The sequence below is a fragment of the Pseudophryne corroboree genome, chromosome 8, assembly GCF_028390025.1.
Source record: "Pseudophryne corroboree isolate aPseCor3 chromosome 8, aPseCor3.hap2, whole genome shotgun sequence".
In the NCBI taxonomy this organism is placed as follows: Eukaryota; Metazoa; Chordata; class Amphibia; order Anura; family Myobatrachidae; genus Pseudophryne; species Pseudophryne corroboree.
Window position 1 is genome coordinate 129,424,323 of NC_086451.1, and position 144,179 is coordinate 129,568,501.

The following is a 144,179-nucleotide window of genomic DNA, read 5'->3' on the forward strand; positions in this document are numbered from 1 at the left end:
ATACCAAAAAAATCAGCTCTTCGGTGTGGAGGTATTTCACCAGAAATGCGGACAACAGGTGTCAAGCCGTGTGTTCCCTTTGTCAAGCTGTAATAAGTAGGGGTAAGGACGTTAACCACCTCGGAACATCCTCCTTTATACGTCACCTGCAGCGCATTCATAATAAGTCAGTGACAAGTTCAAAAACTTTGGGTGACAGCGGAAGCAGTCCACTGACCAGTAAATCCCTTCCTCTTGTAACCAAGCTCACGCAAACCACCCCACCAACTCCCTCAGTGTCAATTTCCTCCTTCCCCAGGAATGCCAATAGTCCTGCAGGCCATGTCACTGGCAAGTCTGACGAGTCCTCTCCTGCCTGGGATTCCTCCGATGCATCCTTGCGTGTAACGCCTACTGCTGCTGGCGCTGCTGTTGTTGCCGCTGGGAGTCGATGGTCATCCCAGAGGGGAAGTCGTAAGCCCACTTGTACTACTTCCAGTAAGCAATTGACTGTTCAACAGTCCTTTGCGAGGAAGATGAAATATCACAGCAGTCATCCTACTGCAAAGCGGATAACTGAGTCCTTGACAACTATGTTGGTGTTAGACGTGCGTCCGGTATCCGCCGTTAGTTCACAGGGAACTAGACAATTTATTGAGGCAGTGTGCCCCCGTTACCAAATACCATCTAGGTTCCACTTCTCTAGGCAGGCGATACCGAGAATGTACACGGACGTCAGAAAAAGACTCACCAGTGTCCTAAAAAATGCAGTTGTACCCAATGTCCACTTAACCACGGACATGTGGACAAGTGGAGCAGGGCAGGGTCAGGACTATATGACTGTGACAGCCCACTGGGTAGATGTATGGACTCCCGCCGCAAGAACAGCAGCGGCGGCACCAGTAGCAGCATCTCGCAAACGCCAACTCTTTCCTAGGCAGGCTACGCTTTGTATCACCGCTTTCCAGAATACGCACACAGCTGAAAACCTCTTACGGCAACTGAGGAAGATCATCGCGGAATGGCTTACCCCAATTGGACTCTCCTGTGGATTTGTGGCATCGGACAACGCCAGCAATATTGTGTGTGCATTAAATATGGGCAAATTCCAGCACGTCCCATGTTTTGCACATACCTTGAATTTGGTGGTGCAGAATTTTTAAAAAAACGACAGGGGCGTGCAAGAGATGCTGTCGGTGGCCAGAAAAATTGCGGGACACTTTCGGCGTACAGGCACCACGTACAGAAGACTGGAGCACCACCAAAAACTACTGAACCTGCCCTGCCATCATCTGAAGCAAGAAGTGGTAACGAGGTGGAATTCAACCCTCTATATGCTTCAGAGGTTGGAGGAGCAGCAAAAGGCCATTCAAGCCTATACAATTGAGCACGATATAGGAGATGGAATGCACCTGTCTCAAGTGCAGTGGAGAATGATTTCAACGTTGTGCAAGGTTCTGATGCCCTTTGAACTTGCCACACGTGAAGTCAGTTCAGACACTGCCAGCCTGAGTCAGGTCATTCCCCTCATCAGGCTTTTGCAGAAGAAGCTGGAGGCATTGAAGAAGGAGCTAACGGAGCGATTCCGCTAGGCATGTGGGACTTGTGGATGCAGCCCTTAATTCGCTTAACAAGGATTCACGGGTGGTCAATCTGTTGAAATCAGAGCACTACATTTTGGCCACCGTGCTCGATCCTAGATTTAAAGCCTACCTTGGATCTCTCTTTCCGGCAGACACAGGTCTGCTGGGGTTGAAAGACCTGCTGGTGACAAAATTGTCAAGTCAAGCGGAACGCGACCTGTCAACATCTCCTCCTTCACATTCTCCCGCAACTGGGGGTGCGAGGAAAAGGCTCAGAATTCCGAGCCCACCCGCTGGCGGTGATGCAGGGCAGTCTGGAGCGACTGCTGATGCTGACATCTGGTCCGGACTGAAGGACCTGACAACGATTACGGACATGTCGTCTACTGTCACTGCATATGATTCTCTCAACATTGATAGAATGGTGGAGGATTATATGAGTGACCGCATCCAAGTAGGCACGTCACACAGTCCGTACTTATACTGGCAGGAAAAAGAGGCAATTTGGAGGCCCTTGCACAAACTGGCTTTATTCTACCTAAGTTGCCCTCCCACAAGTGTGTACTCCGAAAGAGTGTTTAGTGCCGCCGCTCACCTTGTCAGCAATCGGCGTACGAGGTTACATCCAGAAAATGTGGAGAAGATGATGTTCATTAAAATGAATTATAATCAATTCCTCCGCGGAGACATTGACCAGCAGCAATTGCCTCCACAAAGTACACAGGGAGCTGAGATGGTGGATTCCAGTGGGGACGAATTGATAATCTGTGAGGAGGGGGATGTACACGGTGATATATCGGAGGGTGAAGATGAGGTGGACATCTTGCCTCTGTAGAGCCAGTTTGTGCAAGGAGAGATTAATTGCTTCTTTTTTGGGGGGGGTCCAAACCAACCCGTCATATCAGTCACAGTCGTGTGGCAGACCCTGTCACTGAAATGATGGGTTGGTTAAAGTGTGCATGTCCTGTTTTGTTTATACAACATAAGGGTGGGTGGGAGGGCCCAAGGATAATTCCATCTTGCACCTCTTTTTTCTTTTCTTTTTCTTTGCATCATGTGCTGATTGGGGAGGGTTTTTTGGAAGGGACATCCTGCGTGACACTGCAGTGCCACTCCTAGATGGGCCCGGTGTTTGTGTCGGCCACTAGGGTCGCTAATCTTACTCACACAGCTACCTCATTGCGCCTCTTTTTTTCTTTGCATCATGTGCTGTTTGGGGAGGGTTTTTTGGAAGGGACATCCTGCGTGACACTGCAGTGCCACTCCTAGATGTGCCCGGTGTTTGTGTCGGCCACTAGGGTCGCTAATCTTACTCACACAGTCAGCTACCTCATTGCGCCTCTTTTTTTCTTTGCGTCATGTGCTGTTTGGGGAGGGTTTTTTGGAAGGGCCATCCTGCGTGACACTGCAGTGCCACTCCTAGATGGGCCCGGTGTTTGTGTCGGCCACTAGGGTCGCTAATCTTACTCACACAGCTACCTCATTGCGCCTCTTTTTTTCTTTGCGTCATGTGCTGTTTGGGGAGGGTTTTTTGGAAGGGACATCCTGCGTGACACTGCAGTGCCACTCCTAGATGGGCCCGGTGTTTGTGTCGGCAACTAGGGTCGCTTATCTTACTCACACAGCGACCTCGGTGCAAATTTTAGGACTAAAAATAATATTGTGAGGTGTGAGGTATTCAGAATAGACTGAAAATGAGTGTAAATTATGGTTTTTGAGGTTAATAATACTTTGGGATCAAAATGACCCCCAAATTCTATGATTTAAGCTGTTTTTTAGTGTTTTTGGAAAAAAACACCCGAATCCAAAACACACCCGAATCCGACAAAAATAATTCGGTGAGGTTTTGCCAAAACGCGTTCGAACCCAAAACACGGCCGCGGAACCGAACCCAAAACCAAAACACAAAACCCGAAAAATTTCAGGTGCTCATCTCTAGTATTTAGCACCATCCATCTTTCCCTCGACTCAAAACAGTTTCCCAGTCCCTGCTGGTGAAAAAACATCCCCACAGCATGATGCTGCCACCACCATGTTTCACTGCGGGGATGGTGTTCTTGGGGTGATGGGATGTGTTGGGTTTATGCCAGACATAGCATTTTCCTTGGTGGATGAAAAGTTAAATTTTATTCTCATCTGACCAGAGCAACTTCCTCCATACATTTGGGGAGTCGTCCACATGCCTTTTGGCAAACTCAAAACGTGCCTTCTTATTTTTAATACTAAGTAATGGCTTTTTTTCTGGCCACTCCTCCATGAAGACCAGCTCCATGGAGTGTACGGCTTATTGTGGTCACATGCGCAGTTACACCAGTCACTGCTGTGGAACACTGCAGCTCTTTCAGGGTTACCGTTGGTCTCTGTGCTGCCTCTCTGATTAATGCCCTCCTTGCCCAGTCTGTGAGTTTTTGTGGCCGGCCCTCTCTTGGCAGGTTTGTTCTGGTACCATGTTCTTTCCACTTGAAGATGATGGATTTGATGGTGCTCCGGAGGATCATCAAATATTTGGATATTTTTTTTATAACCCAATCCTGACTTGTACTTCTCAACAACTTTGTCCCTGACTTGTTTGGAGAGCTCCTTGGTCTTCATGGTGTGATGTCTATTGCTTAGTGGTGTTGCAGCCTCTGCAGACTTTCAGAAAAGGTGTGTTTATATACTGACAGATCATGTGACACTTAGACTGCACAAAGGTGGACTTTATTTCACTAATTATGTGACTTCTAAAGGTAATTGGTTGCACCAGAACTTTTGAGTGGCTTCATGCTAATTTTAAATTGTAAAAAAAAATTATTTATAAAAATTATTTTTTATAGAAATTTTTCTCATTTCACTTCACCAATTTAGACTATTTTGTGCAGATCCATCACATAAAATTCAGATTAAAAAATAAAATAAAATACAGGTTGTAATGTAACAAAATAGGTAAAAAGCCAAGGGGGATGAATACTTTAGCAAGGCACTGTATTTCTATACTAAGGAGAAGTATGCAACACATTATAAGAAAGGAAAGTGTTGATAATAAATATGTATGTTTTGGATTTATAAATAAATAAATATATATATATATATATATATATATATAAAAGATACAATACTGGACTTATAAAATGACCTGCAGCTCTGATGGATTGAATTATGTGTATGTACATAAGAGGATCCACTGGCAAAGGAGTAATAAAGAAGTCTGATTTAGTCCTATGAGAATGGATGAGGACAAAGGAGGATATGTATAACTATGCTGGCTTGGTTTAATTGCTGTGGAACGCAAAAATGCTGGTAAACCTCACTGATGGCTGACACATAGCTTTGAACGAAAGTGAGGCTTGGAGCGCAGGATGTGTGTACATGCGTGCATCAGAAATGCCGGTAATAAAAGGGACCTGAAAGGAGAGCACCAACACCTTACTGAGGAAGCCGCTGATACGTTGTCCAGGCGGGGAAATGCATCTTTTAAAGGTGATCCTGAGTACCTCTAGCTGCTGCACCACGTAAAAGTAACCTACCTCATGACTGCGGAATATCCAAATTCATCTCCGGATAAGGCTTGCTGAAAGAGTCTTGGAGCACCAGAGCCAGGAGTTAAAAGCAACTACAACCCAGGAGGATGTGTGCACATGCGTGCATTGGAAATGCCGGTAAAAAAAGGACCAGAACGGAGAGCACTAACACCTGACTGAGGAAGCCGCTGATACATTGTCCAGGTGGGGAAATGTGTCTTTTAAATGATTCCCCTTTTCTACAGTGAGCTGCATGCAGATAAATTATTTAAATACTGAGCCTTCTTTAATTAGCACAGGGGGTATTTTGTTGTTTTTTCTGGTCTAAATACTGTGACGCACTATATAAACGACCCTGACGCACCTAGTGGGTTCATTCCAACCTGTTTGCACGCTGCCGTTTTTCGCAGCACAGCATATGCACCGCAATGTGCAGGCGCGTCGTACGGGTACAAAGCAGATCGTTGCTGAGTGATGGATTTAACAAAGAATCCATTTGCACGGCCGATTGCAAGGAGATTGACAGGAATAAGGCGTTTATGGGTGTCAACTGACCGTTTTCTGGGAGTGTTTGGAAAAATGCTGGCGCGCCCAAGCATTTGCAGGGTGGGTGTCTGACGTCAATTCTGGGACCAGACAGACTGAAGTGATTGCAAGGGATGAGTAAATTCAGACCTACTCAGAAACTGCACAAAATATTTTTGCAGAGCTCGGCTGCACAGGCGTTCGCACACTTGCAAAGCGAAAATACACTCCCCTATAGGTGGCGACTATCTGATCACAGCGCTGCAAAAAGTAGCTAGCGAGTGATCAACTCGGAATGACCCCCCTAGTCCCTTAGGGTACAGAATATAGTGATAGAACTCTGGCACACAGTCACATTAGCAATGCAGATAATTATTAATATGACAATAAAACTGCACTGAACTAATTATATATATATATATATACCGTATATACTCGAGTATAAGCCAACTTTTCCAGCACTTTTTTTTGTGCTGAAAAAGCCACCTCGGCTTATACTCGAGTCAGTGCAGTGACAGGGAGTGCAGTGTGAAGGAGGGACACGGAGGGCACAGCGCGCGGCTCTCCTGTGTCCCTCCTGCATCTCCGGCGGCAGCGGCGGGTCTATTAAAGGAAGTACCCATTCGTGACCTCTGATCACAAACCGGCACTTCCTTTAATAGACCCGTCGCGGCCGCTGGAGATGCAGGAGGGACACAGGAGAGGCGCGCGCTGTGCGCTCCGTGTCCCTCCTTCAGAAGACAGCGCGGGATCGACGGAGGGGTAAGTAACAGCACTGGGGGAGCATATTTGGCACTTGGGGAGGGGGCATATCTGGCAGCAGCATGAGGGGCATATCTGGCAGCAGCATGAGGGCATATCTGGCAGCAGCATGAGGGGCATATCTGGCAGCAGCATGAGGGCATATCTGGCAGCAGCATGAGGGGCATATCTGGCAGCAGCATTAGGGCATATCTGGCAGCATGAGGGCATATCTTGCACATCTGGCACTGTGGGGCATACTTGGCAGTATGAGGGCATATCTGGCACTGTGGGGGCATATCTGGCAGTATGAGGGCATATCTGGCACTGTGGGGCATATCTGGCAGTATGAGGGCATATCTGGCACTGAGGGCTGTGTACGGCTAGAGCTGCATTTCTCACCCTAGGCTTATACTCGAGTCATTAAGTTTTCCCAGGTTTTTGTGGTAAAATTAGGTGCTTATATTTGGGTCGACTTATACTCGAGTATATACGGTATATATATATATATATATATATACAAAAAGCAGTGTGTACTGGTGTGCTGGTAATTAAAAGGTAATAGTTCTCAGTCCACAGGTAATCCACTCTGGGCTGTAGCACAGGTGTACATCAGCACCACAGCAACTCTCCTTAGAAGGCACAGGACTCTTAAGATCATTAAATAGCTAGAATAGAGAGTGAAGAGAGTGTGCTCATAGGCCCTCATTCCGAGTTGCTCGCTCGCTAGCTGCTTTTAGCAGCATTGCACACGCTAAGCCGCCGCCCTCTGGGAGTGTATCTTAGCTTAGCAGAATTGCGAACGAAAGATTAGCAGAATTGCGAATAGAAATTTCTTAGCAGTTTCTGAGTAGCTCGAGACTTACTCCTACACTGCGATCAGTTCAGTCAGTTTCGTTCCTGGTTTGACGTCACAAACACACCCAGCGTTCGCCCAGACACTTCCCCGTTTCTCCAGCCACTCCCGCGTTTTTCCCTGAAACGCCTGCGTTTTTCCGTACACTCCCATAAAACGACCAGTTTCCGCCCAGAAACACCCACTTCCTGTCAATCACACTCCGATCACCAGAACGATGAAAAATCTTCGTTAGGCCGTGAGTAAAATACCGAACTTTTGTGCTAATTTACTTGGCGCAGGCGCACTGCGAACATTGCGCAGTTTGCGACAAATCACTCCGTTGCGAAAAAAACTAACGAGCGAGCAACTCGGAATGACCCCCTTAGTGCAGATCAATTTTTATTTAAAAACACAAATGAAATAACAACATCAGGTAATTCTACAGGACTCGTACCCTGAACAACCCACACTGTGGGCAGGTTAGCAGGTGGTATAATACAATCCACAATGGCAAAACTGCATACTGCTGACACATGGACCCGGGACCTTACACCGCGCCAGCTGAATATTTTCCAGATCGTATCCATCAGGCTGAATGTCACTCTGACATATAACAGCGCTGCGGCCCTTGAAGTCTTCTTAGATAGCTTTTTCAGGGCTGCCCAACGCAGCCCCATTGTTAGGTGATCTGCTGCTACAGGCACCAACTCGAAACTGAGCTCACAGTGCCTGGAGGCGGGGTTACAGAGGAGGCCCCAATGCATCCTGGGACAGCCTAAAGCTTTAGCCTGTTGGTGTCTCTGGATCAAGATCCCCTCTACACTCCAATGTATTCCCTGTGGAAAACAGTGTACCCTGCTGCAGAAAGGCTCCCCATGGAACTAGTGAGCTGGGAATCCAACCCTGGTAGCCAACAGGGTTTTACCCGGCAAGGACCCAAGTGAGCTGCAGTTTAAATGGGTGACCCAGGTCCCATTTACAGCATGGGGAGAGCCACATTCTGGCGCAAGAAGATGATGTCATCTCAAGGTGCAGGCACTTCATCTGTGTGCAGTGTGAACTGCACCAATCAGGGAATAACCCAGATTGGCTCAGTGGTAAGAAAGGGTCTGTCCCAATTTGGAGCCGTGTTACAATTCCCGGGTCAGACTCAGGACTTAGGTGTAAAATGGTTATTACAGTAATTGCCCGCCCAGTTGTGGTGTCAGGCACGACACATCGGGTGGACGATTGGTGTGAATGCACTTACCAATCATTAGAGAGGTCGGCAGCCTGGCCCAAAAGGCTGATTCATCATCCTAGTGAATGCTCAGCTTTAGAGAGTCGGGGCTATAGACAAAGGTGGATACAAAAAAAATAGGGACAGAAAGAGGTAGGCAGAGATGGACACTGAGGGAAAATAGGGATTCAAAGAGAGAGGGGGGGTGAGGGGGGTGGAAACACTGAGGAAAAATAGGGACTCAGACAAATGGATAAAAGAGAGGTGGAGACACCAAAGAAAAATAGGGACTCAGAGAGGGCCGAGTGAGAGGTGGAGATGCTGAGGGAAAAACTGCAATTCAGAGAGAGAAAGAGACAGAGAGGGCTGAGGAAAAATGTAAAGACACTGTAGGAAAAACATTGCCTTAGAGACAGGAGGCTAAGACAAAGGAAGAGACACGGAGGAATAAAATAGAGACAGAGAGAGAGGGCTCTGATGTAGAGATGGGCACTGAGGGACAAAGGGGGATTTAGAAAGAGTGAGGGGGCTGAAGGAGACATGGAGGAAAAATAGGAACTCAGACAAAGAGGTGAGGGAGAGGAGGAGACACAGAAAAAAAGGGACTCAGAGAGAGGTGAAGACACAGTGCCAAAAATTTGGGACTGAAAGAGGACGGCTAAGGAAGCGCTGGAGACACTGAGAAAAAATAGTGATTTAGATAAAGAGAACTGAGGGAGTGTTGGAGACACTGATGGAAAAATAGGGATTTAGACACACAAAGAGGTGGGGCTAAGTGAGTGGTAAAGGGACAGAGAGAAAAAATAGGGACTGAGAGTGAGGGGTTAAGGGAGAGGTGGAGATACTGAGACAAATGTACTCATAGAAAAAGAGGGATGAGGTGGAGATACTGAGGAGAAAAGAGGGATTTAGAGAGAGTGGGGAAACTGAGGGAGAGGTTGTGACACAGAGAAAAAATAGGGACTGAAAGAGTGGGGTCTGAGGGATAAGTGGGCACACTAAAGAAAAAGTGGAAAAAAAATAGTGACTGAGAGAAAATGAGCTATGAGATTTAGAGGCACTGAGGAAAAATAGTGACTCAAACAGGGCTGAGAGAGGTGAATATAGTGTGGAAAAAATAGGGACTGACAGACGGGTTGATGAAAAGGTGGAGACACAGATGAAAAAAATAGGGACTCAGAGTAAGGGGGATGAGAGAGAGGTGAAGACACTGAGAAAAAAAGAAAGGATTCAGACAGAGGGGGCTGAGGAATAAGAGGAGGAGACATTGAGGGTCATTCAGACCTGAATGCAGTCATGTGCCTGTGTGCAGTGGCTGCATTCCGAGAGTCTGCGCACATGCACCGGCCACAGTGCGTGTGCATGACTCTTCACCTGGAAGGATGCGTCCGCATGGTGATTGACAGCGCCGGGCAGGTGACGGATCATTGTGGGGGGAGTGGTCTGCTCCAAGAAAAAAAATGGCGCCGGAGTGCCTGCCAGTGCATCCAGGCTGCACAGGCTGGACTCGACCTTATAGCGTCTGCAATTAAATTGCCCTGTGCTTGGAGGACCCAGCATGTGAGTAGATGAATGCAGATCTTACTGCAGGAAGCAAGAGCTGCATCCATCTCTGAATAACCCCCATTGTATGGAATAGATTTTAGACAAAGAAGGCTAAGGGTAGAAACAGTGGAAAAAATAGGGAGTAACAAAGAAGGAGCTCAAAGAGAAGTGGAAACAGGGTGGACTGGAAAATATAGGGATTTACAGAAAAGGGAGCTGAGAGATTGAGAGACTAAGGTAAATAACAGGATTCAGAGAGAGCGGGGACTAAAGGGCACTGACAGAAAAAGGAATTAAGAGTGAGAGACAACTGAGGGAGAGATACAGATACTGTGCAGGTGTTGGGGACACTCACCGGCATGGGAAGATGCTTCTCCTGGGGTCTGGGCCACACTGCTGGGCAGCGCTGCTCATGTCACCGGGCGTCTCTCATTTCCAAGTTACTGCGGGGCCGGAGCTGCTGCTACTGAAACCCATGGTGGGGGTACAAGGGCAGTGACTGGGGAAAGGAGGCGGGGTCTGGAGTGGAGTGCTGCTGGACGGGGTCCGGATCCCATGGTGCGGGTACATACATGCAAGGTCAGTGAGACTGGGGGAAGGAGGCGGGGCCTGGGGCGGGAAGCTGCTGGGGTTCGGATTCCATGGTGCGTGCGGGTGCAAGGGCAATGACTGGGGGAAGGAGGCAGAGCCTGGAGCGGGGAACTGCTGAGGTCTGCGTTCCATGGTGCGGGTACAAGGGCCATGACTGGGTGAAGGAGGCGGAGCCTGGAGCAGGGCGCTGATGAGGTACAGGTCCCATAGTGCTGGTACAATAGCAGGTAGCTGCTGGGGTCCAACTCAATGGTGGTTCGAGTCACACTGTGGGCAGAGCCAGCCCAAGGTTAATTTTTATGGTAAGTGTATATATATATACATTTTAGCACCCCTTGAAGGGAAAAGCTTTATAAAAGAGACAGCGCATTGCACAGAAAATGGGTGTGGTCTCACAAGGAAGGGGTGTGGTCACACAATAGTACCCCCAAGAATACAGGGAGATAGTGGGTGACAGGGAGATGGTAAGTGACTTATGAGGCAGGGGTGACAGGGAGATAGTGGGTGACTGAGAAGACAGGTGTCAGGGAGATAGTGGTTGACTGGGGAGGCAGAGGTGACATGGAGATAGTAAGTGATTGGGGAGGCACAGGTGACAGAGTGATAGTATGTGACTGGGGAGGGTGGGTGTGACAGGGAGATAGTAGGTGACTGGGGAGGCAGGCGTGACAGAGATGGTGTAAGACAGGGAAATAGTGGGTGACTGGGGAGGCAAGGGAGACAGGGAGATAGTAGGTACCTGGTAGATATATATATAATAAAACAAGTAAGAGATATTAGAGTCACATCTTAAAAATAGACATAGCAGAAAAGAGAACAAAAAAAGTGTGTGTATATATATATATATATATATATACACACACAAACAGTGTACAGATTGGACGGTACCTTTTAAAAAAAAATTGTGTAGTGTATGTGTTCAGTATATACTGTATATACAGATTTGATGCACTGTACAAAGGCCATAATAATGATAGTCAACAAGATAATTACTGTACATTGGGAGAGAAACTAAAGGCTGCTCTTACTGCCCATCCTCCCCCTCACCTTGTCCACTCACCTCTTCCCCATCTCGGTGCCGTCCAGTAGGCAGCACAGGCTCCACTCCCTTCCTTGCTTCCAGCCACGCTTGTACCTGCTTCTGTCTGCGCCATGTGCCCCAGCATGCACGGCCCCAGCGACAGACACCTCCGCTGGCTCTGTCTTCTCCCCTATCCCATCCGGATCTATCACAGCCGCCGCTAGCCACCATTTCACTTTCCAGTTCAGCTTCTGCTGCTGTAGAGTATGTGTCTTAGAGGCGCTGGCAGGCTGGTGGGTGGGTGAGCAGCCGCAGTCACGGGGGACAGGTCAGATCATGTGCAGCTGACCATGATGGCACCGTAGTCGAGGGCAGTGTTTGGGGAGGGAGTGATTAGGGCTGCTGCTGTGGGGGATCAAGGATCTGAGCAGGGCTGCTACAAAGCTAGGTAGCTGATTAGGAGTCATACTGATGTGAAGGAAAAGAGTAGGTTAGGACTGCTGGAGGGGTATTTGTGATTGGGGCAGGAGTTGGTCTAGACTAGAGCATGGGTCTTCAACCTGCTGCCCTCCAGCTGCTGTGAAACTACACATCCCAGCATGATCTGCCGCAGTTTTACTAGAAGGTATGCTAGAACTGAGGCAGGGCATGCTGGTATGTACAGTTCCACAGAAGCTGGAGGGCCGCAGGTTGAAGACCCATGATCTAGAGCAGTGGTGGGGAACCTTTTTGTTTACCAAGGGCCATTTGGATATTTATAATGTCCTTCGGGGGCCATACAAAAATTATCAACTTAAAAATTATCCTGCCCCCAATCAGTAGTTATGCCCCATTAGATATGCCCCCAGTCAGTTGTTATGCCCCATTGTTATATTCTCCCGGCTGCTGCTGAGGGGAAGGAGCCGGATGCCCGTCATCTCCCTCGATTAGGTGAGCTTGGCCGTGCCGTATCAAGTGGCTTTGCTGGCCTTATACGGCCAACGGGCCTGAGGTTCCCGACCCCTGATTTAGAGGATGGGACCTCTATGACAACGATGCCCTACACTCAGGGGCAGATTGGGATGGAAAACCAGCCCAGGAAATTTCTTTAAGCAGCCCTAATAGAGGCGGGGTCTGTTGAGGGGGTGAGGTTTGTCAAAGGGGCTGGGATACTCCCTCCTAATACAGCCTAATTCTGAGTTGGAGCCTCCTTGCCCATTAAGAACCTTTGCAATCTGGCAAGACTATTATGCAATATGTAACACCTATCCTTGTGTATTAATGCCTATTTTCCTATAGAGAGTAAGCTTGCAAGCAGGGCCCTCCTACCTCTAGGTCGGTCTGTTTTTACCCAGTTTTGTTCTATTACTGTTGCCCCAATTATAAAGCGCAATCGAATATGCTGCACTATATAAGAAACTGTTAATAAATAAAATAATTATAGGGATAATGCTCTTATGCATATTGCAGACAGATAAAGCTTTACTTTTGAAGGCTTGCAGAACATAATTAGAAGCATGAGGCAAACAAGTTTTGTTAATGGTCTACCTGAAATACACCACCTAAAGACAGCTACACCCCTGTTCTGTTCCTTCTTACCCATGCGGGGCACCAACACAACATTTTAGGGGCTCTGCTCTGGTGCTCCGTACTGTTTACACACCTGCGGGTTTATTTACTAAAGTTCCGAGTTTGTCCGATTTTAGTTTTTTTTTCTAAGTGGCAACATGGTAATTTACTAACCACAAATCTCGGCAGTGTTTGGCCTATTAATAATGGTTTTGACGGCAAAGTTCAGAAATATGAATGAATAGACCATCGGTCAAATGCGGCTGTTTGTTCATACAACATGGGAATTTACTATTCATTCATATTTGGGTGTTTTCGGAATGCTCAATTGTGGTCGTATTTTTTTGGGATTCGTTAAAAAAAGCAGCAAAAAAATAGACCTGCTTTTTTCAGGCATGTTTACATGTGTTGCAACTTAAAAATCAATGATGGATGGCTGCTGGGTATGTTATTTAATATGTGTATGCCTTTGTATACTACGCAAAAATACACTGTGTTACTTATGTGTTGCTGTATCTTAACATGAAACACGTTACTATATCTGTCTTTCAGGTGATGGAGGATATGGCTGTTTCTCTTGGCTTCTAACTACATTGTCCCGACCTGATTCCCCTGCTGAACAAAATTACAATAATGCACATAAGTCCATACGGAATGTGATAGAAAGATGTTTTGGTGTGCTGAAATCTGGGTTTCGGTGTCTGGATAAGTCTGGTGGTCTTTTGTTGTATAGTCCCTTGAAGGTGACCCAAATTGTGTTCTGCTGCTGCTTTCTTCATAACATGTGTTTGCAACAAGATCTGCCACATGTTGATGAGTATGAGGAGGATGAAGAAAGCAGTCAGCAAGCAGAGGAGTTAGAGACATCTGGCGACACTTGGAGTACAGATGTAGGGAGGCAGGTACGGCAAGACCTCATAAATAGTCATTTTTAAGGTAAGTATGTGTTGTTTGTTTTATTTGTTGTGTAAACCTAAATATATTTGTAAACTCTTTAAAATAAATCATTAGTCAGAATGTGTCTGTCTCCTTGAGAGATACAAACATACCCTGGCTTTATGCAAAACAAATGCAGCATGTGTATTGTGTTTTTTTTTCCAATAAACATCAGAGTCACATGTATAAAGTCTGGAGAAGTCTTTAAGCAATTATAAATGGAAGTTATTAAAATCACACATTATCCTGATAGTTATCGAATATATTATTTACTTTAGGAATGTGTGCTACGTCTTAACGTAACACTTTGCCACATTTAATATCTTATCCATGCTGAATACATGTGTCCCTATGTGTGGTGTTCCATGGAATTTAAGGGACACAAACTTAGTCTCATCCAAAAAAAATTATATTTTCTGTTTGCTAGAGGAAACCTACAGATTTGTTATACAAAACACAGTAAACAAGATATATCCATTATTACACACATTAGTTTGGATTTTGAAATGTTTTATATTTCTTTTGTTATGCATCATATTTTAGAAGCAGATTACTCCTTTTTACCACACACAAACATGGCAGAACAATAATGTCAATCTTTTAAAAAAATAATGATCTCAATTTTGAAACAACATATTAGGACACTCTCTTCTAACACAATAGTGTTATTATTGTAATGTCGTCTATAGAAGAAATGTAAATAAGTAAAAATTCACATTGTAAGTTGTATGGATCATGAGTTCATCTGCATGGCTGCCAATTAGTAAAGCTGCAGGATATGAGACTGATTGGAATCAAGAATGATTCATTAGCTAATCAAATAATGTGGACTTATTTCTGCATGCTAAAGACATTCTGCATGGCTGCCAATTAGTAAAGCTGCAGGATATGAGACTGATTGGAATCACGAAGTATTCATTAGCTAATCAAATAATGTGGACTTATTTCTGCATGCTAAAGACATTCTGCATGGCTGCCAATTAGTATAGCTGCAGGATATGAGACTGATTGGAATCAAGAATTATTCATTAGATAATCAAATAATGTGGACTTATTTCTGCATGCTAAAGACATTCTGCATGGCTGCCAATTAGTAAAGCTGCATGATATGAGACTGATTGGAATCACGAAGTATTCATTAGCTAATCAAATAATGTGGACTTATTTCTGCATGCTAAAGACATGCTGCATGGCTGCCAATTAGTACAGCTGCAGGATATGAGACTGATTGGAATCAAGAATTATTCATTAGATAATCAAATAATGTGGACTTATTTCTTCATGATAAATACATTCTACATGGCTGCCAATTAGTACAGCTGCAGGATATGAGACTGATTGGAATCAAGAAGTATTCATTAGATAATCAAATAATGTGGACTTATTTCTGCATGCTAAGAACAATGTGTAGCTCAAAGAACATTGTCCTCCTCCAAAAAAATGCAAAGAATGTCAATAATCATTGTTACGAAAAAAGTCCTTTTGTTGTTTGTAACAGTTATAATTAATGATGTTGTTTAATTATTAAGGTGCTAAGTGGTATATATATATATATATATATATATATATATATACACACAATCATACACTTACTAACTTCTCATAACAGAAATCGGTATCTATATGTTTTATGTTTTTTTGGGCGGCTGCTTGGACAGGCCTTTGCCTTTACCACTGTTGTGTCGGCATGCTCTGGTGGAGTGCCTTGGTGGTGAGGACACAGGCGATATAATTGGAGTTGTCATACCAGAACTGCTGCTTGGTTGCTGTTGGTGCTGAAATCTGAGTGTTTCATTGAGGTTAGTGAGGGTGGCATTGAGTTCTCGTGTTGCAGCATTTTAATTTTCTAAAATTCTGGTGATAGATTCATTGATCATTTGATTGGTTTCTAAAATCTTGAGGTACCTTTGCTGTTGTCTGTGCTGTTCTTCTATTATGTGTTGTAAGTTGCCCATGACATGTGTAATGTCTGCCCGCCTGATTTCTGTGGTATTGGCAATTCTCGTGGTTGGTTCATTTTGGTGGCTGATATTTCTGCTGATTCTTCTGAGGTGAGATGGTAGGCTGGAAAATATTTGGGTCTGCCTACGCAGGCAATCCTGATTAGTTGCCTGCTGTGTAGCCCAATTATCCCAAAACACTTGATCAGGGCCTTGTGCTACTGGTGTTGTTGGGCTGTGTTGTGGTGGCGGTGGTGGTGGTGGTGGTGGTGGTGGTTGTGTGTTTTGCTGTGGTGGTGTACTCACAGGTGGTGGGGGGCTATTTCCTTCAATTACTGGCAGCATTTGTAAAATTATTGTCTCATCCATGTCACTGTGTAGCTGGTGTTGCGTAGGGATGCTGGTAGCAGTACTTGTATCTGGAAGAACAATGATTTTGAGGTTAGTTATCCATATGTTTGAAAAATGACTCCAAAGCAAGAAACATGGAACACATGTATTTGAATGGTGATTGTAGATATCCTGCATAGCAACAACATCACTCATAACTTAAATACATACATATGCCTGTTTGTGGCAAATGTGGCTGGTTACTTCATTGTGAAAGCAAGCACATGAGTTGTATGGTATATCAGACATACTCCACCATAAAAACACATTTGTAAACATAATGTGTTGCCTTTTACTGTGTAAACCAAAAACATAGTAATGTTTTTGCATGCTGGAGGCAATGTTAGTTAAAACGCACATGTTAAACTGAGGATTACAGCCTTACTATTTGACAAGCTTACACATGTGTTTATGTTGCAGCATCTTCCAGACAATCTGCTACTGTATGGCTGAAGTGGACATACATATCTTTACTGGATGTTGAAAAGGCAATTTGGCTTTGGGTCCATTGGATGTTTTTTTGACTTCGGTAAGTATGGGTGGTTTGCCTGGTTGTCCAGTTTATGAGTATAATTAAATAGATCATTAAGAGATGACTAATATAGTATTTTGTTATAGATTCTTACTCAGTGTGGTTGGCGTCTTGGAGGTGTGTCCAAAATTTGGAGTGGTGGGACCGTAGAAACTGCAGACAATCTTCGTGGTGGGGTAGCCTGCAGTGATTGGGAGTGGCCATCAGACCTGGCTTTCTTTGTAGGGACATGTTTCCATTTTTTGTGTGGTTCAGGAGGCCGCCTTCTGCTGCTCAAGACTTCTATTGAGGGACCTAGTATTTAAAGGAAAACATTTGTATGGCCATTCCTTTACAAACATAACCTGTACTACAATGGACACTTTACCTGCTTCCGCAGCGTTATCATCATCAGATTTTATGGGACTGACTGTAGGGCGAGCAGTAGTGCTTTTTTACAACACTGTAAAAAATGAAACAAATAAAATAACACATTTAATCATGCAATTGTTGTAAAATCCAGCCATTATGATTATAGACAGTACACAAAAAAAATTGTATGTTTTTTTTTTTAAATAATTTTATAAACATCATTTATTCTGATATTGCAAATACACACACACATTAGTAACACATCAATATTGCTCAATAGCCATATGCACTATGGAAAGTGCAACACAGGAAATAATGTAGAGGCCACAGACATAGGACACAATTATAAATACATACACTAACAATCCAAATCACACACATCTTGCTTTTATTATCTAATGTACATAATGAAAGATGGAATATGGAAAATCCTCTGTGATGTGCCACTACAAACACACACTAGCACAATATCTGCAAAAAATAAAGAAAAGCATTGTATAGAAATAATAACCATCATAATAGTACTGTAACTAAGTCAGCAGTGTTATGTCTGGGTACAAATACAGCCTCAACAGAGCCACCAAATGTGTTTGCTTTAAACATGATTACATTCTAGCCTAATTAAATAACACGTTACTGGTTTAAAAGTGTCTTAGCACTACTCCAGCCTCTAACATGTCCACCACTGTTTTGTGAACATTGCACATGGATAACTGCATAAAAAAACAGAGTCCAACTTTAAAAAACTAAAATGTGCTAAAGGACAATATTACTGCTTTACAATTCTATGACACACAAACTCACAAATACACACGCTAAATGTAATGTTAAAATACCACATCACATACAATACTGTTCTATGGTACATTGGCTTTTGTACAAAACATTATCCAAAACTATGTATTTGCTGACGCGCACTTGAAGATGATAGTAATGTGCTACGTCACATGACACACATTTTCAATATACTGTACATTAATACATAACCAATGTAATACAATGTTATGAAGAAAACACATGCTCACCATCCTTCCTGGGCCGATCGGAATCACGGACATGGGTTGCTGACACTACTTCAGGAGGTATTAAACTCCGCATGGGCTCCTCATAGTCCAGATATCTGGCAATAAAGGGAGGTCCACCACCGGTTTTGCGAGCCGAGTTCGCCTCCTTGGCCATTTTGGACTTCACACGGCTCTTAATGTCATAGTACCGTTTGCGGCACATGTCCTCCGTCCGCTTGACCACCCCCTCACTATTTACAGCAGCAACAACTTTTGCCCACAACAATGTTTTCTTCCGTGTTGGCACCTTGGCGGACTCAGGCCTAAATAGCTGCAACTGATATTTCATCAGCTCCCGCACCAATGCCACATTTTCAGCATAACTAAATTTTACATTTCGCCTTAGTAGTGGTGCGTGGCTGCGGAGCTGCATGACTATCACTGTCACTTGAGGCTGCAGCAGCAACCTCACCCACCTCCTCCACCTCACTAACCTCACTCTCACTCACCTCCTCCACCTGACCAACCTCCTCCCCCTCACTCACACCCTCCACCTCACTCACCTCAGCCACCTCTGAGTCAGACATAATTGTGTGCTTAAACAATTAACACTGAAAAATATTAAGACAAACAACACACTCCTCCACTACGACTACACAACACACACACACGCACACACACACACACACAAACACTGACAAGGGACTGCAAATAAAAAAACTAGGACAAAAAATAAGACAAACCCTCCAAAAAAGACTACAAGAATGACAAGACTACTTTCAAACACAATAATACACTCTGAAATCGCTACAAAAACTCCTCAGAAAACCAACTACTCACCAACCTCCACAGCACAACCTCTATCCTCACCACTAACTAAACCCACAAGGTCATCAGACTTAGCTTTTAGTAATATGTTTTTTAATTCTGACAGAAAGGGGGTACTTGTATTAGATTGCAGGAGCATATAGTATTCTATGTCGTTGAGCTGTCTATGTGCTTCTGCAATATAGTCAGCTCTAGACTGTAGGACTATCCCCCCCCCCTTTATCTGCCTGTTTTATAACCAGTAAGGGATCATCTTTTAAGATTTTAATTGCATTTGTCTCTGTTTTAGTTAGATTTTGCATATGATAAACTGTTGATCGTCTTTTATTTTGTTCGTTTTTTTGACATAATGTTTTAAAATCTTTCAAAATTTTATTATAGAAAACAGTAATGGCTGCACTTTTATGTTCCAAAGGAAAAAAATAGATTTCCTTTTGAACTTAGGACATATCGATTTAGAGTTGTTAGTAGTAATATCAAACAATGTTAGTTCTGTATTGTTACTCTCTTGAAATAACTCCTCCAATGTCAAAAACAACAGAATATCCGCAGACCAACTAATAGAGATCATGTAGACTATCAATATGGGCATCGGGCTGAGGATAATCGTAGTGAGCATCTAGGGGATTTTCCCAGGCAGAATACTTTCCACCACCCCAATCCTTACAAAACCCTGTCAAATCACACTCCAAAAAGGAACAGAGAAAATGAGGATGTAGAGGTGGAAGAAAGAGATCTAAGAAAAGCAAGGTACAGATAGACAGTAGAGGGATCTATAACCGTAAAAAAAGGCCTAAGTTTTGTTCCGACTAAGGAACCCAATATTTTTGAGTTATTTGTTGATTTAAATAAATTCACTAGAGATCTTTGTAGGAAGCGTTATTTTGCCACCAAAAAGTTAGATAAATGTCATCCAACTGAAGAAATTTTTCCTATCATTTTGGATGAATCAGATAATGCAAGTCTTCTGACACTGGAGGAGTTATTTCAAGAGACTAACAATACAGAACTAACATTGTTTGATATTACTACTAACAACTCTAAATCGATATGTCCTAAGTTCAAAAGGAAATCTAATTTTTTTCCTTTGGAACATAAAAGTGCAGCCATTACTGTTTTCAATAATGAAACTTTGAAAGATTTTAAAACATTATGTCAAAAAAACTAACAAAATAAAAGAAGATCAACAGTTTATCATATGCAAAATCTAACTAAAACAGAGATAAATGCAATTAAAATCTTAAAAGATGATCCCTTACTTTTATAAAACAGGCAGATAACGGGGGGATAGTCCTACAGTCTAGAGCTGACTATATTGCAGAAGCACATAGACAGCTCAACGACATAGAATACTATGTGCTCCTGCAATCTAATCCAAGTACCCCCTTTCTGTCAGAATTAAAAAAACATATTACTAAAAGCTAAGTCTGATGACGTGATCTCCGAAGATGAGTATTATTTTTTGTTACCCTCACATCCCATCACTCCAATTTTTTATCATTTACCTAAAATTCATAAAGATTTGTTACATCCACCCGGGAGACCTATTATTTCGGGAGTATAATCACTTTCTTCTAATTTATCTCACTTTGTGGACTTCCATTTACAGGGTCACATCGCCACTTTAAAATCTCACATTAAAGACACTTATCATATATTACAACAAACCATTGGCAAAGGTTGGACTAAAGACTGGGTTTTTTTAACCCTGGATGTCCAATCTCTGTATACCAACATACCACACCAAAAAGGTATTGACTCTGTCAAATATTATTAAGACAGAGATCCTGGAATCAAACCAGGGCGACGTGACTTTGTACTGGAGGCTATTCTTTTATTTTGACTCACAATTATTTTTTGTTTGATGAATGTTTTTATTTACAGCGTCTTGGGACGGCCATGGGGACCAGGTTTGCACCCAGTTTTGCCAACCTCTATATGGGCCACTTCGAGGAGGAGTACATCTAGAGCGGCCCATATAGAGAGAACCTGGTCCTCTATGCCGTTACATAGACAATTTATTTATTTGGAATGGGGGTCACCAACAAGCACTTAATTTTGTTAATTTTTTAAATGATAACACTTATAATTTAAAGTTCACTCACAATTTTGATTTATTAACTACTCATATTCTAGACATCACGTTCTCAATTTGTAATAATAAGATCATATCAACTAATTATTTTAAACCAGTAGGTGCTGGGAATTATCTGCATTACTCAAGTGGACATTATAAACCGTGGATAAAAAATATTCCAAGGAATCAAATTACTAGAATTAGACGTAACTGTTCGGAGGATTCAGCATTTCAGTTACAAGTCGAGATCCTTCTAAAACAGTTTTGCGAGAGGGGTTATCCAACACATATATTAGAAGATTCCCGGCTGTTTGCCAACTCTCTTATGAAAAATAATTTTGGTAAATTAAACAATAACAAAGATTATTATCTTGGGACTCAAAAGTTTAAAACCAAGACAAAAATTACACCTACAGTAGACTCTATGAAATTTATCTCTAAATGTAATAATAAATCAAATGACATAAAAAAGATCGTTCTAGTGAATTATGAAATAATCAAACAAGATCCCATACTGAATAAGTGTTTAGCAGAAAAACCCATGATTATCTTCAGAAGAAATACCAATCTGAAAGAGATATTAGCTCCTAGTCATCTAAAAACAATAGATATAGATGTAAATTCCACCTGGTTACCAAAGAAACCCTTAGGTAGTTTTAGATGTAATACGCTTGACATGCAAATTTATTAAAAATAAAACATCATCTGTTACCTCTACAGTTAATGGTAGTACTTTTTCGATCAAACAATTTATCAACTGTGACTCAGAATACTGTGTTTATTTGTTACAATGTTCTTGCTCTCTCCAATATGTAGGAAGAACCACCAGATCGATAAAATCCAGATTTAGGGAACATAGACGGAACATTATTAAGAAACTTCAAACTCATAGTGTATCCCATCATTTTTCTAAGGTACATAATAGTGACCCAACATCTCTTTCCATTTTGGGCTTGGAGCAATTTTCCAGCACTAAAAGGGGAGGAGATAGGTTCCGGAAACTATGTATAGGGGAATCCTCATGGATTTTCAAGTTAGATACCTTATACCCTAATGGTCTCAATGAAGCCTTGGACTATTCATGTTTAGAGTGAATAAATAGTTGAATTTGCCTACTTGATCCTTATTTGCACATCTAGAAAGCTCTAGGTGGTTTTTCTGCTATATATATATGCTCATAAATAAAATTATATCAATATGACAGAAATACATGTGAGGTAGTGGATCCAATAGTAATTGTCTAGATGATAGAGTAATATTTAGATGATTGAGTAATATTGTACAGTCCTTCATAACACTTGGGATATGGTTATAAACAAGTTAAAATTCACAGTTTATAGATCACCTAGTAATAGGTGGTTGTTAGCATTATAATTTTTTATTTACTTTGTATTATCTGTTAGATAAATTAGGTAATTTTTATGATAGGTAACTATTAGACCTTTATAATGTTTATTTATTTTTATATGTACACATATAAGTATATATACGTAATTGTATGTGTGTGTGTATATGTCTATATCCTTTTTTTACTTATATATTTAAATGTTTCTTCTTTTTTTATTCTTTTTCTGCTATAATAATTTTGCCATAATAATTCTATGTGGAGTGACAGCTAAAATGGGATGAAGATTCATAGCTCTTTACCCACTCATTTATACCATTACATGCTTTTCTTTTGTTTTATTTTTTATATATATTATTTATTTATTTATCTATACATGAAATTACATCTGGATGGTTTTCCATCTGTAACTAATTTACTGAGAAAAATACCTCTACTAAAAAACCTATTAGTTTGTCGTTAGTAGTGAAGTATTAAAGAGATTCAAATGTGAAACACTAGTATTTTAAAGGTCTCTGTTTTAAATAGAGTATCGCACACTCAGTAACAAAGTGATAATTTAATTCAGAAGGGCTAATTTAAGAAAACATTGTGTTTTATTATGTGATCGATTAGCTTTAATTAAACCAATAATTAAACCAATATCTTTATCTCTGAATATATTTATTTAGATTGGCTCAGTATGTACTTAATATTTAAAACATTTTATGTTTTTATAATGAGCTATGTTTCTATGGAAATGGTTTAGTAAAGATAAATCTGCTTATATATGGCTTTAATAACATAATAAATGGATACAGCTGATGTGATTGAAGTCATTACACAAGTATAGATTCTGGATCTGAGAGAGAGGAGGCATTCGTCTTGAGGAAGTCTCCGGTTGCTAGGAGATGAAACGCGTCGACGCATACCCTCCTGTCTGGCTCTTCAGTAGATGCAATACCTGCTAATCAAGTTCGCTCACGGCTCTCCATAGCCACGGCTCACTACCGCACATCACCCGCCGGATATTCCAGCTGGTGCCTATCCGCTGATCAAGACCGCTCACGGCTCCCTGCAGACGTACTGCATTACCGCAGGACAATCTTTGCCATCCACCGGGTGAATTCCACTGGCCTCCGCCGTGAGGTCTAATATCTGTTGTCCGGAGAAAGCCCTCTGATGGCTGCTCACAGCGCTATCTGATCAGCATTTATTATTACGTTTCTGGAGCGGTGAAGTGCCTTCTAATGGAGCAGTAGCTATATATTACATTCAACAGCTATACGAGTAAGCATTACCTGCATACGTGCACAATTCTTTATAAAGGACCCTGTTTGCAATTTATTTCAGGAACCAGCACGTGGTTAATTATATATTGCAATCTTTTAATGCTGCTTATTACGATACTGTGATCACTCATTGCGGGACATTTATCTAAATATACACTGGGACGCCGGTGCTTTTTATTTTACCACCTACTAATAGAACCAAAGAATTAGTCTTCATTGTTTGATATATATTGTTTTATTAACTGTTTTATCATCTGTTGCTCTCGAGATAGAGCAAACAATTTGTTGCAGATTGCATGTTGAACGCTTGTCACATTTGTTGCTTTTAACAGATTCAATATAAATTTGTTTATACATACTTGAGTCCTACTGAGTCAATTACTCTCTGTGACAGACTGCACACTTCTGTTTGATACAGTGTTACCTAGCGCAGAGTAACTTTTCTTTCTGTATAGTTTCTATTTGGTGGCAACCTAGCAAGTTGCTTTTGCTCAGCTGCTGTTAATCACTAAATCTATATTGAGCTATATCTAATATTAAGCGCCGGATAATAACAAGTCGTTGACAATTTGTCTCGATTTGTTTTTTGTTAATTGTTCTGCATGTGTCTTAGCAGCACGGCCGTGACAAAAAGCCGTCCGGTATTTTGCCGGCCGGTGCTGCCCGAAGCGTGTGTAATACCCCTTACACAGCGGCATCCATGGGCAGCTGTCCTCTTCCCGCTCTTCGGCCCGCCTCCTGACTTGCCCCTCCTGGCTTGCTTGCCCGCCGGCGTGTCCTGGCTCCCCCTCCTCCCCTTCATTAGTACTCTTCTCAGGGGAGGAGTTTGGGGTAATTACGCGTTTGCGTCATGACATCACGATGCAAACGCATCATTACATGAATCTCCGTCCCCCCGAGCAGAGTAGGAATGAGGAGGGGGAGCACCGAGAGAGCCACCAAGAGCTGCGGCGGGCACCCCACTTGAATGCATGCCTCGCCCGCTGCAAGAAATGGCTCAGCACTAGACACACAATTAAGCTATACAGGGAGACACACACACACACACACACACACACTGTACACTACAGACACACTATGATGATATACAGGGAGACACACACACTGCACACTACAGACACACAATGAGGCTATACCAGGAGACATACACACTACACATTGAGTATATACCGGGAGATTCACACTGCACGATACTGATACACAATGAGGCTATACCAGGAGACACACATACTGCACACTACACATTGAGGATATACAGGAAGAGACACACATGGAAGCTCACATGGAAGACACACACCTCCACTCACTCTCACCTTAAAAACTACAGCAGAGTGCACTGCAGTCTCACGGACTGGGCCGGCCCTGGACCTACAGCAACTCCTCCTCTGTCTTCTCCCTAGCACAGCAGCAGAAGCACCAGTGGGGACGGGATGTACTAAAGGGAAAATGCGGTAAAACCCACTAAGACCTCACCGCCGGGATTACGCCACCGGGTGTATCGACATCTTTTGATGACGACACCCTATAGAAGCCTATGGGCTTCTTACCACCGCCGCATCCCACCGCCGACCTGCGCCGCTCACGATGACCTATGTCTCCCCGGCCCCACTCTTCCTTCTCCCTCGCAGCACAGCCTTGTCTCCTTCCAGCTGCAGGGGGGAGAAGGAGGAGCATGGGGACTCCCTGCACACGTCACCTCCCGGGGCTGGGAGGTGACAGAAGCCACCACACACCCTGTCCTGCGGACCATCACTGATAGCAGAACACACCTGGTATCGCTTTGCGATACTAATCGCATATGTTAGTACATATACGACTAGCATCATTGCGATGACCCGCGATCATTGACAGTACATCCCACCCTGAGTGAGCACTGGCAGCAGGCTGAGACCCGTTTAGGCCCCGATCCCTGGCTCCGTTTAGGCCATGCCCCCAGCAGACATTATGCATCCCTGTTAAGACTCCAGAGTGGCTCCTGGAAGCCTGGTTGCCAGCTGGCGTTTTGAGCCAGCCTGACCAGTATGCGGGCCGCCTTAGTAAGCATGGGACTGGCCACCCGGGAATCTACTCAGTGGACCAGTCCACCCCTGCCTACACTGTAGCCACTGTCTGAAAGCCAGCGCAGCGCAACACACTCGGCTGCCACACAGAGCACTTTTAGTTTTGAATTTCCCAGTAGTGCAGTGAATAAATTAGATGATGTCACTGAGCTCTTACAGCTGCCTCTAGCACAGCACTGACCTTATTAAACTCTGTACTTAGAGCAGTGTCAGAGCTAATAATCACACAGCATGCCCCCCCCCCACACGCACACACACCACCACAAAACTCACCCACCCCGCTGTATAACATAAACACTGCTCATGCACCGATTGAATTCTCGTTTAGACTACCACACATGGGTCCCACACACCGCACTTGGAAATTTCCTGCATATCTATTCCAATCAGAAAAATGTAGGGAATACTTAAAGCGTAACTGGTTAGACTATGTTGATAACAACATTGCCTACTGGGATGACCCGATCCTTTTCTGGGAAGCATCGAAGTCTGTGATGCGAGGTAGTATCATCTCATATGTATCTGGTCGTAATAAAATCCAAAAAGACCAATATCGTTCCCTCTCCCATACGCTGCAGACTGCGTTTGCTGAGTATGTGGCAGATCCTTCGGAGGACAAACTCACTATATACAATCAAGCTAAATCTGTATTGGAAAATGTCCTACTTTCCCAAGCTCAATCGCGTCTAGATTTCAAGAAAAATAAATATTACAGATGGGGTGCCAGGACGGGACGTTTGTTGGCCTCATTAACTAAAGGCTATAAACGAAGAAACCATATCATTTCTATTAAAGAGACTGGGACTTCCCCTTGTCTGACACGAACATCTGATATATCAAGGGCCTTTCATGACTATTATTGTAATCTGTACTCCGCTAGACCATCGACCCCAGAGTCCTTAGATGATATCATCAGAGAGGCCAATCTGCCTAGTCTAGTCCCAGATCAAATTGACCTTTTAGACTCGGAAATTACCGAGGAGGAAATAAGGTCGTCAATCTCTTCCCTACATACTTGTAAAGCCCCGGGACCAGATGGCTTCTCGGGAGAATATTTTAAAATCCTGTCTACTGACGTTGTACCGGCTTTACTAGAACTGTATCGCACTATTCATAAAAAATGCCCGTACTATCCCTCTTTTAATGCTGCCTTTACTACCCTTATTCCGAAACCCGACCGCGACCCTACACTGCTGGGTTCCTATCGTCCCATTACTCTACTAAATGTGGATTTTAAAATTCTATCCAAAATTATGTCCTCTCGATTACAATTATTCTCCTCCTCCCTTTGCTCATCTCACCAACTAGGTTTCACCCGAGGCAGACAATTAGTTAAGGGTATTCGTACAGCCATTGCCTCCATTATTGCTTCCAACAATAATCCCACCGTTCCCAATATGCTTCTGAGCCTTGACGCTCAGAAAGCTTTTGATACAGTATCCTGGCCCTTTTTATTTAAAGTTCTATCGACTCGAAACTTCGGTCCAAATTTTATTAATCTTATAAAGTTCTTCTATAGCTCCCCCACGACTTTCCTCTTAGTAAACGGCACGAGAAGTGACCCTATTGTTATGTCTAGAGGTACCCGCCAGGGCTGCCCTTTATCTCCCCTACCTTTTAATTTGTCCCTTGACCCCTTACTTCGTATAATTGATTCCTGGCCAACCTTGAAAGGTATATCGGTGGGTTCGATAGAAGTGAAACTCACTGCATTTGCGGATGATGTTCTGATTCACATGTCCAATCCTAAACATTCCCTCAAACCACTGCTAGAATTGCTTGATAGGGTGGGATATCTTTCTGGCTTTTTTATTAATTTTGAAAAATCTAGTGCACTTTATCTGAAACAAGGCTTTTATAGGCCCTTGTGGGCGGCACAACTACCTTTGAATTGGGCTAAAAAGAAACTCACATATTTGGGTGTTCTCCTTCCCAAAAACATTGCAGATCTCTATGATATTAATATTGGGAAAACACTTTCTAAAATTACAGGGGATCTTGAGGCGATGGTCCATTTACAACTCTCCTTTTTAGGAAGGACGAATATAATTAAAATGATATATTTCCCAAAACTCCTTTACCCATTACAAGTTTTCCCCCTTTTGTTGTCTAGACAAGACCTCTTACAGATAACATCGGCCTTTAGGAAATTTATTTGGAATAATAAGCGCGCGAGAATTGGTCTATTTAAATTAGGTCAGCCTAAAACCAATGGGGGAGTCAACTTTCCAGACATTCTGACGTATAGTTACGCTTCCCACGTTCGCTATATTAAAGACTGGTTGTCTAGTACTCAAACCTACACTGATTCACTTCTCGAACAAAATTTCATTCCTCATGTGTCCCTGATAGCTTTTCTACACCTAACTGATGCTGAGATTTCCACTGACTTAACTAATAATCCCCTCCTAATGACTACGAGGAAAGTTTGGCTATCCCTGAGGCATAAATATAAATTACACAAACACATATCTATCCATTTACCTTTTCTACACAATCCGGGTTTTCAAAATGGAGAGGCCGCCTATCCTTTCCGTGACTGGAAATCGTTAGGAATTTGTAATATAGGACAGCTCATTAATCCTGGATCCCATAAACCATTCACATACGCGGAGGCCCTATCTAAATACCCATATATTGGCCCCCAGAACTTTGCTTTTTTCAAGCCCAACATTATGCTAGCAAAATTTCCAGACTGTTACCTGCGACTGACTGGGATAACCAACTGGACCGAATACTATTGCGACCGGAACAATCCAAAGGTGCCATTTCATTTTACTATACACAACTCCACACTATACTAGACCATTCTGCATATAAAACTGGTATAGCCCAATGGTTAGAACATTTTCCTAACCTAGATGTTGATGGGTTACTGCACATGCTACATTTTTCAATAGCTATGTTCCCTGCTGCTAAATACACAGAAATATATCTTAATATCTTTCACAGATCTTATATTTCTCCCCACAGAGGTTTTTTAATAGGCCTATTGAACGATCCTTCCTGTCCCAAATGTGGCCATCAATTGGCAGATCTTTACCACTGTTTTTGGGCCTGCCCACTCTGAAGAAGGTTCTGGTTAGCAGTATGGCGCTTTGCCTCCCAACATTTAGTGAACTACAGCCCTTTTACACCGGAATGGGCTATATTTGGTATCATACCCCCTGGTATTAGAGCTCCCAAACCCGTTAAAAAATTACTTTTAGCAATTTCATCGGCAGCCAGAAAAGCTGTTTTGCACATGTGGGTTCATAGTTTTGTCCCGACTCTAGAAATGTTCAGGGAAAAGCTATTCTTTATTTGTCATATGGATTGGTTGGAGGCCTCACTTCAAAAAGAATCTCGCACCGAATCCTTCTTCGCAACATGGGAAAGTTTTATTGAAACACTTCCTACTCACACCAAAGAGGCCATTAGCTTTTGTTTTCGTAGCACACTCTGGTATGAAACTAGGATTTTTCTTAAAGACCCTCCCATCACTCTTGTTAGCGCTAGTTAGTGGTTGTGGCATGTTCCCATCTCTCGGAAGGTTCATGGCGTATCTACAGATGCTATTTGCTATTTTATAATATTGTACAAATTATTCTTATTTGTGCTCCTCCTTATACCATGCACTATGTTTTGTATCTATTACATTATGTCTTTTCTGTTATTATCCACAATGTTCCTGTACTTATTGCTATTTTCTTTAAAGAAATGCTTCAATAAAGAAAGAAATGTTTAAAAAACATAAACACTGCTATTTCCCCTAACACACAAGAATTTCAGTTAGCGAGCAGGAGGTGGCCATGTTTGTACACCCAAGTGAAGCCACTGTACACACCCCCTGCCAGGGCAGTAGGGAGCCTGGCCGGGCTCAGGTTTTTTTCAGGGTGTGTGGCCTAATCACAGAAGGCATGGTCATGCACCCTTAAAAAAAATACAGAAAAAATTGTATTTTAAGTGCCTCCATGGCCACACTGCAGCCCAGCACATCAGCTTGTGCTGGGCTGAGGATAAGAGCTACAGCTGCTGCTGCCATGTAAGTGGGAAGGGGCCCAGGGCCCCCCACTGGGCCTCTCCATCAGACCTGGGCCCAGGTAATTTGTACCCTCTCTCCCCTCTCTCGACACCACTGCCCCCTGCAGGCAGCTATGTACTGCGCAGGCGCAAAAAAATTAAATTCCCTATCTCTATAATGGGGCATATTTTGCTAAATTTAAAAAAAACCTGTAACTTTCTGAAAAACCTTAACCCCAAAAGGCACTACACTGTCACAAGCTCTATCTAACAAAACAAACCCCAAGTCTTAATTCATCCTCTACCTTGAGTTATGCCTTCCCAAAAATCCCCTCATAGACTACATTAGAAAACCTATCCAATTAGCCAAACAGGAAGTCGCAGAAAAAATGACAGTTTAAACTTTAGACTGCTCCCAATTACTAATTTTTAAATATTTCACCCTAAAATTTGCCACACAGCACCGGGCAACAGTTCTATGTGTCAATGCCAATTTCATCTCAGTACTTCCAACCACTTTTGATGTGTAGCCCCTCAAATACCATGCCCCCATCTCAGAAGTTCCCTATGGGAGAATTCCGTTTATTCGATTCAGCCTTACTATAAGGACACGACCGTGCGCTTATAATACACACCACTTTGTAGCATAACGTGAATAACGGACATTACTGTGCTGTGTAATGTGAGTAAGGGACGCAACTATGTGGTGTCATTTGAATTTCGGCCCTATTGAATGGCCACGCCCCTTTTTGGCACAAGCGCCTTCAATATTTCAAATATGGGGGGGAGGGGGGCACCAGTCCTTTACTTTGCCAGTGTGTCTTATTGAATGGCCATGCCCCTTTTTGGCACAAGCGCCTTCAATATTTCAAATATGGGGGGGAGGGGGGCACCAGTCCTTTACTTTGCCAGTGTGTCTTATTGACAGGTGTCGGGATACCGATGTCGGTATTCTGACTGATGGCATCCCAAGCGCTGGGATCCTGATACCAATCCTTTTATACAAGTACCCGATTCCAATGAGCTGCCCCAGGATCCCCACAATCTAAAGCACAAAACTACATTCTGCGCTCCTCTGTGCTCTGCTACCTGAGGCCCAACGAGATGTCTTTCTCCAACTTAGTACTATTCCTATCTTTATTTTCTCTCCCAACACTAGCCATTATGAAAAAAAACAATTAATGCAGACATTAAAGAAAAAAAGAAAAAAGATAGAACAAACACAGTCACACAACACAAACACACATACACACACACACACACACACACAACAGAGAACACACATAAAACAGAGAACATTTAAATAAAAAAGGCAACGATGAATAAATTGTTAACATACAAACCTGCACTAGACAAAATACAGGCTCAAAGAAAAGTAGTAATTAATAAGAAATTGACACCAGTTCATCAATCTGTCCTATCCTCTCCCTGCACTCTCAGCTGCCTATAACTCCTGCTATTTCTATTAACTATTATTAAGCAGTAGGCAGCTTTATATAGAGCTGGTGAGGTACTTTTGCATGTTTTTTGATAGGTGTGAAAACAGCAAACCAGAAAAATGCAATTTCCAATAATGCCAGCATTTTCTTAAAATGTATGTCAGTTTGGTGTATTTTGGCAGTTAAAAATCACCATATAGCACCACCCATGTTCTCAATTTAAGGCACAGATTTATCAAGCCTTGGAGAGTGATAAATTGCACGGTGATAAAGTACCAATCAAACAGCTCCTGTCATTTTTCAAACACAGGGGTCTATGTACTAAGCCTTGAAGAAAGATAACGTGGATGGAGATAAAGTACCAACCAATCAACTCCTGTTATGTTACAGGGTGTGTTTGAAATATGGCAGCTAGGAGCCGATTCGCTGGTACTTTATCTCCGTCCACTTTATCTCTTTCCAAGGCTTAGTACATAGACCACATAGTCTTTAACATGGCAGTTAGGAGCTAATTGGCTGGTACTTTATAACCGTGTATTTTATCACTCTCCAAGACTTGATATATCTGGGCCTAAGTTTTAACCAAACCACTCAAACCCTAAATCTGTTCTGGATTATCTCAAGGAGGTAACTGTAAAACAATTAGATCTGCAGAGGGCCGGTTTATCTAGGTAAACAGAGGTCCAATAGCTTTGCCAAAAGAATGATGTCTAAAATGTGGTAATTGTTGAAGTAGAAGTACGCTACTGTGCATACTTCCTATTGGTTCCTTCAAGGAGGGGTTATTACCTAACCAAGATGGCTGCAGAACCTATAACTACTCATGTGTGGCGCCATTTAGTCACTGTGTTAGAATGAAACTATCCAGATACATACATCAGCTGGTGCGCTGTATACCACCCAGCTCCACACAAACTCTGCTCCATGTTCAGTGCATATAATAGTAAGTATGGCTTTACTACTGCTACCAATAATGAACCATATTACTGGTTAAGCATTTGGGCTGTTCCTAGTGTCAAAGCATCCGTGGGTGTACACTAACTCTCCCATACCACTGCTACTTGTGCACACGTTTTTCAACAGTAATATGCAGTTGACAAAAGTGACAAATTATTCTTACTTTTACTACTCCCAAACATCAGAGACAAATGTCACCTTCTGCTTTTTCCTAAAACCACAATACGTATTTCTTAGTTTTTGCAATAAAAACGATACCACAAACATGAACTTAAAAGGCTCCTTGTTGTAAGGGAACAAAAAGATCAAATGCCAGTTTCTGTAGTTTCACCAGATGCTCAGTTTGACATAAATATACAGTTAAGGGAAAATACTGTGTTTGTTTGCCCATTTCAGAAGTTTGGCAGTGCCTGAATGCTATCATACTGTACCTAGTAGACAGATTATTTTTCTATATTAACATACAGTATGTAAGATATGCAATATTATTTATTTACAATACAGTATAAGAATTGAATATTATTACAATGATTCACTGACGATCACAAACAAAATAGGGACACATTTATCAAGTGATAATTTGGTTAAACTACGTGTTTTGGGGCTAATTAAAAACAGTTTGTGTGAGTTATTGAAGCACAACTAGAATATTACTGCATTTTTCAAAACCAACATGCTACAATTGTCCATGTCAATTTTATACATAAAAAATCTTAAATTGCCCGAAGAAGTGGATATTTACATGAAATGGTTAATTATTTATAATGTTGACATGGTAAGACAATGTATTGGCATATCCATCGTGTCATTCAGCATGTTGACATATGATCACTGACATTCAGCATGTCAAAACTGATGAAATGTCAACATGGTGAGAATGTCAACCAACTATACATTTCCAACGTATTCCTAATGCTAATCCGTCGTAAGTCAACATGTTGTCCATGTCAACATTTTCAAGATGTCAATATTTTAACAATGTCAGCATCATAACATGGGTGTTTTGTTCAATTTAACTAAAAAATTTAAGTTACATAAGTGGCCTTTTGTGCGCACTGCAGCACACTGCCCCTGGCATAGCGCGGGGGGGGGGGGGGATCCGGTGGGCCTACTGAAGTCTATGGGAGCTGGCCAGCAATGCATATGAGGTGGTATGCTGCACTGCGTTTGCATCACGATCCCGGTAGCAGGACACATCTGTAACAAATTGGTCTACTTTTAAACTAATAGTTTGCTGTCACACAGCAAAGAAGTTGTCGTATCTGTGAGAGAGAGGTGAAACTATCAAAAACTTTCTTGGACAGTCCAAGGTCTAAGTTCCCCTTACACCCTTTTAACTCAAGTAGTACGTTTTATTTTTTATTAGTACAGTCTCATTTTTTAATAGCCAGTTGAATACATTTATGCAATGAGAAGTCTTGTTACCTTATTTATTGAACCATCCTCGTGTTTACAAAATAAATATATATATATATATATATATATATATATGCAATAGGGGTAGGGCGCCACATGTGCATGTAAACAACAATTGTATAAAAAATCACTATTGATTTATAAAGAACACTCCCTTAATATTATAGGGTGTCAGCTAGCCCCTAAGTATTAAGCATAGGTAAAATGCTAATAGAAAGGATATAGATATAGGGATAGGGGTACAGCGACCAGTGGTGTTTAAATTGTTATTTAGTGAAAAAGAAGGATTAAGAATATGGAGATTGATAATAAAACTAAAAAAATTCTTCTTTATATTACTTATACATAATGAGGCAAACCCATTTTCTTAAAAAGTATAAAATATAACAATCATTTTATTCTGAATACAGAGGTTGAGACCGACAATAATATATAAAAACAATTCAAGGAAAACATTTAAATACTATATGAGAAGTGTAACGATAAAAATAACACTAGGGTAAAAAATAGGAGGTACAAAATTGGAGGTACAAAAATTGTCCGTGGTTAAGTCTACAGTGGGTACAACTGCCTTTTTTAGGACACTGAGGACACTTTTTCTGACGTCTCTGTATCGTCTTGGTATCGCCTGCCTAGTGAAGTGGAACCTAGATGGTATTTGGTACCGGGGACACACTACCTCCATCAATTCTCTAAGTCCCACTGAACTAATGGCGGATACCGGACGCACGTCTAACACCAACATAGCTGTCAAGGCCTGAGTTATCCGCTTTGCAACAGGAGGACTGCTGTCATATTTCATCTTCCTCACAAAGGACTGTTGGACAGTTAATTGCTTAGTTGAAGTAGTAAAAGTGGTCTTACAACTTTTCCTCTGGGATGACAATTGTCTCCCAGCAGCAACAACGACAGCGGCAGCAACAGCAGCATTAGGCGTACCACTCAAGGATACTCCGGAGGAATCCGGATTAGGAGAGGACTCCTCAGTCTTGCCAGTGACATGGCCTGCAGGACTACTGAAGTTGCTGACTGAGGAGGAAGTTGACGTTGAGGGAGTTGGTGGCTTACAGGAGCTTGGGTACAAGAGGAAGAAGGTATTTAGGTGTCAGTGGACTGCTTACGCTCTTACCGAAAGTTTTACAACTTGACACTCACTTCTGATAAATGCACAGCAGGTGACGTATAAAGGAGGATATTCCTAGGTGGTTAACATCCTTACCCCTACTTATTACAGATTGACAGAGGCAATACACGTCTTGACACCTGTTGTCCGGAGTTGTGGAGAAATAATTCCACACTGAAGAGGTGGCTTTTTTGGTATTTTGCCCAGGCATCACAATGGGCTTATTAATCCCCTATACAACAGGTGTCTCCCCCGTTGCCTGATTTAAACAAACCACATCACCATCAGAATTCTCATCATCAACTTCCTCCTCAGTGCCAGCAACACCCATATCCTCATCCTGGTGTACTTCAACAGTGACATCTTCAATTTAAATATCGGAAACTGGACTGTGGGCACTTGCAGAGGGCGTGCAAATGGTGGAAGGAGCCACCTCTTCCCATCCAGTGTTGGGAAGGTCAGGCATCGCAACCGCCGACACACTTGGACTCTCCTTGGGGATTTGTGATACCATCTTAGAATGCACAGTTCTTTGCTGTGCTTTTGCCAACTTAACTCTTATCATTTTTCTAGCGGGAGGATGAGGGCTTCCAATGTCGTAAAGGGCATATTGGAAAGTTTACGTTTCTCCTCAGACCATTTAAATTTATTTTTTTGGGTCTTTTTACTGAACTTTGGCTTTTGGGATTTTACATGCCCTCTATTATCACATTGGGCATCGGCCTTGGCAGACGACGTTGATGGGATTTCATTGTCTATGTCATGACTAGTGGCAGCAGCTTCAGCACTAGGAGGAAGTGGTTCTTGATCTTTCCCTATTTAATCCTCCAAATTTTTGTTCTCCATTATTTTTCTGGAGTTATGTAACAATATGCGGTACAGGAGAGCGTACCTCTACACCACACAGGGAAAACCCTGTGAAAATTATTTGGATTAAATATTAATAACCCCTTTATTTGGAGTAAATAATATACAGCACAGGACAGCACCACTGAACTTATATGGCAGCACCACTGGACTGGACTTATACGGCAGTACCACTGGAATTATATGGCAGTATGACTGGACTTATACGGCAGTACCACTGGGCTGGATTTATATGGCAGTATCACTGGACTTATAAGCCAGAACCACTGGAATTATATGGCAGTATCACTGTAATTATACGGCAGTATCACTGGAATTATATGGCAGTACCACTGGACTTATATGGCAGTACCACTGGACTGGATTTATACGGCAGTATCACTGGACTTTTACGCCAGTACCACTGGAATTATATGGCAGTATCACTGGAATTATACGGCAGTACCACTGGATTTATACAGCAGTAGCAGTGGACAAGATTAATACAGCAGTATTACTGGAGTTATACGCCAGTACTACTGAAATTATACGGCAGTATCACTGGAATTATACGGTAGTATCACTGGAATTATATGGTAGGATCACTTAAATTATACGACAGTATCACTGGAATTATACAGCAGTACCACTGGACTTATACGGCAGTACCACTGGACTGGATTTATACTGCAGTTTCAATGGACATATACACCACTACCACTGGAATTACACGGCAGTATCACTGGAAATATATGGCAGTATCACTGGATTTATACGGCAGTACCACGATTGTAAGTCATACTGTATGTGTAGCAAGTTGGGTGTAAATTGGTCCAGGCATTCCGGAGTCATGCTGTCTCCTGAAATACTCTGTGCTGCTGTCCAACCCCTAGGGGTGCTAGGGGTGTCTTACCCCCACAATGTTTGTTCCCAGAGTCACAGTGTAAGTCATATGTGTACCATGTTTGGTGTAAATTGCTGCAGGCATTGCAGATTTATGCTGCCTGCTGAAATACTCTGTGCTGCTGCCTCACCCCTAGGGGTGCTAGGGGTGTGCTACCCCCACAGTGTTTGTTCCCAGATTGTAAATCATATGTGTTCCAAGTTTGGTGTAAATTGCTGCAGGCATTAGGGAGTTATGCTGGAACATACTGTAAATATACACATACATACATACATACATACATACATACATACATACATACATACATACATACACCCATCCATTTTTGGCGATTTCCGTGGATGGGCAGTGACATTTGTAAAACCGGTTCTTAGCAAGTTCTTCTAAGGAGAAGCTACCTGCCAAGTTTTAAGATTGTAGGGCTTGTGGTTTAAGAGATTTTGTGATGAATCAATCAGTGAGTCAATCTCCTTTTTTGCCTTTTATATAATATATACAGTGCATCCGGAAAGTATTCACAGCGCTTCACTTTTTCTTCATTTTGTTATGTTACAGCCTTATTCCAAACTGGAATAAATTCTTTTTTTCCTTCAAAATTCTACACACAATACCTCATAATGACAACATGAAAAAAGTTTTTTTGAGATTTTTGCAAATGTATTAAAAATAAAAACCTAAGAAATCACATGTACATAAGTATTCACAGCCTTTTCTCAATACTTTGTTGATGCACCTTTGGCAGCAATTACAGCCTCAAGTCTTTTTGAAAATGATGCCACAAGTTTGGCACACCTATCTTTGGGCAGTTTCGCCCATTCCTTTTTACAGCACCTGGTTGGATGGGAAGCGTCGGTGCACAGCCATTTTCAGATCCCTCGAGAGACGTTAAATCAGATTCAAGTCTTGGCTCTGGCTGGGCCACTCAAAGACATTCGCAGAGTTGTCCTGATGCCACTTCTTTGACATCTTGGCTGTGTGCTTAGGCCCGTTGTCCTGCTGAAAGATGAACCGTCAAAACCAGTCTGAGGTCAAGAGGGCTCTTGAGCAGGTTTTCATCCAGGATATCTCTGTACATTGCTGCATTCCAGGGGCGTCAGAATGTTTTTCAGTTGGGGGGCAAAATAAAATCTCAGTTTGGCGCCCCTAATTTATGGCCACCTTAGACGGGTCACTTGTACCTGTATGGAACTCTATGGAGCAGATGGGAGTGAGTGACCCCTTATTTACATTATGGGGGTAATTCAGAGTTGATTGCAGCAGTAAATTTGTTAGCAGTTGCGCAAAACCATGTGCACTGCAGGTGTGGCAGATATAACATGTGCAGAGAGAGTTAGATTTGGGTGGGTTATTTTGTTTTTGTGCATGGTAAATACTGGCTGCTTTATTTTGACACTGCAATTTAGATTTCAGTTTGAACACACCCCACCCAAATCTAACTCTCTCTGCACATGTTATATCTGCCCCCCCCCCTTCCCCCGCAGTACACATAGGGGGTAATTCTGAGTTGATCACAGCAGGAACTTTGTTAGCAGTTGGGCAAAACCATGTGCACTGCAGGGGAGGCAGATATAACATGTGCAGAGAGAGATAGATTTGGGTGTGGTGAGTTAAATCTGCAATCTAAATTGCAGTGTAAAAATAAAACAGCCAGTATTTACCCTGCACAGAAACAAAATAACCCACCCAAATCTAACTATCTCTGCAAATGTTATATCTGCCCCCCCTCCTGCAGTGCACATGGTTTTGCCCAACTGCTAAAAATTTTCCTGCTGCGATCAACTTGGAATTACCCCCATGGGTTTGCCCAACTGCTAACAAATTTGCTGCTGCAATCAACTCTGAATAATCCCCTAAGGGGGTCATTCCGACCCGATCACACGCTACGGCCATTGCTGGGTAACAACGCGCCTGCGCAATCCGGCCGCAGTGCATGCGCATTTCTGACCCAATCACACGCTGCGGCCGCATTGCGCAGGCGCGCCGTTTCCCAGCAATGGCCGTCGCCGGACAGTGATGCCGCTAGCGAAGAAAGCGGTCGCAGCGGCGACCACAAAAAGATTGACTGGAGGAAGGCGTTCCGGGCCGTCAACTCTCCGTTTTCTGGGCATGAAGATCCGAACGCAGGAGTGTCGAGGCGTTTGGAGGGCGGATGTCTGATGTCAATTCCGGGACCTGCAACGCTGGATTCATCGCACAGGGTAAGTAAGTCTTACCCAGGCCTTGTTTTACACAAAACTTTTTTGCATAGCAAGGCTGCACAAGCGATCGCAGCCTTGCTATGCAAAAAAACATTCCTCCATAGGCGGCGTCTAGTTGATCGCATGGGCAGTAAAAAGTTGCTACGTGCGATCAACTTGGAATGACCCCCTATGTCTGGTAGAGCTCCCTTACACACAATATGCCTGGTAAAGCCCCTTATATACATTATGTCTGGTAGAGCCTCTTACACACATTATGCCTGACAGAGCCCATTATATACATTGTAGAGCGTCCCCTCACCTCATTCCTCTCTCCTTCTCATTCTTGTGCTCCACTTCCCTACCCCTTCCTAACGGTCAGCAACTATGCAGCTGAGAAAAAAAAAAATATTTTCTGGTGCGCAAAATGGGGTCAGCCTTAACAATTAGTACATTTGTGGGGAGCTTCCCACACCCCAGTGAGCAGTAACAAAAAGAAATTGTGTATCAGTTGTTCCAGGCGCTCCCTTCTAAGATACACCCACAATATTGCATCAATAATACAGATCAATTGGGCAAACTTATTCAGGCATAAACATATATAGGGGGTCATTCCGAGTTGATCGCTAGCTGCCGTTGTTCACAGCACAGTGATCAGGCTAAAGATCTGCATTTCTGCGCATGCGTATGCACCGCAATGCGCAGGCGCGTCGTATGGGTACAATGAGCATCGTGGGTTTGCCCAGAGTGTAACGAACACTCCAGTCGCACGGCCGATCGCAGGAAGATTGACATGAAGTGGGCGTTTCTGGGTGTCAACTGACTGTTTTCAGGGAGTGCTTAGAAAAACGCAGGCGTGGCAGAAAAAGCGCAGGCGTGGCTGGGCATTCGCTGGGCGGGTGTGTGACGTCAAAAGCCGCCCCTCCATCGTTAGAATCAACGCACATGAAGAGTGACTATAGGGCTGGTCTTGTTTTGCACAAAATGATTTTGCAGGCGTTCTGTTGCACAAGTGTTCGCACTTCTCCAAAGTGAAAATACACTCCCCAGTGGGCGGCGACAATGCGTTTGCACGGCTGCTAAAAGTAGATAGCGTGCGATCAACTTGGATTGACCCCCATAATGCAGTAGTTATATACGTTCCTGTCATAGGCTTTTTCCTTTGCATGCAATTCCAACTTTACGTGCTTCTAATGCAAATCCCTTTTTCCCTTGTGATGTCACTCATAGTCCTCATACAAAAAACAAGAATATATGGAGATCTTATGCAATACGTTTCTTAATTTGGACGATCAAACAGACAGAAATTCCATACGTCACATAAAAAAAGACACATAAAAACAGTGTACAAATTCTATATAAAAAGGTCCTCTGGACCATATAATCACAAAGCACACATCGCACAGGTGAGGCCCCAGGATCGGACCAAGAGGGGGTAATTACCAGAAGGTTTAAGAACTGAACCAGTCCTCAAACAGATGTAAAACAATGATTCCAGATCTCTTCCCGTATAAGCTATGTTATGGATTTCGATACAGAGCCCCTCTGGATCCAAACGTGGTAGTCTCTTGTGCACCGCCAACACGTTTCAAGCCTTCCTAGGCCATTTTCAAGACAATTTGCTACCAAATTTTCACCTGTGCGATGTGTGCTTTGTGATTATATGGTCTAGAGGACCGTTTTTATAAAATGTTTACACAGTTTTTTTATGTGATACACATATGCCCCGATAGTGCCAGATACACATATGCCCCATAATGCCAGATACTCATATGTCTCCATAGTGCCAGATACACATATGCCCCCAGTGCCAGATATGCATATGCCCCACAGTGCTAGATACGCATATGATCCCAGTGCCAGATACACATATGCACCCAGTGACATATGCACATATGATCCCAGTGCCAGATACACATATGCTCCCAGTGCAAGAAACACATATGATCCCAGTGCCAGATACACATATAATCCCAGTGCCAGATACACATATGCTCCCACTGCCAGATACAGATATACCCCCATAGTGCAAGATACACATATGCCCCCAGTGCCAGATATGCATATGCCCCACAGTGCTAGATATGCATATGATCCCAGTGCCAGATACACATATGCACCCAGTGACAGATGCACATATGATCCCAGTGCCAGATACACATATGCTCCCAGTGTCAGATACACATATGATCCCAGTGCCAGATACAGATATATCCCCACAGTGCTAGATACACATATGCCCCCAGTGCAAGATATGCATATACCCCAACAGTGCAGCATACACATATGCCCCCAGTGCCAGATACGCATATACCCCCACAGTGCTAGATACACATATGCCCCCAGTGCAAGATATGCATATGCCCCCACAGTGCTAGATACACATACACACCCAGTGCTAGATATGCATATGCCCCACAGTGCTAGATACGCATATGCCCCAGTGCAAGATACGCATATACCCCCACAGTGCCAGATACGCATATGCCCCCACAGTGCCAGATACGCATAAGCCCCCACAGTGCTAGATATGCATAAGCCCCCACAGTGCTAGATACGCATATGCCCCCACAGTGCCAAATACGCATATACCCTCACAGTGCCAGATACACATATGCTCCCAGTACCAGATTCACATATACCCCCACAGTGCTACATACACATATGCCCTCACAGTGCCAGATACATATATGCCCCCACAGAGCCAGATACACATACACCCCCACAGTGCTTGATACACATATGCCTCCAGTGCCAGATACGTGTATGCCCCCACAGTGCTAGATATGCATATGCCCCAGTGCAAGATATGCATATTCCCACAGTGTCAGATACGCATATGCCCCCTCAGTGCCAGATATGCATATGCCCCCACAGTGCCAGATACGCACATGCCCCCACAGTGCCAGATACGCATATGCCCCCACAGTGTCAGATACACATATGCCCCCACAGAGCCAGATACGCATAAGCTCCCAGTGCCAGATTCACATATACCCCTGCAGTGCTACATATACACATACCCCCAGTGCCAGATATACATATGTCCCCACAGTGCCAGATACACATATCACCACAGGATGCCTGGTGGGCGGGCAGGAGCGGGCAGCTCCCACATCTTCAAACAAGTCTCCTGTCCCGCTGCTGCGACGTCCATCCCCAGCACAGTTTGCGCATATGTAATGAGCGGCGTGACGTCATGACGCACCGCCGTTCATCACATATGCACGCTCGATGCAGTACTACACAGCAGGGGGGAGTATGGGCACGTCCGCAGCAGCTGCACTGCCTGTCAATGTCAATGACAGTGAAGTCAGTGAAGTGTGGTACACGTCCGGAGCGCCCGCTATGTGCGGCGCCTTACTTGGGTGTGTACTGTATGTATAGGGCCAGCACTGCGTGTAACGCTGCCGCTAGTATCGGCGGCGGGCGGTGGCGGCAGGCACATTGCAGCGGCAGGCACATCACAGGTCTGGTTGGATGGCGCCTCTCTTATGTTTTCGGGGAGCAAGCTGCCCCCTTGTTCCCCTCCATTCTGACGCCTCTGCTGCATATATCTTTCCCTCTCTTCTGACTAGTCTCCCAGTTCCTGCCGCTGAAAACATCCCCACGGCATGATGAAGCCACCACCATGCTTCACTGTAGGGATGGTATTGGCCTGGTGATGAGCGGTGCCTGGTTTCCTCCAAACATGACGCCTGGCATTCATGCTAAAGAGTTCAATCTTTGTCTCATTAGACCAGAGAATTTTGTTTCTCATGGTCTGAGAGTCCTTCAGGTGCATTTTGGCAAACTCCAGGTGGGCTGCCATGTGATTTTTACTAAGGCATGGCTTCCGTCTGGCCACTCTACCATACAGGCCTGATTGGTGGATTGCTGCAGAGATGGTTGTCCTTCTGGAAGGTTCTCCTCTCTCCACAGAGGAATGTTGTAGCTCTGACAGAGTGACCATCGGGTTCTTGGTCACCTCCGTGACTATGGCCTTTCTTCCCCGATCGCTCAGTTTAGCCGGCCAGCTCTAGGAAGAGTCCTGGTGGTTCCGAACTTCTTCCATTTACAGATGATGGAGGCCACTGTGCTCATTGGGACCTTCAAAGCAGCAGATATTTTTCTGTACTCTTCCCCAGATTTGTGCCTCAAGACAATCCTGTCTCGGAGGTCTACAGACAATTCCTTTGACTTCATGCTTGGTTTGTGCTCAGGCATGCACTGTCAAGTGTGAGACCTTATATAGACAGGTGTGTGCCTTTCCAAATCATGTCCAATCAACTGACTCCAATTAAGCTGTAGGAACATCTCAAGGATGATCAGTGGAAACAGGATGCACCTGAGCTCAATGGCAAAGGCAGTGAATACTTATGTACTGTACATGTCATTTTATCCCATTTTGGAATAAGGCTGTAACATAACAAAATGTGGAAAAAGTGAAGCGCTGTGAATACTTTCCGGATGCACTGTATACTAGAGATGAGCGGGTTCGGTTCCTCGGAATCCGAACCCGCCCGAACTTCAGGTTTTTTTACACGGGGCCGAGCGACTCGGATCTTCCCGCCTTGCTCGGTTAACCCGAGCGCGCCCGAACGTCATCATCCCGCTGTCGGATTCTCGCGAGGCTCGGATTCTATCGCGAGACTCGGATTCTATATAAGGAGCCGCGCGTCACCGCCATTTTTCACACGTGCATTGAGATTGATAGGGAGAGGACGTGGCTGGCGTCCTCTCCGTTTAGAGTGACTAATAGTACTAGAGAGAGAGACACACAAATTTTGGGGAGCATAATATAGGAGGAGTACTACTTGCTGCTGATAGTGTGACCAATGGCAGTAACCAGTGCCACCAGTTTAATGAATCCGTTCTCTGCCTGAAAAAAAACGATACACAGTGTGACACAGTCACACATACCATATCTGTGCTCAGCCCAGTGTGCTGCATCATATACTGTATATCATTATCTGACTGCTGAGTGCTCACTGCTCACACAGCTTAATTGTGGGGGAGACTGGGGAGCAGTTATAGCAGGAGTACATATTTTAAGTACAGTGCACACTTTTGCTGCCAGAGTGCCACTGCCAGTGTGACTGACCAGTGACCACTGACCACCAGTATTGTAATTGTCTGCTGACCACCAGTATATTGTGATTGTCTGCCTGAAAAAGTTAAACACTCGTCGTGTGGTGTTTTTATAAACGCATTCTGCAGACAGTGTCCAGCAGGTCCGTCATTACATAATATATACCTGTCCGGCTGCAGTACTAGTGTGATATATATATATATATTTTAATTTTATCTCATTATCATCCAGTCTATATTAGCAGCAGACACAGTACGGTAGTCCACGGCTGTAGCTACCTCTGTGTCGGCAGTCGCTCGTCCATCCATAATTGTATACCACCTACCCGTGGTTTATTTTTTTTTCTATCTTCTTGATACTAGTAGCTTACTTTAGGAGTCTGCAGTGCTGACAGACAGTGTCCAGCAGGTCCGTCATTACATAAAATATACCTGTCCGGCTGCAGTACTAGTGTGATATATATATATATATATATATATTTTAATTTTATCTCATTATCATCCAGTCTATATTAGCAGCAGACACAGTACGGTAGTCCACGGCTGTAGCTACCTCTGTGTCGGCAGTCGCTCGTCCATCCATAATTGTATACCACCTACCCGTGGTTTATTTTTTTTTTCTATCTTCTTGATACTAGTAGCTTACTTTAGGAGTCTGCAGTGCTGAGTCTGACAGACAGTGTCCAGCAGGTCCATCATTACATAATATATACCTGTCCGGCTGCAGTACTAGTGTGATATATATATATATATTTTAATTTTATCTCATTATCATCCAGTCTATATAGCAGCAGACACAGTACGGTAGTCCACGGCTGTAGCTACCTCTGTGTCGGCAGTCGCTCGTCCACCCATAATTGTATACCACCTACCCGTGGTTTATTTTTTTTTCTATCTTCTTGATACTAGTAGCTTACTTTAGGAGTCTGCAGTGCTGACAGACAGTGTCCAGCAGGTCCGTCATTACATAATATATACCTGTCCGGCTGCAGTACTAGTGTGATATATATATATATATATATTTTAATTTTATCTCATTATCATCCAGTCTATATTAGCAGCAGACACAGTACGGTAGTCCACGGCTGTAGCTACCTCTGTGTCGGCAGTCGCTCGTCCATCCATAAGTATACTAGTATCCATCCATCTCCATTGTTTACCTGAGGTGCCTTTTAGTTGTGCCTATTAAAATATGGAGAACAAAAATGTTGAGGTTCCAAAATTAGGGAAAGATCAAGATCGACTTCCACCTCGTGCTGAAGCTGCTGCCACTAGTCATGGCCGAGACGATGAAATGCCAGCAACGTCGTCTGCCAAGGCCGATGCCCAATGTCATAGTACAGAGCATGTAAAATCCAAAACACCAAATATCAGTAAAAAAAGGACTCAAAAATCTAAAATAAAATTGTCGGTGGAGAAGCGTAAACTTGCCAATATGCCATTTACCACACGGAGTGGCAAGGAACGGCTGAGGCCCTGGCCTATGTTCATGGCTAGTGGTTCAGCTTCACATGAGGATGGAAGCACTCAGCCTCTCGCTAGAAAAATGAAAAGACTCAAGCTGGCAAAAGCACAGCAAAGAACTGTGCGTTCTTCGAAATCACAAATCCACAAGGAGAGTCCAATTGTGTCGTTTGCGATGCCTGACCTTCCCAACACTGGACGTGAAGAGCATGCGCCTTCCACCATTTGCACGCCCCCTGCAAGTGCTGGAAGGAGCACCCGCAGTCCAGTTCCTGATAGTCAGATTGAAGATGTCAGTGTTGAAGTACACCAGGATGAGGAGGATATGGGTGTTGCTGGCGCTGGGGAGGAAATTGACCAGGAGGATTCTGATGGTGAGGTGGTTTGTTTAAGTCAGGCACCCGGGGAGACACCTGTTGTCCGTGGGAGGAATATGGCCGTTGACATGCCTGGTGAAAATACCAAAAAAATCAGCTCTTCGGTGTGGAAGTATTTCAACAGAAATGCGGACAACATTTGTCAAGCCGTGTGTTGCCTTTGTCAAGCTGTAATAAGTAGGGGTAAGGACGTTAACCACCTCGGAACATCCTCCCTTATACGTCACCTGCAGCGCATTCATAATAAGTCAGTGACAAGTTCAAAAACTTTGGGCGACAGCGGAAGCAGTCCACTGACCAGTAAATTCCTTCCTCTTGTAACCAAGCTCACGCAAACCACCCCACCAACTCCCTCAGTGTCAATTTCCTCCTTCCCCAGGAATGCCAATAGTCCTGCAGGCCATGTCACTGGCAATTCTGACGAGTCCTCTCCTGCCTGGGATTCCTCCGATGCATCCTTGCGTGTAACGCCTACTGCTGCTGGCGCTGCTGTTGTTGCTGCTGGGAGTCGATGGTCATCCCAGAGGGGAAGTCGTAAGCCCACTTTTACTACTTCCACCAAGCAATTGACTGTCCAACAGTCCTTTGCAAGGAAGATGAAATATCACAGCAGTCATCCTGTTGCAAAGCGGATAACTGAGGCCTTGACAACTATGTTGGTGTTAGACGTGCGTCCGGTATCCGCCGTTAGTTCACAGGGAACTAGACAATTTCTTGAGGTAGTGTGCCCCCGTTACCAAATACCATCTAGGTTCCACTTCTCTAGGCAGGCGATACCGAGAATGTACACGGACGTCAGAAAAAGACTCACCAGTGTCCTAAAAAATGCAGTTGTACCCAATGTCCACTTAACCACGGACATGTGGACAAGTGGAGCAGGGCAGGCTCAGGACTATATGACTGTGACAGCCCACTGGGTAGATGTATGGACTCCCGCCGCAAGAACAGCAGCGGCGGCACCAGTAGCAGCATCTCGCAAACGCCAACTCTTTCCTAGGCAGGCTACGCTTTGTATCACCGGTTTCCAGAATACGCACACAGCTGAAAACCTCTTACGGCAACTGAGGAAGATCATCGCGGAATGGCTTACCCCAATTGGACTCTCCTGTGGATTTGTGGCATCGGACAACGCCAGCAATATTGTGTGTGCATTAAATATGGGCAAATTCCAGCACGTCCCATGTTTTGCACATACCTTGAATTTGGTGGTGCAGAATTTTTTAAAAAACGACAGGGGCGTGCAAGAGATGCTGTCGGTGGCCAGAAGAATTGCGGGACACTTTCGGCGTACAGGCACCATGTACAGAAGACTGGAGCAACACCAAAAACGCCTGAACCTGCCCTGCCATCATCTGAAGCAAGAAGTGGTAACGAGGTGGAATTCAACCCTATATATGCTTCAGAGGTTGGAGGAGCAGCAAAAGGCCATTCAAGCCTATACAATTCAGCACGATATAGGAGGTGGAATGCACCTGTCTCAAGCGCAGTGGAGAATGATTTCAACGTTGTGCAAGGTTCTGCAACCTTTGAACTTGCCACACGTGAAGTCAGTTCAGACACTGCCAGCCTGAGTCAGGTCATTCCCCTCATCAGGCTTTTGCAGAAGAAGCTGGAGACATTGAAGGAGGAGCTAACACGGAGCGATTCCGCTAGGCATGTGGGACTTGTGGATGGAGCCCTTAATTCGCTTAACAAGGATTCACGGGTGGTCAATCTGTTGAAATCAGATCACTACATTTTGGCCACCGTGCTCGATCCTAGATTTAAAACCTACCTTGGATCTCTCTTTCCGGCAGACACAAGTCTGCTGGGGTTCAAAGACCTGCTGGTGAGAAAATTGTCAAGTCAAGCGGAACGCGACCTGTCAACATCTCCTCCTTCACATTCTCCCGCAACTGGGGGTGCGAGGAAAAGGCTCAGAATTCCGAGCCCACCCGCTGGCGGTGATGCAGGGCAGTCTGGAGCGACTGCTGATGCTGACATCTGGTCCGGACTGAAGGACCTGACAACGATTACGGACATGTCGTCTACTGTCACTGCATATGATTCTCTCCCCATTGAAAGAATGGTGGAGGATTATATGAGTGACCGCATCCAAGTAGGCACGTCAGACAGTCCGTACTTATACTGGCAGGAAAAAGAGGCAATTTGGAGGCCCTTGCACAAAGTGGCTTTATTCTACCTAAGTTGCCCTCCCACAAGTGTGTACTCCGAAAGAGTGTTTAGTGCCGCCGCTCACCTTGTCAGCATTCGGCGTACGAGGTTACTTCCAGAAAATGTGGAGAAGATGATGTTCATTAAAATGAATTATAATCAATTCCTCCGTGGAGACATTGACCAGCAGCAATTGCCTCCACAAAGTACACAGGGAGCTGAGATGGTGGATTCCAGTGGGGACGAATTGATAATCTGTGAGGAGGGGGATGTACACGGTGATATATCGGAGGATGATGATGAGGTGGACATCTTGCCTCTGTAGAGCCAGTTTGTGCAAGGAGAGATTAATTGCTTCTTTTTTGGTGGGGGTCCAAACCAACCCGTCATTTCAGTCACAGTCGTGTGGCAGACCCTGTCACTGAAATGATGGGTTGGTTAAAGTGTGCATGTCCTGTTTATACAACATAAGGGTGGGTGGGAGGGCCCAAGGACAATTCCATCTTGCACCTCTTTTTTCTTTAATTTTTCTTTGCGACATGTGCTGTTTGGGGAGTGTTTTTTGGAAGGGCCATCCTGCGTGACACTGCAGTGCCACTCCTAGATGGGCCAGGTGTTTGTGTCGGCCACTAGGGTCGCTTAGCTTACTCACACAGCTACCTCATTGCGCCTCTTTTTTTCTTTGCGTCATGTGCTGTTTGGGGAGTGATTTTTGGAAGGGCCATCCTGCGTGACACTGCAGTGCCACTCCTAGATGGGCCAGGTGTTTGTGTCGGCCACTAGGGTCGCTTAGCTTACTCACACAGCTACCTCATTGCGCCTCTTTTTTTCTTTGCGTCATGTGCTGTTTGGGGAGTGTTTTTTGGAAGGGCCATCCTGCGTGACACTGCAGTGCCACTCCTAGATGGGCCAGGTGTTTGTGTCGGCCACTAGGGTCGCTTATCTTACTCACACAGCAACCTCATTGCGCCTCTTTTTTTCTTTGCGTCATGTGCTGTTTGGGGAGTGTTTTTTGGAAGGGCCATCCTGCGTGACACTGCAGTGCCACTCCTAGATGGGCCAGGTGTTTGTGTCGGCCGCTAGGGTCGCTTAGCTTACTCACACAGCTACCTCATTGCGCCTCTTTTTTTCTTTGCATCATGTGCTGTTTGGGGAGTGTTTTTTGGAAGGGCCATCCTGCGTGACACTGCAGTGCCACTCCTAGATGGGCCAGGTGTTTGTGTCGGCCACTAGGGTCGCTTATCTTACTCACACAGCTACCTCATTGCGCCTCTTTTTTTCTTTGCGTCATGTGCTGTTTGGGGAGTGTTTTTTGGAAGGGCCATCCTGCGTGACACTGCAGTGCCACTCCTAGATGGACCAGGTGTTTGTGTCGGCCACTAGGGTCGCTTAGCTTACTCACACAGCTACCTCATTGCGCCTCTTTTTTTCTTTGCATCATGTGCTGTTTGGGGAGTGTTTTTTGGAAGGGCCATCCTGCGTGACACTGCAGTGCCACTCCTAGATGGGCTAGGTGTTTGTGTCGGCCACTAGGGTCGCTTAGCTTAGTCATCCAGCGACCTCGGTGCAAATTTTAGGACTAAAAATAATATTGTGAGGTGTGAGGTATTCAGAATAGACTGAAAATGAGTGGAAATTATGGTTTTTGAGGTTAATAATACTTTGGGATCAAAATGACCCCCAAATTCTATGATTTAAGCTGTTTTTTAGTGTTTTTTGAAAAAAACACCCGAATCCAAAACACACCCGAATCCGACAAAAAAAATTCGGTGAGGTTTTGCCAAAACGCGGTCGAACCCAAAACACGGCCGCGGAACCGAACCCAAAACCAAAACACAAAACCCGAAAAATTTCAAGTGCACATTTCTACTGTATACATATATGTATATATATATATATATATATATATATATATATATATACTCCTTTGCGGACCGGCACTCGCCCTATTTCTGGTGATTTCTGAAGTGCTGTTGCTGCTGACGTGAGACTCCAGAGGGTTAGTATTGAAAAAATAGTGGGCGCAGGGTGAATGGTGAGGGACCCCTTGACCCCGGGGACCCATGTGCACCGCACACACTGCACCTATTATAAATACTAATACTAATTGAACAATGCTGGAAGTAATGCAACTTTTTCTTTGCTGTCCCACTTCTGGAGATTCTAGATATGATTGCCAGTCCTACAGTAGCTTATTACACATCTATTGAACCTACATACTCCTGCTCAGCATAAATAAAAAGGCTCACATAACTATTAGAAAATATCATAGGTGGTCATTCCGAGTTGATCGCTAGCTGCATTCGGTCGCAGTGCAGCGATGAGGCAAAAAACAGCACTTCTGCGCATGCATATGCGGCGCAATGCACACACGCGATGTAATATTACAATGAACGATGTTGTTTCACACAAGGTCTAGCGAAGCTTTTCAGTCGCACTGCTGGCCGCAGAGTGATTGACATGAAGTGGGCGTTTCTGGGTGTCAACTGATCGTTTTCAGGTAGTGTTCAAAAAAACGCAGGCGTGCCAGGAAAAACGCAGGCATGGCTGGGCGAACGCAGGGCGTGTTTGTGACGTCAAAACAGGAACTGAACAGTCTGAAGTCATCGCAAGCGCTGAGTAGGTATTGAGCTACTCTAAAACTGCACACAAAAAAATTGCCGCCGCTCTGCGATCCTTTCGTTCGCACTTCTGCTAAGCTAAAATACACTCCCAGTGGGAGGTGGCATAGCGTTTGCACGGCTGCTAAAAACAGCTAGCGAGCGATCAACTCGGAATGACCACCATAAAGCATACATTTGGACTATTGAAGAGTTCAGTTGTCTAGATAAAGCTGGTGGTGTGCTCCTTTACAGTCCATATAAATATTTTCTAAAACACGCTGCATGCTTCACAATATTGCCCTACATTAAGATAAGGGGAATATAATATGAACACATACTGTACAGAATCCAAACAAACACGACTCGGCACTTATAGCTAAATAGAATGAGTGCACATATATTAAAACAAAAATAGAAGAAAAAAGTACACACAAATTTGTTAGCAGCTGTTTTAAAAAAGGGAATACTCAACCCTTAAAAATGAACACAATATATACACACAAATAACAGCGCTTCTTAAAAAGGTGTGTTCTTTTAGTATTACAAATAAATATAAATTCATAAATTTAACAATAAAATCACATCACAAGTGCCCGTCAGTCCTGCAGGAAATCCACATATAATTCAAAGGGCAATTAATTCCAAACAACAGCAGTATTGGTGTTAGTAAGCGCGGTTACCAAAATTTACTAGTTGGTTAGTCTCTGGCTTGTTAGTAGTGTGTAGTCCTTTATAAGATATTAATTGCTGATCGTGATCTTTCTACACACTAATAGCAACTACTTGATTAGTTGTATTTAAGCCTTATAACAATGTTATTTGGTTAGTGCAGCATGCTGATTTTAATGTTGCAATGGCTTATAGATAATTATCAATTGATATTAGTGCAACAACGTAGCATTTTTATCACCTGCTTAGTTTGGTCAAAGCTTGATCCCTCATTAAATGCAATGGTTCCTCCCAGCTCCTGGTGCTTTTATCCCATTGTAGGTGCCATATCTGGAGTGTCCAAACAAAATGTGCAAGTACTTGCAGGTGGGCATGTTGCCGTAATTGCTTTCAGACCGGTACCGGACGGATGAATATAGCGGCCTCTTACGCATTTCTCCACCTCTAACGGTGTCAGCGGCTTCCTCAGAGAAGTATAGATCTCTCTCCCCGTGCTCCCGTTTAAGTAGCAGACTTTTTCCCGCCTGTGCGTGGGCATTTCGCCCACCAACCAAGCCTCGTTTTAGGGTGAAACGCATGCGCATTCTGATTCTCCCGGACGTCCTTAGATCACATGTGTGCTTCTCACCCCTCGTTTTGGAAATATAGCGCTGCATTGATATGGCATTGTTAGAGCTATAATATGCGTTCCACAGGGCTTCCGGACTTAAACTTTCTAAAAATAGGACGTCCTCTCATTGTGAGTATCATAGTTAGGATATATCAATAGATTTGACATATTTTACACGGAGTTGAGATTCAATGGCCATTTATACTCAACTAATATAAGAATGTATTATTTCTAAACATATACATACACGTATATACATTTATACATACACTTACTTGTGCAGTCGCCACTCAGGTGTCTCATCGGAGACACATAGATTTATGTAATTTAATTTAAAAAACTGGGACCTATAGAATAAGAACAATTTTATCCTGTCCATTTCATTAGGTCCTTCCATATATCTATATACACACACGCACAGAGAAAATTCAATAGCTCTTATTTCCTTAGTTTCAAACAATTTAGTTGTTATTATTATTATTATTATTATTATTATTGTTACAACTGAAAGTGCATCAAGCACCAAACAGATACATCTATGCTTGCATGTTCACATATCCCACGTACTCATGCAGACACATTAATGAATACACACACAGAGTGAAGCACATGCGTAGATTTACACATGTGACACAATACAAAAACATATAAAAAATATATATAAAAACACAAATACACATGCACATAGATATAGCCACACATGTACATGTACATATGCATATGTAGATATACCATCACACTGATGTGCCTATAGAATGCATATCAACCTGTGGAGTCCTAGCATGGTCCAGAGGGTCCTCTGGTTCCCTGCCAGGACATACATCACATCAGCATAACTTCCATTGTCAATCAATAATGTACAGCAATGAGCCAGGATCCCTCTAACGAAATACATACGATTTACCGGTGGATGGGATGCCGGCTGTCCATATCCCAATAGCGGCATCACGCCCGCCAAAATGCAGGCAGCGGGGCAAGCCAAAAGAGTCCCCTTATGGGCTCGCTGCGCTCGTCATGCTGCAGGCTCAGTGACTCCCTACGCTTGCCACAGGATCTATTCCCACTCTATAAGTGTCATGGACACCCATGAGTGGGAATAGTCCTGTTTTGCCGGGATTCCGGCTGGCTGCGTTGCCGGCTGTCAGGATTCCGGCTTTGGTATCCTGACCACTGGGATCCCAACAGCTGGCAAACTGAATGGATCCCCCTCTGGATATGTGGTGAATACTGATGTGGGAAGGGAGATTAGAGAGAGGATTATCTACCAGAATTTCACATGAGTAGGACATTTAATCAAACTATAGAAAAAGTTGAGGTGAGCGCCGGCCCGTTTTTCGGGTTTTGTATTTTGGATCTAGCTCCTTCATATTTTGGATCTGTATTGGTTTTGCCAAATCCGCCGCACAAACACATGGCACATCTTGGATTGGCACTGCAGTGGCAGGCAGGATATCCGTTTTACAAAAAATGCTCCAAAGAGCACATAATACAAAAAACAGAGGTGCAAAATGGAATTGTTCTTTGGCCCTCCCACCCTTATGGTATGTATATATTAAACAGGACGTGCACAGTTTAACAAACCAATCATTTCAGCAACAGGGACCGTCACTTGTGGTTGAAATTATTTGTTTGTTTGGGCCCCCACAAAACAATTTTTTAGATGGACTTCCTCCGTTAAGTAATTACTCTGAGGATGTTGACAATGAAGTGTTAATTACATTATAATCTTGTACAATAAATTGTATGTCTTCGCCGCAAATGACGTAACAAGGAGGAGGTGCCTAGATGGCTAACGTTCCTACTCTACTAAATTTGGCATCACAAATGGAGCAGATGCTTTCATAAATATTGTCAGGATTGAGGTAAAAATAATCCCATACCCAAAAGGTGACTTTTTTGGTCTTATGCCTGGACATCGCAATGGCTTTCTTTTTATTACGGTCAACAACTGCAGCCACCGGTGGCTGACTTACACATCAACACCATCATCAACATCCTCACTGTCAGATAGTACACACACATCCCCCCTCATCCTTTCCTACTTCCACACATGCATCCTCAATTTGTATTATGTCCTCCTCATTAGATTCATCACCATCTTTGCTTCTACTGCTCCTCACATGTTCAGATGGTTCAGAAATGGTGGAAGGAGGTGAAAGAGGCTTCTCTATGAGGACAGTGTGAGAAATGTCAGACTCACACATAGCTGATGTGGACACCCCTAAATGTACCTCAAGAATGTCTGATGGTTCTGATTCTGAATGCGCAGTTTGTCTTACTGCCTCTGCAACTAACTTTCCTTTTGATTTTTTTTCTTTACCACTCTAAAATTAAATGATTTTACATACCATGACTTAAGCCCTCTATGCCCCTGGGCATCTGCCTTTGCAAATGACGTTGACGGACTTATACTGTCAATGTCATGACTAGTGGCAGCAACTTCAGCACTAGTACTAGCCTCCATTTCTATCAACACAAAGTGGGGTTGACCTTCACAAACAGTGTTGCACAAATGAGTCAGAAATACATATAATAATAATTACACACTGTGGTTGACTTCACAGACAGTGGGGTATATTTACTAAGATTCGTATTAGTACCGATTTGGAGTGAGAATCATCACGAATGACATCGAAAGTGTATTTGTGCAACTTTTTGAATTTGTTACGCCTCATTTACTAAGCTGTCGTATTTGTATTTTTCGTGTTTTACGATGTAGATGTCATTCGTGGTTTTGTAAGGTATAATGCGGCCGCTTTAGAGGTTTGTCAGCCGTGTTCTGAGGTTTTTGTTACGACTGCGTCACATTTCGGTTACGGCAGTGTTTGTCCGTAACCGATTGGTTTGATTCGTGATGGAGGAGTGTCTGTGCACATTACTATAAAAACGCCCCAAACCGGCCGCACCTCGTGGGTTTAGCTAGTGGAGAGGAGAGAGGAAGGTGTGTTAAAAGTTGGTGAGTTTTGTGGAGTTTGTGGAGGATTTGAGGCGGAGTTTTGCGATTGTTGAATGCTGTACTGTGTGTGTAAGTAGTCTTGTCATACTAGTTGTGTTGTTATTTAACAGTCTGTCTAGTTTATTGTCTGTGTTTTTTTTGTTACGTCTATTGTCATTGTTTGTGAGTGAGTGTGTGTGTGTGTGTGTGTGTGTGTGTGTGTGTGTGTGTGTGTGTGTGTGTGTGTGTGTGTAGTGGTAGTGGAGGAGTGTGTTATTTGTTTTATTTTCTCAGTGTTATTTGTTGTTTGTCCTGATTATGTCCCAGTCAGAGGTGAGTGTGGTGAAGGAGGTGAGTGAGGTGGAGGAGGTGAGTGAGGTGGAGGAGGTGAGTGAGAGGGAGGAGGTTAGTGAGGTGGAGGAGGTGAGTGAGAGGGAGGAGGTTAGTGAGGAGGAGGGGGAGGTTGCTGCAGCGGCTTCCACTAATAGTGATAGTGATGGTGTTGTGGCTCCGCAGCCACGCACCACTACAAAGACGGGCCGCAATGTTAAGTTCAGTTACGCTGAAAATATGGCTCTGGTGCGGGAGCTGATGAGGCATCATCGCCAGTTGTTTGGGTCTGATGCAGCAAAGGTGTCGACACGCAGGAAGACTGTTCTGTAGGGGAAGGTTGTTGCGGCTATGAACAGTGAGGGTGTGGTGAGGCGGACCGAGGACACCTGTCGTAAGCGCTTCTACGACATCAAGCGCCGTGTGAAGGCGAAGATGGCGAAGGAGGCAAAATCTGTCCGCCAAACCGAGGGTGGACACCCCTTCCGAGCGTCTTATAGAGATTGGGAGGAGCCTGTTCGTACGCTGATTCCGCCTGAAGTGGTTTGTGCAACTCATGTCCGGGATTCGGATCGCCCAAGGCAGGATGGTGAGTTTTATCATTTTTTGGCATTATTTGAAACATCTGTGCTTTGTCCTTAGTTGTGTGAAATGTATTTGCGCTAATTGTGTTTGTTATTTGGTTATTTCTTCTAATGTGTTGGTGATGTAGTGCAGGCCTGGGCAACCTGTGGCTCTCCAGCTGTTGTAAAACGACAAGTCCCATCATGCCTTGCCACAGTTTTGAACTTAGTGAATGACAAATGTGTTGGCGTCATGCTGGGATGTGTAGTTTCACTACATCTGGAGAGACACAGGTTGGCCAGGGCTGATGTAGTGTTACTCTTAATTCTGGATTTTTTGGCATTATGTATTGTCAATGTTTCTGGTTGTGTTGGCCTTTTTCTGCTGTCTGCTTTTCCAAGTAAATGTTAGTAGCAGAGTTGCCGACATTCTGGCTGCTCTCTGCGGGAGAGAGCAGCCAGGTCGGCTCAGAGGGCGGGCAGGGGAGGCTAGATGAAGAGGAGGGGGTGATCCGGAGGCGGGACGGGGGCGGAGCAAGGGCGGACGGGGGCGGAGCAAGGGCGGAGTCATGACGGCGCCTCCTCTAAGCCACGCCCCTGCTCTGTAATGCCGTGATCACCGGCATTACACTGAAGGGGGCGTGGCTATGATGACGCGATTCTGCAAGAATCGCGTCATCGACTGCCCGGTCCGCCCACTTTACACACTAAGTGGGCGGACGGGCAGGGGGGGACCCCGCAAACCGGGAGACTTGCCTGCTCTTCCGTGGGGCCGGGAGGGTCACCCGATTTTCGGGAGCCCCCCGGCCATTCCGGGAGAGTAGGTAAGTATGGTTAGTAGGTGCTTTTTAATGAAGTGTGCTGACTGTGTTTTATGCATATGTTTTCATATAATTTCATTTTCAATGGATGTATGCTTATTTTGTGGTGTTCTGGGTTATCATTTGTGTTGATTATGTGTATTTGCATGCATTTGTAGGTTTGATGATTTCATTTTAGTGCAGATATTTTTGGCTACTGTATTCTTGTTAGCGTCAAAAATTGGTTACTGAGCATGCAATATTGTGGCTGTGTAAAGCTACGACGTATGTGTTTTAAGTAGTATAATATTGCGCATTATTTGCCTTTGTGTATGTATTGTATGGTTAATTTGTTTTGCATTTAAAGTATACACACCCAATGTAGTCATGCATTCAAGGCTAAGCATCGCTTAGTTTAAGTCACAGCAGCTACCACATATGTTTTCATCCCAAAAAGTATTTGGCATAAACATAACAACCAAAGAGTATGTTCATATCGACATTCTTCATCTTTCTACAGTACGCCAGAGAAGCAGCACAGCCAGGCCACATCCAACACTGCCTAGAGCTGCAGATGGTGGGAATGCAGGTAAGATTTAACTGTAACCACATATTCTGCAAACACATAGAAACACAAAATGATAATGAAGATCTTATCACACAGGTTCTTCGTCTAATCCGCCTCCACTAAGGCGCCCATCACAGGGCACGGTTACTGTGGCTCCGAGGCCACCCAAGAGGCCCCGTGTTGAGGCTCCAGCTCCAGCACCAGCATCACCACCCCAAAGGCGCATCTCCGCAGTGTCTGCCGTGCCACCACTCGCTCTTTTGGCCAGCCCCCAAAGTGAGGATCCACAATCCCCACAGTTGTCTGGTGAGTAAACCGAAAATTTTTGTGTAAATAAGTTAAAAAACAGTGGAGTAGATTTAATAACCTGGAGAAGGCATAAGGAAGTGAAAAAACACTGTTATGTGCAAGATGATAAAGGCAGCAGTACAAAAAAAACACAACTGTTAATGTACATTTTGGAGCTGCTTGCCTTGTGCCTTTAGCACCTTGCACATATCACTGGTTTCTCACTTCCTTATGCCTTCTCCAGGTTTATACATCTGCACCACTGTTAGTACTGTAAAAACAAAACACAAAATGACCACTCATACTTGCAATAATAAACAACTACAAGCAGATGGTGTTAACGTATTTTTAGGATGTTAATTGACAAATTTGATGTTGCCCATATCAACACATTTTCGCAATTGCTTTTTTGCAACCTAAATAAAATATAAAAAAACCAAAAACAAAAACCAATTGTTTGACATGGGCAAAAATACCACTTCAAAACATACAGTAGGGCACCTTAAAATTTTCAAAAACATTGATAATGTGAACATTTTATTCCACTATATTAGTTAACGTTTTGGCCAGACCACTGACTGCCTTGACCAATGTATGAGTGTATTGTTCCACGCATTTTTTGATTTGTGTGTGTTGTTCCAAAGGAAGCTTCATAATCCAAATGAAAATGTAGTACAGTACTTTGATTTTGTTAGAGTTCATGGAGTTTAAACAGTAATTATGACTCTGAATCCTACTATTTCCACAAACTTTAAACAACTGAGTAGTATACGTTTGAAGCCACATCATTTAAATAAAAGGTGACCAACATAGTTAAGTTTAGTCCACAATCTATTTAGCTATTACATTAATATTAAGAAGTAATGCATGTTGACGTAAAACTATCGTAAGACCAATGCGACATATGTACTAAATATTGCCTGTGTTCAACCCCATACAGACCCAGCCATCATGACCGAGGATGTCCAGCAGGACCGTGACCAGGAGACCTTCACACTCCACCTGCAGCCCATCGATCCAACACAACCAAACATGCCTCAGGACATACCCCAAACACCACAAACATCCGAAAGCCCCCAAATGAGCACAACACAAGGCCCAACACAAATGGGCCCAGAGTTTTGGTCCAGTTGGTCCTCACAACAGGCACAACACTACGCGTGCCTCACCACCCAAAGCCAATACCTGTCAAGTCTGCCCCATCATTTGCCAAGACTGAGTCGCAACTCAGGCAGACTCATAGTGCAGGTGGGCCTAATTGCGAACTCTATGGAGCAGATGAGGGCAGACAACACCCAAATGCAGGCTAACCTACAACGCATCTTGGATGATCAGCAGCGGCAGCAACAAACACTTATCCAGATGATCCAGCATAATCAATTGATCAATGACAATCTGTCTAGAATGATCGGAAACAACACTTCCGCTAATACGCAGCTAACGGCAAGTTTGAACATTCTTAGCCAAAGTCTAAGTGTGTTGGCCTCACACCATGTGACCTCGAGCTCAGGGACAACAACACCAAGCCACACCCCAGTTTAATCCCCAGTTCGACGCTCAAGTCGAAGCCGCGCCCACGAGCCAGCACAATCCTCTGCACCCAGCACCCCAAAAAAAAATAATAATAATAATGACTGGCCAGAATATGGTGGCCATTTAATTTGTTTCATTTTCTGTTATGCCAAAATTGGTGTGTTCTTAAAAATAAATTGTTAACACCAAATATGTGTATTGCTTAATTAGCAACAAAAACAAGCACCACATTAGTGTCTAGGGCCAGATGAGTATTGGTATAAATATATTGCCTGCCCCTAGGTGTCCTCAGCTCACCGTATGTCTAATCTATGACACCCAGCACATTGGCCATGGCCGCAAGATCACATAAAGCTACCCTGACTGCAGGCCACTGCGACTCCTGGGTAGGGAAGCAGAGAGAGGCATCTATGTAGCCAGCCAAGACATCCAAAACCTGAGTGGGCCTTCAAAAATTAAAGGTGAGTGTCATGACCTGTAAGCAAGTCAAAACTGTGTTAAATTACATTACAGAAGCAACACTTAGACGTAGACGTGTATGTATGTTTTCACTCACCTGAATTACATATTTCTAGAAGGTGGCCTGTGAGATACTAATTACATCGCCAGTCACAGGCTGGAAGCTGCCAGTAGCCATAAAGTGCAACACAGGAAGGAGTTTGTGCAGGCCTGAGACAGGGCGAGAGCGTGCTGTCTCAGGGTCTAGGGTCAGTTTGACCAGATCATACAGAGTGAAAATATTTATAACATTTAGTCTGAGCATCTGTATAACATGGTCATCAGCAATTTTGTTTTCGTTTAAACTACCACTAAAAAATAAAGGCATGCCCAGCCTACGCGGAATATGTTCAACCTGCTGACCCTGTTGATTTTCCTGGCCTGGGTTTATTGTAGCCTCATGGAGCAGGGTCAGGTATCCCCCAGCAAACAATACAGCAGTACGACACACAGTAGCACCCATTTCAGATTGAGAGTGTTGAGAAATGTGTTGGGGCCCCTTTTAAAGGCCAAAAACGTCAGGTGTGAGTAATGTAGAATTGACAACACATGTAAACACGCTTCTCAAAAGCAGGTCAACTTTTTTTTAGGCTTTTTGTACGATTAGTAATTTTTTACGACCGCAAAACCATTTTCACGGTAGAAAATACAAATACGAATGCTTAGTAAATGACCGTGTTCTATATCAGCCGCGTTTGACCGATGGTGTATTCATTCGTACTTTTACTACACAGCCGTAATAAAAATACGAATGCACTCTTCACTGCCGTAATTTGAGTTGAGTAAATTCCCGAGATGACACTTTGAAGAAAAAAACACCATCTCGGTCAAAATCGGGAGCTTAGTAAATATACCCCAGTGTCGCACAAATGAGTAGGAAATATAAATAATAATTGCACACTGCGGTTGACTTCAAGGACAGTGTCGCACAATACGTGTATGAGTAGGAAATAATATACTTCGGTATGACCAGCAGTGTCACAGTACTTATGAAAATAAAATAAAAATTGTATAGTACACTGGGGTATAGCACAAACAAAAAAAAATGTATTTTTAAAATAATTTTAGGCTTTTTGTTTTTAGCTTTTATTATTTTAATTTTGCACTGGGGCAGAGTTCCTGGATGGACTGACAGATCACCTCTTTAAGTTACAGCAGAGAGCACCCCTTTTCCAGATACAGCAGACAGAGAGCACCCCTTTTTCAGATACAGCAGATAGAGAGAGCACCCTTTTTTCATATACAGGAGATATAGAGCACCCCTTTTTCAGATACAACAGACAGAGAGAGCACACCTTTTTCAGATACAGCAGAGTACCCCTTTTTTAGATACAGCAGAGAGAGCACCCCTTTTTCAGATAGAGCAGACAGAGAGAACCTCTTTTTCAGATACAGCAGACAGAAAGAGCACCTCTTTTTCAGATACAGCAAACAGAGAGAGCACTGCTTTTTCAGATACAGTAGACAGAGACAGCACCCCTTTTCAGATACAGCAGAGAGAGCACCCCTTTTTCAAACAGCAGACAGATAGATCAACCCTTTTTGAGATGCAGCAGACAGAGAGATCACCCCTTTTCCAGATACTGCAGAGAGAGCACCCCTTTTTCATATATAGGAGACAGAGAGCACCCCTTTTTCAGATACACCAGACAGAGAGCACACCTTTTTCAGATGCAGCAGAGAGAGCACCCCTTTTTTAGATACAGCAGAGAGAGGACCCCTTTTTCAGATACAGCAGACAGAGAGCACCTCTTTTTCAGATAGAACAGACAGAAAGAGCACTCCTTTTTCAGATACAGCAGACAGAGAGAGCTCCCCTTTTCAGATACAGTAGACAGAGAGAGCATCCCTTTTTCAGATACAGCAGAGAGAGACCCTCTTTTCCAGATACTGCAGAGAGAGCAAACCTTTTTCAGATACAGCAGACAGAGAACACCCCTATTTCAGTTACAGTAGACAGAGAGAGCAACCCTTTTTTAGATACAGCAGACAGAGAGACACCCCTTTTTCAGATACAGCAGACAGAGAGCACCCCTTTTTCAGATACAGCAGACAGAGACACCCCTTTTTCAGATACAGCAGACAGAGAGCACCCCTTTTTCAGATACAGCAAAGAGAGCACCCCTTTTTCAGATACAGCAGACAGAGAGCACCCCTTTTTCAGATAGAGCAGACAGAGAGAGCACCCTCTTTTCAGATACAGCAGAGAGAGCACCCCTTTTCAAATACAGCAGACAGAGAGCACCCTTTTTTCAGATACAGCAGACAGAGAGATCACCCCTTTTAGATACAGCAGACAGAGCACCCGCCCCACGTTACGCCACCCAGTACTGATATGGACACGTCTGTCCAGTACACTCTGCAATGCCAGAGTGAAGATGGCGCCGATCACCGGGGACTTAATAGAATCCAAAACCCGTGAGAATCCCACAGCGGAATGATGACGTTTTGCCTCGTTTTGGGTTCCCAGTAAGGCGGGAAGTCCTGAGCCGAACTTGATCCCGGCTCGGATCAGGAAGTTCAGGGGGGTTCGATTCCCAGGGAACCGAACTTCTGGTTTCTGAGAAAATCAGAGCCATGGCTCGGGTTTTCACGCCAGATTTGGATTCCAAAACAAGGCCAAATGTCATGTTCCGCATGTCAGATCTCACGTGTTTTGGCTTTAACATACTGTAAGTCAATCCCACAGAGATTTGGGCGCCATTTCACAAAGGGCCCCTGGGGGAGGACGCGTTACAAGATTACAAAGCAAGGACATGGGCACCCACATGTGCCAAAGTTTAATACTGGCTGAGCTGGTTTAGTTGGCTATAGGCAGTTAGCAAAACATTCTTTTTTTATATAGTCTCGGGAACATCTATATTACTTGCAATTTGGCTAAGTGTATCACACTGGTGCTGTAACTTAACCGCAGCATTAACCCTTGGTGCACACTGGTGATTTCTTTTGTCACTGTCCGCAGTGCAGCCCAGAGCTCCTAATACAGGGCAACATTAACCCTTGGTGCACACTGGTGTTTTTTGTCACTGCCTGCTGTGCATCATTAACCCTTTATTGGTGCAAACTGGTGCATGCCAACATTAATTTAATATAAGCACAGTGATTCGCAGCCGTGTGTAAAAAAATATATAACAAAAAACACACAAAAAAACTTGTGTTTTCAGGGCCAGGCCCTGCCACCGCAGTAATATAAGTGCTTTCTTTACTTTCTAATATGCAGTAATCCTCGGATGACTTTCACAAGTTTCTGACTCACGACTGGATGGATTAGTCTGATGATAACATTGATTTTGGGGACTGACCAGTCACTTTTGGGGGCACCTCTAAGGCCACAATGCCAGGTCATATTATGGAAGACTCTTGCTTTGCAATACCAGGAACTGCATTTGTCTTTAACAGTGGCCTTGCATGCCTACATACAGTCCCCCTCCCCTGACACCCAATCGGCTTATACCGAGGCAAGTCAATTGTTGGACAACTTTTTGCTGTCACAGGTGAACCGTGATTTAACTTTTTTTAAATTAAAATATTTTCGCTGGGACAATAAAACTGGCCGATTGCTAGTCAAAGGCACCGAGGCAACTGATCACAGCTATAAAAGACACTCTGCCTCTATTGAAGTCACAACTCCCCTCATTCTCCAGCATTTTGAGACCTCTGTTTCCAATTTTATGGCGCCCGACCATTTGACCTGATTATACATGACCGCTTAAAGTCTGTCTGGCCCTCCCTCCATGAACGGACTGTCGAAGTCGAAAATATTATAGCCACATGCATCACGTGCAAACACCACACAGAGTGGCCTCCGTGCACGTGCTTGTTCTGCCGTGCGTGCGCATGCCCGCACGTTGCATATATTGGCTCACAAGGTCCTGCGTATTTGCGTGTGGTATGAGTAAATACGGTAGCATACGCATTCGCATGGAAAAGCCACAAAGACATAACTGACATTTCATCCACGTAGTGCATAATTTACACATAGCCTACACACACCACACCAGCAAGTTACATTTACTATACAAAGGGAACAATAGAGATATTCAACTTTACAGGATATGAGGGGACAGAATTAGGTTAGGAGGTGGTGTTTGATATCCAGTTGTACAGTATTTCAAGGGAAATATTCCGATGGCAGTTTGCAGAAAGTAGCACGCTCCTGCGCATAGATATGCGCAGGAGTACAATATTAATATTACACTGTATTTACTGTACTCTTGATATTCGGTGGGAACCCAGTGGAGGACATCTGCAAGTGCACCTGGACCAGGCATCGCCCACCTATTCAAACCGACCTATGACCCCTCATGTACTGTAAATTACTAGCCCTTTAACCTATGGAAGAAGAGATTACAGTTTCCTTTGTTTCATGCTTTGGACCATTGTATAAAAACCAAGCCTCCTGGAGGGGCTCAGTCTATTCTCTGAAGGTCATCTATCCAGATTGACTGAGGACCGGAACCGGGTGGTGCAGGCAAACAAATGAATGTATCCATTGATTGTAGCCTTTTTCTCTTGTATTGTTGTATTTCTCTGTGAACCCCTTTTAAGTAAATATTTGTGGCTGGGTTGGACCACAACAAAACATATACAATTGGTGTTGCATTTCCTTTCCTGTTAGGGGTTAAAGTGTATAGGCCGCATGTGTAGCTATTTTGTGCTTACAGCGTGACGGTGTGCTTATGCAACGTGTACGCATTTGATAGGGGTTACACACACACACTTAACGGTCGCAGCGGTCTGAACATTTATGTATTTAAAGTATTGCTCTTTTCCTGTAAGTTAATCAAACTTAACAGGACTCACATTGCGAAACCCTTCAGCAGGAAAACACATTAGTGGAGTTAACAAACTGTACGTAATCTGTCATTTAAAACTACACAAGTATCCAGGTCCTGACAGACCAGAAATATAGCTGCTGCTTTATTAGAACTATTTAATGATATTCTCCGTAACAGCACAGCCTTCCCGTACTTCAATGTTGCCTACACAGAAATGGTCCCTAGGGGGCGTGGTTTGGCCAGCAGGGAAGGTGGCTGTGTTTCACCTCAGCTCCTCTGGTGACCACACAATCAGAGCCTTATAACACCTTTACCCATCCCATACGCGGCCAAGAGGCAACCCAGCAGACCCCTTTACCCGGCTGCCACAACCTGGGGAGTCCCGCGGAGTCGGGAAGTGCTTTTAAGCACTTCTGCGGATTGCGGCCTTCTCCCCGGACGGAAGCCGGGGCCTAGAGTTGAAGGGGAGCCCGGATCGCTCCATCCGGAAGTAGATCTCCGCTACGTGAGGGCGCCCGGCGGTTCCCACCACACTACCCGGACTCACCAAGCCTCGGCTGAGGAGCGGAGGACGGGTCCGACATCCAAGAGTAAGTCCGCTCCACACACGGAGCTCGAGCTGTGGCCGAGGCGACGGTCCCTAGCGGCCGCGGCCCACGTGACCCCGCTGTTGTATCCACGGCCCTGCAGCGCAGCACTGTGCGCTCCGCTGCACAGACCGCCCGGCAACATCACTGACGGCTGGCGGTACCCGCTCCCCCCTACGCCCTACAGACGCTGGAGCTCTCCCCCCGACCTCGAACCCACGCACGGAGCTCGAGCTGTGGCCGAAGCGACGGTCCCCGGCGGCCGCGGCCCACGTGACCCCGCTGTTGTATCCACGGCCCTGCAGCGCAGCACTGTGCGCTCCGCTACACAGACCGCCCGGCAACCTCGCTGACGGCTGGCGGTACCCGCTCCCCCCTACGTCCTACAGACGCTGGAGCTCTCCCCTCGACCTTGAACTGCACCACCTCAGGAGGCCTCTCCCTGCTACACGGGACAGAGGCCCAGGTGGGGCTGTCGCCATCCACACGCTGTCTGTTTCCCCCAGCGCCCACTCAAGCCCTACTGTTGCATGCAGGTACGGCCTGCCCCTCCCTGGGAGGCCGGGGACTAAAGTGGAGATTCCCCCCTGGAGCAGTACCGACACTCGGCCGAGTGACACGCCCCTGCTTGGAGACCCGGAGACGGGGCCTGCGCTTGCCCACAGCGAGAGACAGAGGCAAGAGTAGAGGGAGTCCGCGGGACGTGAAGAAGCAGGCCCCTCTGATCCGTGCAATAGAGGCGCGACGGCGGTGACGGAGGTCCAGGATACCCGCGGGCCAGACGGAGACGACGGCTGGTAGGTTTCTTTACTGGCCTGCCAGTCCCTAGTCCCCCGGCGGCTCAGCGGCATTCACTGTGCCTCTCCCGCCCGCTATATCTCCGCCAAAGAGGCACTTAGCTTGAGCCTGTCACCCGAGGCCTCCATTCCCCGCACCCGTAGGCAGGGGACTGAAGTTTGGAGGAGGCCCGGCCGCGAGTTCCGGGACCGGAACGAAGACACGGCGGGCCCCAAAATATTCGCCCTCAACCAACTTCCGCAGCCGTAAGATCCCTCTCCACCTGTGGCAGGCCTAACACCTGATAAATATCAGCAATCATTATAAATTATATTATACTTCTTGAGATCAGTGGGCTTAGGGCCTAACTCCCAGTGACAGAGCCCTCCGAGATCCATATCTTGAGCTGGAGCACCCTCTAGTGGCTTATCTATATACAGAGTTATACATATGTCATTTAGATCCCTTTATATTTCACTGATAGAATCTTCAAAGGAGGTGGGTCGCTCCCTGGGAGCCGGCATTGCGGGTGCCTTATATCTACCTCTACATTACCGAAGAAGCGGGATTTGAAGCCCACCATGTGCCTGCTACCGTAACAACGATCACCAATTAATGACGTGCTAGTGCCATTCCATTGGGAGTCATCATGCTATAGGCACTTCACAGCGTACCAAGCAATTCTAAATCTATACTCATGACATCTTCTGCAATCAAGTAGTTATCCAATCATTTATAAGCATGGTTAGATCCGGGAAAAAGAAAGGCAACACCGCACAACCTAAAGAAACCACGACCCAACCGGGAATGAGATCGTTCCTACAATCTACACCTGCAAGGCTATCCGAAAACCTCTCTCCCTCCAGCCCCTCTTCCTGTCACTCTGCTTCCTCTGCTTCCCCGTCAACGATGGAACAGCCCACCTCACACACATACAGCGACACCGCTCTTCAAGATATCCTGCAATTTATGAAAACACTCCCAACTAAGAAGGATATCCAAGATACCATACGAAAAGAGCTGGCATCAATCAAACAAGATATTTCCCAGCTTTCTGATAGAGTAAACTCGCTGGAAGAACACCGAGACTCCACTGATAATTTTCTGGGGTCCTTAACAGACGTTATCAAATCCCAATCAGATGAGATCAGATCGCTACGATCCCGTGTACTGGATTTGGATAACAGAGGGAGGAGGAACAATATTCGGGTGAGAGGCATACCAGAGGAGATCCCCCAGACGGGCATAGTGGATGCTCTGACGACAATCTTTAACACAATTCTGGGCAAAGACCCAGCGGCCGCTATAACATTTGATAGAGCCCATCGCGCCCTAAAACCAAGGGGGCTTCCCTCAGATCGTCCCCGAGATGTCATATGTCGCCTGCATTACTATTCCCAGAAGGAAGAAATCATGAATAAAGCGCGACATATTGACGACTTGAAACACAACGGTGACCCTATCTCCGTCTTTCAAGATCTCTCCTGGCATACCCTGCAACAAAGGAAGATTCTTCGCCCCCTGACGGAGGAACTCCGCAAGCGACAGCTGAAATATAGATGGGGTTTCCCTTTCAGCCTACAGGTATCCTCCTCAGGCAAGATACATTCACTCCACACCACATCTGATCTTCCTACTTTCTGCTCAGGACTCGGTCTTCCACCATTAAAGGTCCCGGACTGGGACTTTACCCCCCCGGATCTACAACCACCACAGCCTTCGAGAGGGGGAGAGTCATGGCAAGTGGTCGGCAGTCCTCAAAAGAAACCCTCAAAATCACTTCCTACACGCCAGGATCATCCCCCTACCTGAAGACCTTGATTTCCATTACTCTGCTGAATGAGCCCTACTGATTTCCCTAGGCGGACTGAACGTCCGAACTGCGAGACACCGGGTGAGACACGTTACACGTGGACTAATGCCATTTCGACCTTGTTTTACTGTGTCCCCTTTTCCTCCCCCCCCCCCCCCGGTTTCATTTGCAGCCCCGGAATTCAGCGATGGGACATTGGCAAAAGATGATTACTTGTTTCTACTTATTAATGTTATCAGTCATTATAAGTTTTACTAAGTTAGAATTGCACTATTACAATATTTAAGTTTAAAAAAAAAAAAAAAAGTGCCTGTAAGGGTGACTCCCTTACCCCGATCCCGCATACGGCCATTGTGCCCCATGGGGATGCTGGTTAATATACCTACCTGCTTCCCCATTGCGGATGTTATTATGTTTACGATGTTTCTATTACTTGTAACCTACTCTTTTCATCACTCTTTTTCTTCTCATTGTTTTTCTATTTCTTCTGGTGAACTGTCCGAGTGCTACGCTTCACTGTGCTATGATGCAATGTGATGTCTCTTCCAGGTGTAATCAAACTCACCTCGATTAATGCAAAGGGTCTCAACACCCCCGAGAAAAGATCCCACTTACTTCGGACACTACGATCCGACGGAGTGGATGTGGCTCTAATCCAGGAGACACATTTTAAGATCTCTGCTCGAGGCCCCTCCTTGGTAAATCAAAAATATCCCCTGGCTTTCTACTCCAACAACCCTGAAGGTAAATCTAAGGGAGTCGCTATAATTTTTTCCAAGGCCCTCCAGGTGTCTAATGTCTCGGTCCACAAGCTTGTCCCAGGGAGATTATTGGTAGTCCAGTGTAATATATTTTCCCAGGCATACACCCTCATATCCCTTTACGCTCCAAATCAAGGGCAAATCCCCTTTTTTCGATCCTTTATACCCCGGCTTGAAGCCTTAGCGATGGGCATAGTGGTTTTGGGAGGCGACCTCAACTGGTCCATGGACCCTTCTGTCGACACCTCTCCCCCAGCCCCTAGATTTTCTGAACACAAACATAGACAGGTCAGGAAGATCTTCCACGAACTTCAATTTGCAGATACCTGGCGGGTCACACACCCCACTGACAGAGATTTCTCCTTTTTCTCACACCCGCATCAGGTCTACTCACGCCTAGACTACATGTTCTTAAGCCATAGACACCTCCCCCTAATCGTAGATGCCTCTATTGGCTCCATTACGTGGTCGGACCATGCTCCAGTATCCTTGTCCCTATCGGCCCCATCTCGTGCCCTCGGTCCTTGGACCTGGCGCCTTAATGAATCGCTCCTATATGATGCATATTGTAAATCAGAATTGGACAAGACACTGTCCGAGTACTTTGATATCAATGACACAGGAGAAGTATCCGAAATTACGATTTGGGAGGCCCACAAATGTGTTATGCGGGGTAAACTGATCCAACTAGGTTCGTTTGTGAAGAAAAACAGTCAGGCCTTGATCACTACATTACTACACAAAATTCACACCTTAGAAACACGCCACAAAACCTCCCTGACACCATCGGACTTGACGGAGCTATCCGCGGCCCGAGCACAACTCCGAATAACCCTCAATAACAAAACCCAAGCCTCCCTGCGTAGATGTAATAGTAAATATTATAAGTGGGGGAATAAACCAGGCAGGCTCTTGGCCCAGGCACTTAGAACCCAGAGACTGGCCTCCTTCATCCCATCAATGAAAAACAACACGGGCTCCACATGCTTTAAATCCCCAGAGATAGCAGCATGCTTTAAAAGCTACTATAATACCCTATACAACCTGGGTAACCCTTCCCAGGCCCATGACCCTCTCTCCAATATGTTAAGAGCCAGGAAATATCTAGCCGATGTGGCATTTCCTCAACTATCAAAATCTGCCCAGAAATCTTTAGAAGCACCTTTTACTTTAGCCGAGGTGGACCATGTTATCTCTATCGCTCCCCTACGTAAAAGTCCGGGCCCAGATGGCTTCACAGCCACCTACTATAAGATGTTCAAAGAAATGCTGGCTCCCAAATTACTGCAGGCCTTTAACTCCATATCCGCCGAGACCCACTTTTCTAGACAATCACTTGAGGCCCATATCACGGTGATTCCTAAACAAGGAAAGGACCCCTCAGTGTGCTCCAGCTACAGGCCAATCTCCTTGCTTAATATAGACCTCAAGTTCTTCGCGAAACTAATGGCTCTTAGACTGAATGAATTTCTCCCGTCGCTCGTCCATAACGACCAAGTGGGTTTCGTACCCGGTCGGGAAGCGAAAGATAACACGACTAAACTCCTCAACCTAATCCATTTGGCCTCCAGCAGTAAGATATCTACTGTACTACTGTCCACAGATGCCGAAAAGGCCTTTGACAGGGTAAATTGGGACTTCATGAGAGCGGTGCTGGAGCACATCGGGTTGGGCCCACAAGCTCTTCATAGAATATTATCTTTGTATACACAACCATCAGCAAAGGTACGGGTTAATGGGACTCTCTCTGATAACTTTCTAATTAGTAATGGAACGAGACAGGGCTGTCCTTTATCCCCCCTGATCTTTGTCCTTTGTATTGAAGCCCTGGCCAGGGCAATCAGGACTAATGACAAGATTAAGGGACTACAAGTAGGGGATGTAGATTATAAGCTTGCTCTATTTGCAGATGATCTGCTGGCGACAGTCACAGACCCCACACACTCACTCCCCAACCTGATGAGCGAGCTAGACATTTTCAGCTCACTATCAGGTTTTAAAATCAACACATCCAAATCCTATGCTCTTCATATCTCAACCCCCCATTCGGTTTTAATTGGCTTGAAAGCTACGTTTCCTTTTCAGTGGAGGGACTCCCACATTACATACCTGGGAGTTCAACTATCCAGCGATTCCTCACGTTTACTGTCCTTGAACTTCCACCCCATTCTCCAAGCCGTTAGAAACGACTATTGCAGATGGCAATATCATAATCTTTCTTGGCTTGGTAGAATCAATGTTGTAAAGATGAACACACTACCCAAATTACTTTATCTCCTTCAGACCTTACCGATTCAGATCCCCGACTCTTGGTTCCGGACTGTGAGATCTTTGATCCAGCAATTTATATGGCGTCGTAAGAGACCCAGAATCAAAAGGTCAATCCTGACTCGACCTCCCCAGAAAGGGGGCTTTCTATTACCAGACATTGAAATCTACTACCAAGCAATTCTCCTAAACAGAGTCTTGGATTGGACCAGGAGCCGGGAGATTAAGCAATGGGTGGTCTTAGAAGGTTCATGCGTGCAATTGTTCCCAGAAATCTTCCCATGGCTCCCGACCTTACCCAAATTACTACACCCTCACCCGACCATATCTCCTACACTTTCTTTCTGGAAGAGGACACGACAAAGATCGTGCATCTCTTCTGTTTTTGGCCCCCTCACCTCTTTTCTGAGTAATCCGACCTTCCCACCGGGCCTCTCATTAGGATATTATCGAAACTGGGCGTTGGAGGGACTCTTTAGAGTGGGGCAGTTGGTCCACCCATCCGGGGTTAAACAGTTCTCGGAGATACGAGAGAAGTGGGAGATCCCACAGAGAGATTTCTGGAAATTCCTACAGATCCGTCACTTCCTACATACAAATAATGCATACCGTGAGGCATCAAGGGAGCTGACCGCGTTTGAAAAAATGTGCGTGGCCCCCATGAATCCAATACACACTGTCTCCACCCTGTACAAACTTCTATGTGCGTCTGACTCCCTGACACCCCCCCATTTTATTCAAAAGTGGGAAAGAGATCTAAACATCTCACTCTCGGATAAGGAATGGGACTCTATCTTTCTTAAAACTCATAAGAGCTCCATCTGTATCCAAGTTAGAGAAACACAATATAAGATCCTGATGAGATGGTACAGACACCCCACTCTCCTACACGTAATATCCCCATCCATCTCACCTACCTGCTGGAGATGTCGTAGGGACTTAGGTTCCCTGCTACACATCTGGTGGACCTGTCCCCTTATTAAAAATTACTGGGATGATGTAATCTCAACCTCCAACACCATTCTACATACTTCCGTCCCGTCTGACCCAGCCTTTTGGCTACTAAATCATTCCACTACCCCAATCTCGACCTACAAGTCATCATTAATACGACACCTGGGCAATGCCGCACGAGCAGTGATCCCCACAATGTGGAAATCTGTCAACCCCCCCACAAGGAATACCTGGTTCTCCAGACTAGATTATTACATGAACATGGAAGATGTATTAATGAGCGCTGGAGACAGACGCTCGGAATTTATTGCTATATGGTGGCCTTGGATAGACTACAAGACATCCGAATCATATACGACTTACATTTCCTCCACAAAATAGAGTAGAAGACGGGAACCGACTCTTGACTCAATTGGTAATAAGGTCTTGGATGAATAAGCCTAAATCTTGAATCACTGCACATGTCACACTCTCCTTTGCTTAACATACTTGGCTCAGTCACCCCAATCTTTTGATGTTTCTCTTTTCTTTTTTCCCCCTTTTTTTTTTTTTTCTTTCTCTTCTTCTTGTTACATACCTATCTATTATTATGTTTTCTTAAACCAAAATGTTAATGTAGACTATAACTGTACAGAACATGTGATTATCGATCTGTATACGCTCATGTTGTCATACCATTCTGCCATTGATTGATACCCAGTTATATTTACAACTTGTTGTAAGTCTGCATTGTTACAATAAAAACAGATTATACAAAAAAAGAAATGGTCCCTAAACTGCAAAAAGATCCTCAGCTGATTGATTCCTACAGACCCATCACAATACTTAAAATGGACATCAATTTACTTATGAAGATTATGATAGGCTGTAATTATTTTTACTCTTTCTTACGGAACATCTACTTGGGTGGTGGTGGCGTCCTATGGTTAGAATCACACACAGAACATGCTCCTTAGCTTAGACACAACAAAAGCCTTTGGTTCCATGGCCGCATCTATTTGCAGTCCTTTTTCTGTGACAGTTCAATCCCTTTTTTTGCAATTTTATTAAATATCTTTACTCCATTCCCTCTACCTCTTTATTGTTTAATGGTTGTTGTAGCAACCCCATAACTACTGTTTAGAGGAACTCGACAGGAGTGTCCCCTCTTGCCCCTTTTATTTAACTTAGCTCTTGGGGCCTAATTCAGACTTGGATGCTGCAGCGGCAACGAATTCAGGCTGAAACCCTGTGCTGTTTGTGCATGGGCAGCAGCCGCACTGCGCATGCGCCCGCAGTGAGATGCGATGGCATCTCACTTGTGCAATCACTTCTGCCTGTTGCAGTGGTTTTGTGGCGCAGTCCGGACAATGCAGGCATGTCTGGACCATTTGCGGGGCGGGCCACTGCGGCTGCGTGACATCACGCTAATAACATGGTGGGTAGCCGCCTGCCTTCGCAGTTAGGAACATCTCGGACTTCCCACCAGACTTGGAAACCAGAATGAGGCAAAATGTCATCATCCTGCTGTCGGATTCTCGCAGGTTTTGGATTCCATATAAACAGCCATGCATCTCTGCCATTTTCACTCAAGACTTGGAGAGTGAGGAAGACAGACCTCTGTCTCTCTGTGGGTGGTGGCGTTGGGTGGGGTCAGTGTGTGCTCTGTAGGGGTGCTGCTGCAGTCACTGTGGTGTACCTGTGCTGTGTTAGGGGTGCTGTCCTGGCTGTCACTGGTGTTTCATGTGCTGTTACGAGTACTGCAGCTGTATATGGGTGTAGCTGTCCTGCTGTATGCTGTAAAATATAGGGGTGCTGCTGTTAAAATAACATTACACTGGTACAGTATGCTGTAGAAATGCCACGGTGCAGTTGTTAAAAATTGAAAGCACACTGGTCCTGTACGCTGTAAAAATATAGGGGTGCTGCTGTTAAAATAACATTACACTGGCTCTGTATGCTGTAAAAATTCAGGGGTGCAGTTGTTAAAAATTAAAATCAAACTGGTCCTGTATGCTGTAAAAATTCAGGGGTGCTGCTGTTAAAATAACATTACACTGGCCCTATATGCTGTAAAAATTCAGGGGTGCAGTTGTTAAAAATTAAAAGCACACTGATAGGGGTGCTGCTGTTAAAATAATATTACACTGGTGCTATATGCTGTAAAAATTAAGGGGTGCAGTAAAATCAATGTACACTGGCCCTGTCTTGTATGCTGTAAAAATTCAAGGGTGCTGCTGTCAAAATAACATTACACTGGTCCTATATGCTGTAAAAATTCAGGGGTGCAGTTGTTAAAAATTAAAAGCACACTGATAGGGGTGCTGCTGTTAAAATAATATTACACTGGTGCTATATGCTGTAAAAATTAAGGGGTGCAGTAAAATCAATGTACACTGGCCCTGTCTTGTATGCTGTAAAAATTCTGCAGTGTAGTAAAAATAAATGTACAATGACCCTGTATGCTGTAAAAATTCAGGGATGCAGTGAAAATAAATGTACATTGTCCCTGTCTTGTATGCTGTAATAATTGTAGGGTGCAGTGAAAATCAGTGTACACTGACTGGCCCTGTCTTGTATGCTGTAAAAATTCTAGATTGCAGTGAAAATCAATGTACACTGGCCCTGTCTTGTATGCTGTAATAATTCAGGGGTGCAGTGAAAAAAAAAGTACACTGGCCCTGTATGCTGGAAAAATTCAGGGGTGCTGTTGCTAAAATAAATGTACACTGGCCCTGTCTTGTATGCTGTAATAATTCTAGATTGCAGTGAAAATCAATGTACACTGGCCCTGTCTTGTATGCTGTAATAATTCAGGGGTGCAGTGAAAAAAAAAGTACACTGGCCCTGTATGCTGGAAAAATTCAGGGGTGCTGTTGCTAAAATAAAAGTACACTGGTCCTGTATGCTGGAAAAATTCCGGGGTGCTGTTGCTAAAATAAAAGTACACTGGTCCTGTATGCTGGAAAAATACAGGGGTGCAGTGAAAATCAATGTACACTGGCCTTGTCTTGTATGCTGTAAAATTAAAGGGGTGTTGTGAAAATAAAGGGGTGCTGGCACTGTCCGCAGTTGCGATGTCTAGGCCTGACCTTCACAACACTGTATGGGAAGAGGAAGCTCCTACCACCATTTGCACGCCCTCTGCAAGTGCTGGGAGGAGCACCGCCAGTCCAGTTGCTGATATTAAGAATGAGTATATCACTGTAGAAGTACACCAGGGTGAGGAGGATATGGGTGTAGTTGGTGCTGCGGAGGAAGTTGACGATGTGCATTGTGATGGTGATTTGGTTTGTTTGAGTAAGGTACCAGTGGAGACAGTTGTTGCCCATGGGATAAAAAAGCTCATTGTCATGCCTGGGCAAAATACCAAAAAAGACACCTCTTTGGTGTGGAATTATTTCTCCTCAAATCCGGACAACAGGTGTCAAGCCATCTGTTGCCTTTGTAAATCCATAATAAGTAGGGGTAAGGACATTAACCACCTAGGAACATCGGGGGTTATTCCGAGTTGATCGCTCGCTAGCTGTTTTTAGCAGCCATGCAAACGCTAAGCCACCGCCCTCTGGGGGTGTATCTTAGCTTAGCAGAAGTGCGAACGAAAGGATCGCACAGCGGCTACAAAAAAATATTGTGCGGTTTCAGAGTAGCTTCTGACCTACTCAGCACTTGCGATGACTTCAGACCATTCAGTTCCGGATTTGACGTCACAAACACGCCCTGCGTTTGCCCAGCCACACCTGCGTTTTTCCTGGCACGCATGCGTTGTTACGAACAGTCCCTGAAAACGGTCAGTTGACACCCAGAAACACCCACTTCCTGTCAATCACTTTGCGGCCAGCAGTGCGACTGAAAAGCTTCGCTAGACCTTGTGTGAAACTAGATCGGCCTTTGTGAAAGTACGTTGCACGTGCGCATTGCGCCACATATGCATGCGCAGAAGTGCCATTTTTTTTTGCATCATCGCTGCGCAGCAAACATTTTCAGCTAGCGATCAACTCGGAATGACCCCCATCCTCCCTTATACGTCACCTGCAGCGCATTCATTATAAGTCATTGTCAAGTTCAGAAACTTTGGGTAATAGCGTAAGCAGTCCACTGACACCTAAATGATGTGGTTTGTTTGTTTGTTTGTTTGTTTGAATAGTATTTATCTGTGATGATGAGGATGTAAACACTGAAGGGGGGAATCTGAGGATGAGGAAGGCATCTTGCCACTGTAGAGCCAGTTTGTGCAAGGAGAGATTAATTGCTTCTTTTTTGGTTGGGGCCCAAACAAACCAATCATTTCAGCCACAGTTGTGTGGCAGACCCTGTCGCTGAAATGATTGGTTTGTTAAAGTGTACATGTCCTGTTTATACAATATAAGTGTGGGAGGGAGGGCCCATCTTGCACGTATTTTATTTGCCACATCATTCCAGGGGTGCTGCCCCTCTGTCCTATCAGTTCGGGCGTGCTGCCCCACTGCCATTTAAGTCCAGGGGTGCTGTTGCCTGTCTGCTGTGCTGTGTAATTCTCCAGGGGTGCTGCCAATGCTGTATAAATCCAGGGGTGCTGCCGTATAACTCCAGGGGTGCTGCTGTACTTGATCCCAGGTTTAAATGAAAGTCTAGAGCAGATATGAAACAAGATTCAACATCACAGATTTGTGAAAACTAGCCACAAAGGTGGAAATGGAAATTGCCAAAGTGTTTTTAAATAAAGTGGGGAGAGACCACATTTGTGACCAAAGTCAGTGTGACTCAGAACAGAAAGAATCCTAATCCAGCACAACTGTCGAGAGGTAAAAGTGATATTTCTGCCGAAGCATTAGAGAGAGGTCCTTCTCAATAATTTCATGTTAGGGTCTCACTCAAATAAATGACTCCAATTAGTCAACCTTAATTTTGATTTATTATTGATGTTTCACATTTTGGGATTATTTATTTAGAAGATGCGCATTTGTTGTACAGGGATCGTCTTTTCCTAAGGTCTGCGTAGGGTTATCGCAAGACCTTGCGGTGTTAGAAGAACACAGTTTCAGTGATCTTGCATTGCATCAGCTTTCCATTGCACTGCAGCACTAGATGGGCCAGGAGCTCCTGTGAGGCACAAACAGTTAATGAATACGGACCAGTATGGAGTCTCATGGTGGCTTACAGCTTGCCAGGCTGAGGCATGCTGTGGGCACAGAGTTCAGCATTGCTTCCTTCCACAGTCCTATTTATAGTATGAAATGAGTTTGGACTGTAGAGTGGTAAGCTCCACTAGGGCAGGGGCTCAATAACAAAATATTTTACTGTGCAGTTGTGCTTAGTACTTTACTGAACCCACCCGAGCTCAACTTGCCCCACCCGGGGCTGCTGTGGGGGCTCAGAAGGGGCTGCTAAAATACCTAAGGGGCTGCTTTATTTAAAAATAAAATAGGAATAAAATAAACAAGACACACAGGTATGCTCACATGCATGTAACTGGGACACACAGGTATGCTCACATGCGTGTAACTGGGAGTGGTGAAAAACAAAAATAAGGAATCTGCCACAAAATATGTAAATAAAAATGCAATTAAAAAAATGGAAAGAAAAGAAACCCACGAGATTTTCACAAAATAAGTCTCCAGACTCCGTGGAGGGGAAAATATCCAATCTTGATTCTGTGGTATACACCAGTTTATTTGCATCCCAGAATTAAACCCGAGATTATGTTAAGCCCTGAAAATGGAGAAGGGGGTACTAATTTTGGAGACTTTGGCCCCTAGTTTTTCAGTTTGTCCAGTAATGTGGTAATTAATAATTATATATTTGCTTGGCTGAAGTCCTTTCTGTTCCACACCAATATAGGAGTGGAGGTGAAAACCTGTGTGTTGTTCCTGATTGTGTGTGCCTCTCTAATTTTTAATCACCTTCTTGACACTGTCCTCTACCTCTTGCCTCTTCTCATAATGTGAAAAGTCATCAAATAAGGAGGTGGTATGTTTGTAGCTAGCTATGATTCGGAGAACTTGGCGAGCTTTTTCCAGGGGGCCACCTGTCACTGAAATGATTGGTTTATTAAACTGTGCATGTCCTGTTTAAACAATATAAGGGTGGGTGGGAGAGCCCAAGACAATTCCATCTTGTACCTATTTTTTTTTCTATGCATTATGTGCTCTTTGGGGTCTAGTTTTTAAATCTGCCATCCTGTCTGCCACTACACTGCCACTCCTAGATAAGCCAAGTGTTTGTGCCGCCCACTTGTGTCGCTTAGCTTAGTCATACAGCCACCTCGGTCCAACCTTTGGCCTAAAAACAATATTGTGAGGTGTGAGGTGTTCAGAATAGACTGGAAATGAGTGGAAATGAATGTTATTGAGGTTAATAATACCGTAGGATCAAAATTACCCCCAAGTTCTGTGATTTTAGCTGTTTTTATGTTTTTTTTTCAAAAATCATCCAGATCCAAAACCAAAACCCGAAAGGGTGGTTTTTGCAAAACCAATCCAGATCCAAAACGCGAATAGGGATCCAGATCCAAAACACAAAACACGAAAAGTGTCCGCCGCACATCTCTAGTCTAATTTAGGCCCTTGATCCCTTACTCTGAATCTTACAAAACAGTGCTGTGTTTTCAAGGAATTAAGAGAGGAAGTAGGAAATTAAATGAACTGCTTTCGCAGATGATGTTCTGCTGTATATATAGGATCACTCAGTGTCTCTTAGTCGTATATTTGCTACTTTTGCTGAATTTGGTTCCATATCAGGCTTCAAAGTTAATATAGCTAAGTCGGTGGCACTTCCTTTGGGTCAGACCTCCTTTCACGTTCCATTTACCTCAAATATCCCAATTATGTGGGCTAAGCACAGTTTTGTATATCTAGGTGTGCGAATTCTGCATAATCCACAGCTCCTCTTTGACCTTAATTTCTCCACAGCGATTTGGTCCATATCGGTTGAGCTGGAGGGTTACTTTTATCATACCTTGGGGGCGCAAATCTTATAAAAAATTATCTCATTTCCTTATGTTCCCCATCCAGGTCCTCTTTTTTTGCTTTCTAACAAAGATGTGCAACTAATTAATAATAGTTTTAGGAAATGTATTTGGAATGAGAAGCACCCATTCCAGGCATGCTTGGTTGCATAGGGAGAGGAATCAGTAGCAGGAAAAAATAAGTAATAATGCCACTGTATATATAGGTCATTGTTGCGGCACCATCTGGAATACTGTGCCCAGTTCTGGAGACCATATCTCCAGAAGGTTATAAATACATTAGAGAGTGTACAAAGAAGGGCAACTAAAATGGTGCATGGCCTACATAACAAAACTTACCCGGAATGGCTAAAAAATCTTAACATGTATAGTTTGGAGGAGAGAAGGGAAAGGGGGGACATGATAGAAACTTTCAAATATACCAAGGGTCTTAACAAAGTTCAGGAGGGAAACATTCTTCAAAGGAAGAGAAGTATTAGAACTCGAGGACATACACTGAAATTGGAGGTAGGCAGGTTCAGGGGAAATTTAAGTAAAAATTACTTCACAGAAAGGGTAGTGGATAAGTGGAATAGCCTCCCATCAGAGGTGGTAGAGGCAAAGATGGTAGAGCAATTTTTTTTTTAAATATTTTTATTGGAATTTTTCAAATATAAGAAGAAAGAAGTGAAAATATTTTGAAATACAAAGGAATTGCATACAGAAGGTGACATATAAGGTTATGGGTAATGCAGCACAACAAGATAATACATGCTGTATAACAAGAAAGCAGAAGCCATGAGAGCAAAGTTCCAAAACCATGGCAAAGGAACAGTAGAGAACGGCGTATTACAGTATATAACATTGTAGCTGCCAAGTCCATAGTAAATACAAAAATAAACATGTACGCAATCTTTGAGAAGAATAACTACAATACAAAGAGACAGAAAGAAAAGAAAAGAGTGACAAAGACAAGGATACGAGGTAGAGGGCATGGGAGTGGGGGGAAGGGCTGCAGACGTCATATAAGAACCATCACAGATCAGATAGGGATGGTGAGGAATGAGCCGACATTCTGGGGAGGACACATTATACAATTAGGGCCACTTAAGATTCTAGAGAGACACCCTCACTAAATGGGGATACCTAGTTTGCGGTAAGATTCCCAACTAAGTGAATCAAATAGTCGTAGAATGTGCTGTTGTTGGGAAGGGGGGATGGATTATATATAAGGACCACATTTTCTATAAAAACGAAGAGCGTTATGATCAAGATCAGGGAGAGTAGATTGACGCTCAAGGTACAATGTAACAGTAAGAATGGATTTAAGATTTTCTAAGGAGGGGGAAGTCCAAAATATCCAGTGGTTCAAAATCCGTTTCTTCCCTAAGGTCAATAAGACGTTAAAAAAAAAGGGGGTAAATTGGGCCTTGGACGGTGAGAGGCACCAGGCAAAAGTATTTAGGCCAAAGAATGCTGCTGGGTCCATAGGGAGGGAGATTCGAAAGGTAGATTTCAGGTACCACAACACTTTATGCCAAAATCGCTTCACCTTTGGACAATGCCAAAAGTTATGCATAAAGAGAGCATTAGGCGCTTTACATTTAGGACAGTGTCCTGTTTCTGTGGAAACCATATATTTACACTGCCTGGGGGGCAATATAGGCTCGGTGGAGAAACTTAAAGTGGATCTCCTGGAGCTGGGCAGAATGCAGAGCTTTCAAAATAGAGGGAAGGGGGGGGGGGGGGAAGCAATCCCCAGATGGAGCCCAGGACCAATCACTTGACCATTTGGTAATCACAGGGGACCACAGGGCGTCGGGCTTGCTGAAGAGGTAATCCTGATACAACCAACAGACTTTGTAAGAAAAATGTTGCAACTTTAACAGAAGAGGGGATAAAGGGTCACTCCTCCGCTCGTGCACGAGAGGAACAGTCAAAGATTGCACATAATGCCTGACTTGAAGGTACATATAAAAATCTGATGTAAGCACACCATACCTCTCGGCCAAGTCTCTAAACGACATCAGTATCCCACCGGGGTCAAATATGTCCCGAATAAGATCAATGCCTTTGGATTTCCACAAGAGGAATCTACTATTGTCGAAGGGTGGGGTAAAACAAGGGTTCCCAATCAAGGGAATGAAAGAGGAGTACTCAGGGCTCCTATTTAATGCTTTGTTGATAACCCGCCAAGAAAGGTAGGCATCCCAAAAAAGAACATTTGTACGTGCTACAGACGGGAGTAGGGCCTTGGGAGTATGGAGCAGGGCTTTGAGATCATATGGATACAAAAGGGCCTGCTCGACTGCCCAATTCACGTAAGAGGAGGTACCCAATAACCAATCAGAAATATATCTGAAATTCACCACCCGGAAGAAAGCCAAGAGGTCAGGGACAGCCAGACCAACATTTTTGCGAGGTAGTTTTAGTTTAGTAAGGGAAATCCTCGACCTCTTGCCTTTCCACAAAAATTTGGAGAATAGTCGGTCACATGAAATAATATCTTTACGAGGGGGCTGGGCAGGTATCATCTGGAGAAGGTAAGATATCTTGGGGAATACAATGTTTTTCAAAATGGCTACTCTCCCCAGCAGGGATAGGGAGGGCGGTCCAAGTGGTCAATAATTGAGATACTGTTTTAAGGACAGGTGTATAAGTAACCAAGTATAAGTCTGACATGTTAATTGGAATGTAGATTCCTAGGTATTTAAGTTTAGAGGTATTCAGCTGAAATTGAGTAAGGGTGGGTGAGGAGGAGTGTATACAGGCATTCGGAGTAAGTGGAAAAAGCTCAGACTTGGAGGCATTGACACGATATCCTGCAAAGGAGACGAACTGAGTAATTGTCTGCATGGCTAAGGGGATGGAGGTGTCTGGATTTTAAATAAAAAGAAGCATGTCATCCGCGAACAGGCTAACACGCAGCTCATGGTCCCGTATCAATACACCAGAGTAACCTGAAAGATGGCGTATTTTAATGGCGAGGGGTTCTATGGCGATGGCAAAAAGTAATGGGAAAGGGGGCTACCCTGCCTAGTACCCCTGTGGAGGGGAATAGGATCCGAGAGATAGCCATTACACATGATGTGGGATGCCGAGGGGGAGTAAAGGGTACGTAACACACTGATCAGATCCAGCGGGAACCCAAACCTGTCCAGCGTAGTATACAAATGGTTCCAGCCGACAAGGTCAAAGGCCTTCTCAGCATCTAAAGAAAGCACATATTGTGGATCTGGGCTCCCACTGGAACGCAACCAGGTAGCTGCTGCTATAATTTTATGAATATTATTCGTGGAATGCTGACCTGAAATTAAGCCAGTTTGGTCTGGGTGAATGATAGAAGGGAGTAATCCCTTTAATCTATCAGCAATGATTTTCGTGAATAATTTATAGTCGACATTTAGGAGGGATATAGGCCGGTAAGAACCAGGGAGATGAAGATCTCTACCTGGTTTAGGGAGGAGACGGATCAATGCATCATTAAAATATAAAGGGACAGACCCAGAGGTCAGAATTTTATTAAATACCAGAGTTAGTGGATCTACCAATTTGGAGAGGAGCATTTTATAAAATTTTCCAGAGAAGCCGTCAGGCTCTGGAGCCTTCAATGGTTTAAGACCCTTGATAGCTTTCTCCACCTCCTGTGACGTAATGTGGGAACATAAAACATCGGTCAACACTTTAGAGTCCTAAAAAGATTCCTTAGCTTGTTCATCAATAGTGGGACAAGAGTATATGTCAGTATAAAAATCAGAAAGTAGTTTGGCCATGTCAACAGATTTAGTGGCTATTGTCCCGTCACTGCGTTTTAGTGATTGGATTACTGAAGAGGGTGCCGACCCTCTCAGTAGGTTGGAGAGGAGGCGGCCCATATTATTACCAAATCTGTAAAACCGGTAGTTTTTATGGAAAGTATGACGGTCACCCATCGTTGCTAACACAGCGTTAAACTGGGACTTACGTTCTAAATACAATTTCTTAGAAGAGAGGGAGGGGTGCTGTTTGAAGCTCTGGTAGGCCTCAGTTAAGTTACTTTGAGAGCTTTTAAATTCAGAAAGAAACTGTTTTTTCCGTGAGGAAACATAATCTATCAGTCTACCACGTATAACTGCTTTCGAGGCCTGCCAGAACATCAAAGGGTCAGTATTAAGAGTACCCTCATTGTCTAATCTATACTCCTCCCAAAACTCACTCAACTTGCGCTTAAAATGTAAGGAGGAAGCGAAAGCAGTTTGGAAACGCCAGCATTTAAAAGAGCCCCGATCTAGAGACGTAGTAAGGGACGTCCACACTAACGCATGGTCCGAAATAGAGATAGTCTCCATTTGTGATGCAGAGACCTGGGGGACTAAGGTGTCCGCTAATAATAGAAAGTCAATCCTAGAAAGAGTGCCGTGAGCGGCCGAGAGGCATGAGTACTCCCTGTCTGTGGGATGGAAAAAATAAGAATTTACTCACCGGTAATTCTATTTCTCGTAGTCCGTAGTGGATGCTGGGTACTCCGTAAGGACCATGGGGTATAGACGGGCTCCGCAGTAGACTGGGCACTCTTAAAAGAAAGATTAGGTACTATATCTGGTGTGCACTGGCTCCTCCCTCTATGCCCCTCCTCTAGACCTCAGTTAGGGAAACTGTGCCCGGAAGAGCTGACATTACTAGGAAAGGATTTGGAATCCAGGGTAAGACTCATACCAGCCACACCAATCACACCGTACAACTCGTGATAACTATACCCAGTTAACAGTATGAACAATAACTGAGCCTCTCTCAACAGATGGCTCATACAATAACCCTTTAGTTAAGCAATAACTATATACATGTATTGCAGAGAGTCCGCACTTGGGACGGGCTCCCAGCAACCACTACGGACTACGAGAAATAGAATTACCGGTGAGTAAATTCTTATTTTCTCTGACATCCTAGTGGATGCTGGGTACTCCGTAAGGACCATGGGGATTATACCAAAGCTCCCAAACGGGCGGGAGAGTGCGGATGACTCTGCAGCACCGAATGAGCAAACTCAAGGTCCTCCTCAGCCAGGGTATCAAACTTGTAGAATTTTGCAAAAGTGTTTGAACCCGACCAAGTAGCAGCTCGGCAAAGTTGTAAAGCCGAGACCCCTCGGGCAGCCGCCCAAGAAGAGCCTACCTTTCTCGTGGAATGGGCTTTTACTAATTTAGGATGCGGCAGTCCAGCCGCAGAATGTGCAAGCTGAATCGTGCTACAGATCCAGCGAGCAATAGTCTGCTTTGAAGCAGGAGCACCCAGCTTGTTGGGTGCATGCAGGATAAATAACGAGTCAGTTTTTCTGACTCTAGCCGTCCTGGAAACATAAAGTTTCAGGGCCCGGACTACGTCCAGCAACTTGGAATCCTCCAAGTCCCTAGTAGCCGCAGGCACCACAATAGGTTGGTTCAAATGAAACGATGATACCACCTTAGGGAGAAATTGGGGACGAGTCCTCCATTCTGCCCTTTCCATATGGAAGATCAGATATGGGCTTTTACATGACAAAGCCGCCAATTCTGACACACGCCTAGTCCAAGCTAAGGCCAACAGCATGACCACTTTCCACGTGAGATAATTTAGCTCCACGGTCTTAAGTGGCTCAAACCAGTGTGATTTTAGGAATCCAACACACGTTAAGATCCCAAGGTGCCACTGGAGGCACAAAAGGGGCTGAATATGCAGCACCCCTGTAACAACGTCCGAACTTCAGGCAGTGAAGCCAGTTCTTTTTGAGAGAAAAAGGGATAGGGCCGAAATCTTGGCCTTATGGATCCTAATTTTAGGCCCATAGTCACTCCTGACTGTAGGAAGTGCAGGAATCGACCCCCCTGGATTTCCTCTGTAGGGCCTTCCCGGCCAAACACCAAGCAACCTATTTTAGCCATATACAGTGAAAAAGTCTTGCTGTCACGTCTTTCCTAGCCTTTATCAGCGTAGGAATAACTGCATCCGGAATGCCCTTTTCCGCTAGGATCCGGCGTTCAACCTCCATGCCGTCCAACGCAGCCGCGGTAAGTCTTGGATCAGACAGGGTCCCTGTTGCAACATGTCCTGACTGAGAGGCAGAGGCCATGGGTCCTCTGAGAGCATTTCTTGCAGTTCCGGGTACCGAGTCCTTCTTGGCCAATCCGGAGCAAAGAATATTGTTCACACTCCTCCGTTTATTACAATTCTCAGCACTTGGGTCTGAGAGGAAGAGGAGGGAATATATAGACCGACTGGAAAACCCACGGTGTTACTAGTGCGACCACAGCTATCGCCTGAGAGTCCCTTGACCCCAGCGTAAAACCTTTTTTATCTTTTTATTGAGGTGGGACGCCATGTAGTCCACCTGAGGCAGTTTCCATCAATTTGCAAAACTGCGTGAAGACTTCCTGGAGAAGTCACCACTTTCCCGGGTGGAGGTCGTGTCCACTCCCGGAATAAACACTGCTGACAGTGCGCTTACTTGATTCTCCGCCCAGCGAAGAATTCTGGTGGCTTCTACCCTCGCCACCCTGCTCCTTGTGCCGCCCTGGTGGTTTACATGAGCCCCTGCGGTTTGACTGGATCAGAACTGGTTGGTCGCGAAGCAGGAACTCCGCTTGACTTAGGGCGTTGTATATGGCCCTTAGTTCCAGGATATTGATGTGAAGGCAAGTCTGTTGGCTTGACCACAAACCTTGGAATTTTCTTCCCTGTGTAACTGCCCCCCACCCTCGGAGGCTTGCATCCGTGGTCACCAGGACCCAGTCCTGAATGCCGAATCTGCGGCCCTCAAGAAGGTGAGCACTCCGCAGCCACCACAGGAGAGACACCCTGGCCCTGGGGGATAGGGTGATTAACCGATGCATCTGAAGATGTGATCCGGACCACTTGTCCAGTAAGTTCCATTGTCCTTGCATGGAACCAGCCGAAGGGGATGGCCTCGTATGATGCCATCATCCTTCCCAGGACTCGAGTGCAGTGATGCACTGATACCTGTTTTGGTTTTCAATGGATTCCTGACCAGTGTCATGAGCTCCTGAGCTCTCTCTATCGGGAGACAAACCCTCTTCTGGTCTGTGTCTAGGATCATGCCTAGGCGAGGCAGATGAGCTGTAGGAACCAACTGCGACTTCGGAATATATAGAATCCAGTCGTGTTGCCGTTTCACTTCCAGAGAAGGTGATACGCTGTCCAGCAACTGCTCTCTTGATCTCGCTTTTATGAGGAGATCATCCAAGTATGTGATAATAGTGACACCTTGCTTCCGCAGGAGCACCATCATATCCGCCATTACCATGGTGAAATTGGTAATGACAATCCCGTACCGCAATTCTGAGGTACGCCTGATGAGGTGGATAAATGGGGACATGAAGGTATGCATCCCTTATGTCCCGATTCATTTCAGGCTTGCAATGACCGCTCTTAGCGATTCCATCTTGAACCTGAACCTTTTCAGGTATATGTTCAGGGATTTTAATACAATATGGGTCTAACCGAACCGTCTGGTTTCGGGATTATAACATGGTCGAATAATAACACCCTCTTATTGAAGGAGGGGACCCTTGACCACCACCTGTTGAAGATACAATTTACGAATTGCAGTTAACACTGGCTCCCTCTCTTGGGGGGAAGCCCGCCGGGTCCTCGTGAAGGGGCATCTTCTCACAGTCCAGCCTGTATCCCTGCGATACAATTTCTATTGCCCAGGGATCTAACAGGGAGTGAACCCACTTGTGGCTGAACTTACTAAGGCGTGTCCCCACCGCGCCTAGCTCCGCCTGTGGAGCCCCAGCGACATGCGGTGGATTTTTGTAGAGGCCGGGGAGGACTTCTGTTCCTGGGGACTAGCTGTGTTGTACAGCTTCTTTCATCTGCCCCCAGCTCTGACAAGAAAGGATGCACCTCAGACTTTCTTGTTTCTTTATTCGAAAAGCTGCATTTAATAATGTTGTGCTTTCCTAGGCTGTGCAGGAATAAAAGGCAAAATATCAGAATTACCAGCTATAGCTGTGGAGACCAGGCCCGAGAACCTTTCTCCACACAATCCTCAGCCTTCCATATGCCTCTTAAGTTGGCATCATCTGTCCAATGTATATTCTACAGGACACGTCAAGCAGAAATCGACATAGCTTTTGTCTCTAGGACCCAGTATACTCATGTCCCTTTGGGCATGCTTTATAATTATATATCTATCACTTAAGACAGCATCTTAAAATATTTATATGCATACTAGGGTCTCAATCTCTGCTGATAAGGTACTTGTCCACGCTGCCACAGCGCTATAAACCCATGCCGACACAATCGCCGGTCTGGGTAGTATACTAGAATGTGCACACTATCTGCAGGTTCCCTGAGAATAGCTAGTGCAAACAGGACACCCAAGGGGAAGATTCTCAACACATCCTGGTCCTAGTGGGGAAAGGATACAGCCTGAGAATTCTCTTGTGGGAAGCTGCCGTCTCTTGTCTGGAGATTCCCGCTCTTTTTCCTCATGAGAGGAGGGAAATTTACCTCAGCATTCTTCCCCTTAACATGTGTACTCTCGTGTCAGGGACAGATGAGTCATCAGTGATATGCAAATCATCTTTTATTCCAATAATCATATATTGAATATCTTTTAGCCCTCTTGGCTGTAACTTTGCATTATCGTAGTCGACAGTGGAGTTAAACTCCGTGTTGATACTTTGTTATTTTGGCTAGTGAACATAGAGAGACTCTGAAGGACTCTGTGACATAGGGACAGACCAGGGTAGATTTCCTTTCTGTTCCCTAACCTTTTGTGCAATAATTTTACCTCAGCACTTACACATATCCAAACAGGTGTCGGCGTTGTCGACGGAGACACCCTCCCACACACATATCCGCTCTATCACCTCCTTAGAGGAGCCTTTTACCTCAGACATGTCGACACACGCGTACCGACACACCACACACACACAGGGGATGCTCTATTTGAAGACAGTTCCCCCACCAGGCCCTTTGGAGAGACAGAGAGAGAGTATGCCAGCACACACCACAGCGCTATATAATACAGGGATGTACACTATACTGAGTGATTTTTCCACTATAGCAGCTTATATAAACAGTTTTTGCGCCTAAATTTATGTGCCCCCCCTCTCTTTTTTACCCTTTGTGTACCAGGATACTGCAGGGGAGAGCCTGGGGAGCTTCCTTCCAGCTGAGCTGTGAAGAAAAAATGGCGCCGGTGTGCTGAGGAAGAAGGCCCGGGCCCCCTCAGCGGCGGGCTTCTGTCCTTTTATGTACTTTAATGGCGGGGTTAATGCACATATACAGTTTATCAGACTGTATTATGTGCTTTTCGGCAAGTAAGGTAATCTAATTGCTGCCCAGGGCGCCCCCTTCAGCGCCCTGCACCCATCAGTGATCGGAGTGTGTGGTGTGCTAAGGGAGCAATGGCGCACAGCTGCAGTGCTGTGCGCTACCTTAATGAAGACCGGAGTCTTCAGCCACCGATTTTCAACTTCTCTTCGTTCTTCTGGCTCTGCAAGGGGGACGGCGGCGCGGCTCCGGGACCGGACGACCGAGGACGGGGCCTGTGTTCGATCCCTCTGGAGCTAACGGTGTCCAGTAGCCTTAGAAGCCCAAGCTAGCTGCAAGCAGGTAGGTTCGCTTCTCTCCCCTCAGTCCCACGTAGCAGTGAGTCTGTTGCCAGCAGATCTCACTGAAAATAAAAAACCTAACAAATACTTTCTTTTCTAGGAAGCTCAGGAGAGCCCCTAGGGTGCATCCAGCTCTGGCCGGGCACAGATACTAACTGAGGTCTGGAGGAGGGGCATACAGGGAGGAGCCAGTGCACACCAGATATAGTACCTAATCTTTCTTTTGAGAGTGCCCAGTCTCCTGCGGAGCCCGTCTATACCCCATGGTCCTTACGGAGTACCCAGCATCCACTAGGACGTCAGAGAAATCTCCATACATCAGTGAGGTGCAGTTGATGTGTAAAAAAGGGGATACCAAGGGCAGGGGAGAAGCGTGCACGAGCAGAGGAGTTAGTGTCCATATAAGCAGAGGCCACAATATTAAAGTCACCGCCTACAATCATAGGGAGGGAGGCGAACGGGTACAATTTAGTCAGGAGGCGTTTAAAAAATATCTTGGAATAGGAGATTGGGGCATACACCGTATATATAACATATTTCATATCATATAGCATAATCTCCAAATTAAGGAATCTACCAGCAGGATCACAGACAGATGTAAGAACTTCAACATGCAAAGTACGTTTAGCAAGGATTAGGACACCCCTAGCTTTGGAGGAATACGGAGCCTCAGCGAGCACCTGCCAGCCCAGAGTACCCAGCTTTTGGGCCTCCGGGGAGAGGAGGTGAGTCTCCTGAAGAAACATCAAATCCATATGCATTCTATTTAAATAAAGCAGGATCTTCTTCCTTTTGATAGGGGAGTGGATTCCCCCTACATTCCACGAACCAACTCTAATAGCAGACATATATAACTATACAGTAAACGGCCATATAGAAAACGTAATGCATACCCAGAAGTATTGAAAGGCAGGGGGAGACACGAAAGGAGGGGAAGGGAGGAGAAAAGAGAGAAACAGTAAAAACATAGAAATACAGATATGAACCGAGACCCAAGGAGGGGTCCCACATTAACAATCTAGAAACAACTTCACGGCTAAAGTACACAAGAATTAGCAATGCGCGGCGGGGAGCGCACCGCTCCTAGCCATCCACCACTATATCAAGCAGCATAGGGAGGGAGGGGAGGGGGAAGATAGGGGAAAGGGGGAAATATATGCATATGAGCGGCCAAAATGCTGAGGCCCGCTGATCAAACCTGCTGAAAGGAAAAGCATAAATATCCATACAGTGGCAGCAGCAATTAGAAAAACATGGCAAATGACAACCAAAGACATGAAAAAGGCAAAAGCCTATAGTAATATACATCACCTAGAGGACTAGAAGAACCGTGAGGAAAAAAGTCACTGAGGGCAGTGTGGTATTATTTGCTGTCCAGGGGGCGAGGATGCAAAGAGGGAGGGGAGCAGGTATAGCAACCAGGAGAGTAACCGTGGGCCAAGGGGGCATTATGATGAGGGCCAAATTAAACATTCAGTCCGACCCAGGGTCAGGAGTAAGGAGTTCCGAGACGTATGCGGCGGCATCTTCCGGAGTGGTGAAGTCTCTAAAGGATGAGCCCTCGAATATTCTCAAGCATGCAGGATAGAGCAGAGCAAACTTTCGGCCCTCACGGGCCAACCTGGAGCAAACGGGTGAGTATGCTTTTCTGAGCCTGGTAAGCTCTGGGGAAAAATCTTGGAAAATCAGCAACTTCGTATCTTCCCAGACAAGATCCCGCATATGGCGGGAAGCAGACCGAAGTGCCTCTTTATGGAGGAAGTTAAGGCAGCGAAACAGTACAGCTCTCGGTCTGGAGTCCGCGGAAGAGGGGCGAGTGGGGTCCGTCCTGTGGGCACGTTCCACTACTAAATCCGAACAAACATCTTTCACTCCAAGAAGGTCAGGTAAAGTATGACGGAGAAAATGGTAAAGAGCCTGTCCCTTAACCGACTCCGGTAGACCAATGAGCCTGAGATTATTGCGGAGGATCGATTATCCAGGTCATCAAGCTTCGACCATACCATGTTTTCATATTTCTGCAGTTCAGCAGAGGTTTCAGAAAGTTCAGCAATCTTCTGGAAATTTTCACCAGCGGAGTGTTCCACTTGCAGGACACGCTTAGCCAGCTGCTTGTATTGACTCTAGATGTCGAGCACGGCTTGTTGCAGGCCAGCAGCATGTGTTTTTGCCTGTTCTTAGAACATGGGATGCACAGATTCCTGCACAGCTCTCACAATGTCCTCATATAATAGAGGTTGAGCAGGAGAGGGTATGGGCAGCGGGCCACCAGCAGAGACAAGTACAGCAGGGACAGCAGGAGCTGGAGGCAGTGAAGCCGGACCTCCGGCCTGTGTATCAGCAGCCGGAGCACCTGATGTCAGAGACGCTGCGCCGGCCATCTTGGCAGCGGAGCCGCAGGCAGCGTCTGGCTTAGCGCGTGGTGCTTTGCCCGGCATGGAGGGAGCCAGGAATTTGTCTATGCAGGTCAGTCTCGTGAACGGGGGACAAATGAGAGGAGCGGGCCGCTCAATGGACGTCCGAAATGGGCAATTTGCAGGGTATAGTGGCGGGAGGCACCGGAGCTTCAGGGAAGAGGTGCTACTCCATGCAGCCCGGAACCGGAAGTCCCAGATGGTAGAGCAATTTAAACATGCTTGGGATAGGTATATGAATATCCTTACAAAGAATTAAGGTTCAAAAAGGGTTGAGATTACCTAAAGGATAAAAAAAGGGGCAGACTAGATGGGCCATATGTTTCTATGTTTCTCCCAAGAATAGGTTTAAATAAACTGCAATAAACTAATGCTGTGGGGGAATTTATTTTCCCAATGTCCTGTTGCATTCCTACTAGGGATGTGCCCTGGGCCATTTTTGCTGGATTTGCTTCTGATTTGTTGGCTTCCTTTGGATTTGGATATGCCAAACCGACGTGACTGGATTTGCATTCTTCTCACAGCAGCCTTTTTTATACATTACGGCATGCAGAGTCCCCCTTTTTTACACATTACAGGAGGAGAGTCCCCATTTTTACTCATTAGATTGTCAGAGTCCTCCATTTTACGCATTAGGCAGCAGAGTCCACCTGTTTATGCATTATTGCCAGCATGTTATTAAATATGCACTCTGCATGATCTGCAAAACACCCCCCACCCCACATGTGGGACACTAAAATAGTGCAGTCAGTGGAGACCAGCACAGTGTAAAGGATGGCTGCAGCTGCTGCATTCCAGCCTGAGCTCCTCCGTCTCATAAAACAAAACAAACCTGTCATTGTGCCAGTGGGCAGGGGGGGTTTCACGTGTGTGTAGCCCGCTCCTCACTTGCCAGCTCCTGTCTCTGCTCCTCCGCTCATCTCCTCCCCCATCCCCACTGGTCTTCTCACCTGTCCTCGCTCCTGGCCACTGTCCAACGAATCCTCCTGTGAGCTCCTCCGTCCTCATCCCCTGCCCGCTGCCAGAACTGTGGGAGTCAGCTGGGGCTGGCCAAGTCCCTAGACACACTGCATGGCGGCGGAGCATTTGATCCGGGGACTTGGAGACGACAAAGCTGGTGGTGGCTTCCGTGCTTCAGTAAGTTCAGTTTGCATATGTATAGTGGGTGCACTCAGCAGCGGAGGAGCTGAGCTCACACCACATACAGGGGAGCACTGCAGCGGAGGTCTCCGGGAGGAGAGAGCGGCCATGTGGATGGTACTGCCAGATGGTGCGCTCACAGTGCAGTTGCGCTGTGGGCAATGCACCACTGGCACACAGGTAGTTACAGCCCTGGCTGACACATTCACACACAGACACTGACAAACAGATGCTTAGACACAGATGCTGACACACTGATTTACAGACCAATGCTGACACACAGACACCGACACACAGATGCTGACACATACACTGACACACAGACACTGAAACGCAGGGGTAAATTTACTAAGATGGGAGTTCTATTTAAGATCGGATGCCCATAGCAACCAATCAGATTTGACTTCTCATTTATCTAGCACCTTCTAGAAGATAATACCTGGAATCTGATTGGGTGCTATGGGCAACATCCCATCTTAGTAAATTTACCCCACAGACGCTGACACACTGGTGCTGACATATGCTGACACACAGACAAATGCTGACACACAGACAGATACTGATGCACAGATGCTGATACTTAGATGCACAAATACCAACACACTGATATTGAGACACAGATGCTGACACACTGATGCTGACACATGCTGACACACAGACAGATGCTGACACACAGATGCTGATACACTGATGCTGATACAAAGTCTGACACACAGATAGATGCTGGCACACAGGCACTGAGATACGGACGCTAACTCACTGACACACAGACAAATGTTGACACATGGATGCTGACACACTGACGAGGACACACAACAGATGCTTACACACTGACGCTGATCGTTTCACCTTCCCATGCTGTTTATTTGACACCTCCAGTTCCCTGTCCTGCACACCCAGGTGTCTGCTCCTGCTCTGGTTGGGGGGGGAGACACAGTGCAACCACCAAGTGGTAGAGCATAGGGAGGAGGGGGGCTCAAAGCAATACACAGCCTGGTATATGGCTCTGGTGAAATAAAATAAAAAAAGACATTGACAATATACATTAGTAAGGCACATGAGCAATTGCTGTAGAAAACAACATGGGTTTCAAGGAGTTAACTCACCAATGAGATTGTTGGGCTGCCCTGAACACAGCAGGAGAGCTGCCTGTAGAAGGGGAGGGAGAAATCCATGTCAAGTGCAGAGACAGAAGGAGGGGGGACTTTCGGTCTGTTGGTGTTTGAGCAGGGGGGATTTCCAGGACCCCCCTATGTAGACTATTACCTGGTGTGGCTGGGAAAGAAAGGCCCACCATGCGGTGACACTGTAATGCAAACAGCCTGCTCAGCTCTGACAAGCAACAGCATGACAGCATCGCCTAGTGCGATGCTGCTGGGACAGCAGAGTACAGAACAGGTGCGCATCTCCCAGCTCTCGGCCTCGGAAGTGTCTACTAGCTGATAAGATGACAGCTTCTGGGTTGTGGTCCAGTGGAACGCAAATCCCAGAAGTGCTGTAGGTGGCAGGATTGACTTCTGAATGTGTGTGTTCGAACAGGCCAGCAGGCAGGGTTAGCCAGCCTTACAGAGGATGGACTGGTGCCGGCCAAGCGGGGTCTATCCCAGTATTTCAGCAGCCCAATCAGCAACTGCAAATCCACAGTAGTTTAAAAAATTTGTCCTGGTACCTTTTACAAATTGCAACCAATGATCCTCCGATACAATTGTGAAGTAATACTTTTTGACCATAGTACGTTACTAGACAATTTTTGATGTGTTTATTTTGGACTAAGGGCAGTGATGGGGGAGACGGCAAGGCATCTATTCGCTGCAGCTTTAGATATGTCATGTTAACCTTTCTGTAATGGACGTTCATATAAGGGAGGCTATTAATTCATTGTTCTGTTGTCTTGAGGACTATGTACACCATGTATTATACCATTGTCTGTAATTATTGCTGTCTTTAATAATCGCACCTTGTACCATACAATGTCTGTGTGAACGACACTTAATGCTTGAATAAAAAATGTTTTAAAAAATTGTTAATAATATAAGCGCTGTGATTTGCAGTGTGAAGCTGTTGTCAATTGTAGAAAAACATACAGAAGGGTTTTTTTTTTTCAAAACTAGTGTGTGTTTAGGGCCAGATCATGACACTGCATTAATAATATAAGCGCTGTGAGTTGCAGTGAGAAAGGAAAATAAAGTAAAAATTGTGTATGTTCAGGGCGAAGCCATGCCACCATGATAATAATATCAGTGTCAGTGTGCAAAGTTGTTTTCATTTGTTAAAAAACAGGAAAAAAAAGTTATTTTTGTAAGACTTGTGTGTGCGTTCAGGGCCAGGCCGTGCCACTGTGGTAATAATATAAGCACTGTGAGTCGCAGTGTTAAGTTGTTGTCATTTGTTAAAAATAAATATTAAAAAAACAAAAAAAATAAAAAACAAAGAAAAATAACATAAAATTGTGTGTGATCAGGGCCAAGCCATGAAACCACATTATTAATATTAAAACACTGTAAGAGTCAGTGTGAAGTTGTTATCATTTGTTAAAAAATAGAAACAAGTGTTTCCTTTTTTTGTAAAACTTGTGTGTGTTCAGGGTCAAGCCGTGCCATCATGTTAATAACATACAGTAAGTGCTGTGAGTCGATATGGATCACGATATGGAGTGCTGCTGCTGCTGACAGTCATAATGATCATGATATTAGTACTTTAACATCTAATAAAGCCGGTGCTGAAGGGCAAAGAGGGTTTAAGAAAGGTCACCTGAAATCAAAACAATATTTCACAATAAAGGGAAAGTTTACTGCCAAAAAACATAAAATTGCCACATGCAATTCACCACACAGTGGCAAGAAATGGCTCAGAGCGTGGCCTTTATTTGCGATTGATAGTTCTGGAACTGCTGTAAGTCACACATCTTCTGTAACCTCACATGATGATGCAACACCTTGTCACTCAGTCTAGAAGAGGTGTCAAATGTAAAATAGGCAAATCAGTGCAAAAAACCCCCATTAAGGGTGAAGAATAAACTGAGTTCAGAAACATCACAAATACCTGAGGAGACTCTAAGGGCATCCATGTTAGCTAAGTGTGAGTCTGAAACTATACTCATAGAGAAGACTCCTTCCACTATTTCAACACCCTCTGCAAATGTGAAAATGAGCAGTACATGTATAGCTGGTAACATAGAAATTGAGGATGCCACTGTGGATATGTGTGTAGCTGATGCCATTAATGAGGATGTTGTTTGTGTAAGTCAGGCACCAGTGGTGGCAGTTCTTGCCCATGATAAGAAGAAGGTTATTGTTATGCCTGGACATAAGACCAAAAAATCCACCTCATATGGTATGTGTGGAATTATTTTTACCCAAATCCTGACAATTGTCAATCCATCTGTAGTGTTTGTAAAGCCAAAGTAAGTAGAGGTAGGGATGTTAACCATCTAGGAACCACCTCCCTTTTATGTCATTTGCAGTGAGTTCATGAAAAGTTTTTGTCAAAATCTGAAAAATCGGCTAAAATAATACCATGCAGTCCAGTATCAGCTAGCTCCCATCTTTCAGCTAGATTCTAGCACATGCAATCTCTACTGCCAACCTTAATCATCAATAGCCTAATTAATGATTGGAAGTAGTCCTCTTGCATCCAATTTGCTAAAACTAACTGACTCCTTAACTTTCCAGGATTCATCATAAGATTCCTTGAGTTCTATATCTGCTGCTGCTGCTACTGGGGGTGAATCTTCATCCCAGAAAGGGAACAAAAAGAGTACTACTAGATTCAAACAACAATTGACTGTGAACAATCCTTTGCAAAAGGAATCAAGTATGAAAGCTGCCATCATCTTGCACAATTAATCACTGAAGCCATGATGGCTATGCTAGTATTAGATCTCCAGACAATTTCCACCATGCATTTGGTTTTAGACAGTTAATTGAGATCCTGTGTCCCCACTACCAAATTCCATCTCAGTTTCATTTTACCCTAATAGCAATTCCTCACCTGTACCAGGATGTTAAAAATAAAAATATTCTTGGCATAAAAAATGCCATTGTACCCACTGTCCACTTAACAACAGAGATGTGGACAAGTGGTACTGGTTAAACTAAAGACTACATGTCTGCGGCGGCCCACCGGGTGGATGCATCAACTTCAGCAGCAGTATGTAACACAAAACACCAGCTAATTCACTGGCAAGCTACTCTCTGTACCACCAACTTCACTAAGAGGCATACCAATGTTTACCTCTTAGAAAAAGGTATGTCATAGCAAAATGACTTACCCCGCTTGGACTCTCCTCAGGATTTGTCATTTCTGATAACAGCAGTAATGTTGTGAGAGCATTACAACTGGCTGAATTTGAACACGTCCCATGTTTTGCGCGCACAATCAACTTGGTGGTAGAAAATGTAAAAAATGACAGGGGTGTGCAGCAAATATTTCTGAACAGTTACGGCGTTCAGCAACAACATGTAGGAGTTTGCAGAAGCTGCAAGAACAGTTTAATTTGCCATACCACCAATTGAACAAGAGGTAGTTACAAGGTCAAATTCCACCCTTTATATGCTTCAGCGACTGGAGGAACAGCAGCAAGTCATCCAAGCATACACAACAAGCCATGACATAGAGAGAGAGAGAGAGAGAAAGAGAGGAAGGGGAATGTATTTTAGTCCAGTACAGTGGAAAATTCTTTGTTTTAGTGCGAGTTACTCAAACCATTACAAGTAGTAACTGATAAAGCTAAATATTTATCGTATATAAAACACTTTAAGAGGTCTAAGAACACTGTACGCTATCTACGTAGGAAGTACCGTAAGGGTACGCAAGTTGCGTAGCGATCGCTCAACCGTAGTCGAGACGCTCAAGCGTCACGTTCGCTTACGGCCCAGAGATCACAGGCAGGCACGCTATTGGCTGCCGACTAACGTAATGATTCGCTATAGCGTAGCGGACGCTCGGGACCACGAGGAGATCACCAGCGGTGCAGACGCTCCCAACGTTAAACCTTTATATCTATACCTTTAACAATGAAATACACAGTAAACCTTAGTGTGGTGATAGAGTGTAAGTGCAACCTGGTGTAACCTGATTAACTACAAAGCTGCTTGAGCGTCACCGACGCTCAGGGAATACTTAACACTATAAGAAATACACAGATACCTGGGCTTAGGGTCCAAAACCTATTATATGTATTATAACTATTATACTTGCAAAAGGAATCACAGTACAAATGATACACTACAATATAACATAGACTAACTAACCAGATAACTACACAGGAAAATACAATACAATACAATACAATACAATACAATACAATCAAGGGAAAATAAGGGAGAAATAGAAGAGAGAGAGATGGCTCACAATAACATCAAGACAATATGATTGCGGAGAAACACTTACGCACAAGGGGAAACGATCGCATGCGCCTCGATATCCAGCTCCCGATTATCAGCAATGAGAACCGTTGAAGAGAGTGTACTGGATACGGTCGGCCTGCCTATTTATGCCCCACACACAATACAATTCAATGGTCCCTACAATCTCATTGTTCATTGGACACAGGAATTCGGCTTCGCATTATAACAAAAGGTCATAGGTTGATTCATACAGGTGGGCTGTGACTGTTTCCAACTGTTCAGGTGGGTGGGATACTGGGTTTCCCGCCGCATGACTAAGTAAGAACAAATAATAGTAAATGGACATAAACTTCTTATGTCCATAACTATTCGCACGAGCGATTAATCCGCTCCAAACCAACACCGGAATATTGCTATTTAAATACTCTTCCGATGGGTACCAAACACTACTGTATGACCCCTGTTAGACCCTTCGTACAATACAAAGAGGGATCTCTCTGTTCAGGAACATGCTATGTTAACTAAACTTTCAGTATCTATCAAAGGGACCATGATCTACAAAATACATTATTAGTGAAAATATGTAACGAATGAGTCGCACGCTACGATTACATAAACTCTACCGTAAATACGCATACCGTGCGCCTGCGGGTGCCCGCGACTGTGAGTATGTGCACGTACGGGAGAGCGTACGCATGCGCAGCGCGGACCAGTATGAGGTGCAAATATGGCAGTGTGTGTAGAGATATTTTTCTGACTTTGACAGTCCACCCTTTGGCAGTCAATAATAACTGCCACCTTCTAAAACATTTCAAAAGGAGAAAAAATAAGAATTTACTTACCGATAATTCTATTTCTCGGAGTCCGTAGTGGATGCTGGGGTTCCTGAAAGGACCATGGGGAATAGCGGCTCCGCAGGAGACAGGGCACAAAAAGTAAAGCTTTAGGATCAGGTGGTGTGCACTGGCTCCTCCCCCTATGACCCTCCTCCAAGCCTCAGTTAGGTACTGTGCCCGGACGAGCGTACACAATAAGGAAGGATTTATGAATCCCGGGTAAGACTCATACCAGCCACACCAATCACACTGTACAACCTGTGATCTGAACCCAGTTAACAGTATGATAACAGCGGAGCCTCTGAAAGGATGGCTCACAACAATAATAACCCGATTTTTGTAACTATGTACAAGTAATGCAGATAATCCGCACTTGGGATGGGCGCCCAGCATCCACTACGGACTCCGAGAAATAGAATTATCGGTAAGTAAATTCTTATTTTCTCTATCGTCCTAGTGGATGCTGGGGTTCCTGAAAGGACCATGGGGATTATACCAAAGCTCCCAAACGGGCGGGAGAGTGCGGATGACTCTGCAGCACCGAATGAGAGAACTCCAGGTCCTCCTTAGCCAGGGTATCAAATTTGTAGGATTTTACAAACGTGTTTGCCCCTGACTAAATAGCCGCTCGGCAAAGTTGTAAAGCCGAGACCCCTCGGGCAGCCGCCCAAGATGAGCCCACCTTCCTTGTGGAATGGGCATTTACATATTTTGGCTGTGGCAGGCCTGCCACAGAATGTGCAAGCTGAATTGTATTACACATCCAACTAGCAAAAGTCTGCTTAAAAGCAAGAGCACCCAGTTTGTTGGGTGCATACAGGATAACAGCAAGTCAGTTTTCCTGACTCCAGCCGTCCTGGAACCTATATTTTCAGGGCCCTGACCACATCTAGCAACTTGGAGTCCTCCAAGTCCCTAGTAGGCGCAAGACACCACAATAAGCTGGTTCAGGTGAAACACTGACACCACCTTAGGGAGAGAACTGGGGACGAGTCCGCAGCTCTGCCCTGTCCGAATGGACAAACAGATATGGGCTTTTTTGAGAAAAAAAAAAAAAAAACCACCAATTTGACACTCGCCTGGTCCAGGCCAGGTCCAAGAGCATGTTCACTTTTCATGTGAGATGCTTCAAATCCACAGATTTGACTGGTTTTAAACCAATGTGTTTTGAGGAATCCCAGAACTACGTTGAGATCCCACAGTGTCACTGGAGGCACAAAAGGGGGTTGTATATGCAATACTCCCTTGACAAACTTCTGGACTTCAGGAACTGAAGCCAATTCTTTCTGGAAGAAAAATCGACAGGGCCGAAATTTGAACCTTAATGGACCCCAATTTGAGGCCCATAGACACTCCTGTTTGCAAGAAATGCAGGAATCGACCGAGTTGAAATTTCTTCGTGGGGCCTTCCTGGCCTCACACCACGCAACATATTTTCGCCACATGTGGTGATAATGTTGTGCGGTCACCTCCTTTCTGGCTTTGACCAGGGTAGGAATGACCTCTTCCTGAATGCCTTTTCCCTTAGGATCCGGCGTTCCACCGCCATGCCGTCAAACGCAGCTGCGGTAAGTCTTGGAACAGACATGGTACTTGCTGAAACAAGTCCCTTCTTAGCGGCAGAGGCCATAAGTCCTCTGTGAGCATCTCTTGAAGTTCCGGGTACCAAGTCCTTCTTGGCCAATCCGGAGCCATGAGTATAGTTCTTACTCCTCTACGTCTTATAATTCTCAGTACCTTAGGTATGAAAAGCAGAGGATGGAACACATACACCGACTGGTACACCCACGGTGTTACCAGAACGTCCACAGCTATTGCCTGAGGGTCTCTTAACCTGGCGCAATACCTGTCCCGTTTTTTGTTCAGACGGGACGCCATCATGTCCACCTTTGGTAATTCCCAACGGTTTACAATTATGTAGAAAACTTCCCCATGAAGTTCCCACTCTGCCGGGTGGAGGTCGTGCCTACTGAGGAAGTCTGCTTCCCAGTTTCCATTCCCGGAATGAAACACTGCTGACAGTGCTATCACATGATTTTCCGCCCAGCGAAAAGTCCTTGCAGTTTTTGCCACTGCCCTCCTGCTTCTTGTGCCGCCCTGTCTATTTACGTGGGCGACTGCCGTGATGTTTTATCCCACTGGATCAATACCGGCTGACCTTGAAGCAGAGGTCTTGCTAAGCTTAGAGCATTATAAATTTACCCTTAGCTATATTTATGTGGAGAAAAATCTCCAGACTTGATCACACTCCCTGGAAATTTTTTCCTTGTGTGACTGCTCCCCAGCCTCTCGGGCTGGCCTCCGTGGTCACCAACATCCAAAACTGAATGCCGAATCTGCGGCCCTCTAGAAGATGAGCACTCTGTAACCACCACAGGAGAGACACCCTTGTCCTTGGATATAGGGTTATCCGCTGATGCATCTGAAGATGCGATCCGGACCATTTGTCCAGCAGATCCCACTGAAAAGTTCTTGCATGAAATCTGCCGACTGGAATTGCTTCGAAGGAAGTCACCATTTTTTTTACCATGGCCCTTGTGCAATGATGCACTGATTTTAGGAGGTTCCTGACTAGCTCGGATAACTCCCTGGCTTTCTCTTCCGGGAGAAACACCTTTTTCTGGACTGTGTCCAGAATCATCCCTAAGCACAGGAGACTTGTTGTCGGGATCAGCTGCGATTTTGGAATATTTAGAATCCACCCCTGCTGTTGTAACAGTATCCGAGATAGTGCTACTCCGACCTCCAACTGTTCCCTGGACTTTGCCCTTATCAGGAGATCGTCCAAGTAAGGGATAATTAAGACGCCTTTTCTTCGAAGAAGAACCATCATTTCGGCCATTACCTTGGTAAAGACCCGGGGTGCCGTAGACAATCCAAACGGCAGCGTCTGAAACTGATAGTGACAGTTCTGTACCACGAACCTGAGGTACCCTTAGTGCTAAGGGCAAATTTGGGACATGGAGGTAAGCATCCCTGATGTCTCGGGACACCAGATAGTCCCCTTCTTCCCGGTTCGTTATCACTGCTCTGAGTGACTCCATCTTGATTTGAACCTTTGTAAGTGTTCAAATTTTTTAGATTGAGAATAGGTCTCACCTAGCCTTCTGGCTTCAGTACCACAATATAGTGTGGAATAATACCCCTTTTCTTGTTGTAGGAGGGGTAATTTAATTATCACCTGCTGGGAATACAGCTCGTGAATTTTTTTCCCATACTGCCTCCTTGTCGGAGGGAGACCTTGGTAAAGCAGACTTCAGGAGCCTGCGCAGGGGAAGCGTCTCGACATTCCAAACTGTACCCCTGGGATACTACTTGTAGGATCCAGGGGTCCTGTACGGTCTCAGCGTCATGCTGAGAGCTTGTCAGAAGCGGTGGAACGCTTCTGTTCCTGGGAATGGGCTGCCTGCTGCAGTCTTCTTCCCTTTCCTCTATCCCTGGGCAGATATGACTCTTATAGGGACGAAAGGACTGAAGCTGAAAAGACGGTGTCTTTTTCTGCAGAGATGTGACTTAGGGTAAAAACGGTGGATTTTCCAGCAGTTGCCGTGGCCACCAGGTCCGATGGACCGACCCCAAATAACTCCTCTTCCTTTATACGGCAATACACCTTTGTGCCGTTTGGAATCTGCATCACCTGACCACTGTCGTGTCCATAAACATCTTCTGGCAGATATGGACATCGCACTTACTCTTGATGCCAGAGTGCAAATATCCCTCTGTGCATCTCGCATATATAGAAATACATCCTTTAAATGCTCTATAGTCAATAAAATACTGTCCCTGTCAAGGGTATCAATATTTTTAGTCAGGGAATCCGACCAAGCCACCCCAGCTCTGCACATCCAGGCTGAGGCGATCGCTGGTCGCAGTATAACACCAGTATGTGTGTATATACTTTTTATGATATTTTTCCAGCCTCCTGTCAGCTGGCTCCTTGAGGACGGCCCTATCTATAGACGGTACCGCCACTTGTTCTGATAAGCGTGTGAGCGCCTAATCCACCCTAAGGGGTGTTTCCCAACGCGCCCTAACTTCTGGCGGGAAAGGGTATACCGCCCATATTTTCTATTGGGGGGAACCCACGCATCATCACACACTTCATTTAATTTATCTGATTCAGGAAAAACTACGGTAGTTTTTTCACATCCCACATAATACCCTCTTTTGTGGTACTTGTAGTATCAGAAATATGTAACACCTCCTTCATTGCCCTTAACGTGTGGCCCTAATAAGGAATACGTTTGTTTATTCACCGTCGACACTGGATTCAGTGTCCCTGTCTGTGTCTGTGTCGACCGACTAAAGTAAACGGGCGTTTTAAAACCCCCGACGGTGTTTTTGAGACGTCTGGACCGGTACTAATTGTTTGTCGGCCGTCTCATGTCGTCAACTGACCTTGGCGCGTGTTGACATTATCACGTAATTCCCTAAATAAGCCATCCATTCCGGTGTCGACTCCCTAGAGAGTGACATCACCATTACAGGCAATTGCTCCGCCTCCTCACCAACATCGTCCTCATACATGTCGACACACACGTACCGACACACAGCACACACACAGGGAATGCTCTGATAGAGGACAGGACCTACTAGCCCTTTGGAGAGACAGAGGGAGAGTTTGCCAGCACACACCAAAAACGCTATAATTATATAGGGACAACCTTATATAAGTGTTTTCCCTTATAGCATCTTTTTTATATATTTCTAACGCCAAATTAGTGCCCCCCCTCTCTGTTTTAACCCTGTTTCTGTAGTGCAGTGCAGGGGAGAGCCTGGGAGCCTTCCCTCCAGCCTTTCTGTGAGGGAAAATGGCGCTGTGTGCTGAGGAGATAGGCCCCGCCCCTTTTTCGGCGGCCTCGTCTCCCGCTCTTAACGGATTCTGGCAGGGGTTAAATATCTCCATATAGCCCCCCGGAGGCTATATGTGAGGTATTTTTAGCCAAAAAAGGTTTTCATTTGCCTCCCAGGGCGCCCCCCTCCCAGCGCCCTGCACCCTCAGTGACTGCCGTGTGAAGTGTGCTGAGAGGAAAATGGCGCACAGCTGCAGTGCTGTGCGCTACCTTAAGAAGACTGAGGAGTCTTCTGCCGCCGATTCTGGACCTCTTCTCGTTTCAGCATCTGCAAGGGGGCCGGCGGCGAGGCTCCGGTGACCATCCAGGCTGTACCTGTGATCGTCCCTCTGGAGCTAATGTCCAGTAGCCAAGAAGCCAATCCATCCTGCACGCAGGTGAGTTCACTTCTTCTCCCCTAAGTCCCTCGTTGCAGTGATCCTGTTGCCAGCAGGACTCACTGTAAAATAAAAAACCTAAGCTAAACTTTTCTAAGCAGCTCTTTAGGAGAGCCACCTAGATTGCACCCTTCTCGGCCGGGCACAAAAATCTAACTGAGGCTTGGAGGAGGGTCATAGGGGGAGGAGCCAGTGCACACCACCTGATCCTAAAGCTTTACTTTTTGTGCCCTGTCTCCTGCGGAGCCGCTATTCCCCATGGTCCTTTCAGGAACCCCAGCATCCACTAGGACGATAGAGAAATATATGTCAGGGGTTAATTCATTTCCATGGTTGGGTAAGGGAGGAGAGAGGAGTAGGTGGGAAGAGGGTATGACCTAGTGAGATAGTAGAAGCATGTGTGTATGAGTCCATGTTTGGGGGGTCATGTATCATCGTGCCGTACGTGTTGTAAATCAAGCTTCGAGGTATTGCGAAGTATACATTTGAATTCCTTCTTATCCCGTGGTACGGGTCTGTGGATGGGCTGTCAAACTTTACCGAGCTCTTTTCGGCTTTGGTTGTAACAAAATGGGGGAGCACATTTTAGTTGATGATACATGAATAGGGGAGGTATGTGGTTGCTGATATCTGTGCCTGTATTCCCTATCGACTATGTGTGTTATTACCTGAGGGTTGTAGAGATGAAGATAAAGAACACTTATGGAAAATGCAGTGGTATTCTATGTCAGGTTAATGTACATCTGTCGGTTGAAGTTTTGTTCGGTATCAGTTGAAAGTCGTCTTCTTTGCGCTGTTTTGCCCATTAGGTGCGAGCAAAAAGCTTTGTCAATGCCATTAGATTTACAAAAAAATGTTGGGCTAGCGTAAGTTTAAGAATTCTAGGGAAACTGGGGATCCATGGCAAAGTTCATCAAATGTCCGTATCTAAAGTGGTCAAAACTTCTTCTTTGGTCAATCCGTTGTCTGTATAGCGTCTCGTCAACTTCCTCGTCCAAGTGGGTCTTTTTATCTTGGAGAAAAATGGAAAAACAGGTGAAAGAAACGGACCGTATAATCGCATTTTCATTACATCATTGTTTCTATCGTTGGGTCATAGATCAAATCCAGGTTAATTACAGTTTCCTCACTCCTCAAACTCATCACTCTTGTACTCTGTTTGCACTTCATTAAAGCCTGCCCGCATCTAAATATCAATCCAATTGATATGACAACACCTAAGATACATAGGAGAAACTTCCCAACATCCATTATGACTCCTTGAGCCCAGTCTCCTAAACCGGAGAACCAATTTCGCGGGTTCAACCATGACACCCAACCAGTCAGCTCATTACCTACAGCAGCAAGAGTGAGATTGTGTTTTCGGCGAAATTCCCACTTCAATTGGAGAATATCGTCCATCTTTTGGTCTATGACCTCGACCGGGTCCTCGGTGCTATTCGTAATATATGTGCAACATTTCACGCCGTATTGTGTTGCCAGTGTGACACAATATCCGCCTGTCACTGCTGTGAGGTAATTAAGAACCATTCTATGCTGCACCAGTTCTGTTTTATAAGCTTGAAGTTCCCTTCCAGTATATCTAAACGTGTCATCATACATTTCAGTGATATTATCTAACAAATTTGCGAGCGCCGATATGTATTTATAATTCAGCACTCCTCTAGCGGTGCGGGTGAAATCTAACGCGATTAAGAATTGAATCCCGGTGGATTCACTTATCAGATCAGAGGCCGGATGCTCTGTCTTCTCTATCAGGTGCCTTTTAACAACGTGCTCGTAATGGGTGTGAGTATAAGGAGCTTGGGCACCACAGTGTATGTCTTTCATTTTGTCATGTGACACAGTCATTACTTCAGGCAATACTTTTCCAATATAACACAATCCTTCAGAGTTTGGGGCAAGCCACTTGTACGCCTTTCTCCCGCATATGAAATATGCATCATCGGGGAGAACATATGGGACGGAGTAGGACATAACCATATTACACACCTTCCATGTGAAATCTCCTGACCCTAATTCTTCCATCTGCTTAGTACACGTAACAGGTTGTACGATATGTGCACAGTATCCTGGTGATACTTCTCCAACTCTAGTAATTCTATTTCCTAAGGTGTACCTATACCGGAAAGATTTTCCTCTACTGGCTATGTGGCGTACAAGCTCTGTATCTGTAGGCATTCTATCTGCTCTATGCGAAAAGGTCATGGTGTGGTTACTCCATGACACTTCCCAATTTCCCGGCTTTCGGGGATTGGAGATGTTAAAACATAATAGGGACCTATCCACATGGTATTGGTGGAGCTTTAAACTAGGAGGACTGGAGATGTTAAACCTCCTGTCCACCGGTCTCCCACCATTTAGCTCAAGTATCTCCCCTATCGTTAAAGGAAATGGTACTAGTCCAGATTTGCTATGGCCTTGAGGTACTTGAGAGCATAACACACTACCCACTAAGGAGTGATAGTCACTCAAGGGATGCCGGTCCATGTGGATATTAAAACTGGATTGGCATTTCTTAATGCACCCATCCTCCACTACGTTGTCACAGAGCCTACAGATACAGTTTTCTTTTCAGCTAACAATGTTTACAAATAACATGGCTGCTAGATCGTTTCCGGTACTCGCCTTTTGCTTGGTGGTTGTATTGCTATTGGAAATTTACACCTCCGTCTCAGTCATCGGAACCTTTCTGGATCCTTTCTCGACCTCACTGGTACTCTCGCCGGAACAGACTGCTCTGGTCAACATCATGGTCAACAGGAAAATCCATATCGCAGTCTCTTTGGGCAAGTCCATCTTACAGGAGGAGAAAAGAAGAAATTTGTAATGGGGGTATAAGAAAACAGTTTGTGGGGGAGAGAACTTGTTACGATAATAAGTTCTCTCGTCTTGTTGTTCTTCTTGTTCTGCTGTCCTCTCAAAAGGTGCTGTCTCTTCAGTCTTCCAAATGAACATTCTGGTGATGCAGTATTCCTTCCTAACCAGCGATCTTTCTGTAAGGAGCAAAAATCTGGCATTACCATTGGTCCAACTGAGGGGTGACATACCATCTTTAAACCATGAAAACATGAGTGAGAAGAGAGAGAAAACAAAAAAAAAACAAAAGAAATAGAGAACAATTCATGTGCATATATACATATTACATAACTCAACAATAAACACCAATAGGAAAAGAGAAATTAAACATTTTTTTTCAAACATTTTAAAACATGGTCAGCATTAAGAAAACATTGTCAGATTTATCAGGCTGTCATATCTACGTGTCTAATGGTTTCCTTGAGCAGTCCCTCCCCACCAGCACCTCCATATTCCACTGTCTGTATCTGGCCAGAAATACATTGTGGCGGATAGGTCATGCTGGGGTTTGGTAGACTTCTGCAAGGACCAAGTGGATATGCAATGTGTGGATTCTTACCAATAATCGTCAGAGATGGGGATAGAGAGAGAGAGAAAAACATTTTTCTTCACAAATACATTTACAACGTTTCACCTGGTCATTCCTGTGTCGTCAGTGAATGACCTCCCAATTTATTAACCGTTACCTCAGGCTTACCGTCAGTCCTAATGATCACCTTTTCCTGACTACATATCATGGGTGTGGGCCAAAATTCTTCCTATGTGATCCCTGATTATAATTGTGTGTGTTATAATTTTGCTCATTTCTTGGTCTAGGGGGTCTGACTTTATGTGGGTTATTACAGTTGCTGGCATAATGCCCTTCTCTTCTACAATGATAACAAATCCTTGGCTTTCTCCATGTGCTAGGGGCCTGGGATTCCGGTCGACTTGATGCATCCTCTAGTGCTTGGATGTTCAGTGCCATCAACCGCTCTCCCTGCGCTTCCCTGGTTCTTTGGATATTTCGGTCATGCTCGATAGCGGACTCTCTTAATGCCGCCACCGAGATACCTCTCCAATGTGGTATGGAAGTTTGTACCCTAATTTTTAGTGTGTCTTTTAAGTTGTTCATTAATACGGACACAGCTACCTCTCTGTGGTGTACATTAGTTTCAATGTCATCTATACCAGTGTACCTAGCCATATCCTGCAGAGCCCGGTGAAAATACTCTGATGCGGATTCACCTTCTTTTTGTTTTATTGTAAAGATTTTATTCCACTTTACTGCTGTAGGAAAATATTCTTTCAACTGTAGATTGATTCTTTTTACATTATCTTGGTTATACTCGTTTGTTAGTGGCACTTCCTCATCTAGCTTACAATCAGCGATAAATTTCAATGAATCAACATCGGGGGGTAAACATGCCCTCAAAACTGTCCTCCAATCTTTGTTATTTGGCTCTGCAGTGTGTCCTAGCACTCTAATGTATCTTTGACAAGCAACTAAGTCTTTCCTGGGATCAGGAAATTCAGACAGAATTGTTCTTAATTCTGTTCGGGAAAAGGGGCAGTACATGGCGATGTTCCTGACGGGGGTGACTCCTGAAGAGTCAGTTTTCCCATTTGGTACTGCAATTACCCTGACAGGATTAAGTCCAGTAACGTCATTCTGAATTGATTCTACAATATGAGGTACATTTGTTTGTGCGTAATGTATAATACCATACGTACCTGTGGACACGACCTCACCTGACCCTCCATTAGGGGGTTTGTTTACAGTCTTTACCGATTGGGTCGCTTCCACCTGGATGTCTTGTGTGATGGCTTCTGGAAGAGGTGCCGACATCGTTCTGGGTTCACTTTCTTGTTGGTGTTCCTGAGGAAAGTTTAACATGGGGTGCGACTTGCATGGGTTAATAGTTGTACATTCAACAGTATTACAATTATCTTTGTTACATTTATTACACTTATTCTTATCATCTATACTACAGTTGCTAAGAGCGTTTTTATTGTTCACCCTTGTGCTTTTCTCCGCAACCACAATCCCCTCCATTGCCATGTCTCTCCTCTCAAGATGAAAGTTAGGTATGTGAGTTACATTTCTTTGCATTTCACCCTCCTGTTGCCATAACTGTAAACAATCATAATGCTTGATTCGTCTCTTTGCTGATTTAATGAGACATATCCTTCTCCTTAAATTATGCAACACCTCTGAGTCAAAACTACCTATCCCGGGAAATGGTGCCTTATCCCCCGCAGTCATTCGTGTCCATTCATCACAAAAGGTCTCAGTGTGGGGACCATATTTCCCCCACATTACTAACCGAGCAGACCCTCGGGGTCTGCAAGCTTCTGGAGTCTGAATCCTGACTGCCGACTGTCTCTGTGTCGTGCACTTGGTTTCCATTGTGGACCTTTTTAACACAGAAAAACTTCCTAAAATGCACCAAACACAGAAATTCGTTGGAAATCCTTAAAGCTCTTCCACTGAACTTCTTCTGCTCCGGGTATCTCCGATCCGCCTTCTAGCAGACACGTGTAGCCGTTGCAGGCCCTATCTTTAGAGATTTTCCTGAGAAAATTCCCTTCCTTTTTCTTTACACAAATCACGCTTGCATGTGCTCCCTACAACACGTATGAGGGCAAGATATACGACCTCATATCACGTTGCGTTATTGGTCACACATACAACCGTGCGGTCCAATCGTACCACTTATAGACACTTGTTGCCCATAAATGGTAGGATCATTGGAGTCTCCCTACTGTGCTCCAAAACAGCCAGAGCATAACACAACGAAAACTTTATCACACTCTGTTGCACGTTTTCACTTCAGGCCGTGCTCATAGATCACACAGATCACAAAGTCCACAAAGCGGGATTTAATACCGTTTTATCACATAGACCACAAAGTCCACAAAGCGGGATTCAATACACTCATACCGTTTTCAACCCACTATCATTCTTATAGTTTTCTGATCAGAAAAATAATTTCCCGTAGTCTGATAGCTCTCCCCAGAGGTATTACAGTAAAGTAAGGTATTTAAACTAAGTTTTGGAAAACTGAAATCAATTTGTGCTATTTATCGCCTTGCGCTATTTACCGCGTTGCGCTATTTATCGCCTGTTAAAATCAACTTGTGGTTTGAGTTACGTGGGCGTACACAGATGCTCCGTTGCGTAATATACGCTGCGTGCGTCGGCCTTTGGATTGTGTACGCAAGTCTTTGTTAGAGACACGTGTACGCAAAGCAAAGATCCACCGTAACACAATTTATACTTTTATCAATGTAGATGATCCTTGATCATCTACCACACAACACACTGACTTCGCCTTATCTCCCAGGCAAAAACTGTGTGTTTGTCTATACTTTAACTATATTACCTCTATTCTTAAACTATGAAATAACGGCAAATCTCTTTTAGCACTTTTATCAACTATAAAACTGGCAGACAGGAGAGTGATATACGAAAATACATAAATGAAAAAGAAATGCAGATATATATGTGTGCATGCGTGTGTACGCAAGACAGAAAAATAAACAGTTTTAAAAGACACTAGCGTTTTGCTCTTACCTCCGGTTCCCGGATTCCTTCAGCACCCTTTACCTAAGCGAAGCAGACGCTTATCCCGTCAGCACTACGAGGGATACAACCTCCCGCCCTTTGCTGAGGGATAATGTCTGCTGATCTACTTAGTGCAGATATGTGAAGGACTGGACGAGCCCGCAATTGATAAAGCTAAATATTTATCGTATATAAAACACTTTAAGAGGTCTAAGAACACTGTACGCTATCTACGTAGGAAGTACCGTAAGGGTACGCAAGTTGCGTAGCGATCGCTCAACCGTAGTCGAGACGCTCAAGCGTCACTTTCGCTTACGGCCCAGAGATCACAGGCAGGCACGCTATTGGCTGCCGACTAACGTAATGATTCGCTATAGCGTAGCGGACGCTCGGGACCACGAGGAGATCACCAGCGGTGCAGACGCTCCCAACATTAAACCTTTATATCTATACCTTTAACAATGAAATACACAGTAAACCTTAGTGTGGTGATAGAGTGTAAGTGCAACCTGGTGTAACCTGATTAACTACAAAGCTGCTTGAGCGTCACCGACGCTCAGGGAATACTTAACACTATAAGAAATACACAGATACCTGGGCTTAGGGTCCAAAACCTATTATATGTATTATAACTATTATACTTGCAAAAGGAATCACAGTACAAATGATACACTACAATATAACATAGACTAACTAACCAGATAACTACACAGGAAAATACAATACAATACAATACAATACAATACAATCAAGGGAAAATAAGGGAGAAATAGAAGAGAGAGAGATGGCTCACAATAACATCAAGACAATATGATTGCGGAGAAACACTTACGCACAAGGGGAAACGATCGCATGCGCCTCGATATCCAGCTCCCGATTATCAGCAATGAGAACCGTTGAAGAGAGTGTACTGGATACGGTCGGCCAGCCTATTTATGCCCCACACACAATACAATTCAATGGTCCCTACAATCTCATTGTTCATTGGACACAGGAATTCGGCTTCGCATTATAACAAAAGGTCATAGGTTGATTCATACAGGTGGGCTGTGACTGTTTCCAACTGTTCAGGTGGGTGGGATACTGGGTTTCCCGCCGCATGACTAAGTAAGAACAAATAATAGTAAATGGACATAAACTTCTTATGTCCATAACTATTCGCACGAGCGATTAATCCGCTCCAAACCAACACCGGAATATTGCTATTTAAATACTCTTCCGATGGGTACCAAACACTACTGTATGACCCCTGTTAGACCCTTCGTACAATACAAAGAGGGATCTCTCTGTTCAGGAACATGCTATGTTAACTAAACTTTCAGTATCTATCAAAGGGACCATGATCTACAAAATACATTATTAGTGAAAATATGTAACGAATGAGTCGCACGCTACGATTACATAAACTCTACCGTAAATACGCATACCGTGCGCCTGCGGGTGCCCGCGACTGTGAGTATGTGCACGTACGGGAGAGCGTACGCATGCGCAGCGCGGACCAGTATGAGGTGCAAATATGGCAGTGTGTGTAGAGATATTTTTCTGACTTTGACATAACCTATGAAGTCAGTTCAGATAGTGGCAGCATGAGTCAGGTGATTCCCTTAATCAGACAAATGGAAAGGCAGCTCAAGAAATTGAAGGAGGAGATGAAACAAAACAATTCCACTAAGTACAGTATGTTGGCCTTGTAGATCAAGTTCTGTTTTCACTTCACCAAGACCAAAGGGTTGTCAACATCTTGAAATCGGATCACTACATTTTGATGACCATGCTTGATACTAGGTTTAAGTCGTACGTACTGTAATGTCTTTCTTTCCAACTGACACAAATCTTAAGAGATGAAAAGAGCTCCTTGTGAGCAGGTTGGCATCTCAAATTGGCACATGACATAATGATATCTCCTCCTTCAATTTCCCCTGAAACTGCTGCTGCTAGGATAAAACTTTGGTTTCCCAAGAGACCCACTGGTAATGAGGATAGTTAAATCAGCATACCAAAGTTACACATTTTGACATTTTGTCGAGTCTCAAAGAATTGACCAACATCAGTGACACCTCTTCCGTGACTCAATCTGATACTGTCACCATCCATAGAAAAGGGGAGGATTATTTTAATGACAGTGTACAAATGCGCATGTCACACAGGCCCTTTGACTACCGGGAGGAAAAAAGGCTTCTTTGAGCCTAGTATACAAACTTGCTTTGGAGTACTTAAGCTACCCACCCTTCAGTGTGTACTCAGAAAGAGTTTTCAGCACAGCTGGGAACCTTGAGAGCGATCGGCATAGAAGGCTACTTTCTTATAATGTAGAAAAGATGATGTTCATAACAATGAACAACAAATTCCATGAGGAAGACTTTTCCCGCCAATTAAAGTACAGAGACTTCTGTTATAGTAAATTCCAGCAGGGATGAGTTAATATTGTGTGATGATGATGAGGGTGAGGATAAGGATGAGGATGAGAATTACCTCTTCCAACTGTAGAAATGATTAACAACAGTGTGAGCTGAATTAAGCCAATTGGTAGCATGTTTTGTGGGGGCCCAAACAAATCAAGCACTTCAGCAATAACAGTGTCAGTCCCTGTCGCTGAATTACTTGGTCTGTTAAACTGTGCATGTTCTTTTTAATATTCAACATACAGTAAGGGTAGATGGGAGAGTTCAAGGACAATTCCATCTTGCATCGCTTTTCATTTCTGCCACTGCTGTGTGGCAATGTTTCTTAGATGTGTTATAAATTGCCATGTGTTTGTGCTGCTGCTCTGTCGCTTAGTAACCAGCCAGCTTGCTGCAGCCTTTGGCCTAAAAGCTAATGAAAACAATATTTTGAGCTGTGAGGTGGTCAAAATTGACTTGAAACAAGTGGAAATTAATGTTATTGAGGTTAATAATACACTAGGAACAAAAAAGGCCCAAATTATGTGATTTTAGATTTGTTTTGGGCAATTTTTGAGAAAAAAATCCCAAACCACTGCCGAAATCCAATACCAAAACTGGACGACGAATTAGAATCAAAACCAACAAAAATGGTCCGATGCACATCTCTAGTATAGTTACATCACATTGTGTCATCAGCTGGATCACACATTGGCCCTCATTCCGAGTTGTTCGCTCGGAGATTTTCATCGCATCGCAGTGAGAATTCTCTTAGTGCGCATGCGCAATGTTCGCACTGCGACTGCGCCAAGTAACTTTACTATGATGAAAGTAAGTTTACTCACGGCATTTTCATCGCTCCGACGTTCGCATTGTGATTGACAGGAAATGGGTGTTACTGGGCGGATGCACGGCGTTTTAGGGGCGTGTGGCTGGAAACGCTACCGTTTCCGGAAAAAACGCAGGAGTGGCCGGAGAAACGGTGGGAGTGCCTGGGCGAACGCTGGGTGTGTTTATGACGTCAGCCAGGAACGAAAAGCACTGAACTGATCGCACAGGCAGAGTAAGCCTGAAGCTACTCAGAAACTGCTAACTCGTTTGTAATCGCAATATTGCGCGTACGTCGGTCGCAATTTTAAGAAGCTAAGATTCACTCCCAGTAGGCGGCGGCTTAGCGTGTGTAACTCTGCTACATTCGCCTTGCGAGCGAACAACTCGGAATGAGGGCCATTGTGCAATGTGCACCCAGAGTAACTTTTCTTTTTTTCTACTCCTAAGTAAAAGATCTTTTTTTTTTCCGAAAGAACTAAACCACTTTAACCACTATAGATAGACCTACGTAATTTGTCATTCTCTTGCAACAGAAATGATATCACAAACGTGAAATTCAGAAGGGAACAAACCTAATCTGGTGCTTGCAATTTTTGGCTCACCATCAAAAATTATGCTGAAGCCCAATTATATAGCATTACTTTGAAATGGAAAATTCTGGAGCTATTCCCTCTGGGTCACAGATTAATGAGGGATGCAAAAACCCCTTTATAGTCATTAGTACTGCTGGTAAAAAGACGATGCTCCAAAACTGGATGCAACCTACTGTATGGTTCAGCTGAATAGTATAAATGCAAATAGTTCAAAGGCCCTCATTCCGAGTTGTTCGCTCGCTAGATGCTTTTAGCAGCTTTGCACATGCTAAGCCGCCGCCTACTGGGAGTGTATTTTAGCATAGCAGAATGCGAACGAAAGATTAGCAGAATTGCGCATAGAAATTTCTTAGCAGTTTCTGAGTAGCTTGAGACTTACTCTGCCACTGCGATCAGTTCAGTCAGTTTCGTTCCTGGTTTGACGTCACAAACACACCCAGCGTTCGCCCAGACACTCCCCCGTTTCTTCAGACACTCCCGCGTTTTCCCCAGAAACGGCTGCGTTTTTTCGCACACACCCATAAAACGGCTAGTTTCCGCCCAGAAACACCCACTTCCTGTCAATCACACTCCGATCACCAGAACGAAGAGATTTCTTCATTAAGCCGTGAGTAAAATACCAAACTTTTTATCAAATTTACTTGGCGCAGGCGCACTGCGAACGTTGCGTATGCGCAGTTTGCGACTAATCGCACCGATGCGAAGAAAAATAAAGAGCGAACAACTCGGAATGAGGGCCAATGTCTACTACATGGAATGGATTGTAACATTATTTCAACAAGAAACAAGGTGGTCCCTTTCTGATGTTTGGGAAAGCTATATTGGTAATTTTTCCCCTTCTCCAGTCTCATGTTCATAATTCCTTTCACTCCATCACTTGGTTCACACTTACTGGTTTACCTACAAAGCTTTGAGTTGTAAATCTCTATGTTTCTGATTGTGTTTATGCCCAATATTTAAAAGGGTAATGCTTTTACTATACTTTGTGTCCATCTAAGGGGCTGTGCTGCTGTCACTGTGTCCATCTACGTGGCTGTGCTGTCACTATGTCCAACTAAGTGGCTGTGCTGTGCTGTGCTGTGTCCATCCACAAGTTGTGTCTAAACCCCTTAAGAAAAAGTAAAAAAAAAAAATTGTATTTGTACTGCGCACTACACCCCAGTACACTGTAGTACCCCAGTGCACATGCTTAGAAGGATAAAAAGTGTGAGCCAAGGTGCCATTAAAAATAAGGAAAAAATATATATTGTTGAATAATTTGTTTGTACTGTTCCGTGCACTACATCCCAGTACTATGTACCTCAGTGTGCATGCATAAAAGCAGTCTCACTAGACACAGTAGCCCTCATTCCGAGTTGATTGCTCGCTAGCTACTTTTAGCAGCTGTGCAAACGCATAGTCGCCGCCCACTGGGGAGTGTATTTTCGCTTTGCAGGAGTGCGAATGCCTGTGCAGCCGAGCTGCAGCAAACACATTTTGTGCAGAACAAGACTAGCCCTGTAGTTACTTATTCTGTGCGATGATTGACGTCAGATACCCGCACAGCAAACGCCCAGCCACGCCTGCGTTTTTCCAAACACTCCCAGAAAACTGTCAGTTGACACCCAGAAACTCCCACTTCCTGTCAATCTCCTTGCATCCGCCAGTGCTACTGGAAGTGTCTCTAGAACCTGTGCAAAACCACAAAGCTCTTTTTACTTGTACAACGCGCCTGCGCATTGCGGTGCATACGCATGCGCAGATTAGTCCCATTCTGACATCATCGCTGCACTGCGAAAATCCGTTGCGAGCAATCAACTTGGAATGACCCCCAGTGTGAGCCAAGCTACAAGTTAAAAAAAGAATAAAAAAATATATTGTTGTATAATTTGTTTGTACTGTTCCGCACACTGTACCCCAGTACTTTGTACCCCAGTGCAACTTTGTTCAAGGACAATTCCATCTTGCATCACTTTTCATTTCTGCCACTGCTGTTTGGTAATGTTGCTTAGATGTACTATAAACTGCCATGTGTTTGTCCGGCTGCTCTGTTTCTTATTAACCAGCCAGCTCGCTACAGCCATCGACCTAAAGTGGATGAAAAAAAATTGTGAGCTGTAAGGTGGTTGAAATTAATGTTACTGAGGTTAATAATACTCTTGGAACAAAAAATGCCAGAATTATGGCCCTCATTCCGAGTTGTTCGCTCGCTAGCTGCTTTTAGCAGCATTGCACACGCTAGGCCGCCGCCCTCTGGGAGTGTATCTTAGCTTAGCAGAATAGCGAACGAAAGATTAGCAGAACTGCTAATAAATAATTATTTGCAGTTTCTGAGTAGCTCCAGACCTACTCACAGATTGCGATCACCTCAGTCCGTTTAGTTCCTGGTTTGACGTCACAAACACGCCCTGCGTTCGGCCAGCCACTCCCCCGTTTCTCCAGACACTCCCGTGTTTTTCCCTGACACGCCTGCATTTTTTAGCACACTCCCAGAAAACGCTGAGTTACCACCCAGAAACGCCCCTTTCCTGTCAATCATTCACCGATCAGCAGTGCGACTGAAAAGCGCCGCAGGATCCACAGCAAAACTGCTAAGTTTTTAGTTAACTAACTAAGCGCATGCGCCCTGCGTGCCTTGCGCATGCGCAATTAGCAACAAATCGCAGCATAGCGAAAATCGGCAACGAGCGAACAGCTCAGAAAGACCCCCTTTGTGATTTTAGTTTTTTTGTAAATTTGTGGGGAAAAATCCCAAACCAAACCAAACCAAAACCAGTTACTGTCAAAATCCAAAACCAAATCCAAAACCAAAACCAGTTGACATATTAGAACCAAACTCAGCAAAAATGGTCCAGCGCATATCTCTAGTATAGTTACATCACATTGTGCTATCAGCTGGGTCACACATTGTGCAATGTGCACCCACGTTAACTTTGCTTTTATTTTCTTCTTTTTTTCTACTCCTAAACATGTAGGACAAATGTCAACTTCCGTTTCTTTCCAAAAGAACTAGAAACCACATTAACCACTATAGACAGAACTACGTCATTCTTCATGTTTTTGCAACACAAATGAGATCGCAAACGTGAACTTCCGAAGGGAACAAACCTAACCTTGTGCGTGCCGTTTCACTGGACGCTCAAATAAGCATAAATTTGCAGTTAGTAGAAAATACAGCTTGTGATTCTTTTTTCTGTCACAATTTGTCTTGACACAATGCAGTTGTAGTTTGTCCGTGCCAGGATGCCATCATACCTAGCAGACAGATTATTTCAATATATTTAATATGTAATATTATTTCTTTCTTTAAAATATATTTGAATATTGGCCCTCATTAAGCATCAGTTGCACTTTTGCTAAATTAGCAAAACTGCAACTGCTTGCGACCGCCCAGCATGCTAATGGTGGCTAGTGATGCGATCGCAATTCAATTGCATCGCTGAAAAAGGGAAGCCTGGCTGCGAAGACAGTTGGGCAGCAGCCATTTTCCTCATCATAGTGGCCATGGGACATCATACACACACACACACACACACACACACACACAGAGGACCCTGTGCGATTGCACTTGGGCTGCTACTAGGCATATTTGTATCGCATTAGCGTGCTGTATTGAATAAGACCCGTTATTACAATCGTTAGATGAGAAAATACTGACAACGTAAGGATGAACTTATCAGGTAGAGAGTTAGTTAACTACATATTTCAATTGAGTTACTATACAAACAAACTGATTTATTAAAGCAAAATCACTGGAAAATTGCAGCATAACTCACTTTCAAATTCGGCATTGCCACATATCACCATCCTTATTTTTACTGGTCAAAAATTCAAACTGGAAGATCAGCCTGTATTTACACAAACCACAAGTAAACCCACCGGAGAAGACATGAAAGAAAAAAATGATGGCTGTGACAAGAGAGATAACTGAATCTGCTGTGATTTCAGCTACAGTACTTTACCAACGACAATTTTATGAAAAATAAATAAATTAATAATAATAATAATCCTTCTCTTTACTAACAGGACATGCCACTTACTATAGTTCTTGGATCCAGGGAAAATGAAAGAAAACTGTGCCCCTTTTGTATAATAATTAGAACATGTGCCACCTATAGTGTGATAAATGTTTACTATTCCCCATTTATAAGATGAAATCTAATGTGTGCCCATTTTTTACAGTACTAATAAATCTGTCCTTTAGTATATTAGTATATTAATAAATCATATGTAGTCTATTAATACAATACAGTATGTGCACCTTTTAGTATAATTCATCTAATATGTGCTCTCTGTAATATTTTAATAATTATAATATGTCTTCTAGTATATACACAGTCAAGTCACATTATTATGACCACCAGCTAATATCCAGAGTAACCGCCGTGTGCAGCAAGGACAGCATCTAGAAGGGATGAGAGTGACTCAATAAGGCACTTATAGGTTGGCACAGGTACACTGTCAGTACCTGTTGTCGGTAGGTTGTCGGTCGGCCCTCAGGCACCTAAGTAGCCGACGTTCACCTCTCACATCAATGGTACGTGGAGCGCCGCAGTTTTCACGTCAATTATTCACAATGGTGCCATTTGTCCAGTCACGATACACTTTCACCACAGCAGTACAAGAACCACAGCAGTTCACAAACCGCACTGTTTCAGAAATACTGCCACCCTTTGCCTGAAAGAAGATAATCATCCCTTTTTGCAACTCAGATAAATCGCCCCATTCACGCATGACAGCAACGAGTGAAATGTGTGCAGACGGCTTATTGCACACCTTATGTACCCGCCAAGCCAGCGCACAGCACGTGACATATTTCATGGGCAACGCACTGCTGATGTCAGATGTAGGATGTGGTCATAATAATGTGACTCTACAGTGTATTATATATCCACTACACTTCAGCAAAATGGTGGTGTAATTTGAATAGAATTATCCCACCATTTTTTCAGCTGTGTAGTGGTTTAAAAGCTTACTGTATAGTACCTTCCATCCAGTGGCGAGAGGAGAGGACCTGCGTGCAGCCTCTGTTGCGGGCCCCCTGCTCTCCGGCAGTTTGCAGACCAGAGTCTACTGTGCATGCGCAGTTCTCTGGGAATATGACACCAGCATGGCGGCCATATTCCAAGTAATTTGTGCCCGGACTGCAGGGATGCCACCGCGAGACTCCAGAGGGGTAAGTATACTATATGTGCAGTGTATATGGTGTGGGACCCCCCGGACCTAGGGGCTCATGTGCACCGAATGCACTGCACCCATAATAGAAACACCTACGCTTCCATCTTCTTCTGTTGTACTGCATAATCCATTGAATACTGTATATTTTTACCCCACACCAACAATTCCTTTTAGGATTGCTTCCAAAATTGGTTTGTTCCAAGTACTTGGGCGACAAATGCTAACTTGTTCCATCTCCTGTCATATTATTTAATCTGCAGTTTTTGGCTCACCATCAAGCACAGTGGTGTAACTAGGGGTCCGCAGCCACTGCGAGCGCTTGGAGGCGCGCAGGGCTGCGGGGCGCCATAGCCGCCACTGATCTCTGCTGTGAAGGAGGGACACGGAGGGCACAGCGCGCGCCTCTCCTGTGTCCCTCCTGCGTCTCCGGCGGGCGGGTTGTCTATTGAATGAAGTGCCCGTTCGTTAGCTCTGATTGGCTCACGAACCGGCACTTCATTTAACACACATGCCGCTGCCGCCGGAGACGCAAGAGGGACACAGGAGAGGCGCGCGCTGTGCCCTCTGTGTCCCTCCTCCACAAAACAGCAGGGGTGCGGGGAGGGGAGGAGAGGAGAGGAGAGGGGGGAGTTGCACCTGGCACTGGGGGAGCATATTTGGCACTGGGGGGGCATATTTGGCACGGGGGGAGCATTTTTGGCACTGAGGGGGCATATGTGGCACTGGGGGAGCATATTTGGCACTGAGGGGGCATCTGTGGCACTGGGGGAGCATATTGGCACTGTGGGTATATGTGTACCTGGCACTGGGGGGGGGGGGGGGGGCATATTTGACACTGGGGTTATATGTGTTCCTGGCACAGGGGGGGCATATTTGGCACTGGGAGCATGTGTGTACCTGGCACTGTGGGGGAATATCTGGCACTGGGAGCACGGCCCTAGCAACAAGCATTACCCCCTGGTTACAAGCACAACACCCAGCTCATGAAATCCCTGGCAACAAGCATTACCCCCTAGCAACGAGCATGACACCCAGTGCATGGAACCCCTGGCAACGAATATTACCCCCTGGCAACAAGCTTGAAACCCAGCACATGATACCTCTGGCAACAAGCATAACACCTACTGCATGAAACCCCTGGCAACGAGCATAACACCGTGAGCATGAAAACCCTGGCACTGTGCATGGAACCAAGAGCATGAAACCTTGGCAATGAGCAGGTAATTTAAAAGTAATTAGAAGCCTTACTGTAGGACTTAATGTGTAATGGGCATTGCGGTGTGTGGCATAATGTATCACGGACATTGCGGTGTGTGTCATAATGTTTCACAGGCATTACGGTGTGTGGCATACTATATCACGGGCATTGTGGTATGTGGTATAGTGTCTCAGGGGCATTGCAGTGTGTGGCATAATGTATAATGGGCATTGCGGTGTGTGGCATAGGGTAGAACGGGCATTGCGGTATGTGTCACAGGCATTACGGTGTGTGGTATACTATATCACGGGCATTGTGGTATGTGATATAATGACTCAGGGTCATTGCGGTGTGTGTCATAATCAGAGGCGTAACTAGGGTTAATGGCGCCCCCTTACCCCCCCCCCCCTTCCGCCCCCCCAAAAAAAACTACAAAAGGAAAGTATGTGCGCACACCATCGGTGTCACTGTATATAAAGATGTCAGGGTGTGTATGTATAGATGTAGGTGCAGTGGTCGAAGTGTGATTTTTGAAGGGGGAATGAAAAAGTGAAGGTAGCAATTATGCGCGCACTGAAAAGAGGGAGTGGTCACTCAAAAGGGGTGTGTCCTTCAGTGTAGTAGGACCCCTTATACTATCTAGTACTGTTGCCCCTTTCACATTATAGCACATGGTATGAGCCGAAATTCACATTATAGCACACGGTATGAGCCAAAATTCACATTATAGCACACGGTATGAGCCGAAATTCACATTACCCCACACAGTATGAGCCGAAATTCACATTATAGCACACGGTATGAGCCAAAATTCACATTATAGAGTGAGGGGATCCTACCCCCTTAATTAACAAGGCCTGCGGGGCACTGTGGTGAGGGGAGCCTACCCCCTTAATTGACTAACTGCAGAGTTTAGCAGTGGAAGGTTGCAGCAGTTTCTCACCCCAAGCTGCGGCACTTCTGCCACCTCCAACACTCCACGTCTTCGGCACCGCACCGGGGATGCACCCTTTTCAGTGTGGTCTGCTGCGCTCCGAAGGGGGATCTTCTCTCCTGCTGCAGGATCCCGATGTGCGCCGTCCTCCCGCGCTGTTACTGCAATGGTAAGCATTAGTATCGTTTACAACAGAGGCCATTTACTGAGGCATATGTATTAAACTTTGGGCACTGAGATGCCCTTCTCACCGTACAGCTGTGTGGCCGAGCCGGGCGGGGGGACAGCCAGCAGCAGCAGCAGCATGCCGAATATCAGCAGCAGAGGGTGCGAACTGTACATACTTGAGGCAGCTGGATATTCAACAGTGCTGAGAGCCCCTGGAGCCCACACCCCCTCAGAGCTGCAGTACACTCGGCAGAGGACACCCATCCCCCGAACCCTGCGTTGCCCAAAGCCGGAGATCGGCAGCATGTTGAACGCGGAAGCAGAAGCCACTTGTTGCCGGTCAACATGCTGCCGATCTCCGGTTTTGGGCTCCGCAGGTGCCTTGCAACCGGCACCCTTGGCTGCTGATATCCGGCATGCTGCCCCTGCTGCTGGCTTCCACCTGCTTGGCTCCGGATGGTGAGTGAGAAATGCATCTCAGTGCCTGTGGTTTAATACGTATCCCTCTTCGGTAAATGGTCTCTGCGGTAAATGGTACTAATGCTTACCGTGGCGGTAAGCATTAGTACATCCCGCCCTATAGGTGTAAAGCCAATATCAAACACACACACAGACTGCCCCATCCCCTTATTTACACACACCCACACACACACACAGTCAGACTGTAGATTACACACACACACAGACTGGCCACCCCAAACCCCACACACACCCACTCAGACTACACACACATTCTCATACTTTCCCCTCCCCCACACACACTGGACTGCAAAAATTAACACACACACACACACACACACTGTCCTGCACCCCCCCCCCCACACACACACACACACACACACACACACACACACACGCACACTGGACTGGAAAAATGAACACACTCACACTGTCCTGCACCCACCACACACAAACACTGGACGGGAAAAATTAACACACTCACACTGTACTGCACCCCCCACACACACACACTGGACTGGAAAAATTAACACACTCACACTGTCCTGCACCCCCCCCCCCACACACACACACTGGACTGGAAAAATTAACACACTCACACTGTCCTGCAACCCCCCCCCCCCCACACACACACACGCGCTGGACTGGAAAAATTAACACACTCACACTGTCCTGCACTACCCCCCCCTCCCCCCCCCACCCACACACACACACACACCCACCCACACACACTGGACTGGAAAAATTAACACACTCACACTGTCCTGCACCTTCCCCCCTCCCCCACACACACTGGACTGGAAAAATTAACACACACACACACTGTCCTGCACCCCCCCCCCCCCCACACACACACACACACACACACACTGGACTGGAAAAATTAACACACTCACACTGTCCTGCACCCACCACACACAAACACTGGATGGGAAAAATTAACACCCTCACACTGTCCTGCACCCCACACACACACACACACACACACACACACACACACACACACACACTGGACTGGAAAAATTAACACACTCACACTGTTCTGCACCCCCCCCCCCCCCCACTCACACACACACACACACTGGACTGGAAAAATTAACACACTCACACTGTCCTGCACTACCCCTTCCTCCCCCCCCCACCCACACACACACACACACACACACACACTGGACTGGAAAAATTAACACACTCACACTGTCCTGCACCACCCCCCCTCCCCCACACACTGGACTGGAAAAATTAACAGTCAGTCTCACACTGTCCTGCACCTCACCCCCCCCCCCCCCCCACACCCTGGACTGGAAAAATTAACACACTCACACTATCGTTAACCCCCCCCCCCCCCCAAACTGAGCTGCGGCCTTCTCACCTGCACCTCTAAGACTGCTGTTGATGGCCCACATGTTGAGGGTGCAAGAGCCGTTCTCTTAGTGGCCACACTCCGAGGGCTGCGCCGGTGCTCAAAGTCCTTATCCCTCCTCCGCAGACCACACACACTGACCGCCCAGGCCACACTGTGTGCAGCCTGCAGTACACCGGGAAGACACTGCAGGGACTCTCCCACCGCCGCCGGTGTCTCCTGTCAGCTGGGTACTGGCCCCTGTCAGCCAGCCTAGCTGCTGTGGTGGCAGCAGGCAGGGCGGGCACGGACAGCGCTAATCCGGGGCCGGACATGTGTTGTTGCCTCAGCTGGAATTGGAGAACTTCCACCGACCATCACCCCGGAGAGCAGGGGGAGCTCCCTGCCCAGCACACAGCGCGCTGCCCGGCTCCGGATACACAGCGCTGCACCGCTCTGCCAGAGACCCTGCCCCATTCTGCCCCTGCCTCTGGGTGGATGTACAATACTCAGCAGTGCTCTGAGACTGTACACGCCAAGGAACCGCTGCCCCGCTCTCTACTAATGTCGCTTTTTTCTCAGTTATTTCCATATTTTGGCTGGTTGCGCCGCCGCCGCCGAAACCATGACGCTTGGGGGAGAAAAATTTCTAGTTACGCCACTGATCAAGCATTATGCGGAAGCCCAAATATATAAAATTACCTCAGAATGGGAAATTCTGGAGCTATTCCCTTTGGGTCACAGATTAATGAGGTATTCAAAAACCTGTTGATAGCCATTAGTGGTGCTGGTTGAAAAAAAACGATGCTCCTGAACTGGATGCAACCTGCCTCAGCTCAACAGTATACATTAAAATTGTTCCATGTCTACCAAATAGAATGGATTGCAGGGTTAGAAGTCCCGGAGGCAGCAGAGTCAGTTGCCGCTGGGCACCAGACCTGAAGGGGTCACCCGGCTCCTCCAGGCATGCGCACGGGGTGTGTCTGTTGTGCACAGGCACACCTAATATAGAGAGCCGTGGCAGCTAGTGGTTCAAGTAAGGCATGAGCACGTGGTGTGTCCATTGTGCACAGGCACACCTAATCTAGAGAGCCATGGCAAACAGTGGTTCAAGTATGCGGATACCACCCACCACACACTTTGCACGGTGCACCCTGCTGTGAATGGCTTACCACCGCAGCGCCACCTCTCACCTTGCCAGGGCTGCTGCGAGGCGGGAGCACTGTGTCGGCTTTACTGTACATCATAGCCACGCATGCTCCCTGTCTGATCCTGCCAAGAAGTAGCAGCACCTTCCCTCTTAGTACCGCCAGCTCACTGTCTTAAAGGTGACGGCCGCTACCAGTGAATGGGGGGAGGGGAGAGGTGTGGCAGGGTGTTGAGAGACAGGGGAGATGCAGGCTGAAAGACAGAGTGGAAGGAGGGGGGGACAGACTGAGTGAAGGTAGAGGCTGAGAGGTACAAACTGAAGGGGGAGGCTGTGAGGCACAGAGTAAAGGGGTGAGGCTGAGAGGCACAGACTGAAGGGGGAGGTTGAGAGGAACAGAGTGAAGGTGAGCAGGCTGAGAGACAGAGTGAACGGTGCTAGACTGAGAGGCACAGGGTGAAGAGGGGCAGGCTGAGAGACACAGAGTGAAGGCTGAGAGGCACAGAGTGGAGGGATGAGGATGACAGGTACAGACTGAAGGGTGGGAGGCTGGGAGGCACAGAGTGAATGGGGATAGTGAGAGATGTAGATGGGAGATGATAGTGTCTGGCAGAGAGACGCAGGTGGGAGATGATGGTGTGGATGAGAGACGACGCAGGTGGGAGATGAACATGTGCTGAGAGACGACTCAGGGAGGAGATGATGGTGTGGCTGAGACACACAGAGGGGAGATGATGGTGTGGCTGAGACACACAGAGGGGAGATGATGGTGTGACTGAGAGGTGGAATGAGGAGATGGTGTAGCTGAGAGATGCAGGTGGGAGATGATGGTGTGCTTGAGAGACGCAGGGAGGGGATGATGGTGTGGCTGAGAGACACAGAGGGCAGAGGGTGAGATGAGTCTGGTTGAACCTCTGTTGTATGATGTTGACATTGGTTATATTCCTACACAGGCATCTTCTGGACCATGTGATATCCTACATGAATAGTGAATACCGACTGAAGACGCCACCTGCCCAGGAACAATATATTTCTTCAGAGGCTCCCGGTTGTGAGAAACCACCATATAGGTACGGTACATATGGAATGGAAAGGAATGCCACGCAGTGCACCCCCTCTGTGAGCGAGACTCTGTGTTCTGCTCAGTCGGCTGTCAGCTGTACCTGATTGAAATGCCGGCTGGGAGACAGAGTGCAGCGAGAAGGGGGATGCGCTGTCACTGCCTGTTGAGGAGAGATCTGGGAGAGCAGTAGTGTGCCCTAGCAACCCAAAATAAATGGCATGACCCAAAAAGCGGGGGTTGTGATATCACTCACACAGGGCTAAGGGGGCATGGCTTACACAGGGGCTAAGAGAAGGGGGCACACAGGGGTACATAGTTATAATAAAAGGGAGAGACACGCCAAGCAGCCACATAGAGGGTGCCACATTGAGATTGTAAGTTTTGATTTTCCTATAGGTGCCAATGTGTGTTTTTTTTCTTATCAACACTAATGCATCATGTGAAGCCAATGTGTTTTATTATTTTAATTGTTGTGGCCTATGTGCTGTATTGTGCTCCAGCAGTGGCCTATGTGCTGTATTTTTTTCCTGTGGTGGCCTATGGGGGTCATTCTGAGTTGATCGCTCGCTAGCTGTTATTAGCAGCTGTGCGAACGCATAGTCGCCGCCCACAGGGGAGTGTATTTTAGCTGTGCAAGTATGCGAATGCTTGTACAGCCGAGCAGTACAAAAACAGTTTGTGCAGTTTCTGAGTAGGTCTGAACTTACTCAGCCGCTGCGATCAGTTCAGCCTGTCCGGTCCCAGAATTGACTTCAGACACCCGCCCTGCAAACGCTTGGACCCGCTTGTGTTTTTCTAAACACTCCCAGAAAATGGTCAGTTGACACCCACAAACGCCTTCTTCCTGTCACTCTCCTTGCGATCGGCTGTGCGAATGGATTCTTCGTACAAAGTGTAGGGTATAGAGGGGTAGTGATGTACTTCAAAGGAAGAGAAGTATTAGAACTCGAGGACATACACTGAAACTGGAGGGAGGCAGGTTCAGGGGAAATTTAAGGAAAAATTACTTTACAGAAAGGGTAGTGGATAAGTGGAATAGGCTCCCATCAGAGGTGGTAGAGGCTAAGACTGTAGAGCAATTTAAACATGCTTGGGATAGGCATATGAATATCCTTACAAAGAATTAAGGTTCAAAAAGGGTTGAGATTACCTAAAGGATAAAAAAAAGGGGCAGACTAGATGGGCCAAGTGGTTCTCATCTGCCATCAAATTCTATGTTTCTACATTTCTATTCTATGTTTCTAGTGACGGATATAGAGGGGTCAGAGATGTAGTGGTCATTTTTTGTATGGGGGGGTATACTCCAGGCAACTTGGAAGAAGTTACGCCACTGATGGATTGTAATGTTATTTCAACAAGAAACAAGGTGGCCCCTTTTTGATGTTTGGGAAAGCTTTATTGGTATTTTTTTTCCTCTTTTCTCCAGTCTCATATCCATAATTCCCTTCAGTACACCACTTGGTACACACATAGTTGTTTACTTATAAAGCCTTGGATTGTAAATCTCTATGCTTCTGCCTTAGTGCAAGATGTTTCAAAGTGATTATGCACTAAAATATTTGCATCACTTAACGAAGCCCCATATGTATGGTCAGGATCCACAGCAGATATCAAAGATATCTGCTACAGTCCTTTGGCATAGCAGTGTGCATAGGTTTCTATAGGGCTTTGATCAGACAGACTATATTAAATTCTGGAGCATGGCCCTAATAGCTTTAGATGGACTGTAGATTAGAACAATCAAAAACTGTTTTGCAGCAGTTGGAATGTTGTTAAATATAAATCAGTTGCTGGTACAATGCATGCTTGTATTATTGACAGATGCCTACAAGATGGCAGGTGCATAGTAGATGTGAGCAAGGAGGTTAACCCACACATTGATTCCAAACCAGAGTAGGTTTTATTGAATATAACAGAATACACATGATAGAAGACAATCAGCAGCCAATATGATAAGATGACAATCTTGTTTGGGCTAAGTCAGAGGTTCCCAAATGTGGTCCTCAAGGCACCCCAACAGTCCAGGTTTTAGGTATAGCAATGGCTCAGCACAGATGGTTAAATCAAATTGACTAAGGTGTTAATTAAGTCACCTGTGGCCCAGCATGGATACATTTAAAACCAGGACCTTTGGGGTGCCTTGAGGACCACATTTGGGAACCTCTGGTCTAAGTACTATACAGCCGGACAGCACAGTGCTGCTCCATTAATATACACATACAAACTTTTGCACATGCAGATACTTTTATAGAGGCATGTAAACAAGTCTTCTATAGTTTGTAAGCTTGCGAGCAGGGCCTTCCTACCTATTGTCTGTCTGTTTTTACCCAGTTTTGTTCTATTACTGTTCTAATTGTAAAGTGCAAAGGAATATGCTGCGCTATATAAGAAACTGTTAATAAATAAATACATAAATAAGTCTTGCACCTGGTTTTTAAGCAGTGCTTTTAAGTTTGATGAGTCATATTTACTCAGACATGTTATTTAGACAGATGAGTCATGTACAATAATACACAGTTAAGAAACAGCAAGTAGTGATTAACTATTCAACTACATATAAACATGTATCTGTAGATCTATATAGGCAGTGGCTAAATTGACAAATTTATAGTTTTGTGAAGATCAGCACATTTACACAAATTCACAAACTGAGACTGTATTGAGTAGCCAAAAAGGTGGTTAGGGATGCAATCAATTTGCTGGCTGTCAGGATCTCGGCGGTCAGGATACCGACGCCGGAATCTCAACAGCCGACAATACCGACAGCCAGAATCCCGGTACGCAGGGACTATTCTCACTCGTGGGTGTCCACGACACCCATAGTGTGAGAATAGAACCTATAGCGAGCACAGAGAGCCACCAAGCCTGCAGTGTGGCGAGCACAGCAAGCCCACAAGGGGACTTGTACCGCTCACCCCGCTGTTGGCATTCTGGCGGGCAGGATGCCGCTGTCGGGATCTTGACAGCTGGCATCCCGCCTTCCGGGAAATAGTATGTATTTTGGTGGTTATTATTATAGATGTATTGAAATGTTACTGCACTAATGAACAGATTGTCTTTTGCACCAGTAAGTATGACATGATTATCCAGAGGCTGGTCTTCTTTCATGCTGGTATGTCAGAGCACCCGAAAATTCAGGTATCTCCCAAACATTCTGGGAGTTGGAACAGTCAGCTCCCACAGATGTTTTCCCTAGTACAAACTTCTAAAAATCTGTTCTGATAGTCTTTTATTATTGTAAACATCTAACATTTCTGTATGCTGGCCTAATTCTCTAGTGGCATTAATTAGCTGGCGAACTTTGGGTGCTTGTGGACCTGTTTGTAATTTCATTGTCGAATCAAATTGCCCACCTCCAATCCTACTTATCACAACCACACAAGTGCACAGGTCACTGTATCACTCCCACACAATCAGCACACTCTCCTGCGGCCATGAACATTCTGAAGCTCAACAGATTCTGTACAGGTTGTTATGTTCAGGCGTTAAAGAGTAAAGTAACATATACTGCTCAAACTGATTAATAAGAGTTCATGTCTGATTGGTTGCTAAATGTTACAGCACATCTGTGCTTTTAGCAGAATGTTCATTTTGTCCAATATTGAAGAAAATGTTCTAAAAAATACAAAAATATTCTGCTATCCCCTCTACCTAGACATAATTGTTAGCTGATCTACTTAAAAGCACCTTTCAGTCCTTTTTAGTATTTGTTCTTGAAAATTTCAAGGTCAAATACTCTGAAGTAAAAGAATGTCATTTATTTTGAAAGCAGACGAAAAATGCATTTGGGAGTTTGTTCTCTTGCATCTTCTAAAAAAACCCTGAAAAGAAGTCTATTAAAGATGTGAGGCATCGGATTAGAGATGTGTAAACTAGAGATGTCTCTGCAGGAACAACTGGCGGTCTCTTTATCTTCCTGATCATCAGTGTCACTGTCTGTCTTCAGCTGCATACACATATATCCCTCTTTAAATAGTCATCTGAGTGTTAATATCAGACCGCTTGCTGCTATCGCCCGTGTCAGGCTGCAGACATTCTCCTTTATCACCTCCCCTGCATGTCTGTGACTGTGAGGCCCTATTTAATATTTGAAATTGTAATCTTAAGTATAAATAATTGGCTTTTTTGCACTGAAAGTATCCTCCAGGAGTTTAGATAACATAGATGTTTCTGTTTATTGCATATACCATACATGTCTTAAACCAGTGTAAGCATACGTGGAGTCATGTCAAGCAAATGTTTATGTCATTTGCCAAACGCCAGAAATATGCACTTGCTCAGTCTGTCTTTCTGTCCCTATTGATATACAATACAGACCATACAATACAGTTATAAATAACCTGTTAATAATTACATCAGTGGGGTTAAAGACGTCCGTCGTTTCATCTGGTCACTTGTTATTCTACTGACGTAACAGGCACTGTAATAATCTAGCCAGTGTGGACTTAATGCTAAACATCAGCATATCTGCATTACATATAAATAAATTGATCCAGAACATACTGTCCGAATTACAGTAGAAGGCAAGCATAGATATAGAACCAACCATAGAGAAAATACACATTCATGACAATTTAAATGCAAAGCACAAGCTGATGTGTTTGCTGATGTGTTCATAAAAATGCATACAGACAACTGGAGTCATTGTTTTCCAGAACGGAGATAGAATAACAATTGATGCAGCTGAAGTTGAGTGAGTTACCAAGGATAAGGACTCCGTTAGATTAAAGAACAAGGACTTAAATGAAGGAAGACACAGTGTCAAGGTGAAATAGGCAGCCCAGCAGTACAGGCGCTCATTGAAGAACTGCTCTGTGTTTTGCGAGTGCAGTGCCATTTCATGTCTTTATTTAACACAAGTTCAAAGGTCTTAGTACGTACGGTTGGATCTATTGATGATGCAAAAAAAAAGAGGTGACCCGTAAAGCAACAGCCAACCTCTCTCAAGTGCAATTACAAGCAGCAAATAAACCCTGCAGAAAGAAAGCATTATATGGAATTACCTCATAAATACCTTTATGGTTGTTATGGAAACATTGACAGAGTCTTAGAAATCTATATAACTACACGTAACTTCATATCATAATGTCCTGTAAATAAAAGTAGAAGCATCCTAGCTAGATGAACAGAGAATGTTTCTCCAGTCACACCTATTTGCTAAGTGTGTGTGCGTGTGTGTGTGCGTGCGTGCGTGCGTGCGTGTATGTGTGCGTGCATGCGTGCGTGTGTGTTTATATATACATATTTATAGATAGATAGATAGATAGATAGATAGATAGATAGATAGATAGATAAGTATAGATACACACATACAGTATATACACACAGCAATAAATAGGAACAAGATAAAAGATGTAATATGTGGCTCAAATAGTGGTCTTGCATATCCCCTTACTAGCTACTACTTGCATGCTGGAATTTGTAGTTCACATATGATTTGGATACTTGATTGCAAACTGTCTTTGAAATACAGTATACCAATTTGTGCATATTCTTCCCATGCTGAATTGTTTAATTGAAAATAGGAATAAATATGCTCGTCTGACCGATATGTAACACCTTGTATAAAATGCACCAGATGTAGGGAATCCTAATAATGTCTTCATGCTAAATTAATGTCTACCTCTTTAGCTCAGACATCCCAGTCAGCATTACTGATTATATTCCTTGGTATACGTTTGCATCTTGACATGTACCCAATGTTCCTTTTAAATCTTTGTTTTTAAAGCAATTTAGCTATTTAGTTGTATTTTGTAGTTATCATAGATCACTAATGCTGTCTGTAAAATATTATAGAACAATAGTGACATCTAGTGGTCTTTTTCTGTTTATTTGCTACTTGCAAAAAATCCTGACTCTTTCTGTCTTATTTACTCGGATGGCGTACCATGTTTCTTGTACTAACCAAGTGTAGGTCAAATGAAGGGTATTTTCAAATAAATGAATTTACTGACATGCAGCAAAAACAGAATTGAAATAACATATATTTTCTCTTTATTCCAATAAATAATATTCTCTGTCCTCATTCTGTAGTTTATCTTTGCAAATTCAATCAACATTTATGCAAGCATTCGTTTTGTTTCATGTAGGAGACCAAGGTAAATTCCATTGTTCCTTTTAATTCTATCATAATGTTTTATTTTACAGTAGTGTTTGTAAGTGAAATAGGTGCTCCGTTTCATTCTATTCATTCTAATGTTTTTCAGAATATTGTAGAAGTATTAATCTATTGTTATTTTATATCTGGAGCAAGAGTGCCCTCTAGTGGTTATTTTTTTACTTAAAAGGTTTTTGTCAAATGTAATAGCTAATTCTTGTGGAACAATAAATTCAGTTCTTTTACTTTGCATACCTTGTGACAATTTTAGTGGCCAAGATGATTTTATATCACTTTCCATATAACCAAAACTGCTGGTGTGTTTAATATAATTGAGTATGCCACTTTCACACTACAGTAAACACAAGGCATATTAACTCATCACGCTAGAAGGAAGCTTTAAGTTGGTATAAAGCCAGTCCAGTATAAATATGGTCTGGCAATAATGCAGATGCAGTGGATACACCAGTATAAGGTACACATTAGGTGGGCGGTGATCTTACTTTCAATAGGTCCACACAAAACCATTAATATCAGTAATAAGTTAAAACAAAACATTCTATAAAAGAAAGAGACGTATTTGTTATAACAGCAGGTATTGTAAACAAGTCTTACAAGCTCTAGAAAACAACTCTTGCGCTTGCAGCACTAAAGGTGGTTATGTGAGAGGTGCGGCTGCTGTGTGGTGGTGCCTGCTGCCGTGCAGGTGTAGACTCAGTACTCACCAGGCGCCGCTCTCTCTCACCTTCAGGTACCGGAACCTTCAACGGACCTGGAAATCTTCAGTCGGATCCGGACACGGCGATTCCCTTTCGGAGCTGACCGACGACCGAGCTGAGGAGAGAATAATATACCTTAAAGGGGGTATCGACCCTTTTTCCTCTGGAACAGGGGATACCCCAGGGGTGACCGCGACCTTCACCGGTTGGGTGAAAGGTCATCACTGGCACAAAGCCTCAGCCACCCAGCTTTCACACACTCGCGCTCTCGCACGTAGTGTGATGAAAGGGATTCTCACGTCCGTGAGCAATCCTGACTCCGGCGCTCGGGGACAGACAAGGGACAAACGTACACGGATGCTACTCACCGTCACAAGTCTTGCACTCCGATCTTCTCCACTTACAGGTCCCTGTAAGGAGGCAAAGAGAAACAGCCGTGCAGGGCCTAACTCTAACCTAGTGTGCGTCCGCTACACTAGCTACATAAACAGAGCCCTCAAACTAGCTCGTGTGGGTGGTGCGACACAACTATGCACAACTTAAACAACACGTACACTTTGCCCTGCACGGTAACAACATACATCACACTATCGGAATACAAGATCAAACGGTGCTATCCCTTTTTAATCCCTACCTGCCGCTGGAAGGGGGTGGGCACCGCACGGCCTACCCACCTCCTGTGCCTTCCCTCATGTGGGCCTCAGCTCTGCCTTCCTAAATACCTCGGGGTGGCCTGGGCCTAGTGCCCAGGGCCACCTGTACTCACCTCGGGGGCTCTTATTCACTGGGCCTAGCGCCCCCTAGCTGCACACAGGCCGGAGGCCTGATTTCACCCACGGGCCTAGTGCCCGCCTAACTTGTTGCCCGTTGGGTGACCTGGGCCTTGTGCCCAGGGTCACCTTATATGTACCTACTTGGCCAAAATACACTAGGGCCTAATGCCCTCTATCTGTCCCACAGGCCTATTGCCTGATTTGCCCCCGGGCCTAGTGCCCGCCTAACTGCGCACAGGGATAGGGTGGCTTGGGCCTAATGCCCAAACCACCTAATCAAATATTGGCCCCCAAACCTCCTATCTGCGCAACAGGCCTAGTGCCTGAATTGTGCTCTCGGGCCTAATGCCCGTCCCTGGTGGTCGAGGGAGGAAGAGGGTGAAGTTGCCTCACTGAGGCCTCACCTGCTCCAGGGATCTTCGGCCGCTGGACATCTTCTTGCAGGAGCCAGACGTCTTCTGGCCTCTTCAGCGGCCGCCGTCTTCTTCCTCGTCCACGGCGCCTCGGCTCCCCGTCCGGCTTCTCCGCGCTCTTCCGCGCGCTTCGCCCGGCGTCTTCTTTCTTCTTCTCCCGCCCGTCTTCTTTCTTCGCGCTATTCCGCGCGCCCCGTCCCTTCGGCTCCCGCCCGGCGTCTGACGTCAGCCGCCGGGGGCGGGGCCTATGACGCGGCGAGCGCCGATTGGCTCGCCGCGTCCCTCTCTGACTGGCTGCCGCTCCGGGAGCCGCGATTGGCTCCCGGAGGGCGCCAACATTTGAATCCTCCAGCAGCCTCCTGTCCGGTGCAGGGAAAAGGGTAATCCCTGCACCGGACACCCGCCGCCACGCACCCAGCGCTGGGGACAGACAAGCTGCCCCAGCGCTGCCCCCAGCTAGGGACAGCAACACAGATGTGCCCACAGGGCACATCTTTACAGGTACACACTGTGTGATATGCTCCATGAGCGATATTGCACTGTGTGTTCCCTTCGCTCACGGGTCGACCGACATAGTGCATACGCACTGAGATACCGCACACAATATTGCTCAGTGACGTCACCCTGCCACCAGCCCGTACATGCAGCTTCTGATGATATTGTCAGATTGAGCTGCACGTACGGCCAATAGAGGGGGTCGTTAATAACTCTGGGAATGAGCATCGCCCGTCGTTTGCAGCATACACACTGGGGGTCATTCTGACCCGATCGCACGCTGCAGATTTTTGCAGCGTAGTGATCGGGTCAGAACTGCGCATGCGCCAGTGCCGCAGTGCACCGGCGCATTGCTGCCCGTCGCTGCGCTACGATCGCCTCTGCCTGATTAACAGACAGAGGCGGTCGATGGGTGGGAGGGGGCAAAACGGCGGCGTTTGCCCGCCGTTTCGTGGGTGTGGTCTGGCCAACGCAGGCGTGGCCGGACCGTGCGGGGAGTGACCCGCAGCGGCTGCATGACGTCATAACACGCAGCCGCTGCGGGCCAGGGAGCGATGAGTAGCTCCTGGCCAGCACGCTAAAGCTGCGCTGGTCGGGAGCTACTCTTGAAGTGCAAAGGCATCGCCGCTGTGCGATGCCTTTGCACTTCTGCGGGGGGGGGGGGGGGGCGGACTGACATGCGGGGCGGACTAGCCCTGTGCTGGGCGTCCCCCCGCATGTCAGGGAAGAAGATCGTAGCTGTGCTAAATTTAGCACAGCTACGATCAACTCGGAATGACCCCCACTGTGCAATATTTTAGTCAAAATCGCTCAGTAGGGGGAAAATGTGTAATATTGACTAAAAGATCACCTTGTATGTACCCAGCATAAGACCCATCATTGAGCGACTGTGACTGTAGCCAGTTCTACCACTGTGTCAAGGATATCTTTTAACACGTGGATTTTCTTATTTTGTTTTTCTTACATGAATGTTTATTGTTTATTTCCTGTACAAGCTTTATTCTTTATTGCTTTACATCTTCATATACAGGTTTCCCACCAGTTGTTATGCAATCAAGATGGTATTTTGGCATTAGAAGATAATGCATTATACAAATGTGAAGAAAGACTGGTGGCAAAATGGGCATAGCCCAGTTAATGATGGAGAAGCAATATGGTAGATTGTTAGCTCTTCAGAGCAGGGCCCGCCTTCATCTTGTTGTCAGAGCCCTCTTCTCGACACATTTCACTCGCAGCTCTCTCCTACTCAGCGACCATCTTTACCCGCTTTTTCTCCTGCTGGTAAAGGCTCGTCTCTAACGATGGCCTCCAGCTCCAAGTAGTACGATGATCACTCCCTCACTACTTACATCTTAGCTGTATTATGTTTTGAGAATTGTGGTGCTCTTTGTTCCCTGTACTCTATTTTTTTATTTTTTATTTACTGTAATGCTGAGTTTTGTCTCCCTGTACTGTCCTTTGTACAGTGCTGCAAAACACTTGTGGCGCCTTATAAATAAAATGTCATAATAAATTAATAATGGTAAATATTCATATTTGCTATTTTAATGACCCATAAGCATTTGACTCTGCACATTTCTCATTTTGGATAAATAATTTCAGGGCGATTGTGCAAGAGCAGCATATTGCGGTCTGATAATGAAAGGGACAGAATCTGCTCTGCTCTGCTCTACGGGAGTGTCTAGATTTTCTCATGGTCATATCTTGTGTCCGGCACCATCAGGTGGTACCTATAGTAACTGAATGCAGCATGTCACACAGGAGCGATTAGCGTAGCAGTGATGAAGGGAAGATAGCAAACTCTAGCAGTGTCCCTCCTACTGCTTCTTAGAATAAATACATAAAATACAATATATGGCTTCCTCATGTTGGTTTATAATGTAAGCAGACAGGCTTGCAGAAGGTCAATACCTGGTTATTTCACCAAGGAAGAAAATATGTCTCCATATGATCTCCAGGGTTGGTATCGATATTTCAGATGTCGGGATCCCGACCGCCAGAATACGAGTGCAAAAGAGCCCATTGCGGGCACAGTGGCGCACTACGTGCCAGCTTGCAGGACTGGTAACTTCTTTACCATGGGTGTAACTATAATAGTTACAAGGTGTGAGGTGCACATGGGACCCTGGATCCGCAGACCGCACACCCTGCATTCATACATTATACTTACCTCTCCAGAGTTCGATTACAGTGCTCCAGAAATTCACTGGAAAATGGTGCAGCCACCATTTTCTCAAAGACTTGTGCATGCGTAGTAGAGGAAAGACTGGGAACACGGCATGTGCATCATGTTCCTAGATAACTCCATAAGAGCAGTATATTCTAACACAGTTCCAGAGACTGTTCTGCAATTACCCTGGTGAGAAGAAGGGCACACAGACTCTGTACATGGACCCCCTCCTCTCTTAAACTGTGCCTGATCACTATTCTCTATATACAAAACTATCCTCCATACATTGTAGCCTTCTCATCCATCCAGTAACGCTGACTGAATGCATGCCGCTCTGCTCACGCACAGTCCCACAGCACTAACACCTTCCTACCACATGGCTATTATGGCTGTATCAGCCCCGCATTGTTATTACAGTGGTATCAGCACCAGCTATCCACATGCTAATGAGCGACACCAATTAGTTAATCTGCAACAGTATGTGGATGGCTGGTGCTGATACCGTTGTAATAACAATGCGTGATTGACACCATCATAATAGTCATCACCCCATTGGTGTCCCACATTAGAGCAGTCCCTCCCCCACTTCATTAGAGTGGCAGTTCAAAGCAGGGAACACAGTATTTTTTTTTTCAGGGCATGGGGGCCTCATAGGGAAAAATCCTTGATAGCCCACTAAGCGCGCCCTTTCGAGTGACCCACCGCCTACCATTCCACACAGCAGGGGTACCTATCTATAGGTGTAAACCATCAATGGTCTCATGTTTGAGGTTTCATGCAACTGACGTTAATCACAGATGACACCATTGATGGTGACTATTAAAGGTTAACCCACCGGCAGACATCCCTAGGCAAAGCTGTATGCACAAATGTGGGGGAATATCAGCCGTTAGGAGACAATAGCCTACCTTCACTGGAGTCCATTATATCTATAAATATTTCATGAGTCTCCCAATAGGCAACTGTGTATTTAATATGATATTCGGGTAAAATAAATTATTTTAGTCTTAGATGGAAACTTCTCATAAACATGTTTTCAAAGTGATTTACAGAGACAGGACTTTTCATCTAAATAAATTATCTTATCCTGTTGATGTCAGAGCTTGTCCATACCTTTCCCATAACATTATCTATACCTTTCCCATAACATTATCCATACCTTTCCCATAACATTATCCATACCTTTCCCATAACTTTATCTATACCTTTCCCATAACATTATCCATACCTTTCCCATCACATTATCTATACCTTTCCCATAACATTATCCATACCTTTCCCATCACATTATCTATACCTTTCCCATAACATTATCCATACCTTTCCCATAACATTATCCATACCTTTCCCATAACATTATCTATACCTTTCCCATAACATTATCCATACCTTTCCCATAACATTATCTATACCTTTCTTTCCCATAACATTATCCATACCTTTCCCATAACATTATCTCTCTATATCTTTCTTTCCCATTACATTATCTATACCTTTCCCATAACATTATCTACACCTTTCCCATAACATTATCTATACCTTTCCCATAACATTATCCATACCTTTCCCATAACATTATCCATACCTTTCTTTCCCATAACATTATCTACACCTTTCCCATAACATTATCTATACCTTTCCCATAACATTATCCATACCTTTCCCATAACATTATCTATACCTTTATTTCCCATAACATTATCTATACCTTTCCCATAACATTATCTATACCTTTCTTTTCCATAACATTATCTATACCTTTCCCATAACATTATCTATACCTTTCTTTTCCATAACATTATCTATACCTTTCCCATAACATTATATATACCTTTCTTTCCCATAACATTATCTATACCTTTCCCATAACATTATCTATACCTTTCCCATAACATTATCCATACCTTTCCCATAACATTATATATACCTTTCTTTCCCATAACATTATCTGTACCTTTCCCATAACATTATCTATACCTTTCCCATAACATTATCCATACCTTTCTTTCCCATAACATTATCTATACCTTTCCCATAACATTATCTATACCTTTCCCATAACATTATCCATAGCTTTCCCATAACATTATCCATAGCTTTCCCATAACATTATCCATAGCTTTCCCATAACATTATCTATACCTTTCCCTTAACATTTTCTATACCTTTCTTTCCCATAACGTTATCTATACCTTTCCCATAACATTATCCATACCTTTCCCATAACATTATCTATACCTTTCCCATAACATTATCTATACCTTTCTTTCCCATAACATTATATATACCATTCTTTCCCATAACATTATCTATACCTTTCCCATAACATTATCCATACCTTTCCCATAACATTATATATACCTTTCTTTCCCATAACATTATCCATACCTTTCTTTCCCATAACATTATCTATACCTTTCCCATAACATTATCTATACCTTTCCCATAACATTATCTGTACCTTTCCCATAACATAATCTATACCTTTCCCATAACATTATCCATACCTTTCCCATAACATTATCGATAGCTTTCCCATAACATTATCTATACCTTTCCCATAACATTATCTATACCTTTCCCATAACATTATCCATACCTTTCCCATAACATTATCTATACCTCTTTCCCATAAAATTATCTACACCTTCCCTATAACATTATCTATACCTTTCCCATAACATTATCCATACCTTTCCCATAACATTATCTATACCTTTATTTCCCATAACATTATCTATACCTTTCCCATAACATTATCTATACCTTTCCCATAACATTATCTATACCTTTCGCATAACATTATCTATACCTTTCTTTCCCATAACATTATCTATACCTTTCCCATAACATTATATATACCTTTCTTTCCCATAACATTATCTATACCTTTCCCATAACATAATCCATACCTTTCCCATAACATTATATATACCTTTCTTTCCCATAACATTATCTGTACCTTTCCCATAACATTATCCATACCTTTCCCATAACATTATCCATAGCTTTCCCATAACATTATCCATAGCTTTCCCATATCATTATCCAAAGCTTTCCCAAAACATTATCTATACCTTTCCCTTAACATTTTCTATACCTTTCTTTCCCATAATGTTATCTATACCTTTCCCATAACATTATCCATACCTTTCCCATAACATTATCTATACCTTTCCCATAACATTATCTATACCTTTCTTTCCCATAACATTATATATACCATTCTTTCCCATAACATTATCTATACCTTTCCCATAACATTATCCATACCTTTCCCATAACATTATATATACCTTTCTTTCCCATAACATTATCTGTACCTTTCCCATATTATCTATACCTTTCCCATAACATTATCCATACCTTTCTTTCCCATAACATTATCTATACCTTTCCCATAACATTATTTATACCTTTCCCATAACATTATCTGTACCTTTCCCATAACATTATCTATACCTTTCCCATAACATTATCCATACCTTTCCCATAACATTATCGATAGCTTTCCCATAACATTATCTATACCTTTCCCTTAACATTATCTATACCTTTCTTTCCCATAACATTATCTACACCTTTCCCATAACATTATCCATACCTTTCCCATAACATTATCTATACCTTTCCCATAACATTATCTATACCTTTCTTTCCCATAACATTATCTATACCTTTCTTTCCCATAACATTATCTATACCTTTCTTTCCCATAACATTATCTATACCTTTCTTTCCCATAACATTATCTATACCTTTCCCATAACATTATCCATACCTTTCCCATAACATTATATATACCTTTCTTTCCCATAACATTATCTGTACCTTTCCCATAACATTATCTATACCTTTCCCATAACATTATCCATACCTTTCTTTCCATAACATTATCTATACCTTTCCCATAACATTATCTATACCTTTCCCATAACATTATCTGTACCTTTCCCATAACATTATCTATACCTTTCCCATAACATTATCCATACCTTTCCCATAACATTATCCATAGCTTTCCCATAACATTATCTATACCTTTCCCATAGCATTATCCATACCTTTCCCATAACATTATCTAAACCTTTCTTTCCCATAACATTATCTACACCTTTCCCATAGCATTATCCATACCTTTCCCATAACATTATCTATACCTTTCTTTCCCATAACATTATCTATACCTTTCTTTCCCATAACATTATCTATACCTTTCCCATAACATTATCCATACCTTTCCCATAACATTATATATACATTTCTTTCCCATAACATTATCCATACCTTTCTTTCCCATAACATTATCTATACCTTTCTTTCCCATAACATTATCTACTAGAGATGAGCGCCTGAAATTTTTCGGGTTTTGTGTTTTGGTTTTGGGTTCGGTTCCGCGGCCGTGTTTTGGGTTCGAACGCGTTTTGGCAAAACCTCACCGAATTTTTTTTTTCGGATTCGGGTGTGTTTTGGATTCGGGTGTTTTTTTCAAAAAACCCTAAAAAACAGCTTAAATCATAGAATTTGGGGGTCATTTTGATCCCAAAGTATTATTAACCTCAAAAACCATAATTTACACTAATTTTCAGTCTATTCTGAATACCTCACACCTCACAATATTATTTTTAGTCCTAAAATTTGCACCGAGGTCGCTGTGTGAGTAAGATAAGCGACCCTAGTGGCCGACACAAACACCGGGCCCATCTTGGAGTGGCACTGCAGTGTCACGCAGGATGTCCCTTCCAAAAAACCCTCCCCAAACAGCACATGACGCAAAGAAAAAAAGAGGCGCAATGAGGTAGCTGTGTGAGTAAGATTAGCGACCCTAGTGGCCGACACAAACACCGGGCCCATCTAGGAGTGGCACTGCAGTGTCACGCAGGATGGCCCTTCCAAAAAACCCTCCCCAAACAGCACATGACGCAAAGAAAAAAAGAGGCGCAATGAGGTAGCTGTGTGAGTAAGATTAGCGACCCTAGTGGCCGACACAAACACCGGGCCCATCTAGGAGTGGCACTGCAGTGTCACGCAGGATGTCCCTTCCAAAAAACCCTCCCCAAACAGCACATGACGCAAAGAAAAAAAGAGGCGCAATGAGGTAGCTGTGTGAGTAAGATTAGCGACCCTAGTGGCCGACACAAACACCGGGCCCATCTAGGAGTGGCACTGCAGTGTCACGCAGGATGTCCCTTCCAAAAAACCCTCCCCAAACAGCACATGACGCAAAGAAAAAAAGAGGCGCAATGAGGTAGCTGACTGTGTGAGTAAGATTAGCGACCCTAGTGGCCGACACAAACACCGGGCCCATTTAGGAGTGGCACTGCAGTGTCACGCAGGATGTCCCTTCCAAAAAACCCTCCCCAATCAGCACATGATGCAAAGAAAAAGGTTAGGTGGTATACAATTATGGACGGACTGCCTGCCGAGTGCAGACACAGAGGTAGCCACAGCCGTGAACTACCGTACTGTACTGTGTCTGCTGCTAATATAGACTGGTTGATAAAGAGATGTCGTAGTAGTATGTATGTATAAAGAAGAAAAAAAAACCACGGTTAGGTGGTATATAATTATGGACGGACTGCCTGCCGAGTGCAGACACAGAGGTAGCCACAGCCGTGAACTACCGTACTGTGTCTGCTGCGACTGGATGATAAATTATATAAAAAATATATATATATCACTACTGCAGCCGGACAGGTATATATTATATATTATATAATGACGGACCTGCTGGACACTGTCTGTCAGCAGAATGAGTTTTATTTTTATAGAATAAAAAAAAAAACAACACACAAGTGAAGTCACACGACGAGTGTTTAACTTTTTCAGGCAATCACAATATAAGTATACTACTAACTATACTGGTGGTCAGTGTGGTCAGGTCACTGGTCAGTCACACTGGCAGTGGCACTCCTGCAGCAAAAGTGTGCACTGTTTAATTTTAATATAATATTATGTACTCCTGGCTCCTGCTATAACCTATAACTGGCACTGCAGTGCTCCCCAGTCTCCCCCACAATTATAAGCTGTGTGAGCTGAGCAGTCAGACAGATATATAATATATATAGATGATGCAGCACACTGGGCTGAGCCTGAGCAGTGCACACAGATATGGTATGTGACTGAGTCACTGTGTGTATCGCTTTTTTCAGGCAGAGAACGGATATATTAAATAAACTGCACTGTCTGGTGGTCACTCACTATATAATATTATGTACTCCTGGCTCCTGCTATAACCTATAACTGGCACTGCAGTGCTCCCCAGTCTCCCCCACAATTATAAGCTGTGTGAGCTGAGCAGTCAGACAGATATATAATATATATAGATGATGCAGCACACTGGGCTGAGCCTGAGCAGTGCACACAGATATGGTATGTGACTGAGTCACTGTGTGTATCGCTTTTTTCAGGCAGAGAACGGATATATTAAATAAACTGCACTGTCTGGTGGTCACTCACTAGTAAACTCTCTGCACTCTCTACACTTCTACAGTACTCCTCCTAGTCCTAAGCTCCAGTAAATCTCTCTCTCTTATAATCTAAATGGAGAGGACGCCAGCCACGTCCTCTCACTATCAATCTCAATGCACGTGTGAAAATGGCGGCGACGCGCGGCTCCTTATATAGAATCCGAGTCTCGCGAGAATCCGACAGCGTCATGATGACGTTCGGGCGCGCTCGGGTTAACCGAGCAAGGCGGGAGGATCCGAGTCTGCTCGGACCCGTGAAAAAAACCATGAAGTTCGGGCGGGTTCGGATTCAGAGAAACCGAACCCGCTCATCTCTATTATCTACACCTTTCCCATAACATTATCCATACCTTTCCCATAACATTATCTATACCTTTCCCATAACATTATCTATACCTTTCTTTCCCATAACATTATCTATACCTTTCTTTCCCATAACATTATCTATACCTTTCTTTCCCATAACATTATCTATACCTTTCCCATAACATTATCCATACCTTTCCCATAACATTATATATACCTTTCTTTCCCATAACATTATCTGTACCTTTCCCATAACATTATCTATACCTTTCTTTCCCGTAACATTATCTACACCTTTCCCATAACATTATCCATACCTTTCCCATAACATTATCTTACCTTTCCCATAACATTATCTATACCTTTCTTTCCCATAACATTATCTACACCTTTCCCATAAAATTATCCATACCTTTCTTTCCCATAACATTATCTATACCTTTCCCATAACATTATCTGTACCTTTCCCATAACATTATCCATACCTTTCTTTCCCATAACATTATCTATACCTTTCCCATAACATTATCTATACCTTTCTTTCCCATAACGTTATCTATACCTTTCCCATAACATTATCTATACCTTTCCCTCTCCACCTGAAGATTCTTTGTGCCTACAGTAATTCAGAGTTGCACATGTGAAAAATCCTTAAAAACTCTTCCAGTGCATGAGGCGCTATTGGTATTGAAATGCATGGTATCAGAAATGTCTTGGAAAAGTACTGGCCATTCCCAGGCAGTGATAGGGAGCTGGCTACATAGACGTACAGAGATGGTTCTTCTTATGGGAGAGTTGCTGACGTGTCACTGAAGTGTTCCATGCACAGGTGCTTCATCATACTGTGATATAAACTCTGAACTTGCCATTGGGCTGGTGCAAGTTTTGATGGTGCAATGGTGGTGTCCGTCAGCGCACTAGGTGGTAGTGCAACGTATACAGACAGTCATAGATGGTCATAGTGTTACCCCAATCTGTCTACCCCTCTCCTTTAGAATGTAAGCTCTCACAAGTAGGGTCCTCTTCCTTCATGTGCTTATCCTTCTTACTTTAATAATATTCATCTGCACCAACTCCAGCAGTCTTCTGCCACCTGATACTTATTCCAGTGTCATCTGCTGATGTAGCTATGTTTATTTACCCTGTATTGTCCTATATTGTCATCAACTGTAAGTTGCTGTTTTCCTGTTTTGATGATTTGTTTATGTACTCTGTAATTGGGCGCTGCGGAACCCTTGTGGCGCCATATAAATAAAGGATAATAATAATAATAGTGGGCATCTTATTCCTTGCACATTCATACACCTGGATGGACACCAGAGAAGAGCTTTCTAGTGGCATTTGCAGAAAGTTGCAGAAGAGCAGCCGCCAAAAGACGCAGACACATTCAGTATGGAACAAGCTGTCCACTTGGTGTTTCCAAACACAATCACCAAAAGAAAAAAAACACATTTATTTCCAGTCTATCACTTCAGCCTATAATTAGAGATGGGAAATAAGTATGAAAGCACTAGTGGAATGTGATAAGGCAAGTAAGCAGCATGCATGTGAACTACAGTAAGGGACTACAGTAATTCATAGTAGAACACTAATGCTGCCAGAGGATGTTTGAAAATAATGACAATCTTACATTTGCTGGGATTTGTATTGCGGGGACCACTGGAGCCCTCACAGGGGCCTACTGCTGCGTACACATTCACAGATCTGAAAAACATCAACTGTCCAAGAGTATCTATGGTCACTCAGGGTGGCCGCCCCAACTAAGGGCCTAATTCAGACCTGTTTGCTTGATAGGGTTTTTTTGCAGCCCTGCGATTGCATAGTCGCCGCCCATAGGAGAGTGTATTTTCGCTGTGCAAGTGTGCGAACGCATGTGTAGCAGAGCTGTAAAAACAGATTTTGTGCAGTCTCTGAGAAGCCCAGGACTTACTCTGCTGCTGTGAACACTTCAGCCTGTCCGGGACTGGAATTGACGTTAGGAACCCTCCCTGCAAACGCATGGACACACCTGTATTTTTCCAACCACTACCAGAAAACAGTCAGTTGACACCCACAAATGGCTTCCTCCTGTCAATCTCCTTGCGAACGCCTGTGCGAATGGATTCTTTGCACAAACCCATCGCTGAGCAGCGATTCGCTTTGTACCCGTGCAACAAGCCTGCACATTGCAGTGCATGCGCAGTGTAAACCAACGAACGCAGGACTTCAATAAACCCCTAGCAAGCGAACAGGTCTGAATTAGGCCCTAAGACGCTGGAGATGTGATTCCTCAGTACAGGAACGTAGTCTGAGGGGTTTATTTACTAAGCTTTAAAGTCGACGGAGATAAAATACCAGCCAATCAGCTCCTGACTACCATGTCACAGGCTGGGTTTGAAAAATGACAGTTAGGAGTTGATTGTCTGGTACTTTATCTCCATCCACTTTATCTCCATCCAAGACTTAGTAAAAAGTAGAGATGAGCGGGTTCGGTTCTCTGAGAACCTAACCCCCCCGAA

General features: G+C 44.6%; 1 long non-coding RNA gene across 1 annotated transcript; it reads right to left on the reverse strand.

The window, feature by feature from the left end:
* Positions 1–14,519: 14,519 nt before the first annotated feature.
* Positions 14,520–92,616, reverse strand: LOC134947556 (uncharacterized). Its single transcript, XR_010182618.1, has 4 exons — positions 92,252–92,616; positions 17,256–17,330; positions 16,983–17,182; positions 14,520–16,385 (listed from the first exon to the last, which is right to left on the reverse strand). It is a non-coding gene; the product is annotated as an uncharacterized LOC134947556 (long non-coding RNA).
* Positions 92,617–144,179: the final 51,563 nt, after the last annotated feature.